The 122,347-nt window shown below is 42.0% G+C and overlaps 9 protein-coding genes and 4 pseudogenes across 15 annotated transcripts; 6 read left to right on the top strand and 7 right to left on the bottom strand.

The window, feature by feature from the left end:
* Positions 1-2,105: 2,105 nt before the first annotated feature.
* On the bottom strand, positions 2,106-2,981 carry LOC115685824 (vacuolar iron transporter homolog 4-like). Its single transcript, XM_030610954.1, has one exon. It carries the CDS (start codon positions 2,979-2,981, stop codon positions 2,106-2,108), a length of 876 nt encoding a protein of 291 aa, XP_030466814.1.
* Positions 2,982-15,291: 12,310 nt separating this feature from the next.
* On the top strand, positions 15,292-19,849 carry LOC115684866 (probable L-type lectin-domain containing receptor kinase S.5). Its single transcript, XM_030609804.2, has 2 exons — positions 15,292-16,639; positions 18,805-19,849. Exons 1-2 carry the CDS (start codon positions 15,382-15,384, stop codon positions 19,635-19,637), a joined length of 2,091 nt encoding a protein of 696 aa, XP_030465664.2. The 5' UTR covers positions 15,292-15,381; the 3' UTR covers positions 19,638-19,849.
* LOC130134583 (2-oxoglutarate-dependent dioxygenase DAO-like) lies at positions 19,676-21,496 on the bottom strand (annotated as a pseudogene).
* An 882-nt stretch (positions 21,497-22,378) lies between these two features.
* On the bottom strand, positions 22,379-45,337 carry LOC115685818 (2-oxoglutarate-dependent dioxygenase DAO-like; annotated as a pseudogene).
* LOC115684858 (probable L-type lectin-domain containing receptor kinase S.5) lies at positions 28,857-34,664 on the top strand. Its single transcript, XM_030609792.2, has 2 exons — positions 28,857-30,231; positions 33,583-34,664. Exons 1-2 carry the CDS (start codon positions 28,962-28,964, stop codon positions 34,410-34,412), a joined length of 2,100 nt encoding a protein of 699 aa, XP_030465652.2. The 5' UTR covers positions 28,857-28,961; the 3' UTR covers positions 34,413-34,664.
* Positions 45,338-51,723: 6,386 nt separating the features above from the next.
* On the top strand, positions 51,724-61,097 carry LOC115684945 (probable L-type lectin-domain containing receptor kinase S.5; annotated as a pseudogene).
* A 34-nt stretch (positions 61,098-61,131) lies between these two features.
* LOC115685809 (2-oxoglutarate-dependent dioxygenase DAO-like) lies at positions 61,132-63,409 on the bottom strand (annotated as a pseudogene).
* Positions 63,410-67,342: 3,933 nt separating this feature from the next.
* On the top strand, positions 67,343-72,122 carry LOC115684875 (probable L-type lectin-domain containing receptor kinase S.5). The gene is made up of 2 exons (XM_030609815.2): positions 67,343-68,652; positions 71,131-72,122. Exons 1-2 carry the CDS (start codon positions 67,413-67,415, stop codon positions 71,958-71,960), a joined length of 2,070 nt encoding a protein of 689 aa, XP_030465675.2. The 5' UTR covers positions 67,343-67,412; the 3' UTR covers positions 71,961-72,122.
* Positions 72,123-73,698: 1,576 nt separating this feature from the next.
* On the bottom strand, positions 73,699-75,866 carry LOC115684930 (2-oxoglutarate-dependent dioxygenase DAO-like). The gene is made up of 3 exons (XM_030609891.2): positions 75,419-75,866; positions 74,513-74,828; positions 73,699-74,115 (listed from the first exon to the last, which is right to left on the bottom strand). The coding sequence occupies exons 1-3, from the start codon at positions 75,748-75,750 to the stop codon at positions 73,867-73,869; spliced, it is 897 nt and encodes a 298-aa protein (XP_030465751.2). The 5' UTR covers positions 75,751-75,866; the 3' UTR covers positions 73,699-73,866.
* Positions 75,867-76,862: 996 nt separating this feature from the next.
* On the bottom strand, positions 76,863-86,419 carry LOC115684837 (kinesin-like protein KIN-14E). 4 transcript variants are annotated; one of them, XM_056313840.1, is made up of 24 exons: positions 86,285-86,419; positions 85,087-85,313; positions 84,518-84,590; positions 84,306-84,437; positions 83,987-84,225; positions 83,536-83,863; positions 82,770-82,869; positions 82,507-82,688; positions 82,276-82,391; positions 81,942-82,044; positions 81,524-81,676; positions 81,287-81,433; positions 80,986-81,186; positions 80,338-80,502; positions 80,156-80,260; positions 79,922-80,062; positions 79,642-79,836; positions 79,370-79,496; positions 79,064-79,266; positions 78,782-78,964; positions 78,495-78,590; positions 78,211-78,408; positions 77,784-78,055; positions 76,863-77,443 (listed from the first exon to the last, which is right to left on the bottom strand). In XM_056313840.1, the coding sequence occupies exons 2-24, from the start codon at positions 85,239-85,241 to the stop codon at positions 77,251-77,253; spliced, it is 3,807 nt and encodes a 1,268-aa protein (XP_056169815.1). In that variant the 5' UTR covers positions 85,242-85,313; positions 86,285-86,419; the 3' UTR covers positions 76,863-77,250. The 4 variants fall into 4 exon arrangements, with proteins under 4 accessions (XP_056169815.1, XP_056169817.1, XP_030465590.2 ...); XM_056313842.1 differs by having other exon boundaries at positions 85,087-85,293; positions 86,285-86,398; XM_030609730.2 differs by having other exon boundaries at positions 86,176-86,300.
* A 2,613-nt stretch (positions 86,420-89,032) lies between these two features.
* Positions 89,033-93,720, bottom strand: LOC115684938 (N-acylphosphatidylethanolamine synthase). The gene is made up of 5 exons (XM_030609903.2): positions 93,328-93,720; positions 92,512-92,639; positions 91,418-91,503; positions 90,661-90,798; positions 89,033-89,609 (listed from the first exon to the last, which is right to left on the bottom strand). The coding sequence occupies exons 1-5, from the start codon at positions 93,564-93,566 to the stop codon at positions 89,322-89,324; spliced, it is 879 nt and encodes a 292-aa protein (XP_030465763.2). The 5' UTR covers positions 93,567-93,720; the 3' UTR covers positions 89,033-89,321.
* Positions 93,721-100,723: 7,003 nt separating this feature from the next.
* On the top strand, positions 100,724-104,453 carry LOC115684844 (tyrosine-sulfated glycopeptide receptor 1). The gene has a single exon (XM_030609754.2). It carries the CDS (start codon positions 100,923-100,925, stop codon positions 104,157-104,159), a length of 3,237 nt encoding a protein of 1,078 aa, XP_030465614.1. The 5' UTR covers positions 100,724-100,922; the 3' UTR covers positions 104,160-104,453.
* A 4,541-nt stretch (positions 104,454-108,994) lies between these two features.
* LOC115684893 (uncharacterized protein C630.12) lies at positions 108,995-114,687 on the top strand. Of its 4 annotated transcripts, none has more exons than XM_030609839.2 (13): positions 108,995-109,270; positions 109,701-109,760; positions 109,851-110,029; positions 110,552-110,687; positions 110,917-111,013; positions 111,328-111,387; positions 111,482-111,582; positions 111,872-111,906; positions 111,993-112,050; positions 113,315-113,389; positions 113,465-113,622; positions 113,705-113,971; positions 114,136-114,687. In XM_030609839.2, the coding sequence occupies exons 1-13, from the start codon at positions 109,133-109,135 to the stop codon at positions 114,377-114,379; spliced, it is 1,608 nt and encodes a 535-aa protein (XP_030465699.2). In that variant the 5' UTR covers positions 108,995-109,132; the 3' UTR covers positions 114,380-114,687. The 4 variants fall into 4 exon arrangements, with proteins under 4 accessions (XP_030465699.2, XP_030465707.2, XP_056169984.1 ...); XM_030609847.2 differs by having other exon boundaries at positions 108,997-109,270; positions 114,139-114,687; XM_056314009.1 differs by lacking the exon at positions 108,995-109,270 and adding an exon at positions 109,299-109,532.
* Positions 114,688-122,347: the final 7,660 nt, after the last annotated feature.

Below are 122,347 nucleotides of genomic sequence, written 5' to 3'. Positions count from 1 at the left end.
TTTGTCCGGTTTTTATCCCACTGGGTTTTTCCAGCTTAAGGTTTTTAATGAGGCAGTATCATTCAATGCACATTCATAATATAATGAATACAATGAATATTCAAGGGGGAGTGTTATGAAATACATGAATGAATATTCATTATATTCAATGTACCTATTATGGTACATTTGTAACCTACATACATGAATGTATATTCAATGTACCTATTATGGTACATTTGTAACCTACATTCTATGTACAATCTCCAATGAATGTTCATCTCCCTATTCAATGTATGTATTCAATACATTGACATTAATGATATGTGCATTCTTGTTTTCTTATAAATAGGAGTTTAGTTTTGGTCATTGTGTAAGAAATTAGAACATAATGAAAAGAGAAAATATATATCTTTGGTGTTTATCTGCTTTCTCTACTTAATCTCTATTCTCTCTATTATATACTTGCAACGCAATATTTTACAACATATATATATATGAAAACTATAATTAACTCACAGATGTGCTTTTTGATGTAACAAGCATGCTCAAGTGGGAACACTACCAGAATGAGTGACCTCCCGGGAATGTGCTCACTTGTACGCCAAAGGACAAAACCGTGAGACTTGACATGGGACGGGTCAAAGCGGATAATATATTAGTGGTTAATTTAGAGTGTTACATATATCAATAGTTGATTTACGGTCATCGATGTATATTAATATTGACCACTCTTTCGATCGTCAACAATGGGTCATATATCTAGTGTTGATAACCTTTTGTCTTCTAGCCACGTGTCTGCTCATGTTGAAGACCTGGTTAAATTTTCGTGTAAGCAAGTATATATGTTGCACTTATGTAATAGTTTATTGCTTCTTGCAAATAAAATGCCTAATTTCCTAAACAACCCCAATTTTAGGTCAAATGTCTTTAACTTTTTTTTTCTTAAAAAAAAATCACCATTTTTCACTCTAATCTCAAATCTGCCCCTATCAACCCGCCATTCAAAAATTGCCACTGGTTTCCTCAAAATTATCAGCGTCAAGGTCAGTTAGAGATTTATTATTAGAACATGCATCTTTATCAACACCTCAGGAACAACAACCACCATAATTTTGAAGAAACCAAAGGCGACTTTTGGACATAGGGTTAACGAGGCAGATCTTGAACTAGAATGAAAGTTGGTGAGTTTTTTTAAACAAAAAAGTTCGAGGTGGGATATTTTTTTTGGTCGAAAGAGGCAGGATTGTGATAGGACCTAAAGTTGAGTTTTTTTTATTTTATGGAATCAAGCCTTGAGAAAAAAAAAAGGAAAACTTGCTTCTGGATCCACGTCACCAATGCCGCACATCTACGCTTTGATGGAAAACTTCCTTGAATTTTGATTAAAATGCATCAATTGAAAAGAACAAAATAGATCGAAAGTTTAGACCACCGAGTGAGTGAAATCAAATTGTAATGACCTAAATGTAAAGGTTCAACAAAGTTTAGTGACCACTAGTTAGATTTACCCATGTAGCCAAAGTTCATTTCAATTAAAAGACATCAAATGGATGGTTGACGAATATTATATGACTTATCTCAGATTGACATTTTTTTATAGGTATATTGAGTTTTTATTTTACCAGAGGTCAGTGCTTCAGGGGCATGCGTGGAATGCTTTTAAACTATAACATTTTATACAATTAAGATTTTTTGTACGCACATTTTGATTTTTTTTAATTAAAAATACTTCAAACAAATATTGACATTAAATCCACCCGCACCTTTTTTTTTAAATTTCTACTAGACAAAGGTCTTTATTTTACCAATCTGGCATCATTAAGTGACCTTATAAAAGCTTATTTAACATTACACGTACAACGCGACCTCTTATGTACCGTATTCTACAGTACGACGTGGAACGTACAGCCTCAGGTCCGTGGACAGTACAGCTACAAGAAGAAGAAGAAGAAGACAATGGAAAAGCAGCTGCGCATCTATATGTTATCATCTATCAAGCATCGATGAAGAAGACAGAGAACAGAAAAGCAGTCGCGTATTTATGGGTATCAAGTATCATTAACATTCTGTCATTTTAGCCATCAACAGAGAAATTGACATGACAGAAATGGCCACCATTGAAACTACTCAACATCATCTTTGTCGAAAGGCTTGAGCAACCCGTAAGTAATTCCCATGGCAATCCACCCACCAACTAAAACCCTCACAGCCGAGACTTTCACCGGCGAACCGCCGAGATGAGCTCCGATGCCTCCGAACAGAGCAAGAGCTATGGACGCAACCACCGCAACAATCACAATTCTGAGGGTGTTTTGAGCAACAAAGATGGCCGGCAGCAGAGGAAACAACGACCCGCAAAGGAAAGCCAAAGCAGACGCTGCCGCAGCTTTGTAAGGGTTGGGTAAAGCTTCTTCTCCGTCGATTCTTTCCTGCTTTGCTTTCGCAGAGTTTTCGGCAAGCACCTTGAGTGCAGGCGATCTCGGCGAGAATAGCGGGATCAACTGAGGCTCCCCTGTTGTTGCCGGCGAACTCTTTTCCGATATTTTGCATATCAGCATCCTGCACGGAGTGTTTCTGGAAGGGGTCCGCTGAGTCGGCTCGGCTGAGTCGGTCCCGTCGTGCTTAGTAGCAGCGACGGTGATCATAATCTCTTCTGGCTTTTCCATCTTGGTCACAGAGGCGCGCTTCTCAAGGTTCGCCCGCTCGATCTCTCTCTGGGTCGAGACCGAGACGAACTCGCCGACCGCCATGCTCAAAGAGCCCGCGAGAGCCCCCGCGATGCCCGAGAGAACCATGGACCGACGATCATCCTTCGCGGCACCGACGCCGAGCATCAACGAAGTCGTCGACAGCAGCCCGTCATTAGCCCCAAGAATGGCGGCTCGGAGCCACTGAGCCCGCTGCAACAGCTCAGTACTCCGAAAGTCGGTCTCGGCCTTCTCCCCCACCGTCAACGACGGAAGCTCGCCCCGCCCCCCAGGAGTCTGCGACGAGTCCATGAGGAATACCAAGGTGCAAGATCGCCAGTGCCCGAGTGGAGGGAGAGTGTGGCCTCATTCTGGAATCCACACGCCGTGCGCGTGGAGGGTATATAAACAACACATGGGCTTTGAGAAGCATGTTGCTTAGGTGGTGACGACTTGTACGCGAAAGCGTACAAAAATGGAGAATCGAGAACGTTGAGCTCAATGAGTCCCTCCTAGACCGTGTCCGAGTATAATATACAAAAAAACCTAGGACGACCAATTAGGGCTCACGTGGCGATCTTGACACTGTACGATGCAATCGGTACAGGAGCCAGTGAGGTTAGAAGAACGGACAATTTTTCGCTGAGTCCAGTAACAGTGTAACCACACAAGGGATTCTTGTTTCTAGTCAGCCAGTGAAGGGAACAATAACAACAACGAAAAAAATAAGAGTATTAACCTTTCCGATTGCGTTTGAGGCGAAACGTGAACCTTGTTTGCCATTGTTGCGCCTCGGAGCGTCCCCAGCGTCCTTCGGCTATTGGATGCAAAGGTTAAATTAAATACCTTGGAACTTAGCATGTTTCACTAGACAGATCTTATGTTTATCTTCTTGTCTTGATGTCGCTGCACGGTGTGGTCGATTCTGGTTTATCTCGTAATAAAAGGGAAAATTATCAAAAAAATCATAAACAAATTACAATTATGTCAATTCAATTTTAAATCTTTTTTGTTTGTCGCGAGGGAGAGAGCAAGGAGCAGTCGCGAGGGAGGAAGAGAAGTTGAACGGAGCAGTCGCAAGGGAGCAAAGAGCAGTCGTGACCGAGAAGCAGGGTTTTGTTTTTTAAAATTGGCAAAATTGGACTTTCAATATTTGAAGGCAAAAAAGGAAACTGGCCAAATTTCATTAATTCATGATTTTAGCATTCCGAAAATGCCGAAAGCTCAAGGCATGTGAAGACCTTACCATTTGAGTTTTGAGCATTTCTAGAATGCTAATGTATCTTTTCTTCCTACTTTGCCCTCGCTGAACTTTCGAAATTCTGAAAATACCCTTGTCATTTTCAATTTGTGCAGCGTCGCTGGTAAGCATCGTGAGACCTTAGGTGACGGTTGCTGGTCTCGGTCGCATCCAAAGAAGGGCTTGAGTTCATTTATTTAATTAGCAAAAGTCCTTAACAAGTGTGATTTTTTCAAACATCATTTAAACCAAAGTTGCTTCGTAATGCACTTTTACATTACACGTTGCCAAACACTATTTGTATTTCAGAAAAACCCTTTCACTTAGGCTTCGTTCTTTTCAAGGAAAATAACTTCCGAGAAATCATTTTCCGGGTTTTCTGGCATTCGTTTCACGGAAAATAAACTGACCATGGAAAATATTTTCCCTCAATGGACAAAACGCCTTCAAAAGTGTGGAAAATATTTTTCTCTTTTTGAAAAGAGGAAAACATTTTCCACCCTCATTCTTTAACCATTCATTTTAATTTTCTTTTTTTTAATTCTAATTTTTAATTACCTTTTTGTTTTTTCTTTTTCTATTTCTCTTTTCTTTTCTTTTTTTTGGACCTTCTTCTCTGGCCGGTTGCTGGCCACGGCGACAGTCGGCGATTGGCCACAGGCGTGGCTTGGCCTCGCCGGCCTGGGGCGAGGCCTCGCCTCGCCTTGCCAGCCTCGAGCGAGGCCTCGCCAGATCCGGGCTCGCCCGAGGCTCGTGCCTAGCTAGATTTGGCGAGGTGAGGCTTGGCCTCGCTCGCTCGACGCCAGCAAGGCAAGGCGAGGCTAGGCCATGCCAAAGCTTGCTAGCCTCAAGCAAGCGAGGCCTTGCCTCGTCTCGCCATATCTGGCAAGGCACCGGCCTCGCCCAAGGCCGGTGAGGTGAGGCTCGGCCTCGCTCGAGGTCGCCGTCCTTGAGCGAGCAAGGCCGAGCCTCGCCTGTGGCCTTAACAAGCATGATTTTTTTCAAACATTATTTAAACGAAAGTTGCTTCGTAATGCACTTTCACATTACATGTTGCCAAACACTATTTGTATTTCGAAAAAACCCTTTCACTTAACGTCGTTTGCATTTTCCCAAAGGCTTTCCCAAAAGCCGAACCAAACGCAACCTAAGCATGTAGGCCTACTTTCAAGTTATGATAAATTAAGCCTGGTGTTTTAAAAAAATGCATGTTTAATACGGACCGTCAATATATACGGCAATTTCAGACCCGAATTTGAGGTTGAAAGTAGTGTCGGGTCGGGCTTGTTTTATTAATTTTCGGCTCCATGGAATTGCCCAAAACCGCCGGTTCCCGAGTGGAACGGGGACCGATGCTCACCCTTAATTATATGGATAGAATTTTTCATCTCGTCGAGGCATATGGAGATGGAATACACTCTCCGGTTTTCCAAAGATATTGACAGCGAAATTCCCATCACTTCTTTCTCGGAATTGGTCTTGCAATTTTATCTTCTATTTCACGGTTTTTGTATTGTCCATCACCGATGATTCTAGAAGAAACTCATCGCGTTGGTCGCCTAATTTTCCATTTCTAACCAAATTATTTTTCGGTTTCGTTTTTTAGTATTTAAGACATTCTATACTTAAAATTCAAGGTTTATACATCCAGCACTCTTTTTTTATTTATTTTTTATTTTCGTCTTTGCGCAAGAATATCCCTGCATGGTTGGCCAAAGAAGGGAATATTATTGGCGGTATCTCCCCGGATCACTCCCTTTCTCCCGAGTATTCACCCAATAAAAATATCTATATTTTTCATCTTAATCCTTGTTTCCCTGAAAATATCCTCGGCGAAAGACCTTTCACCAAAGGGAATGATCTTTGGTTTTTTAAAATGAATTGGGTTTTGTGGCGATTCAGACGGAAAAGAATGGATCTTGGATGAACTATGAATACTAAAATGATAAAGAATAAAGAATCGCGAAGAAAGAATCAATAAGTAAATTGCAGAAAAAATTGATAAGCATGATTGATTGCGAATCCTTTACAATTGATTCTGCTTGGCCTTATATATCCTTGTACAAAGTGCAACCGTCAATAAGCGGTTTCTTTGTAAGTCACAAACCCTAATTGCCTCCGAGATTCTCGGCTCCGTGCTCGCGATCCTTAACTGCATATTCTTATCCATAAGCACTTACGATCGTCAAGATTTCTCTCAGTTTGATTTTCTTCAAACATCATTGACCAGTCGTTGTGCACTGACAACTACCTTGTTCTCTCTCTATCATCGATGGCATCATGAATTGTCCGATGCCGAACCCGCAATGGGCGCTCGTCAGTTCTTGACCGCATAATTCCTTTGTTGATGGCCACAATAACTTAAAACTTTTCTATCGATGAATCAACCCCGACGTTTCTCACTAAACCTCGGGTCATTTTTTAACAATCCTTAATGTGCCTTAATGTCTATAAATGTGATGTGATTAACCATTATAAGTAGGCTTTCCTTGCTTCAAATCTCAAGCTTCTTCAACTTTCATTCTCTCTCTCTCTCTCTCTCAAGATCATTCTGCCTTAAACTCAGGAATATAGTTGCTTTCTTGATAAATTGGATGATCATGGTTGATGCACTTCTCTCTATTTTGTTGAGAACATAAATGATCTCGTGTTCTTTTGCTGATAACTAGCCGCAATTTGAGCGCTAGTTTTTAATTGGATCATTAGAGAGTACAATGTGATGGCTTCCGCCGTCGATTCGATGATTTATTCACTCTCTCATGGTGCTCACATCATAAGTAACACATAAATTAACGGATGTTACAATTCAAATGTAACATGAGATGAATAAATTATTAGAAAAATCAACGAGGAATGATAAAAGAAAAAATCACCGGAGATATTCACGATTCGGTCCTAGAGTCGATATCTATTTTACGGGAAAAGTGTCAAAAAAGTCCTAAATCTTTTGCATTGATGCCAATTTAGTCCTAAACCTTTTTTTGCTGCCAATTCAGTAGTAAACCTTTTATCTTTGTGCCAATTCAGTCCTTCCGGCTATTTTTGGCCTGATTTTGCTAACGTGGACATCGGCCGGCCTATGCGGCACCGCCGGCGATGACGTAGATAGCTTTTAATAATATTTTTCGATTTTCTTTTTTTTCTCTTACCCTTTCTTCTTCCCCCAGCCGGTCGCCCAACCGGCGACCGACTGGAGGCCAAGGTCAGCTCGCCCCGCTAGCCAATGGCAAGGCTTGCCTCGCCGGCTATTGGCGAGGCTCGCCCTCGCCAGCTACGGCGAAGGCGAGCCTCGCCAGCGGCTGGGCGAGGCATGACCTCGCCAGTTCTGGCAAGGTCGGGCCTCACCCATGGCGAACCTCACCCAGCCCAGCGCAACGCTCGAGCCCTTGCCGGATGGCCGCAAGGGCAGCCTCGAGCTAGGTTGGGTGAGGCACGACCTCGCCGGATCTAGCAAGGTCGGGCCTCCCCCATGGCCGGCGAGGCTCGACCCTCGCCAGATTCGGCAAGGGCGAGCCTGCCCTCGCCAGTGGCCGGCAGGGCGGGGCTCGCCAGAGGCTGGCAAACCTTGTCTAGCCGGTCGCCGGACCGTCGACCGGCTGGAGAAAGAAGAAAGGGTAAGAAAAAAAAATAAAAATTATTAAAATTTATCCATGTCATCGCCGGTGGTGCCACATAGGCTGGCCGGTGTCCACATCAGCAAAATCCTGTCAAAATTAGCCGGAAGGACTGAATTGGCACAATGACAAAAGGTTTAGGACTAAATTGGCACCAAAAAAATATTTAGAATTAAATTGGCATAAATACAAAATGTTTATTACTTTTCTAACACTTTTCGCTTTATTTTACGGAGAGAGGCAACTGCAAAGAATCCACTATACAATTACTCAATTGCTCGAGTAAACATACTCCCCTTCTGTTCTGACGTTGAGCGTGCCTTTTATTCTGATGCACTTGCTTGCCGATTGAAATCGAGAAGGATTAGACAACAAATCCTAGCATATCTCGTCAACGGCTAGACAGAAGTCAAACACTTTTTATAGCCTTTTGCCTTATCAAGACGAATATAGTTATGCCCTTGTTTCACCAAAAATGTGATGATGAAATATCCTTCGAATGAATCGACAAAGGTTGCAAGGTGCCTTTGTTTATTTTGGACAAGAAAGTATTTGATAAGAAATTTAAAGGTACGGAGACTTGAGGTAATCGCGATCAGTCATGTAAATTGCAAGAAAATAAAGATAAAGATAAATTTGCAAAAAAATGTTGAGTCCAGGGTTTGATTGGGGGTCCTTCACATTGAACACACTTGAGGTATTTATAAAACTCTACAGACGGTTACATACAATAGTTACTGAATTTGAATAAAAAAACTTCTTAATCCTATTGGTAGTTACAAGAAGTTACACGATCTCCCATTATCTAGCAACACTTATCCACAAGAAATTATAAAAATCCTACAAAACCCAGCATTTATGTTCTTGTGTCAATTCATTATCATTGCCTTTGAGTTCAAAGATTAGTAAAAATGTCATAAACCTATTGCATTTGTGCTAATTCGGTCTTAAACCTTTCAATTGTATCATTTGAATCCTAAACCTTTTGACGATTTGCCAATACAGTCCATCCGGCCAATTTTGGCCAGAAATCGTTGACATGAATACTAGCCGTCCTACGTGGCACAACTAACACTGATGTGGACAAATTTTAAATATATTTTGTAAGTTTTTAAATATTTTCTGAATTTTTAAATATTTTTTTCTTTTCTTTTCTTTTCTCTTTTATTTTTTATAGCTCCGCGCTAGCAAAGTCATCGGCCACGGGTGAGGACTAGTGACCCTCGCCTAGTCTGGGCGAGGGTCGCGACGCTCGGCAAGGGCATCGTGGCCCTCGCCTATGGCCGACGATGGTCAATCGGCGACCTCACCGACTCATGCAAAAAAAAAAAGAAAGGAAGAAAAAAGAAAAATAAAATAAAAAACTAATAAACAATTCATAAAAATTTAAAAAAAATTAAAAAAACTATCCAAATAAGTGCTGGTCATGCCATGTAGATGGCTAACGTCCATGTCAGCGATTTCCGGTCAAAATTGGTCAGATATATTATATTAGCAAATTGTCAAAAGGTTTAGGAATCAATTGGCACAATTGAAAGATTTAAGACTGAATCGGTATAAGTGCAACAAGTTTAGGACTTTCTCGGCACTTTACCTGTAAAATCTACAATAGCCTTGTTGACTGGTGAAGCTTTCGTCAATAACTTTCACTTCATTGATGACTTCACAGACGGGTTGTCAATTCTTCAAGCTGTCGACTATTCTGATCAAATTATAGCTATTGACTAAGTTTGTCATTTGTTGATAATAACTAAAAGTTGATCATTTTTTTGTGTCAACAATTCTATTATTGATCCAGATCATATTTCAACCCAAAGGACTCTGCCGAAATTTCCCTTTCGTCCTCATGATACAAGTCGGATAAGATTTCCATATAGCGGGCTCAAATTTGAGACATTATTTAAAAAAGTTTCATAGTAACTCTCACATAAGAGGCCAAACAAACTGCAGATGTTGAAAACCAAGACAAGATATCGAATATATAAACAGACTAGACTTAGTTTGCCGATGCCCCCAAGTCAAAAATCAATGCTAATAGTCGTTATCATTTTGTGCCAATTCTGGATCCTCAATAAGCACAAACCGATGAAGACAACAAAGATACTGTTTTTAACCATGTCTTCGGTTGAAAAGTCCCTCATCAAGGTCTTCAATTCGAGACCATCTTGCTCGGGATTTCGCCATAGGGGCATCTTAGATGCCGACATGGCTATCGAAGATATGTGCAGACCTATGGAACTGAATCAAGGGCGTAGACATGCAAGATTTGGAAGAGGAAAGAAGAGTACCACCATCTCTCGCTAGAACAAGCAACTCTTTCAGAGTAATAAAAGACTTGCAAAGACTTGGACTTGATCTGGCTTAGGATAATGATTCTCATATGGTTCGCATCAGATGGTTCTAAAAGAGGTTAAATAAACAAGAAACTTCCTTTGTTTCGTGCGGTATGTATCGAAAATATTCTGCTTGGCCAATATTGGTCAACTATTATAATTGCAGAAATCCATGATCTGTGTTCACCACAGCCCTGACATGGGCATCTTGAATCTTGATCTGATCTTCACAGAAAGGACAATCTTCCGTTAGGTGTAAACAGCTTTTACATTCTTCTTGTGATTAGCACTTGTTTGTTACCGTGTACACAGGCTCAAGAAAGCCATAAGTCTTGCCACGTTTTTCTTTGCCATGGTCAGATCATGTTCCTCTGAGTCTCGGATCATGGATTCTTTGTTTCCTTGGATTGGTTTTCATCTCTGCTGAATTGGTCAATTTGGGACTAAACCAGAAACACCGAGACAACAAATTTTGAATTGAATCTCATTTTTTTCGGCCGAAAAATGTCTGGGAAATTCCTTCCTTTGGGACATCATGCTGTACGGATTGGATGGACATTTAACTATGTTGATTTGGAGCGGATCTAGCGACGAAGGTTTAGACTCCGTTCATTTCACGGAAAATAACTTCCGGGAAAACGTTTTCCGGATTTTCCGGGTTCGTTTCACGGAAAATAACTTCCCACGAAAAACATTTTCCTCCCCCGTCCTTCTTCACCTTCACTTTTGAGGAAAATGTTTTCCTCTTTCTAAAAAGAGGAAACATTTCCCCCCCCCCCCCCCTCTCCTTCTTCACCATTCATTTTAAATATTTTCTTTTTTTTTTTCCTTCTTCTTCTTCTTCCTCAGCCGATTGCCGGCCATGGCGGCTGCCTGTGATCGGCCAACTCGAGCCTCGCCACAAGCCGGCGAGTGGCAAGCTCGGCCGCACCGGATCAGGCCAGCCGGAGCCTCGCCCAAGGCCAGTCGAGCAAGCTCCGGCCTCGCCAAATCCGGCGAGCTGGGCGAGGCTCACGTCACCCGAGGTCGCCAGACGTCGGCGAGGCTCTGGCGACCTTGGGCAAGCTCGACCTCACTGGATCAGGCAAGGCTTGAGCTCGCTTGTGGCCGGTCGCCGATCGCCAACGTGGTCAACGACCTGCCGAAGAAAAAGAAAAAGGAAAAAGAAGAAAAATAAAAAAGAAATTATTAAAAGTATTGCAAGGAGATACTGAACAACAAAAAATATTTTCCAAGACTTTTTTAGATTTCATCCGAACATCGAAAAATTGTGTCATTTTTCAGGAAAATGGCTTTCAGGAAAATATTTTCTAAAAACGTAACATTTCCGTGAAACGAACGGAGCGGAGCCTTAGACTTAAAGCAATTGCCTTTTGGTCAATTTCTTGAAACCAGTTTGAATTCTTTCTTTCCTTGGTATTGCGGAACTCTGCAATGCAAGGGAAGCTTCACATACACCTTGAACTATGAATCTTAGACTTTTATAAAGTCAGACTTGCTCACGGCAGGTTTTACTGGTCTAAAATTCCATCTGATCTTATTCCCTGGAGCTTTGATGAGGAAATAGCATATACAGTTTCCTCAAGCTTCTTCGTTTAAGTGCATAAACCGATTGGTGTTCCTGTAGGAACCAACATTTCTGTCTGATTATTAGGTGGGTGTATGTGAGCATCAATCTTTTCATTTCATCATTAATGTCAAGAAACCGTGTCCAATGAACAACTTCCGTACTCCGCCCAAAAGTAAACAAAAATTAGAAGCTTAAAGGTACCATCTTTATAAAGTTGCTTCCTAATAATGGTCTTTATTCGGTAATCACAAACACAAAGCAGAACTGATCCGATACTACGAGGCAAAAGCTAACCTTTTCTGGATCCGATACCCCGATCAAAAGAGATCTAATTCTCAGGTGAACGATAGTGCGACGTTTCTCAAGTGGGAACCCACTGTCACCTGTATTAATTTTTCAACTTTAGTTTCGCCTTTTCGTTGCTTTATAGGGAAGGGCACGTTATCTGTAAAGACAGAAGACAGGTGCATGAGCAAGAGCTTGGAGAGAATATTTGTTAATCATGGTTGGACTGCAATACCAAACAAGAATTATAAACCAGGCTGGCAGGTTTCTTTAGTGTGTATATTAATTTGTGTCTTTATCAAGCCACAGCATCTTCCATAAACCTGTTCACACACCAGCAGAACTGCGCAAATCGCCCTAACTAGTCATACTAAATGCCACTGGTCTGAGATAAACTCCGAACCTCAACCGAATCGATGATATATGAATTGGTTGAAGCAACTATCTCAGATAGAATCTGGTCTTTTCTCTTCTTTATGTCAAAATAATAAGGTTTCAGAGAACCCATTAACATAGTGGCCGCATAAATACGGTTCCACGATTTCAAAAAGAATTACATTCAACATGTGACGGGCAAGTTAAACGATGCCGCGGCAGATTTCGCAAGCTCAATATTCGAGCTGCCGAGTATCACCGCTTGTGGGCCTAATTCCCTAAAAATCCTAAACTTTAGATTTAGTCCTAATTCTACCATGAACTTTTTTTTCATCTAAAAAAAACCCCAAACTTTCACTTTAGTCCCAAATTTACCCCCGTTAATTTTCCGTCCAAGATCTCCTTTACTTGTCCAACGTGGTATTTCCACGTCAGCTGTAAATCCACACCATTTGCTTTCGTGTATTTTTCTTCACTGTTCATCATCGTTATGTTCTTTTCCTTCTTCTTGGCTCCTTGCAACCTCCATTAATGGAGGTCGGGCATGGAGCTCACTTCTGGGTTACACGACCTCGGATTTGAGTCGTGCGCCCTTAGATCTAAGTTCGCATGACCTCGGATTTGGGTCGTGCGACCTTAGATCTAAGTTCGCATGACCTCGAATGTGAGGTCGTACGCATCAATCGCGGGTGTCAACCTCCATTAATGGAGTTCGACCATAGGGCACATAGTGGGGGAAACTATTTGTGCCTTCGCAGCGACGGTGGCTGTAGGGAAAGCTTGGGGTTGTTTTGCTGTTGTCTGGGCACGGAATGGGTCTACAAAGCTTCGGGGATGGCTGAGCGAGGTGGTGGCCTATAAAAATGGCTTCTTGAAGCTTAAATAGAAGGAATCGAAAACAGGGTCTCAGTCGAAATGGCCGGAGATGATTCCGACGACTGCCAACCGTCACGGAGGGGTTGTCGAAGGTCGTGGCACGGCGTCGGAGGTCTAGGTGACGATGGATGAACGCCGGGAAGCTGTCGCCGAGTGAATCCGTGCGAAGAGGACGATGAACAGTGACGAGGCTTTAATCTCAACTAACTTTGGACATTCCAATTCCCACAATTCATTAAGCTTCTTTGAGCTTCCTGGGATGATTAACCTCTCAAGGAGTTCTCTTTTAGTCAGTATCAATGCTCCCAGTTTCAGTTGTTCGAGTCCACTGTATTCAAGTTCTTGAAGCTGAGATTGAGAAATCCGTAGCTTTGACAGGTTTTAAGTTGGAAATGATTGACCAAGAAACTGCTGAGTTGAAACTAACAAGTTTCAGCTCCGGTAAGGCAGGAGGACGCTGCGTGGTAGATTGCGAGGAAAGCTTCGATAAAATCGCCGACCCGCATTTGGCCTCCGTGCTTCAGCACCTCCGTTAATGGAGGTAATAAAGAAGAAGAAGAAGTAAAATGAGGATGATGAACAGTGAAGAAAACCCACGTAAGCAAATGGTGTGGATTTACAGCTGATGTGGAAATGCCACGTTGGACGAGCAACGGAAATTTTGGAAGGAAGATTAACGAGGGTAGATTTGGGACTAAAGTGAGAGTTCGGGAATTTTTTTTTAGACGAAAAAAAGTTCAAGGTAAAATTGAAACTAAACCTAAAGTTTAGGATTTTTTAGGGGATTAGGCCCCACTTATGTATGCTTTTGATCTTATACGAAATTAAAAACGAATTATTTCATTTGCGTTTATAGCTAGGATAAAAATGGTGATCTGCAACACGTTTGCTCCAAAATGCCCATGTCACTTCAATAAAAAGTCATGCCCGGCGAAGCAGTCAAGTGTTGACTGTGAAGCCATTTGACCTTCTCCATGTCAATAGCTGAAGTTACTGGTTTATGCAGCAGTTTGTTCTGAGAAGGGCTCATACGAGTGTGAAATGATCCCAACAGCTAGGATCGCACAGGACTAAGTTCATGTTCAAACCCAATCTCATTTCAACTGAACCATATGTCATTCTTTGGATTATATCTAATTATTATGCGCATATGATGTAATTAGAGGGAGAGCAGTACCAAGTACGGGCCCTCTTGCCCTCAAATGAATGGAAAGTCATACGCTGCAAAATATAGAAATTTGACCGTTCAAAAGTGCTGAAGAGGAGACGACTTCACGGGGAGCATGCGCAGTTATAATTCAATTATCCTCCTAGCCGAGGATAGGAATGGCACAGCGTCCTTTGCCATCTCCCCCTGAAGACAAATAAGGAAGGAACCGTTGGTAATCTCAGTTTCCCTCCTATTTCGATTTCGGGTTTGTCTCGTGGCGCACCAGATCAAGTTCAACTCTACGGCGCGACCGAAGAAGGGATGACTCTGGTTGAAATTAGGGAGGGCGCAAATAACGCTAAGTTCTCCGATATTAAATTGGGTTAATACCACGAAAAATCCTAAATTGATACACCCGTGACAAATTTATCCTAAACTAATTTTTTGACCACCAAAAACCTTAAACTGGTACACCTGTGACAAATTTACCCTCCATTAATTTCCGTTAAATTTTACGGTCAAATTATTAAATTAGATAACACGTAATAGTTGACAAGTATACCAGTTTAGGGTTTTATCCCTCCGTTTGTCACAAGTTTACCAATTTGTGATTTTTCGCGTTATTAATCCAATTTAACGGAGGCTAAATTTGTCACAGATGTATCAGTTTGAGAATTTTAATGGTCAAAATATTAATTTGGGATAAATTTGTCACAGATGTATCAATTTAGAATTTTTAGTGGTCAAAAAATTAATTCGGGTAAATTTATCACAGGTGTATCAATTTTGGGTTTTTTGTGATCAAAAAATTAGTTCTGGGTAAATTTATCACGATTGTATCAGTTTTGGATTTTTCGTGGTATTTACCCTATTAAATTTAGTCCGAGTTGCGAAAGTAAATACGTTTCTCGAACGCGTCTTTATCTGCTCAATTATTTTTGGACAGTTATGCGCAAGAGGAGCACAAGATTACATGGGTGATGGAGATCCTAAACCCATTTACAAGTAATTTATTACTAGCCAAAGCAACTTTTCTCCCTGTCCTTTGCTCGTGGGTGGAAATTAGTAATGGAAAGTCCCAAGCAATGAGTGTGAGAGATGGAGAGAGAGAGAGGGGGGGGCGTGATTTGTTTAAAAGTAAAGCGGAAAGTGAAAACAAGGCCACCGCAGAATTCTCCATCATCTTCCTCTTCCTCCTCTTCTTCTTCTTCTTATTCTTCTGCTTCATCCTCTTCTTGAATCCCACCAAACCCCTCACGCTTCCATGAAATGGGCCGAGCTCTAGCGCCTCTCCCCGCAGACCTCGCTTCCCTGGCTCTCCTCCTCCTCCTCCTCCTCCTCCTTTCTCTCATCTCTCCGTTACAGTCCACCAAAGTGCCAGATTTCCAGTTCGGCCCCTTCGATCCCTCCTACTACACCCCCTTCTCCGTCAACCGTCCGTCCACCATCTCCAACGAGGCCCTCCAGGTCACCCCCGACTCCGCCGGCAACTTCACCCTCACGAACCAATCCGGCAGGATCCTCTTCAAAAAGGGCTTCAAGCTCTGGGACGGACCCTCCACCGCCCCTACCAAGCTCGCCTCCTTCAACACCTCCTTCGTCATCAACCTCTACCGGGTCAACGACACCAGTGCCCCCGGTGAGGGCCTGGCCTTCATCGTTGCGCCGGACCTGAACCGCCTGCTGGGGAGCTCCGGCGGCTACCTCGGGCTCACCAACGCCACCACCGACGGCCACGCCAGCAACCACCTCCTGGCCGTCGAGTTCGACACCTTCAAGCAGGACTATGACCCGGACGCGAACCACATCGGCCTCGACATCAACACGGTCCGGCACAACCAGACCGTCTCGCTGGCGGGCCAAGGCTTCCAACTCGCTCCAAACGGCACCAAATACTTCCACGTCTGGATCGACTACGATGGCGCCCGGAAGCTCCTGGCGGTCTACATGACCGACGAGGACGAGTCCACCCCGACGAAGCCCAAGCCGGCATCTCCAATCATGACGGCCACCGTCGATACGAGCAAGGTGGTGAGCCAGAACTCCTACTTCGGGTTCGCCGCGTCGACCGGGGAGAACGTGGAGCTCAACTGCGTGCTGCTTTGGAACCTGACGGTGGAGGAGCTGCCGAAGGGCATGCCGGCGGGGCTGGTGATCGGGCTGGCCGCCGGGATCCCGGCGGCGGCGCTGGTGCTGGCCGGGGCGGCCGTCCTGGGCTTCTTCTGGGTGAGGCGGCGGAGGGCGGAGGCGAGCGACCCGAACATACTGGGGACGCTGAAGAGCCTGCCGGGGACGCCGAGGGAGTTCAAGTTCAAGGATCTGAAGAAGGCGACGGGGAACTTCGAGGAGCGGAACAAGCTGGGGCAGGGAGGGTTCGGGGTGGTGTACAAGGGGGTGCTGGCGGCGGAGGGCCGGCAGGTGGCGGTGAAGAAGTTCTCCAGGGACGACCTGAAGGGGAAGGGCGACTTCCTGGCGGAGCTCACCATCATCAACCGCCTCCGGCACCGCCATCTCGTCCCCTTGCTCGGTGAGTTCGAATTTCTTTTTCTGTTAAATTTCTCTCCTCTCTTTTTTTTTATTCTTATTTTCCCTGTTGATTTTTTTTTTATTTTGATGCGTGTTTTTTATTAATTGAAAGTTGGCGTTTCAAAAAAAGCTGCTGATCTTGATAAAGGGTTTTGAAATCCACTCCTTAATGTTTTTTTTTTTTGGGTGATAGACTTTCCTTGAATTGGTCAAACTATTGTTGCTTGGTAAGATAGAAATAGCTTATTCCATATGGCTTCTTCCTTAATAGTTTATTACTTTTCAATTTTTGGAATTTTGGGGTAGGTTCGATTCAACACGTTTTTTTCATGGGCTGGAGAAATTTTGGGAGGAAAATCGGTTCATTAACCATTACGAATAATTACGTATATATTTATATGATAAGAAATGAAAAAAATAGAGGGAAATTGAAATTAAACTCGTCCTTAAAACTAGCCACTATCTCCATTTCAAAGGATAATTAGTCATGGAACTTAAAAAGGGGAGCTCCATTTGTTAAGATTTGGTCTATATAGTGATCATGAATAAGGAATATTAGGAAACTAATTTTCGTTTATTATAGAAGAAAATTCACAAAGACACGTGGTATTATCTATGGTGCACATGTAAAATCAGCAATTAAGGAATTATGAAGCAATACTTTGACGCAAGACCCCCCCCCCAATAGTTGACTTTTAAAATCGAATCTCGGTCCGCCCTCCCACCACCCTTTTATTTATTTATTTATTTTGTGGGATAATTGCACGAATAGTCATAAACTTTGATCTATTATATAACGTGATCCCTGAACTTTTAATTTGTTCAATATAATCTAGAAACTTTATCTCAATATGTAATATCGTCCATATACTTTTAAATTGTACAATGTGGTCCCTAAACTTTTTATGCATGTTCAATTTAGTTTATGGACTATATGAAATTATTCAATGTAGTTCAGGAACTTGAATTTCATATAGTCCATATACTAGATTGAACACGTACTAAACATTTAAGGACTATATCGAACAAATTAAAAGTTCAGGGACGATATTTCACATTACGCTAAAATTCAGGGATCATATTAAATAAATTAAAAGTTTATGAATAATATTGCACATTGAATTGAAGTTCATTAGAGTATTTGTGTTATTTTCCCTTCCTTTCTCAATGAAATTGCACTTCAATTCGAGGCTTTTCACATTACATGAAAGTCAAACACTATCTTGAAAAATTGCCTACATCTCCTTTCCAAAATAAGAAAGACATGATAAAAGCTTTGCTTCCAAAAACGTTGTCCAAACTTGTGATGAATGTGCATTTAAAGACGTCAGGCCGGTTTGGCATAGCACGGGTGTACGGTCGAATCGACATCGTTTTCAAAAAAATACCATATGCTTGTTGTTTTCTTTTTTTGTTCTTTTTTTGCCGTAATGTCAAGATGGCCCAATCAAATTCGGAAAGAATAAATTTAAGAAAATAAATGGCCACCTAACTGGGAAGTGTCATCTAGTCTACCAATTCCACGTCGGGTTTTGGTTGAGTATGGGTGGCAGAAAACTAATCGAAGAACGTGTTAGCTTGAAACGGTCCAAAGATTCTACCATAAAATAAGGGTTCGACGGTCCAAATGACGACCCAAATCAGATCGCCGCCGGCCCCGCCACGCAGCTAATTCCCCGCTGTTTCTTTACAAGAGAAACTCCTGGAAAAACGATTTTTTTAATTTTTAAAAAATGGATTTTTTTGTACATTTATTATCGTCTGATGAATATGTGAATATTTCCTCTTTTTTTTAAAATTAAATTGGCAAATTGACAATTTGTGAGCCAGCCCCGTACGCGTGCAAGGCTGGCCACGAATCTTAGCACATGCGCCGCTGCATCCGACGCCATATTTGAACATGCGATAAGATAAAATAATTCCTTTTTTTTTTTTTTTGTATTAGTTGGAGTTACGATGTCTGCTCCATTTATGTCGTCATTTTAGCTCATGTAAATTAATTGGGAAAAAAGGAAAAAGAAAATTCGTGTTGATCCTGTAATATCATATATATAATTTTGGAAATTCGCATTTTATCATCGTATTCTTATCGATTATCCGTTTTTTTATTAAAAGTCGATGAAAAATGCGCTGATCGGGTTACCCGGCATGTTTTTTGTCCGACAGGATGGTGCCACCAGAACGGGATGCTGCTCTTGGTCTATGAGTACATGCCCAATGGGAGCCTCGACCGCCACATCTTCTGCGGCCCGGAGGCGCAGACCCTAGGGTGGACCCACCGCTACAAGATCGTCTCCGGCGTCGCGTCCGCCCTCCACTACCTCCACGACGAGTACGACCAGAAGGTCCTCCACCGCGACCTCAAGGCCAGCAACATCATGCTCGACTCCAACTTCAACGCCCGCCTCGGTGACTTCGGCCTCGCCCGAGCAATCGACAACGAGAAGACCTCCTACGCCGAGCTCGAGGGCGTCCCGGGGACGGTCGGCTACATCGCCCCCGAGTGCCTCCACACGGGCAAGGCCACCCGGGAGTCCGACGTCTTCGGCTTCGGCGCGGTCATCCTCGAGGTGGTGTGCGGCCAGCGCCCGTGGAACAAGGCCGGGTTCAGCGGGTTCCAGTTCTTGGTGGACTGGGTGTGGTCGCTCCACCGCGACGGGCGGATCCTGGAGGCGGTGGACGAGCGCTTGGGCGAGGACTATGCGGTGGAAGAGGCCCGACGGTTGCTGCTCCTCGGGCTGGCCTGCTCGCACCCGATCGCCGCCGAGAGGCCCAAGACGCCGGCGATCGTGCAAATTCTTTCCGGGTCGGTGGACGTGCCGCGCGTCCCGCCTTTCAAGCCCGCGTTCGTCTGGCCCTCGGCGAGCCCGCTGACCGAGGACGGAGACACCACAGACGTGACGCCGATGACGTCGTCGTCACGGTTCGGGTCGGGTTGGACACCGAGGTACACGAGCAAAGAGAGTGATACCGGGTACAGCAACAGCTCTCCTGTGTGATATGCAAAGATTGGAATGGCCTTGTAGGACTACTACAGTGCTGCGGAGAAAAGAGAAGGTTTTTTTTTTTTTTTTGCTCCTTTTTAATTAAGATTTTCTCTATATCATTTTCAATTGGAGTCTACATTTTATTTCCTTTTTGTTCGATTTACTAATTTAGTTGTCTTTTATTTGGGCCTCGGTCAATTGTTTATATATATATTTTTTTATGTGTTCTTCAATTGGAAAGGAGGGGGTCTACTCTACATACAATTGTAGCTGATGTGATGACTAAAAAAAAATTTCTATTTTGGTAAATGCTGGAGGAAAATTGATTTATTGCCCAAAAAAAAAGGGAATAGAGACAGATGAAAATTGCTCTAATGACTGTTGTGAATGATTTACAAATGTTGGGACTCAAAGTCTTGATCTTCCTGAAAGCATTATGAACATTTACAATTTTCTTCCACCCATGAGTAATTCGTGCTACATGCGCCGCGAAGCGATCCTCGAATGTAGATAGATTATTTCTGGCAGTAATATTTGTGGCTTATGAAAGCGCCTGCAAGCATAGATACGATTAGAATTGGGCGCGCACGACCGTGAGAGCTTCGCCGGCCTGCAGGTTCTTAGAGATCCTCGGGTTTCTGAAGTCTTCGTAAACCACGGGGCCATAGAGACGCGGGTGCTTAGGATCGACGAGCTCCGGGGGTGCTTCGACGACTCCCTGCTTCGGTCCTAAGATGAATGTCGCGATCGAGACCCGAGTCGGAGTTGTGGCTTCCTTGCACGGCACGCAGTGCTTCAGGTTGCGCCACCTCCCGTCGCTCCATATCTGCCGTCCAATAATGAAAATCAACAGACAAATATCACTAAGATCATTAGGGACGAAGGAAGGTTGCATTTTCATGGCCTGTGAGAGTTATGTGCTCTTCCAAACGACTAACGAGCTCTGACACTTGTCACTAGCGCACTGCTCGAAGTTGCCTCAAGAAAGCATAACAACAGGACATTGAGCAGGCTTTTGAAGCAAACTAATGCCCTCGTTTTGTCCTAATCTTGAGACTTTCGATTAGCGAGGGATGGAAGCCGAATTTGCCCTACCGTTGCCAGGTCTCCGAGGTTGACCAGGAATGTGCCGGGCCAAGGGCCGAGAGCCACAAATGAGCCGGAGGAGTCCATCACATCGAGACCGCTTGCATTGTCGTCATCCTGAAGGATGGTGAGTAACCCTGAGTCTGTATGTACTTGGACTCCTGAAGAGCCAAGAGTCTCAGGAGTGAAGTTGTACTTGTTCATCCTGAGTAGGCAAGTCCATTCCTTGAATGGCTCACCGCTTAACTCCACTGTTTGTGCTAGTTTTGCTGCTATGTCCACGACTAGTTTGTGTGTTGCCTGGGCATAGCTCTCTATTGTCTCTCTACAAGATAAGAGAGACCATGTACAATGGCAGTCAATTGGATAAAGACAGAACGGGTGAGAGAGAGAGAGGGGGGGGGGGGTGCGTGCGGCGTGGGTGGGGGGGTGTTGCGCAGGGGCGGGGCGGGACCTTTGGTGAAGAGAGGCATCCAATTGGCAACAAAAAGCATGAACGGCGTGATGAAAGCCGAAATCATAGAGCCCTAGAGCCTCATACAGAGGATTGATCTCGCTGGGTGCCAAATACCCACTCCAGTTATGACATCTGCATTCCTTCTCTTGATCTCAGAGGGAAGATCAAGCAGAGATCTCACTACTGCCTTCATCTCTGACATCAGCTTCAATGGAATCTTGTGGTTCACAATCCTGAAACATCCCCAAGCCTCACATGCTTCTCCCAGTTTATGAGATGGCCCTGGAAACTCTCGAGTATCAATCACAGGAACCTTCCTTTCCACCATCCCCTCTCTCATTTCTCAAGAGTTAGTTCATGTCGATCTCTTTATTACAATGATAGCATTTGAATCCTACACGGTTGCTGTTGTCTACCACACAACATAACTTGTAGGCCCCATCTTCCTAATCTTAATAGCAAGATCATGCAGTCAGGAAACCATGTATTTTAAGTCCAGCACTGTACAAGTCCCACTGTTTATTTGAGGTATAATTTGGTTGGTCTAATAGATTGTGTCTAGACAAGACGAAGAGCTGTGACCGGCTTGATTAAGCTAAGGAGGCATACAATGCGGTGAGTCTGCATGACCTTTAATGATCAGCGATGACACATGATGTTTCTTGTTCCTTCTTCCTCCCAATAGAACCTTCCTTTTACAAGTGAAATTTGTTCCAAGGTATGGAACCGCATCAGCATCCCTTCACTTGTTACCAATAAACTTTAAACAGAGAATAGACATATCTAGGTACATATACATGCCTACGTGCGTATATACATGCATATGTTGTATGTATTTGTGTTTATTTAGCTGGGTGTCAGCTCTGAAGTTCTCATAGGGCCACGAGACCCTGATGAAAGTATCAATTGAAAAATATGATCTTTGGCCTCAACAGAACTTGTTTTTCTGCACTAACATCAAATTTTGGGTCCTAGCTTCCCTGTATCTGGCAACTGCTAGAAGGGCTAACTTATTATATGAGACATGGTTGAATTCGGATCACTTACACATCCTTTATCTTCTCGGTTTGTTGCAAACGAGAGTAACTTCGATCCAGGAGTTCCATGATAGAAATGTGTATCTAATGGGCATGGCAAAAGTTAAGCCCTGTCAGCACACCGATACTAAGCAGACTTAAGATGATATGGATCTAAGCATTCTTGTTGCAATCTAATTTCCTTTCATGAAAGCAACATAAACGAAGAAAAACAGAAAAGACACAGCTGATCTATCTGAGAGCAAAGCAACATCCTGTTATTCAACTTACCAAATGGCATAATGTTTTGAAAGTAAAAGGCCACCAGCGAAATTAAGATCACCTTCAATCAGAAATCCATCAAAATGAATGCCTAATTATTGGTGGGGACCTTTGCAACTTATTGACAAGGTATCGTTTCAACGTAAATTCAGCTGCTCCAGCACACCTGTTCAGGATTGAGCACAGACAAGCGCGCGCCCTTAGAATCCATTTTGGAGTAGAAATTCTGCTCCAGAATGCATTCCGGAACAAAAATGCGTTTGTTAAAAAATTTCCGGAATGCATTCTGGAGCAATTTTTTCATTCTGGAATAAAAATGCGTTTGTTAAAAATGCTTGATTTCAGAATGCATTCTTGATTTCAGAATGCATTTTTTATTTCAGAATGAGTTTTGGACAAGAAAAAGAGAAGCTACTTTTTGTAGCTTTTCTCTTCCAGAATGCATTCTCCTTATTTTCTATCTTTTTCGTTGCCTTTACAACACATTTTGAGATCTCACTAATTTTTTTTTTCAGAAAATGCATAAAAATTGAAAAATTCCAGAGAAATTCATAAAAATTTCCAGAAAATAAAAAAAAGTCAGATTTCGGGAAAATAGGAAATTTGGTGAATTTTTTTCAAAACATATAAAAAAATCAAAAATTTCAAAACTTCACAAAATGGCTTAGAATACCTTTGGGCACCCACTTTGAGTGAAATTTAATTTTTTTGAGGTGCCCAAAAAAATCAAAAAATCAAAAATTTCAAAACTTCACAAAATGGCTTAGAATACCTTTAGGCACCCACTTTGAGTGAAATTTAATTTTTTTGAGGTGCCCAAAAAAATCAAAAAATCAAAAATTTTAAAACTTCACAGAATGGCTTAGAATACCTGTGACCACCCACTTTGAGTGAAATTTAAATTTTTTTAGGTGCAAAAAAAATCAACAAATCAAAATAGATTTCTGTTCCAAAAATCAATTTTTGGAGCAGAATTAGTCATGTTTTATCAAACAGATTTCTCCTCCAAAAATAAATTTCTAGGCGCGCATGGAATCCATTCTGGAGTAGAAATTCTACTCCAGAATGCATTCTGAAATAGAAATGCGTTTGTTAAAAAATTTCTGGAATGCATTCTGGAGCAATTTTTGCATTCCGGAATAAAAATGCGTTTGTTAAAAATACTTGATTCCAGAATGCATTCTTGATTCCAGAATGCATTTTTTATTCCAGAATGAGTTTTGGGCAAGAAAAAGAGAAGCTACTTTTTGTAGCTTCTCTCTTCCAGAATGCATTCTCCCTATTTTCTCTCTTTTTCTCACTAATTTTTTTTTTCAGAAAATGAATAAAAATTGAAAAATTCCAGAAAAATTCATAAAAATTTCCAGAAAATAAAAAAAAGTCAGATTTCGAGAAAATAGGAAATTTGGTGAATTTTTTTCAAAAAATATAAAAAAATAAAAAATTTCAAAACTTCACAGAATGGCTTAGAATACCTTTGGGCACCCACTTTGAGTGAAATTTAATTTTTTTGAGGTGCCCAAAAAAATCAAAAAATCAAAAATTTCAAAACTTCACAAAATGGCATAGAATACCTTTGGGTACCCACTTTGAGTGAAATTTAATTTTTTTGAGATGCCCAAAAAAATCAAAAAATCAAAAATTTCAAAACTTCACAAAATGGCTTAGAATACCTTTGGGCACCCACTTTGAGTGAAATTTATTTTTTTTGAGGTGCCCAAAAAAATAAAAAAATAAAAATAGATTTCTGTTCCAGAAATCAATTTTTGGAGCAAAATTAATCATGTTTTATCAAACATATTTCTCCTCCAAAAATCAATTTCTGGCAAAAATTCCGGAAATCAATTTCTGGCAAGAATTTGATTTCTGGAGCAAAATGGTTACCATTCGCACCCTTAGTTTCCTAAAATCTTCCTAAGTAATAGGGCCATGGAGACATGGGTTGTCGGAGTCCACAAATTCTCGAGGTGCTTCAACAACTTCCTCCTTCGGTCCCAGAAGAAAAGTAGCAATACACTCGGATAGTCGCTTCTTTGCACTGCACTTGGTGCCTCACGTTGCTCCACCTTGTGTTGCTACATGCCGAGCACATAAACATGAATGAAATCCAAAGTGATCTTCAAAGAAAATTTCAGTTAGATTCATTGCCCCTCGTTTTGCCACAACCTAAATTTTAGCCCCAGCAATTGGTGCTTATCACTTCACGTTGCAGGTCTATTATGACTATCTGAATTCATTTACAGAAAGTGGGGATTAAGTGCTTTTGGATAGAATATGATGCCTCCAATTTCAGTTGATGAAAGAAATGATAGTGTCTACCGTTGCCGTATCTCCTAGATTGAGGAGGAATGTGCCGGTCCAGGGCTCAACTGGTGTCAATGAACCGGACAAGTCCATTACCTTGAGACCACAGACATTCTCGTCATCTTGAAGAACGGTAAAAAATCCGGAGTCAGCGTGAATTTGGATCCCTGAAGAGCCAAAAGTTTCGGGAGTGAAGTTGCATATGTTTATCCGGAACTGGCAGGGTCATTCCATGAACAATTCTCCGTCCATTCCCATGCTTCGAGCCAACGTTGCTGCGATGGCCATGATCATTACGTATACTGCTGCCCCGGCATGCTTCTCTAATTTTTCCTCCAAAGAAGAAAAAACAAGCTACTGCTAATGCAGATTAACCAATTGTTACAGACATTTTGAATGAAACCCCGCGTAGCATCCGCAAGAACAACGATCAGCAAAGAAACAGAATGGTGATGTCAATCGGTAACCCGTGAATTCATCATAAATCTCCTGTCAAAGCATTACTAACTGGCCACTCCAGGGGTGAGCCATTATTGCCACTTCAATTTTGTTGTCAAAGGCAAGATCGCAATCGGAGAATTCCTACACGGTTGTTGTTGACCATCTTCTGGCGCTTAGTTAAGGATAAGTTGGGCGAAAATTTTGTCTTAAGTCGTTCCACTGCAGATGTGAAGACGGTTCGACGAAAAACACGCGAAGTGCGTTGTAATTTTGACGCAGTCCACTATGCGGTCAAACTGGATTTTATTTGCTCCCCCGTCAGCGTTCAATATTTATCTCCAAGTTTGAACAAACCATCGCCTTGACTATTAGCGGTGTACAACCGGACCAGGTTTACCCGAAAATCGGATCGGACCATCCAAAAAATAGGTCCGGGAACCGGTTCCTATTTGAACTGGTCCGAGAACCGATTCCATTTTTTGGGAACCGGTTGGAACTGGTCCAATTCTCGGTTCCAAGTGAAGACCAACTCGGACCGGTTTTGGAACTAATTTTTAGCTTGTCTTAAAAAAAACGTAGATCATAGTATTATTATATTTTGGATTATTGCTTTTGGTTGGTAGTAATTTTTATTGCTCATCTTAGCAATTGTTGCTTTTGGCGGATAGTGATTTTTATTATTCATATTTTACTTTGAATCGTTTCATTACTATTCATATTATTTTGCTAGAAAAAAGGAACAAAAGAAAAATAGATTCTCGGGTAGACCCTGAAACCGGACCAGAAAAACAGGATAGGTTCCAAAACTGGTTACAGGACAAACATGATAAATTCTATGTTCCAAAAACTGAGAACCGGTTATAACGGGGTAAGTTCCAACCTACTCACTCCTATTGACTTTCTTGTTGATCGAATCTTGGATTTATATATATATATTTCCAAGACTAAAACAAATTATAATAGGCAAACAAGGACACACCAAAACAAAGTCCAAGTCGGACTTTCTTGGATGCCTCATCCAACTGCCCTTCTAACATGGACAGATTAACAATTATATATATATATATATATATATATATATATATATATATATATATTTCCAAGACTAAAACAAATTATAATAGGCAAACAAGGACACACCAAAACAAAGTCCAAGTCGGACTTTCTTTGATGCCTCATCCAACTGCCCTTCTAACATGGACAGATTAACAACTACACGCGGAGTTAAGATTGCCTTCAATTTGAAGTGTTTCTCAAGAATGGTGAAGCTAATAACATTCATTATGTTAAAATATATCTCGAGTTTGAGCTCAATAGATGAAATTCGATCCAAGATTAATATTATTTATGAAAATTTAAATATTCCGAGTTGGATATTTTTACGGACGTCCGAAATTGAGCAATACATAAACTCTCCTTCGGGGCACACAATTTAGTCTTCTGGACGTCAGAATCTAGAAGCTGAAGCCACGGTCAAGCAAAAGAAATAAAAAGGAAAGTCCAATGGTTTGACCGAATTTGGACGTGCATTGGATAAGGTTTGAATCGCACGGAAATATTTCCTGGGTGAAATTAGTGTGATATTTCCTATTTGAGTCCAATTTTTTTTTTGGCCAGAAAAGAAATCGACTTTCATTACTGGAAATAAGTACGTGGATACACTTCGTTTGCTTCAAAACAAAGAAGCTCTGAGAGGGGTGAGGGGGGTTCAAAAGCCAATTTCATGGTAATTTATTTTTACGCTGAGCTTTAACTACCTAATCAATAACTCTATTGGACTCTCTATTAATATGGGCTAACTTAAATTGAAAACGTAAATTGCTTTATTGACCAAGAACTTCAGCCCACGGGTGTCGGGATATATATTGCTCATGGGTCAGGGGAAGCTTTAGTGAACTCCTCTCGAAGCGCCGTTTCCTCTCTGAGTACCGTGGGTCATCATTAGGTGCTGGATGCTTGGCGTGGATTTTTCTCGTGGAATTACACCAAAAATTCAAGTATTTATAGTGATTAAATCTTGTAATAAAATTTGTATATAAAAAAATTGTAGGGCTAAACACTACGTGAGCTATTGAGTATAATTGGAGCTTGGAAAATACTTAGAGTGTTTGAGTGACTCGAATGTGGTTGTAATCTCCGTTATATCGCTTGATCTATAGTGAAATTCCATGCTGCTCTTCCCGTGAACGTAGGTCACTAGACCGAATCATGTAATCTGGTGTCCAATTTATTTTCTTGTTCTGTCAATTTTTTTGTTCGATCGCTTGACTTCCGTAACACATTGAAATGAATTCCTTATTATCGGTGGGGATCTTTGCAACTTATCGACGTGGTATCGTTTCACTGTAAACTTTCAGCTGCTCCGGCACATCTGTTCGGGATGGAGCACACGCGAGCGCGCAATAGCTTCACCTGCCTGAAGTTTCTTGGAGATCCTTAGTTCCCTATCAAATTCATCCTTATCGTGCGATTAGACACGAATGACCTTGGTTGAAATTAACGAGGCCGCAAATAATGCTAGATACTCTGAGTCTGATATTAGATTTAGTCGAAATACAAAAGTGATATATGTTTGTCAGTTGGAATTTACTTGCTTTACTATTTTGGACAGCAATGCATGCTTGAGATATAAAATTTGATTTTGAAAGTTGAATTACATTACAGGTGTGGTAAATCCTTAACCCATTTACCAGATAAGTTTATCTCTAGCTAAAGCAATTTTGTCACTGGCCTTACTCACGGTGGATTATAGTAATGGAAAGTGTTGCAGAAGTAAGCGATCGAATAATAAAATATACAGAACAAGAAAATAAATTGGACACCAAATTTACATAGTTCGATCATAGAGACATACGTCTATAGGGAGAGCAGCACGAATTTCACTATACATCAGGCGATATAACGGTGATTATAACCACATTCGAGTCACTCAAACATTCTAAGTGGTGTCCAAGGCTCAATTACACTTAATAATTCACGTAGTGTTTAGCCCCAATAATTCTCCATGAAATAATTTCACAATCTCGCGAAAGAATCACACACAAATTTTACCACAAGATTTAATCAGTTTGAACACTAAATTATTGATGTAATTGCATGAACGAAACCAATGCCAAGTGCTCGCGTGAAAAATGACGCTTCAAGAATCTCTTCGCATCAACCGTGGCGCTTCAAGACTTCTTCATCAACAACGGCGTTAACTGCAATGCGAGCAAGGCACGCCCGAGAGAAAACCTCAATTGCATTGAGATATGCCACCGCCAGGAGAAGTCCCAAGCTAGACCGGTCAAAAAAGTCAACTTTCCTTTTTCTCCTTTTGCGTTTATTCTTTTTCTTCTTTTGTTGGCTGCCAACTCGTGCACATTGGGAAAGTAAATTTCCAATATTTCCTTCTTTTTTTGGGTCCTTGGCCGACTTTTAACTTGAGGAAATAATTCTTTGCACGCAATATGTAATCTGATTTCCAAATCAGACGATCACGTGAAAAGAAAACTTCTCTTTCGTGGACTTTTCTTTATTCAATTTTATTTCAGGTCGAATTTCGTTTAGTTGACTCAAACTCGAGGCATACACATATTTTAATAGAAAGTTCCAAGCAATGATACATATTTTTTTTTTTGTTGTGATTTGTTTGACAAAAGCCAAAATTCGAAACGAAGCCACCACGAAATTCTCCATCTTCTTCTTCATCATCATCATCTTCTGCTTCATCTTCTTGAATCCCCACCAAACCCCTCACGCTTCCATGAAATGGGCCGAGCTCTAGCGCCTCTCCCCGCAAACCTCACCTTCCTCACTCTCCTCCTCCTCCTCTTCCTCCCTCTCATCTCTCCGTTACCGTCCCCCAAAACGCTAGATTTCCAGTTCGGCCCCTTCGGTGACTCCAACCGCGACAACTTCTCCGTCATCCCTACGGCCACCATCACCAACGGGGCCCTCCAGGTCACCCCCGACATCGCAGGCAACTTCCATTCGATCCCCGTCCTGAAATACCAATCCGGCAGGATCCTCTTCAAAAAGGGCTTCAAGCTCTGGGACGGACCCTCCACAGCCCCCACCAAGCTCGCCTCCTTCAACACCTCCTTCGTCATCAACATCTACCGGATTGACAACACCAGTACCCCCGGCGAGGGCCTGGCCTTCTTCGTTGCGCCGGACCCGAACCTCCCGGCGGGGAATTCCGGCGGCTTCCTCGGGCTCACCACCAGCGTCACCGACGGCCTCGCCAGCAACCACCTCCTGGCCGTCGAGTTCGACACCTTCAAGCAGGACTATGACCCGGACGCGAACCACATCGGCCTCGACATCAACTCGGTCGTGTCCAACCAGACCGTCTCGCTGGCGGGCCAAGGCTTCCAGCTCGCTCCGAACGGCACCAAATTCTTCCACGTCTGGATCGACTACGATGGCGCCCGGAAGCTCCTGGAGGTCTACATGACCGACGAGGACGCTTCCACACCGACGAAGCCCAAGCCGGCGCTTGCTATCATGACGGCCACCGTCGATACGAGCAAGGTGGTGAGCCAGAACTCCTACTTCGGGTTCGCCGCGTCGACCGGGGATAACGTGGAGCTCAACTGCGTGCTGAGCTGGAACCTGACGGTGGAGGAGCTGCCGAAGGACCCGGACCTGCCGGCGCGGCCGGTGATCGGGCTGGCCGCCGGGATCCCGGCGGCGGCGCTGGTGCTGGCCGGAGCGGCCCTCCTGGGCTTCTTCTGGGTGAGGCGGCGGAGGGCGGAGGCGAGCGACCCGAACATAGTGGGGACGCTGAAGAGCCTGCCGGGGACGCCGAGGGAGTTCAAGTTCAGGGATCTGAAGAGGGCGACGGGGAACTTCGACGAGAGGAACAAGCTGGGGCAGGGAGGGTTCGGGGTGGTGTACAAGGGGGTGCTGGCAGCGGAGAACCGGCAGGTGGCGGTGAAGAAGTTCTCGAGGGACGACCTGAAGAGCAAGGACGACTTCTTGGCGGAGCTCACCATCATCAACCGCCTGCGCCACCGGCATCTCGTCCCCTTGCTCGGTGAGTTCGAATTTTTGTTAAATTTCTCTTTTTTTTTTCCTGTTTTTCTTTGAATGCGTGTTTTTTATTGAAAGCTTTTTTTTGTCAGAATTTTTTTTATTGAAAGCTTTTGTCAGAATTTTTTTTATCCTATTCGACCTAAAAATAGGAAAGCTTTTAATCAATGAATCTTGATAAAATTTGAAATAGGATTAATATCATGAAAAATCTCAAACTGATATATATGTGATAAATTTATTCCAAATTACTTTTTTGACCACGGAAAATCCTAAACGGATACATTTGTGACAAATTTACCACAAACTAGATTTTTTACCACAAAAAACTCCAAACTAGTACATTTGTAACAAATTTACCCTTTGTTAGTTTACATTAAATTTGATTAATACCACGAAAAGCCACAAACTGGTATACCTGTGAAAAACCCCAAACTGGTACACCTGTCAACTATCACGTGTCATCTAACTCAGCAATTTTACGTTAAAATTTAAAGAAAATTAACGGAAGATAAATTTATCACAGATGTATCATTTTAGAGTTTTTCGTAATATGAACTCTTTGAAATAATACACTCCTTAATGGTTTTCATTTATTATGAAATTTATGTCTTTTTGGGAAGCAGAGACAGTGGAGAGGCTGATGATCTTTTCTTGAATGGTCAATTTTAAAGGCATGGCCACAGGCCGGTTTCGGCCCGGTCAAACCCCGGCCCGGCCCGTTGACTGGGCCCGTGGTTCGGAACCGGAAACGGCCCGTGGCCTACGGGCCCGATTCCAACAATTTTGGAACCGGCGGTTCCGGGCCCGGTTCCAAATTATTTTTAAAAAATAATAATAATAATGAATTTTAAAAAAAAAATTTCATTATTTAATTTTTTTTTTACAAAACAATTTGAACTCTAATTACAAGGCTTGGTTTGGATTTTATACACAATGATTATGATGCCTCTTCGTTCCCATTCGATGTGGGATTCTCGGCTTGCCTTGAACATCTTCAATGTGAGACTCTAGGCTTGTCTTCATGCAAATGTCAAGAGTCCCACATCGAATGGGAAAGAAGAAACCATCAAAGGGGTTGTGTATAAAACCCAAGCCAAGGTAAGCCATGAGCATGTGAAGTTGTATGCCTTTTGTGGTTATGATCCTTTGCTAGTTAAGAGCAAAGGGTTCCATTGGACCGCTTAGAACCGAATCGAACCAATGGTCCGGTTCCCGGTTCTATGATTTGCCGGTCCGGTTCTTAGTTCTAAAATTAGGGGACCGGTCTTACCGGTTCGATTCCCGGTTCCGAGCGGAATCGGACCGAATCGGGAACCGATCACCCCTACAATTTACATTTTGATTTCAATTTATATTGAATAATTCATTATTTCATAATTTTATAATTCATTATTTTTTATTTCATAAATTTTTGTTAAAATTTTAAATTACGAACAGGAACCCGAACCGCCGGTTCCGAACCGTGGCCATGTCTTTGGTAGGATAGAAATAGATGTTCCATATGGCTTCTTGGAAAGTTTATTATGTTGGAGTAGATTCAATTCAACACCTTTCTTCAAGGGCCAGAGAAATTTGGGAGAAAAGTCGATTCAATAACCATTACGAATAATTATGTATCTATTTATGTAATAAGAAATAAAAAAATCTAGTGAAATTGAAATTGAACACGTCCTTAAAACTATCCACTTTCTCCGTTTCACAACTTGAAAGGGGAGCTCAATTAGTTAAGACTTAGAGGCTTCGTTTGTTTGCAAAAAATTTGACATTTCTAGAATGTGTTTCACAGAAAGTCATTTTTCAGGAAAATAACAATATTTTTCACTATTGGCTAAAACTTGAAAATGAACTAAAAAATATTTTTCAATGTGAAAAATCTGATTTTATTTTCCAGGGAAAATTACCCAAAAAATCAAATTTTTAATTATTTTTTTCTTTTTTTTCCTTGGCTAGTGGCAAGCAACCATAGGCGAGGGACAAGCTTGCCCAAGGCCGGCAAGGTCTCGAGCTCACCACAACTCACGAGGCCTTGAGCTTGCTACTACGAGCTCGACCTCGCCCACCTCTAGCGAGACCTTGAGCTCGCCGATCTGGCGAGGTGGAGCCTTGCCAGAGGCCAGCAAGACTCGACTCGCCGGAATCTGGCGAGCTCGTCCCTTGCCTATGGCCGATCGCTGGCCGTCGCCGTCGCCGTCACCGGCCAAGGAAGAAGGAACAAGAAAAAGAAAGAAAAGAAAAGAAAAACAAAAAATTTGATTTAAAAAATAGATATATTTTTATAAGAACAAATATTTCATTAATTAAGGATCCGAGCCCAAGAGCCGGATACCCGCGCTTGGCTTTGTGAACCTGGGCCTGAATGCGGGGACCAGAGCTCGAGCTTCGAGAGCCCAAGCACGGCATTTATGGACTCAAGCTCGGGTGCCGGGGCATCGGGTATGGGCAATAGGGCTTCGGGCCTAGCCTCGATGGACCTGCGCATGGACGTCGGCACACCCGGGTCCCAGGCTTGACCTTGGTGGACCCAGGCCCAGGCGCCGGAGATCTTTTCGAAAAATGTGTTCTGCGAGACAAACGGCGCCTTATAGTCTATAATGATTATACATAAGGAATTTTAAGAAACTCCTTTCTAAAAGAAAATTCTCAAAGACACGTGGTATTATCCAATGATGCACCTATAAAATCAGCAATTGAGTAATTAAGGTTCTGTTTGTTTCATGAAAAATGTGACATTTCGGAAAAATATTTTTCGGGAAGTCATTTTTCAAGAAAATGACAATTTTTTTCAGTATTTGGTTGAAACTTGAAAATGTAATGGAAAATATTTTCTGTCGTTTAGTAAAGAAAATCAAGATTTTCCTAAATAGACATAAAGGTACTAGTGACTAGCGCACGAACAACCGGGGCATCGGGCACAGACACCGAGGTCCCGGGCACGGATTCTTGGCTCCTGAGCATGAGAACGGGCACCGATCCTAGGTCCAGAGTGACTAGGCCCGAGAACCCGGCGCCTGGGCCCAAGACCACAGAGCCCAGGCCTTGAACCCTAGAGCTCTTGCCCGGGTTCCTGGCACCCACGCCCATATCCATCGAGACCGAGCCTCAAACCCTGACGCTTGGACCCGGATTCATCGAGGTGGGGTCAAGACCAGAGAGGTGGTTTCGGGGGCGAAATTTGTGATGACTCTGCATTTAAAGATGTCGGGACGGTTGGTATAACACATTATGTCTAGTCGAATGAACGTCCTTTTGAGAACATTTCATTTTTTTCGAAATGTCAAGATGACTAAATCAAATTCCAACAGAATAAAATTAAGAAGATGGCTAATCAGTTACTCGTTTTTTTTTTCGACAGGATGGTGCCACAAGAAGAGGATGCTGCTTTTGGTCTATGACTACATGCCGAATGGGAGCCTCGACAGCCACATCTTCTGCGGCCCGGAGAAGCAGGCTCTAGAGTGGAGCCACCGCTACAAGATCGTCTCTGGCGTCGCGTTCGCCCTCCACTACCTCCACCACGAGTACGACCAGAAGGTCCTCCACCGCGACCTCAAGGCCAGCAACATCATGCTCGACTCCGACTTCAACGCCCGCCTCGGCGACTTCGGCCTCGCCCGCGCCATCGACAATGAGAAGACCTCCTACGCCGAGCTCGAGGGCGTCCCGGGGACGGTCGGCTACATCGCCCCCGAGTGCCTCCTCACCGGCAAGGCCACCCGGGAGTCCGATGTCTTCGGCTTCGGCGCAGTCATCCTCGAGGTGGTGTGCGGCCAGCGCCCGTGGACCAGGGCCGGGTACGGCGGGTTCCAGTTCTTGATGGATTGGGTGTGGTTGCTCCACCGCGACGGGCGGATCCTGGAAGCGGTGGATGAGCGTTTGGGCGGGGAGTACGTAGTGGAAGAGGCCCGACGGCTGCTGCTCCTCGGGCTAGCTTGCTCCCACCCGACCGTGGCCGAGAGGCCCAAGACGCCGACGATCACGCAAATTCTTTCGGGGTCGGCGGATGTGCCGCGCGTCCCGCCTTTCAAGCCCGCGTTTGTTTGGCCCTCGGCGAGCCCGCTGACGGAGGACGGAGATACCGCGGACGCGACACCGACGATGTCGTTGCTGTTCCGAACGGGCTGGACTCCAAGATACGTGAATAAAGAGAGCGATACCGGGTTCAGAAATAGCTCTCCTGCGTGAAAAAGAAAAGATTGGAATGGCCTTGTAGAACTGCAACAGTGCTGCGGGAAAAAGAAAAAGTTTTCTTTTTTCTTTTTTAATTGAGACTTTCTCTATATCATTTTCACTGGAGTATAATTTTATTTCCTTTTTTTAGATTTAGAAACTCAGTTGTTTTTTATTTGGGCGTCGTCTAATTATTTATATATTTTCTGTTAAATCGCGTATGTTTCTTCAATTGGAAAGGAGGAGGTCTACATACAATTGTAGTTAAAACGATGACTGAAGAGCCAAGAGTCTCAGGAGTGAAGTTGTACTTGTTCATCCTGAGTAGGCAAGTCCATTCCTTGTGTTAGATATAATATATAATCTAGGTTTACCGTTCATTCTTTTCCTATATAAAGGGACTTGGCCTTATAGTTCTAATTCATTCAAGCAAATAATATACACAAAATTCTCTCATCTCAACTTGGTATCAGAGCACCATTGTTACCTGAGGAGCGCCCATCGAGCCTGCCACACCGTGGCCGCCACGACGCCAGCCGCGTCGCCCCGGTTCTCCGATAAGACCGAAGCTTTTCCTCACTGCTCAGCATACTTCCGCTGCTCATTTCGGAAAACCGAGACCACCAGCAGACTCGCCGCCCTCAGACGACCCACATCCTGAAATTTCATCGCCAACAGCCGCCGGACGCCACTGCACGCACCGCCACGTGCCACCGCACCTCGGACCCAGGTAGCCCACCGCCGTTCACCGCTGTTCAGTGGTGTTTTGGACATCTTCCGCCGTGTTTTTACAAAAACCGACACCAACCCACGACTCGCCGCCCTCAGTCAAGTCATTCAGTCAAATTTCGCCGCTTTCCTCCGCCGGACGCGCCTTCACGCGCCGCTTCAAGGCCTGAGCGTGAGATCCACACGCCTCCACCAGTTGGCACGCGCCTGCACACGCCGGCACACGCCCAGCTGACGTAATCCGCCACGTCATCCGTTGACCGAACGTTGACATGCGTTGACCGTTCGTTTACCGGCGTTGACCGAACGTTGACCGGTTCAGACCAGACCGGTTCCGTCGATTTTCTGGCCGTTTCGACCATTTCCTGACCGGTTTTCGGTGTTTTTCGACCGGTTCTTGAGGTATTTCGACGTCCTGAGTTCGTTTTTGCCGTTATCTTTCTCATATATGCTCTCGGTATACTAGATTCTGATGATTCCATAATAGTAAAGTGCATATCATGGATAGAATGGAAGTCTCCATGCCAATTTAGACTATTTTGAATGGCTCTAATTATATTTTATGGTCTCAATAAATATCAAGTTTCTTGAAAGGATGTCGGCTTTGGCGTTATGTCACTGGACAAATTAGTGTACCTACTAGAATTGCTAAAGAAACTGATGATCAATTTGTGGATCGTTTGGATGAATGGGATAGCAGAAATCATCAGATTCTCTCATGGTTTCGAAACACTTCAATCCCATCTATCCGACTCCAGTTTGGCCTTTTTAATACAGCAAAGGAAGCTTGGCATCTTCTTGATCGTCGTTATTCTAGTTCAGATGTTGCCCATCAATATCGGTTGTTAGGGACTTTATATCACATGCATCAGGAGCCAGGTCAGTCCATTAATGATTTTCTATCATCTATGCATGCTATTTGGGATCAGTTGACCTTGTGTGAACCACGCTTGGAAGGGGATAATAACATTCGCAAAGTTGCTGAACATCGTGATCGTATTCGTGTCATGCAATTTTTGATGGCTCTGAATGATGAGTTTGAACCTGTGAGAGCCTCCATTCTACATAGAGATCATTTTCCTTCGATTGAGACAGTTATATCAGATTTACTGAATGAGGAGACTCGGCTAGCTACCTTGAAAACACAACGTCCTACTATGCCCATATCCATGCCTATGGATGCAGTACTTGCCGCTTCGATTTCTTCCTCCATGCGCCGTCCATTTTGCAAACATTGTCGCCGACATGGTCATCTGGCATCAAATTGTTATCGGCTACGACCTATGCAATTCACAGGATCGACCACTCAGCCTCGTAGCCGAGGTCCCTCACGAGGTCCCTTTGTCGGTCGATCTGCCAATGCTACCACTGTCGAAGCTTTTTCCCATGGATCGTTCCACACACTAGTGTCTCTAGAGGATCTTCGCACCGTTCTCCGAGAATCTGGTACCTTTACCCCTCCTATTCCTAGCACTTCTACTATGTCTACTACTCCCGGTATTTCTGATTCTTGGTTCTTTGATTCTGCTTGTTGCAATCACATGACATCCAACTCTACCTTATTTCAGTCTAAATCCTCCGCTTTACATGCACCTCATATTCTTACTGCCGATAATTCACATATGAGAGTTAGTCATACAAGAAACATTTCCACATCTACATTATCTTTAACTAACATATTCATGGTTCCTAAACTCTCACTCAACTTGATCTCTGTCGGCCAATTGTGTGAACTTGGTCTTGATATTCACTTCTCTTCTCATGGTTGTCATGTGCAGGATCCTCGGACGGGACAGACACTTGGGATAGGCCATAAAGTGGGGCATCTCTTTGAGCTTGTTTCCCTAAATATTCCGACCTCTTTTGCTGCTTGTGCTGCCACAGTGTCATCTAAAACTTGGCATTCTCGGTTAGGTCATGCTTCCTTTTCTAGGTTAAGCTCTTTAATTTCGAGTGGTCATTTAGGTTCTGTTGACACTAAACATTTTGACTGTCTGCCTTGTAAGTTGGGAAAACATCATGCTTTACCGTTTCAGATTAGTGATTCTGTGTCTCATGCTCCTTTTGATCTCATTCACTCTGACATATGGGGACCTTCTCCCACTCCTACCATGGGTGGCTCTCGCTATTTTGTTATTTTTGTGGATGACCATGTAGGCCACGAAAATGGCACGCCCAGAATCACCATAATCAGAAACCGAAATACGATAATGGAGAAATTGTAGATTCGCGTACCTGGTTTGGAATCCATCGAACTTGACGCGGAATTTGCGACGGTTTCCGAACACGAACTCAAATGCTTCTCCCCTATCCCTTCGTTAGAACACTGGCCTAATGAGATTGCCACTCACGAGAAGAAAGTTCTCTCTAAATCCGTATGTGAGTCAAATTGTGCATCATCAGGTTAGGGGAGGGACTTGAGCGCTGTTTATAGAGTCTTCGACCACGGGCCCTCTCATTACGGGCCAGGCCGTACTCGGCCCACACCAGCCAGCCTCATATTAGACTTATTAAGAACCCATATATCTTACCTTTATTAGACCAAACTAATTCAGTTAATTTCAATTAATGAAGCCCACGTTAGGAAATTCTTACATTCTCCCACTTGGGCGATATTAATTGAAACAGAACTGTGTGTGCACCCTTATATTGGTCTAGAGATTATTCTTAATAGTCAATCCGATCCCATAAAGTCTCGAACACCGAATCATGGCGGTAACTGCATATACTCACGCAGAGCCTTCCATGGTCACGAGTGCTTTTAACTTTACTGATATGGATTCAATATGGTAGTGTGTCAAATGGATAATACCTCATAATGAGTGATACTTTATGTGTTGTCCACTTTGTTAGTCCAAATTCTCTCTCCTTAAGTGTCACAAAACCTAATGTGTCACCAGAGAATATCCTTCATGGTTCCAACGAACCTTCATATGTATTACCTTGATAGTTAACTGTACTTTATGTGTAACAAGACATATCGTTAAGGCTAATACTGAGAATGCCCCATAGCCTGTACTCAAGGTTTACACAATGCCTCAAGATTTTCATCAAATATGTATACTCAACTTGATAAATCTACATTCACAAATACCTCATTGAATGCAAAAGAGTTGATACATATTCAAATATTACAAAATGTAACAAAATCAGATACAAACTTCATAAGAGCAACATAAAACTAAACAGCTCCCACTAATTAACAGTATCCCATGATACTCCTAAGCCCATGTTAATGACATGTCGATCAAATATACAAGGGCGAAGGCCTTTAGTTAGCGGATCTGCAATCATATCATCTGTTGAAATGTGCTCTACTGCAATGTCACCATCCTGAACTTTTTCCTTTATAGTCAAGTACTTGACCTCCATATGCTTAAACCCCTTGAGACCTCTGTTGTTGTTAATGAACAACACTGCAGAGTTATTGTCACAATACAGCTGTATGGGCCTATCCACAAAATCAAATACGATCAACTCCTTAATGAGGTTCCGGAGCCAAATTGCCTGAGTAGCGGCCGAAAAGCATGCTACAAACTCCGCTTGCATGGTAGAGGATGTCATTGATTTTTGTTTCTCACTTTTTCATGATACTGCACCTCCTGCTAACTTAAAGATGTAACCTGTTGTCGACTTCTTTTCATCCTGACAGCCAGCAAAGTCTGAATCCGAATACCCAACTAGCTGTAGGTCCTGAACATGTTTGTAAATCAGCATATAATCTTTTGTCCTCTTTAAGTACCTCAAAACCTTCTTGGCAGCAACCCAATGATCGTGTCCTAGATTTGACTGATATCTGCCTAGAAGTCCTGTTGCAAAAGCAATATCTGGTCTAGTACATACTTGAGCATACATAATACTCCCAAGTGCACTAGCATAAGGTACATTCTTCATTTGGGCTTTCTCAAAATCTGAATGAGGACATTGTGACAGACTCAACTTATCACTCTTACTGACAGGAGCAATTCCTGGCTTGCATTGTTGCATGTTGAATCTTTCTAAGATACGATCAACATATGCCCTCTGAGATAAGCCCAATAGTCGGCGAGAACGATTCCTATGAATCTCAATGCCAAGGACAAAAGACGCCTCACCAAGGTCTTTCATATCAAAGTTCTTTGACCGCATCCGCTTTGTCTCATGCAGTAAACCAAGGTCACTGCTTGCAAGCAGAATATCATCAACATAGAGTATAAGGAAAATGAATTTCCTCCCACTGACCTTGCAGTATATACACTGATTTACTCTGTTCTCAACAAAACTAAATGAAGCGACAACACTATGAAACTTCAAGTACCATTGTCTAAAAGCTTGCTTGAGACCATAAATAGACTTTTTCAGTCTACATACAAGCGTACCTGAATCATCTGCCGCAAAACCTTCGGGTTGCATCATATAGACTTCTTCATTAAGGTCTCCATTGAGAAAGGCAGTTTTAACATCCATCTGGTGTAACTCCATATCGAAATGAGCTACCAATGCCATGATCACTCTGAAAGAATCTTTCGAAGAGACTGGAGAAAAAGTTGCTTCATAGTCTACTCCTTCTCTCTGAGTGAAACCCTTGGTTACCAGTCTGGCTTTAAACTTCTCAATTTTTCCTTTGGAGTCCCTTTTAGTCTTATACACCCATTTGCAGCTAATGGGTCTATGACCTTCAGGTAATTCAACAAGCTCCCAAACTCCATTATGCTTCATAGACTGCATTTCATCTCTCATTGCATCCAACCACAATTCCGACTGAGGACAAGAAACAGCTTCCGTTTAAGTCACTGGATCAGCTACAGAACCAATATCATAGTCTTGCTCTCCTATATAGACTAAATAGTCTGGTGGTATAGCTGATCGTCTCTCCCTAATGGATCTCCTTACTGGAGCAACAACAGCCTCATCCCGCACCTGAGAGCCTTGAGGAACTTCATTAGGAGCTGCCTCGACAACAGGGTCCTGAGCCTCAACAGGTTCAGTCTGTGGTGTGAGAGTCTCCACAATTATCTGTATGGGAGGAGATAAAGATACAACATTACCCACCGTACTATTATCCTCGATAGTCTGTGAGCAGCTACTTTCTTCGGTCACATCAAACTCCAGAAACTTGGCTGTCTGTGATTCCACAATTCTTGTGCCTCTATTGGGATTATAGAACCGATATCCCTTCGAATGATCAGGATAAGATACAAAGTAACACCGAGTGGTTCTGGAGTCCAACTTACTTAATGTTGGACTGTATAACTTCACTTCTGCAGGACATCCCCAAACCTTAAGATGGTTTAAGCTAGGCTTACGTCCAGTCCATAACTCCAAAGGAGTCAATGGAACAGCTTTAGTAGGTACACGATTCAAAATGTACAAAGCTGTTTTCAAAGCTTCACCCCACAGAAAACCAGGTAAATTTGTCCTACTAATCATACTCCTCACCATTTCCATAAGGGTGCGATTGCGCCTTTCGGCTACACCATTTTGCTCAGGACTCCCAGGCATAGTGAACTGAGCCACTATCCCAGAATCCTCTAAGTATTTGGCAAATGGCCCCTTAAGCTATCCGGCATCGCCATGCTTGCCATAATACTCTCCACCTCGGTTAGATCTAACAACCTTTATGACCTTTCCCAACTGTTTCTCGACTTCAGTCCGAAAAATCTTGAACTTGTCAAGAGACTCAGACTTTTCTTTAATCAAGTACAGATAGCCATATCGAGAATAGTCATCAATAAATGTAATGAAATAAAAATTTCTACACAAGGTTGCCATATAGGGTCCACTTATATCGGTGTGAATGACCTCCAACAGGTCAGAACTTCGGACTGCAGTTTTCTTCCTTATCTTGGTCATTTTACCTCTACAACAGTCTACGCATGTCTCTAAGTCATCTTTAAGAGCAGGCAGGATGTTAGTCTTTATCAGCCTTTCTACTCTATCTTTAGAGATATGACCAAGCCGTTTATGCCACAATGCATAAGACTGTTCCTTAGGTAGTGGTCTCTTAGAAATAACCTTTTCAGCCGTATAAGCGACGTATATGTCATTGGGAGACAAACACAATCTGTACAATCCATTGGATATATAACAACACCCAACCTTATTTGAATTAAGAAACAAAGAAATAACATTGTTCTTGATTTCAAAAGAGTAGCCATACATGTCCAAACACGATACGGAAACTAAATTCCGTCTAAAAGAAGGTACATAAAAAATGTCTTTCAACATTAATCTAAAACCAGAGTCTAGAATCAAGATTACATCTCCCACAAACACAAAATCAGCTTTCTCGTTATTTCCCACAGTGAGTCTTGACTCATCCTGATTTGGCTTCCTCCGGTTTATGAATCCCTGTATGGTAAACGCAACATGATTAGTTGCACCGCTATCGAGCCACCAAGAACTGGATGGTGCTTCTGATAGGTTGGATTCACAAACAAGTGCCAAAGAATCATTACCTGTGGGCTCACGTTTGGACAACCAAGCTTTGAACTTTCCACAGTCCTTCTTTATGTGACCTTTCTTCTTACAAAAGAAGCAGCGGTCACCATCCCTTTTAAAGGATGGACCCATATTGTCAGATTGACCGGTAGTGTCATGAGTACCTTTATGAGTACGATTTCTGAACTTCTTATCTTTCTTTTTGTGGGAACTAGAAACATATAAGGCTAGATGCCCTTTTTCCTTCTTAAGTTTCTCTTCCTCTGCCACCACCCTTGCTATCAAGTCATTCACTGACCAAGTCTCATCTTGGGAATTGTAATTTGTCTTTATAATCCCAAAATCAGGTGGAAGGGTGTTCAGGGCTTGATGCACAATACAGGCATCAGGAATGGAAACATTAAGAGCTTGAAGCTTCGTCTTTAGGTCTACCATCCTAAGGACATAATCTCTAACCCCAGCAGTACCATCATACTTCATATTGAAGAGCTTTTGAAGAAGTGTACCAACCTCAACATTAGATGAAATGCGGTTTCTAGCCTCTAAGGCTGTCATCATTTCCTTAGCAGTACAGTCAGCTGGCAAACCACTTTTTAAGTGTTCTTGAATGGATTTCTTCATTGTCAATAAGCAAATCCGATTGCTCTTTTCCCAGGCAGCATAGTCCGTTTTCTCAGCTTCAGTACTAGTGGCCATGATATCTGCCGGCTTATCCTTTGTAAGAGCAATGTGAACATCCGCCAGCTCCATTCCAAATAGAAAATCCTCTTTCCATTTCTTAAAGTTCAAACCAGTAAGGACCTCAATGGAAATGGAATTGCCGTTTACAGAAAAGGTGACTGGAAAACAAACAAACAATACAATCAGCATCATGTGAGTACTTATACAGAGAGTTACATACATCATCACATAATCACTTTTGGGCAGAAAATATGACATGCAGTTGTACACTCTCCACATGACAGCGGCCATGAGAACTTATTCTAATCTTTTGTGAAATCACCACCTTTGGGTGTATGAACCACTAAGATCAGTCATTTCTCAAGCACATGCTATACATGTACCCCTCCATGAACTAATATAAGATCACCTCCTTTGGGAGTATAATTACGTAATAGATTAGGAGACATCCCACCACAATATGAGACCGATATTTCTCAAACCCAGTCAAGTGTGCCACTTTGGCGGTCACAACCCAACTGAATCCTTGAAAATCTCTCATACCAGGGATATGAGCTTTATGTATCACATTTACTATATGCATGTAATGCTAGACATAAAGACAGGGGCGTATGTCTCTGAAATTACATGCCATGCTAATTATATTATTCCATTCATTGATAGACAATGAATTACACCCTCCATAGTCCTTATGTGGTGATATACATGTGAGCTACCATATGTATTTCCGAAACCATAGAGAAATACAAGAAAATACGGAAAAATACCCTAAAAATACGCGTATATGGGGTTCTATACGTATTTTCACATCTTTAAAAGCTTCAAACATGCAAAATAAATACACCACAATGTAGACCATCTCGATACGAGCGCGTCGGTACCAAGATCGTCCAAAACGAACATCGGACGCGCCCGCACGCGCCGCCGAAAGGCGTGGCGCGTGCGCGCGTGTTCAACCGGTCAAACCGGTCTGAACAGCCGGTCCAACCGGTCAACGGACCGGTTTGACCGGTCGGGTTGGGTCAACGGTCGGGTCGGGTCAGGATCCGGGTCAACCGAATTCGCGCCTCGCTAACATCATGCCGACGTCAGCCTGCAGTTACCGGCGAACAAACGCGCCGGTTTGGCACGGCCGCGCGTGGCCGTCATGCGCAGACACGCCTAGGGCGCGTGTAGGTGCGTGACGGCGCGTCCGGCCTCCTCCGGCGACGATCCGCCCACCATTCTTCACGTCTCGACGAGTAGATTCCAAATATATAATAAAATTTAACTTTTATCCGACAAAAAATTTCGAAACTGGGCAAAAATCTCTCGGACAAAACTAAAACGGTCCTAATCCGTATGTTTCAGTTCTAATCTATGGCAGGCTCTGATACCACATGTAGGCCACGAAAATGGCACGCCCAGGATCACCATAATCAGAAACCGAAACACGATAATGGAGAAATTGTAGATTCGCGTACCTGGTTTGGAATCCATCGAACTTGACGCGGAATTTGCGATGGTTTCCGAGCACGAACTCAAATGCTTCTCCCCTATCCCTTCGTTAGAACACTGGCCTAATAAGATTGCTACTCACGAGAAGAAAGTTCTCTCTAAATCCGTATGTGAGTCAAATTGTGCATCATCAGGTTAGGGGAGGGACTTGAGCGCTATTTATAGAGTCTTCGACCACGGGCCCTCTCATTATGGGCCGGGCCGTACTCGGCCCACACCAGCCAGCCCCATATTAGACTTATTAAGAACCCATATATCTTACCTTTATTAGACCAAACTAATTCAGTTAATTTCAATTAATGAAGCCCACATTAGGAAATTCTTACAGACCATTCTCGGTATACCTGGCTTTATCTTATGAAAAATCGTTCTGAACTTTCTCGTATTTATCGTGATTTCGTTGCTATGGTTAAAACCCAATTTTCACGGGATATTAAGATTTTTCGTACTGATAATGTTATGGAATATAGAGATACAGAATTTCTTCGGATTCTTTCTCAAAATGGTACTATCATTAATCGTTCTTGCCCTGTCACCTCTCAACAAAATGGTAGAGCTGAACGTAAGCATAGGCATATCTTAGATGTTGTACGCACTCTGCTCATCTCTGCCTCTTGTCCTGAATGGTTTTGGGGGGAAGCTTGTCACACTGCTGTTTATACTATAAATCGTACTCCATCACCTATTATAGGTCACATCTCTCCTTACGAGCGTTTGTATGGTAATGTCCCAAATTACACTCTTTTACGTGTTTTTGGTAGTGCATGTTTTGTGCACCTTCATCCACATGAGCGCACGAAATTAGAACCTCGTGCCCATGTATGTTGCTTCATTGGATATGGTATTGAGCACAAAGGGTATAGATGTTGGGATCCTACTTCCAATCGTCTTCGTGTGTCCTGTCATGTCACTTTTTAGGAACACAAGATGTTCTCTTCTATTCATCCCTTCGACCCCTCTGCTCATGTTCCTTTCTTTACTAATCCTTCCGTGGACATATTTCCAGAAGATACTACACTTCCGTCTACATCTGACTCTTCCATTCCAGATGTTCATCCTGAGTAGGCAACCGCTCAACTCCACTGTTTGTGCGAGTGTTGCTGCTATGTCCACGACTAGTTTGTGTGTTGCCCGGGCATAGCTCTCTATTGTCTCTCTACAAGATAAGAGGGACCATGTACAATGGCAGTCAATTGGATTAAAACAGAACAGGTGAGAGAGAGAGAGGGGGGGGGGGGGGGGGTGTGAATCTTTGGTGAAGAGAGGCATCCAATTGGCAACAAAAAGCATGAACGGCGTGATGAAAGCCCAAATCATAGAGCCCTAGAGCCTCATACAGAGGATTGATCTCGCTGGGTGCCAAATACTCAGAGGGAAGATCAAGCAGAGATTTCACTACTGCCTTCATCTCTGACATCAGCTTCAATGGTACCTTCCTTTCCACCATCCCCTCTCTCATTTCTCAAGAGTTAGTTCATGTCGATCTCTTTATTACAATGATAGCATTTGAATCCTACACGGTTGCTGTTGTCTACCACACAACATAACTTGTAGGCCCCATCTTCCTAATCTTAATAGCAAGATCATGCAGTCAGGAAACCATGTATTTTAAGTCCAGCACTGTATAAGTCCCACTGTTTATTTGAGGTATAATTTGGTTGGTCTAATTAATAGATTGTGTCTAGGCAAGACGAAGAGCTGTGACCGGCTTGATTAAGCTAAGGAGGCATGCAATGCGCTGAGTCTGCATGACCTTTAATGATCAGCGATGACACATGATGTTTCTTGTTCCTTCTTCCTCCCAATAAAACCTTCCTTTTACAAGTGAAATTTGTTCCAAGGTATGGAGCCGCAACAGCATCCCTTAACTTGTTTACCAAAAAACTTTAAACAGAGAATAGACATATCTGGGTACATATACATGCCTGCGTGCGTAAATACATGCATATGTTGTATGCATTTGTGTTTATTTATCTGGGTGTCAGCTCTGAAGTTCTCATAGGGCCACAAGACCCTGATGAAAAAGTCCTGAACCGTTTACATTAGTGCCAATTTAGTCCTAAACCTTTTTTTGGTGCCAATTCAGTCATAAACCTTTTGTATTGGTGCCAATTCAGTCCTAAACCTTTTGCATTGGTGCCAATTGAGTCCTAAATCTTTTGCATTGGTGCCAATTCAGTCCTAAACCTTTTGTATTTGTGCCAATTCAATCCTTCCGATTAATTTAGCTCAAAAAGATTTAGGACTGAATTGGTCGCCCGACCAAGGCGAGGCTCGCCCTCGCCGGGCAAGGCCGCCCTCGCTAGTGGCCGGCGAGGTCGAGCTCGCCGACCTCTGACCTCTGGCCGGTCGCCGGACCGGCTACCTGCTAGAGGAAGGAGAGAGAGAGAACCAAAAAAAAAAAAATGGGAAAAAAAATTCAAAAAAATATTAAAATATTATTAAAGTTGTCCACGTCGGCGCCACGTTGGCGCTGGTGACCAGCCGCCGGCCGGCAGGCGTCCACGTCAGCAAATTCATGTTAAAATTGGCCGGAAGGACTAAATTGGCACAAAAACAAAAGGCTTAGGACTGAATTGTCACCAATTTAAAAGGTTTAGGACTTAATTGGCATCAAAAAAAGGTTTAGGACTAAATTGGCACCAATGCAAAAGGTTTAGGACTGAATTGGCACCAAAAAAAAGTTTAGGACTAAATTGGCACTAATGCAAAAGGTTTAGGACTTTTTTGGCACTTTTCCCAATTTCCGTTGATGAAAGAAATGATAGTGTCTACCGTTGCCATATCTCCTAGATTGAGGAGGAATGTGCCGGTCCAGGGCTCAACTGGTGTCAATGAACCGGACAAGTCCATTACCTCAAGACCACAGACATTCTCGTCATCTTGAAGAACGGTAAAAAATCCAGAGTCAGCGTGAATTTGGATCCCTGAAGAGCCAAAAGTTTCGGGAGTGAAGTTGCGTATGCTTATCCGGAACTGGCAGGGTCCTTCCGTGAACAATTCTCCGTCCATTCCCATGCTTCGAGCCAACGTTGCTGCGATGGCCATGATCATTACGTGTACTGCTGCCCCGGCATGCTTCTCTAATTTTTCCTCCAAAGAAGAAAAAACAAGCTACTGCTAATGCAGATTAACCAATTGTTCAGACATTTTGAATGAAACCCCGCGTGATAAAATGGCTTTGAATCAAAAGAGCAATCAAGTCGGACTTTGAGGCGTGATATCACTTTTCTTAAGGATTTATTTGCCCCACAATTGTTGCTAATGGTCACCGGCAAAAATCTTCCAAGATACAACAAAGTCTCAAAATGAGAATACTAGATAGCAATTCTAGTATTTCTCCAAGGTCTCTCTAGGAAACAAAAGAAATGATGGCTGTAGTTTTCGAAAGAAGACTTGAAGAAATTGATCTTTGTTTTCTTTCTTGCCAAAAACTAACATATATAGAAATCGGTCTTAAACAACATTGGCAACTCTTCACGAAAGGTTGCAAAACTAACAAAGATATTCCTTCGGAAGAAGTTGCAAACTGAATAGATGCAACCCTTTGGAAAAGATTGAAAATTGAATAAGTATAATCTCCAAAAGTTGTCTTGGAAAGACACATGTAAAATTCGGAATAAAATAAATAAATATATATATAATTCCGAATTTTCATAATTTCGAAAATTACTTAATAAACAAAAAACAACCTTTCAACTAATAAAAATTAATAAGATAACCTTACGAAATAAAATAAAAATATAAAGGGATTAGTGCTAATTAAACAGCGGCCGCGCAAGCGTGCTAAGTGCTCCTAATAATCGCGCACCCGCACGCGGGTATTGTGTGGACTAGCACACATCCCATTGTCTTCACTCTAAGGAGTAAGAAGATATTCACAGTTATAAAGCGGCCTACTTTCTCAAAACTTTCCTATGTGGGACAAAAGAAAGAGCATTATTTTGTTTGTTTTACAAACAAACATCCAACAGTTGTCAATCGGTAACCCGTGAATTCATCATAAATCTCCTGTCAAAGCATTACTAACTGGCCACTCCAGGGGTGAGCCATTATGGCCACTTCAATATTGCTGTCAAAGGCAAGATGGCAATCGGAGAATTCCTACGCGGTTGTTGGTGACCATCTTCTGGCTCTTAGTTAAGGATAAGTTGGGCGAAAATTTTGTCTTAAGTCGTTCCACTGCAGATGTGAAGACGGTTCGACGAAAAACACGCGAAGTGCGTTGTAATTTTAACGCAGTCCACTATGCGGTTAAACTGGATTTTATTTGCTCCCCCATCAACATTCAATATTTATCTCCAAGTTTAAACAAACCATCACCTTGACTATTAGGGGTGTGCAACCAGACCAGATTTACCCGAGAATCGGATCGGATCACCCGAAAAACAGGTCCGGGAACCAGTTCCTATTTGAACTGGTCCGAGAACCGGTTCCATTTTTTGGGAACCGTTGGAACTGGTCCGATTCCCGATTCCAAGTGAAGACCAACCCGGACCGGTTTTAGAACTGGTTTTTAGCTTGTCTTAAAAAAAAAGCTCTGATCATAGTATTACTATATTTTGGATTATTACTTTTGGTGGATAGTAATTTTTATTGTTCATCTTAGGGATTATTACTTTTAGCGGATAGTGATTTTTATTATTCATATTTTATTTTGAATCGTTTCATTACTACTTATATTATTTTTGCTAGAAAAAAGGAACAAAAGAAAAACAGGTTCTCGGATAGACCCTGAAATCGGACCGGAAAAACAGAATAGGTTCCAAAACTGATTACAGGACAAACTTGATAAATTCTAGGTTTCAAAAACTGAAAACCGATTATAACAGGGTAGATTCCAACCTACTCACTCTGGAATCGATCACCCTTATTGACTATTGACTTTCTTGTTGATCGAATCTTGGATTTATATATATATATCCAAGACTAAAGCAAATTATAATAGGCAAACAAGGACCCACCAAAACAAAGTCCAAGTCGTACTTTCTTGGATGCCTCATCCAACTGCCCTTCTAACATGGACCGATTTACACCTACAGGCGGAGTTAAGATTGTCTTCAATTGAAGTGTTTCTCAAGAATGGTGAAGCTGATAGCATCCATTGTATTAAAATATGTCTTGATTTTGAATCCGATAGATGAAATCTAATCCAAAATTAAATATTATTTATGGAAGTTTGAATATTCCAAGTTGGATATTTTTACGAACGTCCGAAATTGAGCAATACGTAAACTCTTCTTCGGGGCACACAAATTAGTCTTCTGGACGTCTGAAGCTGAAGCCACGGTCAAGCAAAAGAAATAAAAAGGAAAGTCCAATGGTTTGACCGAATTTGGACCGTGCATTGGATAAGGTTTGAATCGCACGGAAATATTTCCTGGGTGAAATTAGTGTGATATTTCCTATTTGAGTCCGCTGTGAGTGCCGCGGGTCATTCATTGGTGCTGGATGCTTAGGGTGGATTTTTCTCGTGAAATTATACCAAAAGTTCAAGTATTTGTAGTGATTAAATCTTGTGATAAGATTTGTGTATAATTCCTTCGCAAGATTAAGAGATTATTTCGTAAGAAATTGTGGGCTAAGCACTACGTGAGCTATTGAGTATAATTGGGGCTTGGGAAACACTTAGAGTATTTGAGTAACTCAAGTGTGGTTATAATCTCCATTTTATCGCTTGATCTATAGTGGAATTCCGTGCTGCTCTCCCCGTGGACGTCGGTCACTACGACCAAACCACTTAATCCTGATGTCCGATTTATTTTCTTGTTCTGTCAATTTTATTGTTCGATCACTTGGCTTCTGCAACACATTGAAATGAACTCCTTATTATCGGTGGGGATCTTTGCAACTTATCGACATGGTATCATTTCGCTGTAAACTTTCAGCTGCTCCGGCACATCTGCTCGGGATGGAGCACGCGCGAGCGCGCGATAGCTTCGCCTGCTTGAAGTTTCTTGGAGATCCTTAGTTTCCCATCAAATTCATCCCTATCGTGCGATCAGACACGAATAACGTTGGTTGAAATCAACGGGGCCGCAAATAATGCTAGATGCTCTGATATTAGATTTAGTTGAAATACAAAAGTGATATATGTTTGTCAGTTGGAATTTACTTGCTTTACTATTTTGGACTGCAATGCATGCTTGAGATATAAAATTTGATTTTGAAAGTTGAATTACATTACAGGTGTGGTAAATCCTTAGCCCATTTACCAGATAAGTTTATCTCTAGCTAAAGCAATTTTGTCACTGGCCCTACTCACGGTGGATTACAGTAATGGAAAGTGTTGTGAAAGCAAGCGATCGAACAATAAAATGGATAAAATAAGAAAATAAATCGAACACCAAATTTACGTGGTGTCCACAGGAAGAGCAGCACGAAATTTCACTATAGATTAAGTGATATAACGAAAATTACAACCACACTTGAGTCACTCAAATACTCTAAGTGATTTCTAAGCCTCAATTATACTTAATAATTCATGCAGTGTTTAGCCCCAATAATTCTTCATGAAATAATTTCTCAATCTTATGAAGGAATTACATACAAATCTTACAGCAAGATTTAATCAGCCTGAACACGAAATTATCGATGTAATTGTACGAATGAAACTAATGCCAAACACTCGCGTGAGAAACCACGCGTCAAGAATCTCTTCACATCAATCATGGCGCTTCGAGACTTCTTTATCAACAACGGCGTTAACTGCAATGCGAGCAAGGCATGCCCAAGAGAAAACCTCAATTGCATCGAGACATGCCACCACCAGGAGAAGTCCCAAGCTAGACCGGTCAAAAAAGTCAACTGCCCTTTTTCTCCTTTTGCGTTTATTCTTTTTCTTCTTTTGTTAGCTGCCAACTCATGCACATTAGGAAAGTAAGTTTGCGTTTAATAATTATTTTATTTCCAAAAATAATTTCTACTTAAAAATAATTTTTTATTCTATGTTTGAAAATAATTTATAAGCATTTGAAGGCGTTTGGTAATTACCGAAAATTTATATTTCTTGAATAGAAAAAGAACAGAAATGAGTTTCGTAACTGTACAAAATTTCTTTTTACTAATAATATTTTGAATTTTTTTAATATTTCTTTCTCTTTTTTTTCGTTTTTTCTTATTCCCCTTCCTTGGCCCATGGCCAGGTCGCCGGCTTCTCTTTTTTTTCCTTTTTTCTTTTCTTTTTTTCTTATTCCCCTTCCTTGGCCCATGGCCAGGTCGCCGGCGCCGGCGATCGATCACAGGTCAGGGCCGGCGAGGGCGACATGCGGCTTGGGCGAGGGCCGCCCTTGGCGGATCTGGCGAGGGCTGGACCCTCGCCGGCCCTGGCCTGTGGCCGATTGCTGGTGGCCAGTGGCCGACGACCAATCACAGGCCAGGAAAAATGAAGAAGACCAACCAGGAAGAAGAAAAAGAAAAAAAAATTCTTTTCCATTTTTTATTCTTGCTTCCAAAATCAAGAATCGATTTTTTTTTTATTCTTGATTCTATTTCAAAACTAATTCTGGGAACAAATTTGTGCCCGGGAACAAAAAATTTAACAAACGAATTTCTGTTCTTTTTTTATTTCGAGGAAAAAAAAATAGAATCAGGTATTGTTTGGTAACCTGCAGCCCCTAAATTTCCACTATTTCCTTCTTTATTTTCGTCCTTGGCCAACTTTTAACTTGAGGAAATAATTCTTTGCACCCACGGCAATACGTAATCTGATTTCCAAATCAGAAAACCACGTGAAAAGAAAACTTCTCTTTCTTGGACTTTTCTTTAATCAATCTCAGGTCGGATTTCGCTTAGTTTATTCAAACTCAAGACATAATTTATAAGAAAGTTCCAAGCAATGAGATAGAGATGGAGACGGCTCGAGCTCTAATCCTGGTGTGATTTGTTTAAACAAAAGCCAAAAATCGAAACGAGGACACCACAAAAGTCTCCATCTTCTTCTTCTTCTTCATCATCATCATCTTCTTGAATCCCACCAAACCACTCACGCTTCCATGAAATGGGCCGAGCTGTAGCGCCTCTCCCCGCAAACCTCACCTTCTTCACTCTCCTCCTCCTCCTCCTCCTCTTCCTCCCTCTCATCTCTTCGTTACTGTCCCCCAAAACGCTAGATTTCCAATTCGGCTCCTTCGGTGAGTCCAACCGCGACAACTTCTCCAACATCCCTCCGGCCAGTGTTGAGCGTCAGAGGCGCGGCAACAATATTGATTTGATGAAAGGAATTTTTTTAAGGTGAAACAATCGCAATTTGCGCCTTTCCATTGCATGTCTCAATTACAAGAGAAATAGACTATATATAAACCATAGTTTGATTCGAAATAGGAAACCTCTTTCTAGGAAACCTATTCTAATTAGGAAATCTAATTGACTTAGGAAACTTTCCTAAAATATAACTAGAAACAATATCTCACAATATCTATCAAAATATGGAAATACGAACAGACTCAAAAAGGAAACAAGTACTTTGGTTTAATTTCTAATACTCCCCCCTAAACCAAATTCTCTTCCATCGATCATTCCAAGTAGGCTCTTGAACTTTCGAAAAGCATCGATCTTGAGAGGTTTAGTAAAAATATCTGCTACTTGATCTCCGGTCTTCACATGCAATACTTCAACTTCATTCTCTTTAACCTGTTCTTGGATGAAGTGATATCGAACATCGATATGTTTACTTCGCTCATGAAAAACTGGATTTTTCGCCAAAGCAATAGCAGAAACATTATCAATAAAAATCTCCGTTGCTTTCTTCTGCTCCATAAGAATATCTTTGAGTAGTCTTCTCAACCATATTGCATGACAAACGCATGAAGATGCAGCTACATATTCAGCTTCACATGTCAACAGAGTAACACTTGATTGCTTCTTTGATGACCACGTGAAAGCAGTGTCGCACAAGAAAAATACAAATCCCGTGGTGCTTTTTCGATCGTCGATATCTCCACCATAATCACTATCCGAATAAGCTTTAAGTTTGAAAGATTCAGAGCAATAATAGTGTAAACCATGAGAAATAGTACCTTTGATGTACCGAAGTATTCTCTTTGCAGCTTTAAGATGAGATGATTTCGGCTTCTCCATGTATCGACTAACAATTCCAACACTATACATAATATCCGGTCTCGTGCATGTCAAGTATCTCAAACTTCCAATCAAGTTTCTATAATATGTCGAATCAACATCGGCACCATCATCAAACTTCGAAAGCTTGGTTCCACACTCCATTGGTGTATTGACCGGCATACAGTTCTTCATGTTGAATTTTTCAAGGATATTTTCTGCATATCCTTTTTGGGAAATAAAAATCCCATCGGCACTTTGCTTCACTTCGATACCAAGGAAATAATTCATGAGACCATTATCGGTCATCTCAAATTCTTTCACCATCGATGCCTTAAAAGCATCAATCATCGCCGAATTATTTCCTATAAAAACAAGATCATCAACATATAAACAGGCGAGTAGAATATCACATTTTTCTTGCTTCAAATAGAGTGCATACTCGTATGGACATTGAGAGAATCCATTCGCCTTGAAATATGCATTAATTCTGGAATTCCATGCTCTCGGTGCTTGTTTAAGCCCATATAGAGCTTTCTTCAACCTTAGCACTTTGTCTTCATAACCTTTCACAACAAACCCCTCGGGTTGTTCGACATAAATTTCTTCTTCAAGGATGCCATTCAAGAATGCTGATTTGACATCCATTTGATAAATCCGCCAATTATTTTGAGCAGCAATGGAAATAATCAATCTAATCGTTTCCATGCGGATGACAGGGGCAAAAACTTCATCATAGTCGATTCCGGCTTTTTGCTTGTACCCCTTCGCGACTAATCTAGCTTTGTACCTTGTTACTTCACCTTTCTCATTCTTCTTGGCCTTGTACACCCATTTAACACCAATTGATTTCTTGTCATTTGGAAGATTAGCAAGCTCCCATGTTTGATTTTTCTCAATAGCTTCAATTTCTTCGTTCATGGCTTTCCTCCACTTTTCTTCTTTGGCCGCATCATCATAAGCAAGTGGTTCATAATCTGCAAGAAGACATATAAGATGAAGCTCTTCGGTAGCTTCGTAAATTTCAGACAATCTTCTTGATCTTGGTACTAGCGGTTCATCGACACTATTTGAAGAGGATGGTGTTGATGAACTTGAATAAGATGTTGGAGAAGAAGGTGAAGGTTGATCTTTCAACTCCGTTTGATCGGAATCATCACGAACATTCGCTTCTTTTTTTAGATTTTCTTCCCACATTCCATCTTCATCGAACTTGACATCTCTACTTACATACACTTTCAAAGTGTTAGGGTCAAATAATCGATAGGCTTTGGATGATGAGTTATACCCGATAAAGATGAGCTTTTTGCTCTTGTCTTCAAATTTCAATCTTTTTTGATCCGGGACATGAGCATATGCAATGCTCCCAAATATTCTCAAGTGCGAAACACTTGGTGTTCTTCCGGTCCATGCCTCTTGTGGAGTTACGCCTTCAAGTCCATATGTTGGACATCTATTTTGAAGATAGACGGCACACGAAACAGCTTCTGCCCAAAGTTCCTTGGACAAATTTTTGCTCTTCAACATGCTTCGAACCATATCAAGAATGGTTCTATTTTTCCTTTCAGCCACACCGTTTTGTTGAGGAGAATACGGGGCCGTCAAGAAACGCCGAATACCATGATTTTCACAGAATTTGTTGAATATGGCTGAGGTAAATTCTCCACCACGATCAGTCCTCAAAGCCTTGATAAAATAGCCACTTTTCTTTTCAGCCAGGTTCTTGAATTGTTTGAAAATATCAAACACTTCTGTCTTTTCTTTCAAAAAATACACCCAAGTTTTCCGAATAAAATCATCAATAAAAGTAACAAAATATCGATGATTACCATATGAGTGAGGATTGATCGGGCCACACAAATCAGAATAAATCAACTCAAGCGGCTTCTTCGCTCGATAAGTCGCCTCCTTCGGAAAGCTAGTTCTGAAATGCTTGCCGATAACACACCCTTCACATAATTGATCGGGATGATCAATATGTGGTAAGCCATAAACCATCTTCTTGCGAGAAAGCAAATTGAGTCCGCCAAAATTGAGATGGCCAAACCTCAAATGCCACAACCATGAAGGATCATCTACGCACGTTTTTAGACATCGAGACATCTCACTCTTTATATTAAGAATAAACATCCTATTCTTCGACATCTTCACCTTTGCAATCAATTTATTATTACGATCTCTCAACATAAGATTAAGATCTCTCATATAAACAGTATAACCTTTCTCCAGAAGTTGTCACAAACTCAAGATATTGCTTGACATTTTTGGAACATAATAAACATTAGTAATAAACTGACGTGCACCATTCTTTAAGCGAATCAAAATTGTACATTTCCCTTCAACAAGAATTTTAGAGTTATCACCGAATGAGACATTCCCTTTAATTGTCTCATCTAACTCGGCAAACATCTCCTTTCTCCCACACATGTGATTACTTGCGCCGGTATCCAAATACCACGTATCGCTTTGACCTTCTTCATCTTCTTTGAATGCCAATAAGAGAACTTGATCATCATTATTTACCAAGTTCACCTTTTCGTCTGGTCTGCTACTTTCTTTATTCCAGCAGTTAGAAGCATAATGGCCAAGTTTATTGCAATGATAACATTGGATTTTAGATTTATCATACCATTGGCTTGTCGAGTTCTTTCCTCTTCCACGAACACCTCTTTGGTACTGGTATCCTCCATCACTTCGAGCAGGATCTCCTCTACTTCGTCCGCGACCTCTTCCTCGAAAGTGACCTCGGCCACGACCTCGATCACGATCTTGATTTGTCCTGCGATTTTGTACGGGATCTCTTCTTTGCTCCTTTTCATCTTGTATGGTCAACTGCGTTTGGAGAACTTCCTCCACCGGTTCAATCTTTTTCTTTCTAAACCTTTCTTCATGGGCTTGTAATGAACCCATAAGTTCATCGACCGTCATGGCATCCAAGTCTTTGGATTCTTCGATTGCAACCGCAATATAATCATACTTCTTGTCTAAGGACCGAAGTATTTTCTCAACAACACGAACATCGGAAACTTCTTCTCCGTTTCTTTTCATCTGATTAACAATTGCCAAAATTCTCATGAAATAATCAGTAATCGATTCAGATTCTTTCATACGAATTACCTCGAATTCGCCTCTCAAGGTTTGAAGGCGAATCTTCTGAACTTTCTGAACTCCTTGATGTGTGTTTTGAAGAATCTCCCATGCCTCTTTAGCGGTAGTGGCGTTCGAAACTTTTTCGAACATGGAATCATCTAACGCTTGATAGATGATCGACAGGACATATTGATCTTTCGTTCGAGCCTTCTCCAAGGCATTCCTCTGATTCTGGTTCAACGTGGCTTCATCCTCTGGCTCATCATAGCCAGTGTTAACAAATTCCCACACACCGTAGGCACCAAGTAGAGCTTTCATTCTGACAGCCCAGTTACCATAATTTTCTTTGGTAAGACGAGGGTATTGAAGAGGAAGCTGATTATTCGTTGAGGCCATGATCACGAACCGTAAGCTCTGATACCAATTTGTTAAGCGTCAGAGGCGCGGCAACAATATTGATTTGATGAAAGAAATTTTTTGAAGGTGAAACAATCGCAATTTGCGCCTTTCTATTGCATGTCTCAATTACAAGAGAAATAGACTATATATAGACCATAGTTTGATTCGAAATAGGAAACCTCTTTCTAGGAAACCTATTCTAATTAGGAAATCTAATTAACTTAGGAAACTTTCCTAAAATATAACTAGAAACAATATCTCACAATATCTATCAAAATATGGAAATACGAACAGACTCAAAAAGGAAACAAGTACTTTGGTTTAATTTCTAACAGCCAGCATCTCCAACGGGGCCCTCCAGGTCACCCACGACTCCGCCGGCAACTTCCCCCTCAACAACAAATCCGGCAGGATCCTCTTCAAAAAGGGCTTCAAGCTCTGGGACGGACCCTCCACAGCCCCCACCAAGATCGCCTCCTTCAACACCTCCTTCGTCATCAACATCAACCGGGTCAACAACGGTACCCCCGGCGAGGGCCTGGCCTTCATCATTGCGCAGGACCTGGATCCCCCGCAGGGGAGCTCCGGCGGGTACCTCGGGCTCACCAACAACAACACCGACGGCCTCCCCAGCAACCACCTCCTGGCCGTCGAGTTCAACACCTTCAAGCAGTACTATGACCCGGACGCGAACCACATCGGCCTCGACATCAACTCGGTCGTGTCCAACCAGACCGTCTCGCTAGCGGGCCAAGGCTTCCAACTCTCTCCCGTAGTTGCCACGTACTTCCACGTCTGGATTGAATACGATGGCGCCCGGAAGCTCCTGGAGGTCTACATGACCGACGAAAACACTTCCACCCCGACGAAGCCCAAGCCGGCGCTTGCAATCATGACGGCGAGCCTCGACACGAGCAAGGTGGTGAGCCAGGTCTCCCACTTCGGGTTCGCCGCGTCGACCGGGGATAACGTGGAGCTCAACTGCGTGCTGAGTTGGAACCTGACGGTGGAGGAGCTGCCGAAGGGCATGCCGGCGGGGTTGGTGATCGGGCTGGCCACCGGGATCCCGGCGGCGGCGCTGGCGCTGGCCGGGGCGGCCGTCCTAGGCTTCTTCTGGGCGAGGTGGCGGAGGGCGGAGGCGAGCGACCCGAACATACTGGGGACGCTGAAGAGCCTGCCGGGGACGCCGAGGGAGTTCAAGTTCAGGGATCTGAAGAAGGCGACGGGGAACTTCGAGGAGCGGAACAAGGCTGGGGCGGGAGGGTTCGGGGTGGTGTACAAGGGGGTGCTTGGCGGCGGAGAATCGGCAGGTGGCGGTGAAGAAGTTCTCGAGGGACGACCTGAAGGGGAAGGACGACTTCCTGGCGGAGCTCACCATCATCAACCGCCTCCGCCACCGCCACCTAGTCACGTTGCTCGGTGAGTTCGAATTTTTTTTGTTAAATTTCTCCTCTCTTATTTATTTATTTTTTTCCTTTTTTTCTTTGGATGCGAGTTTTTTATTGAAAGTTGACAGAGCGGGCGTTTTTCGTCCAAAAAAAAAAAAGACAGAGTGCACGTTTTAAAGAAAAGCTGTAAATCAACGAATCTTGATTAAGGGTTTTAAAATCCACTCCTCTTAACGTGGGAAAATTCTAAAAATGGGCCCAAAGTGGAGTCAATTTCTAAAATAAGAGCATGAAGCGGATATTGTGTCAAATAAGAGTCCGAAGTGACTAAATCATTTCAAATAAGGGTCTGAAGTGGCCAAATCGTCTTAAATAAGGACCTTTGGCTGACCAGTGACTATTCCGTCGCCGGAAAATGGGTATTTTAGTCAAAAAAATTATAAATATATTTTTTTGATTTTTTTTTCTTTTTCTTTTTCCCTCCCCAACCGTCACTGCGCCTGGCCGGCGACCTCCGCCTGTCTCAAGCGAGGGCCACCCAACCCACGTCGAGCAATGGTCGCCCTCGCCTGGGTTGCCCTTGTCGGCTTTAGGCGAGGGTCGCCTCGCCTGGGCTAGGCAAGCAAGGGCGACCCTCGCCAAATCAGACGAGGGCAACCCTCGCCCTCGCCCAACGCCGACAAGGGCAATCCTCACCCACCCAGGCAAGGACGACCTTTGCCGGCCCCGGCGATGGCCAATGGAGGGAAGAGAGGAAAAAAAATAAAAGGAAAACAAAAAAACAAAAAAAGTTGAGACTGATATGGCTTCAGGCCTTATATGAGACATGATTCACTTCAGGCCCTTATTTAAAAAAACTGGAATTTATAATTTGAGTCAATCAACAAAAGAGAGATTATTTTGAAAAGTTTTGACTAACATAAACCTTTGAGAGGAAATGATCTTTACTTTGTGTTTCGGTTCTAAAAATAAAAATGAAAATGAAAATAACAATATATGTGTTTCGATTCGGTTTGTGTTCATAAACACAAATCGAACAGAACCGAACCGAAACTATTGTGATACTCGTTTGCTTAGCTAATACCCGAATATGAAGTAGACCCGGCCTGAATATACCCAAAACATTAGGTCGGGTCGGGTCAGTTCGTGTTCCAGTTCAGATATACAGTTCGGTGTTAACACCACTGCCACATCCGTCGCCATATTTGAACGAGGAACAAAATAAAATAATTCATTTTTTTTTAGGGATATCTATATTGAAAGTCCTAAAAGTTGTCGCGAAAGTGCAATTGAGTCTTATAATTTATAAAAAGTGCAATCAAGTTCTAAAACTTGTTAAATTGGTGCAATTAAGTCATTCCGTTAACTCCGTCCAACTTGGCTAACAGAAAATGCTACGTAACTTTTTTTAATATTTTCTCTCTCATACGTGCTAAAACACGAAACTTAAAGTTAAAACGACATTGTTTTGGTCTAAATCAAATTTGTAATACATATTTAAATAAGCTAATTTATTTTTTTTTTAAAAGAACCTTCGCCGCCGCTACCCCATCATCACTGGGAAGGGCTGGCGATGGTGGGGGAATGGTCGATGGGGGTCACCAGGCCCCAGTCAAGGGCTAGTGACCTCGCCGACCGCCAATGGCGACCCTTGTGAGGCTCGCCTATAGTCAGTGAGGGTTGTTGGCGACCCCCGACCCCCACTGACCATTCTGTCCTTCTCGGCTATGGTGGGGTGGCGGTGGCGAGCAGCCCTCGCCGCCTGGTTCTAAATTCTTGTTTTTCTTTTTTAATTTAGCTTATTTTTAATTTAATTTAAATAAAATTTGTATTAAAAATCTCATTAAGACCAAAACAACATCGTTTTAGCCACGCAGGAGAGAGAAAATATTTTAAAAAGCCACGCCAGCATTTTCCGTCAACCAAGTTGGACGAATCTAACGGAAGGACTCAATTACACCAAATTTGACAAGTTTTAGGACTTAATTGCACTTTTTGCATGTTTTAGGACTCAATTACGCTTTCGTGATAAGTTTTAGAATTTCCAGTAAACATATCCTTTTTTTTTGTATTAATCCGTGTTTGGATGTTTGCTCCATTTATGTCTTCATTTTCGTTCATGAAGATTAATTGGAAAAAAAGAAGAAGAAGAAAGTTCTTGTTGCTGTTTTGATGAAGTGTTGTGACCTTGGCATACTACTTTGTAATGTTGGAAATTCGTATTTTATCCTGCTATTCTTAGTCGATAAAATATTTATCATTATTGATAATAATTCGTCTAAAAATTTTCGCGAACGATGAAAATATTTTTTATTTTATAATTTTTTGCAAGTGATATAAATAATCAATTTTAAAAGAATAATTTATAAATTATTTATTTTTCGTGAAACGAACGCGTTCTAAAATGTTAATGAGCTAATCAGTTACTCGTGTTTTTTTTCCGACAGGATGGTGCCACAAGAAGGGAATGCTGCTTTTGGTCTATGACTACACGCCGAATGGGAGCCTCGACAGCCACATCTTCTGCGGCCCGGAGAGGCAGGCTCTAGAGTGGAGCCACCGCTACAAGATCGTCTCGGGCGTCGCGTTCGCCCTCCACTACCTCCACCACGAGTACGACCAGAAGGTCCTCCACCGCGACCTCAAGGCCAGCAACATCATGCTCGACTCCGACTTCAACGCCCGCCTCGGTGACTTCGGCCTCGCCCGCGCCATCGACAACGAGAAGACCTCCTACACCAAGCTAGAGGGCTTCCCGGGGACGGTCGGCTACGTCGCCCCCGAGTGCCTCCTCACCGGCAAGGCCACCCGGGGGTCCGATGTCTTCGGCTTCGGCGCAGTAATCCTCGAGGTGGTGTGCGGCCAGCGACCGTGGAACAGGGCCGGGTACGGCGGGTTCCAGTATTTGATGGACTGGGTGTGGCTGCTCCACCGTGACGGGCGGATCCTGGAGGCGGTGGATGAGCATTTGGGCAGGGAGTACGTAGTGGAAGAGGCCCGACGGTTGCTGCTCCTCAGGCTAGCTTGCTCCCACCCGACCGCGGCCGAGAGGCCCAAGACGCCGACGATCGCTCAAATTCTTTCGGGGTCGGCGGACGTGCCGCGTGTCCCGCCTTTCAAGCCCGCATTCGTTTGGCCCTCGGCGAGCCCGCTGACGGAGGACGGAGATACCGCGGACACGACACCGACCACGTCGTTGCTGTTCCGAACGGGCGGGACTCCAAGATACGTGAATCAAGAGAGCGATACCGGGTGCAGAAATAGCTCTCCTGCGTGAAAAAGAAAAGATTGGAATGGCCTTGCAGAACTGCAACAGTGCTGCGGGAAAAAGAAAAGGTTTTCTTTTTTCTTTTTTAATTAAGACTTTCTCTATATCATTTTCATTGGAGTATAAATTTTATTTCCTTTTTGTTCGATTTAGTAACTCAGTTGTTTTTCATTTGGGCTTCGTCTAATTATTTATATATTTTACGTTAAATCGCTTTTGCTTCTTCCTGCTTCGGTCCTAAGAGGAATGTCGCGATCGACACACGAATCGTGGCCTCCTTGCACACCATGCGGTGCTTGAGGTTGCGCCACCTCCCGTTGCTCCATATCTGCCGTCCAATAATGAAAGTCAACAGACAAATATCACTAAGATCATTTAGGGACGAAGAAAGATTGCATCTTGATGGCCTGTGAAAATTTTGTGTTCTTTCCAAACGACTAACGAGCTTCGACACTTGCCCCTAGTGTACTGCTCAAAGTTGCCTCAAGAAGCCAAAACAACAGAACATTAAGCAGGCTTTTGAAACAAACTAAAGCCCTCAGTTTTATCCTAATCTCTAGGCTTTCAACTTGGACTAGCGAGGGACAGAAGCCGAATTTGCCCTACCGTTGCCAGGTGTCCAAGGTTGACAAGGAACGTGCCGGGACAAGGGTCAAGAGCCATAAACGAGCCAAAGGAGTCTTATCACATCGAGACCATTCACATTGTCGTCGTCCTGAAGGATGGTGAGTAACCTTGAGTCTGTATGTGTACTCGGACTCCTGAAGAGCCAAGAGTCTCAGGAGTGAAGAAGTACTTGCTCATCCTAAGTTGGCAAGTCCATTCCTTGAATGGCTCACCTTAATCCCACTGTTTGTGCTAGTTTTGCTGCGATGTCCACGACTAGTTTGTGTATTGCTTGGGCATAGCTCTCTATTGTCTCTCTATAAGATAAGAGGAACCATGTACAATGGCAGTCAATTGGATTGAAACAGAACATTACAGGTGCTTGTCTCTGTGTGAAAGAGATAGAGAGAGACCTTTGGTGAAGAGAGGCATCCAATAGGCAACAAAAAGCATGCACAGCCTGAGGAGAGCCCAAATCATAGAGCCCTAGAGCCTCATACAGAGGATTGATCTCACTGGGTGTCGCATACCCACTTCCAGTTATGACATCTGCATTCCTTCTCTCGATCTCAGAGGGAAGATCAAGCAGAGATCTCACTACTGCCTTCATCTCTGACATCAGCTTCAATGGAAACTTGTGGTTCACGATCCTGAAACATCCCCAAGCCTCCCATGCTTCTCTCAGTTTCTGAATTTGCCCTGGAAACTCTCGAATATCAATCGCAGGAACCTTCCCTGCCGCGTGAATCTCAAGAAATTTTTTTAATATAGTTTATCTTTAAATTTAATTTGGACAAAAACGTCGTTTTAGCCTTATATTTCATTTTTAGCCACATCATTGCCACGTAGGAGAGAGAAAATAATAAATAAAAAGCTATGTCAGCATTTTTCGTTAGCCAAATTGGACGAAAGTAACAGAATGACTCAATTACACTAATTTAACAAGTTTTAAGACTAAATTGCATTTTTTGCAAGTTTTAAAACTAGTACTTCCAGTTTACATGTCCTAAAAGCAAAACCCTTGATTTTATTTTATTCACTTCCTGATCCCATGCGCTTTCTTCGCTACGGCATTATACATGCGATCCACTATGCGGTCAAACTGGATTTTATTTGCTCATCCGTCAACCTTGAATATTTATCTCAAAGTATGAACAAACCATCGCCCTGAATATCTTGTTGACCGCATGTTGGATTTATATATATCCAAGAGTGAAACAAATTATAATCGGCAAACAAGGACACACCAAAACAAAGTCCAATTCGGACTTTCTTGAACGCCTCATCCAATTGTCCTTATAATATGGACCGCTTTACATCTTTCAATCGGGTCGGGTGTCATGATTCAAACTTGAGACATAATTTAGAAAGGTGTATGTTGTCTTATATGGGCTTAGTGGACTACTTTTTGAAATGTGACTGGACCAATATATTAGAATGAATCTAAACAATACATTCTTGCTGGATACGGTGCAATGACGAAACAAGGTGTTTCTTTTTTCTTATTTCCTTTCTGTGAAGCTCACTTTTAGAACTGAAATCTCCAAGGTTACATCTACAGTATGTACATTACATTTCCGACGACTAAATGTATGTATCGGGCCACCCTGATGACATAACGGTCATGAGAAATGGTCAACTGCCGCGACAGAACTTGGCTTTCTGGTCAAGCGTCAGACCTTAGGTTTTATCTTCATTTGACTCGGACACCGTTGGATTGCTTGCATGCACATCAGTTCTCTCTTCAATTCGTTGCGGATGAAACTAATTTGTACCTACAAGTTCCATATATCTTACAAATTTGTAAGAGCACAGCCAAAGTTAATTCTTGTCCGTACGGATACGAAGCAGGCATTTCAAACGATAGATTTTGGCATTCTTGGTGTTATCTGATTTCGTTCTTGGAAGCAACAGAAAGGAAGATAGAGCAGAAAGAGACACAGCTAATCTTTCCGAGAGCAAAGCAACTTGTCATTCTACTTTTCGATTGGCATAATGTTACGTATACAAGTAAATGGCTACAAGAGAAGTTAAGATAGCCTTCAATTTGAAATGTCTCAAGAATGGTGAAGCTTATAGCATCCATTGACATGAATTCCTTATTATCAGTGCGGATCTTTGCAACTTGTTGACATTTTATCATTTCACTATAAATTTTCAGCTGCTCCGGATAGAGCACACACAAGCACGAGAGCTTCAACTGCCTGAAGTTTCTTGGAGATCTTTGGGCTCCTTTTGTTTCATTGAAAATAATTTCCACAAAAAAAGTTTTTCGAATTTTCCGGCGTTTGATTCACGGAAAATAAACTTGTCATGAAAAATATTTTCGATCAATGAAAATAACAAATTCAAAAGTTGGGAAAATGATTTTTTTTCTTTTGTTTTCTTATGTTCTGGAGACCATTCTCTCCCCTCTCTTGTCTCTTTCTCCATGCTTCTAGCTCGGACCGCACCATCTTCGTCTTCTCTCCCTGCCACTTTCGCCCCCCGTGAAATCCAGCTGGCTCACCAATCTCTTCCCCATGTTACTCTCCGCCGGCCCCGCGGAGCCTCCCACATCTGAGGGTACAAGAAATTTCATTGATTTTCACTCAACTAGGAATTCGGATCAGATGAGTGACCATAGGTATTCTCAAATTTTGATTTACAATCAAGAAAGAATTTGGGGTTTTCAATCGTTGTTTGTACTTGTTATTATTTTGTTTTGAAATAAAATACCTTACTATAAATAGACTTTTTATTTGTATGAAATGATATAGGGTCAAGTGTCTCGTGGTCATGTAAATCTTCTAATGAAGCAAATGTCGGAGCTATATTAGGTAAAATTTGTATAAAAATCGTTTTTTTAACTATAGGTCTGACTTGTGGTCCTAAGTTTGATTTTGTAATGTTTTAGGTGCCGGCACATTTTCATCACGAGATTTGGAACGGGGTAAAAAATTTTCTCTACTAACTCATTATTCTTATTTTGATATTTTCTTTACTTCATTTGTTTTGTGCATAATCGATATCACTCGTCTTAATTTTAGGTCACCGGAGAGTCCTTCTAAAGCAATTTGATTTGAATGCATGGAATGAGAAGCCATTTCATTGCACAATGATTTCGTTATTAGTTGCAAAGCTATCGTTTCAAGTATTTTTTTTATTTTTTAAAATTTAATAGATCTATATAATGACGAGGTAGCACTATTTTCACCTCCTAAATGATTAAATAATCAACGGCCCAATTCTTCTAAAAAACCCAAAATCCACTTACCCTTTATCTCAATTATATCCCAAAGTTTTTTGCTTATAAAAACTCAAACTTTTAATACTTTTGTCCCAAATCTACCCAATTCACTTTTCGTCCAATTTTTCACATATTATTTTTATTTTTTTCGAATTCTTTTGTATTTTCTTTCTTCTTCTTCTTTCCTTTCTTTTCTTTTTTTTTGTTTCATCTTCGGTCGCTTGCCGGCACGCACACCCGCCGTGGCGGGGCCGCGAGGTCGCCTCGCTGCCGGCCATCAAGGGCGAGTCTTTGTCTATTATTACTGCGAGGTTGACTCACGCCAATAGTCACGGCGAAGCCGATCTCGCCAATACATGCCTGGCGGGGCCGAGCCTCGCCGCTGGCCGGGCGAGGCTCTCGCCCTGCCGGCCGGAGCTGAGGCTGTCGCCAAGGCCGGGCGAGGCCTGACTCTCGCGCTGTCGGGCGGGCTAACCTCGCACAATAGCCGGCGAGGTCGCCTGGCCAGTCAAGTGGCTACAGGTTTGTCTGCCGTGATCCTCACGAGGCCGCCACGAAGCATCCGGGCGAGGTCGGCCGCCTAACAACGGCGAGATGTCTCAAATGGGCCGACCTCGCCGTTAGCCGGGCAAGGCCGACTGCGCGCTAGCCGCCGCCGGCCGAGCGCCTCGCTGGGATCCGGGCTAGAACCCGGCCACGCCGGCGGATCTGAGCTCGCTAGCCTGGGCACAATGAGGCCGTGCCACGCTAACGCCGGCGAGGGCCGGGAGCTCGCCTCGCTCTTCGAGCTTGCCGGCTGGCCCGGCTGACCGCCGAAAGTGTGAAACAAAAAAAAAAAAGAAAAGGAAAGGAAAGAAAAGAAAAATAGAAAAAATTGAAAAAATAATACAAAAATTGGATGAAAAGTGAATTGTGATTTGGGACAAAGTAAAGTTTGAGGTTTTTAATAGATCTATATAATGATGAGGTAGCACTATTTTCACCTCCTAAATGATTAAATCAACTCCCATTTACGATAAAAAGACAAAACCGCCGTCCATCTTTTAATTATAGTTTAAAGTAATGGCCCCACTCCTTCTTCTTTTCTATTTTTTTCTTTTTCTATTTAAGATAGTTATCATAATTAAGCATTTCACATGTTTTGTATTTTAGCATATTAAAGAAAAGTGCATTCTCATATATTCCTATAAGGTTTTCCATGCTCCATGTAATATTATATTGATGATAGTAAGAAAAAAAGACAAATTTTGATATAGTATAAAACTAAAAAGTCTCTTCTTCATCATTAATTTTATAGACTTACCTATTTTTAATTCCTACACACTTTCTTGATGAACTTTTTATTAATTTCATTAGTCTAAAATATATATCGAGTCTCCTTATTTACTATATCAAAGAATTCATTTTTTTTCCTTATTATATCGGTGACAAACTTTTATACGGAGCATGTAAGACATTGGAGAAATATCTAGAAATACACTAAAAATATTATGCACAATGAGGTATTTTGATATTTTTTCGTAAATAGTTTAGAGATGATATTAATTTTTGCCAATTCAAAATAATGATATATCACTGGCATTTTCCAAAAAAAATTATTACTTTATGCAATGTTTTGATTTAATTAAATTTCATCTACTTAACAATTTATCAATACATTTGATCGGCCATGTAGAAAAGGACTAGATTTCTTGGAAATTTCTCTTTTCGACAAAACAAATTTATATGGAAGTAATATCTAACAATATAAAAAACATAATATTTTTAATATACATGGAAATCTACAATAAACAAAAATTAAACATATGAAATTCTTAATTATGCTAGGTAGATCCCACATAGATATAGAAACACTTTAAAAACAGGAAAGTATAAATTTGGGACTACCAATTTAAATTGTAATTGAATGATAGAGGGCAATTTTGTCTTTTTGGGAAATTTGGGTGGATTCGGTCATATAGGAAGTGTTAATAGCGTCACCCTGATGACATTAACGATTTCTTTTCAGTAGGTGATAAAAATTTTCTACTTGTAATTATTTATAGAATTAATATCACCAAAAACGCCAAACCGGTACACCCGTGACAAATTTACCCCAAACTAATTTTTTTACCATAAAAAACCTCAAACTAGTACACCCATGATAAATTTATCCCGAACTAATTTTTTTACCACAAAATATCCAAACTAGTATACATGTGATAAATTTACCCAAACTAATTTTTTAACCACCGAAAATCCCAAACTGATAATCCCGTAATAAATTTATACTCCGTTAGCATATCAGTCTAAGGTTTTTTGTGGTATTTATCCTATGGATTTTCACGTGGACTTGCCACGTCACCATGTGTAATCCACATCAGCAAATTTAATCGTAGAATTTGACGAAAACTAACAAAGGCTAAAATTATCATAGATGTATCAATTTTGTCCCTGACCTTACTCACGGGGGATTATTGTAATGGAATTGGAAAGTTCCAAGTAACGAGAGAGAGAGAAAGCTCGTGCTCTTTTCCTGGTGTGATTTGTTTAAACAAAAGCCAAAAATCGATACGAGGACACCGCAAAAGTCTCCGTCTTCTTCTTCTTCTTCTTCTTCATCTTCATAATCATCTTCTTCAATCCAACCAAACCACTCACGCTTCCATGAAATGGGCCCAGCTCTAGCGCCTCTCCCCGCAAACCTCACCTTCCTCACTCTCCTCCTCCTCCTCTTCCTCCCTCTCATCTCTCCGTCACAGTCCCCCAAAACGCTAGATTTCCAGTTCGGCCCATTCGATGACTCCTACTACGACACCTTCTCCGTCATCCCTCCGGCCACCATCGCCAACAAGGCCCTCCAGCTCACCCCCGACTCCGCAGGCAACGTCTCCCTCAATGACCTATGCGGCAGGATCCTCTTCAAAAAGGACTTCAAGCTCTGGGACGGACCCTCCATAGCCCCCACCAAGCTCGCCTCCTTCAACACCTCCTTCCTCATCAACATCTTCCGGGTCAGCAACACCAGTGCCCCCGGCGAGAGCCTGGCCTTCGTCATTGCACCGGACCTGAACCTCCCGGCGGGGAGCTCCGGTGGCTACCCTGGGCTCACCGATGGCCTCGCCAGCAACCGCCTGCTGGCCATCGAGTTTGACAACTCCAAGCAGGACTATCACCCGGACGTGAACTACATCGGCCTCTACATCAACTCGGTCCGGTCCAACCAGACCGTCTCACTGGCGGACCGAGGTTTCTACTTCGCTTCGAATGGCACCAAATTCTTCCACGTTTGGATCGACTATGATGGCGGCCGGAAGCTCTTGGAGGTCTACATGACCAAGGGGGACGCTTCCACCCCGACGAAGCCCAAGCCGGCGTCTCCAATCATGAATGCAAGCCTCAACACGAGCACATTGGTGAGCCAGAACTCCTACTTCGGGTTCGCCGCGTCGACCAGGGAGAACGTGAAGCTCAACAGTGTGCTGGCTTGGAACCTGACGGTGGAGGAGCTGCCGAAGGGCATGCCGGCGAAGCTGATGATCGGGCTGGCCGCCGGGATACCGGCGGCGGCACTGGCACTGGCCGGGCCGGTCATCTTGGGCTTCTTCTGGGTGAGGAGGCGGAGGGCGGAGGCGAGCGACCCGAACATACTGGGGACGCTGAAGAGCCTACCGGGGACGCCGAGGGAATTCAAGTTCAAGGATCTGAAGAAGGCGACGGGGAACTTCGAGGAGCGGAACAAGCTGGGGCAGGGAGGGTTCGGGGTGGTGTACAAGGGGGTGCTGGCGGCGGAGAATCGGCAGGTGGCGGTGAAGAAGTTCTCCAGGGACGACCTGAAGGGGAAGGACGACTTCCTGGCGGAGCTCACCATCATCAATCGCCTCCGCCACCGGCATCTCGTCCCCTTGCTCGGTGAGTTCGAATTTTTGTAAAATTTCTCCTTTTTTGAATCTTTTTTGTTATTTGTTTTTTCTTTGGATACATGTTTTTTATTGAAAGTTTTTTTGTCAGAATATTTTGAGAAAATTCCAAATAAAGATCAAAGTGCTCTCATTTTCTCAAATATTAGTATGAAGTAAACTTTGTGTCAAATAAAGTCGTGAAGTCCCTTTATTTTCTCAAATAAGGACTTGAAGTGGTTATAACAATTTCAAATAAAAGCCTGACCCCGTCGGCTCGCCGGCCAGCCAAATTTTCCAACCGACTAAGGGCATTTTCGTCCAAAAATAATTTTAACATAAATTTTAGTTAAGTTAAATTTAAAATTTAAAAAAAAAAAAAAAAACAAGGGGAGGGCTAGCCAGCCCTTCCCGCCTGTGGCCGCCGCCCCATCGTCGGTGGGGCGGTGACGGTCATGGCCAGTAGGGTCGTGGGTGCCTCAGCGAGGGCCTGCTGGCCCTCGCCAAAGCCGGGAGAGGGCGGCGGGCCCTCGCCTCTGGCCAACAATGAGGCGGCGGCCACAAGCAGTAGGAGGGTTGCCAGCCCTCCCCCTTGTTTTTTTTTTTTTTTTACTTTAGCTTCTTCTTTTTCATTTTTGAGTTTGTTTTTTATGGAAAAAAACAAAAATGGAAAAAAATAAAAGACAAAAATGACCTTGACTCCAGTGAGGTCAAGCCATTTTTTAAGACTGAGATAGCCACTTCAGACCCTTCTTTGAGACAAAATTCATTTTAAGCACTTATTTGAAAAAATGATGGCACTTCTAATTCTTATTTGACACGCGGTTCACTTCGGGCCCTTATTTGAGAAAAAGAAAGCACTTCGGGTCCTCATTTGGAATTTTCCCGAATTTTTTTATTGAAAGCTGATAGAGCGCACGTTTAAAAAAAAAACTACTTCTCTCAAATAGGAAAAGCTTTTAATCAATGAATCTTGATAAAAGGGTTTTGAAATAGGGTTAACACCATGAAAATCCCAAATTGGCATACATGTGACAAATTTACCCAAAATTAAATTTTTTTTCAACAAAAATCACAAATGAGTACATTTGTGACAAAATTTACGCAAAACTAATTTTTTTACCATAAAAAACCCTAGATTGGTACATTTGTGACAAATTTACCCTCTGTTAGTTTCTGTTAAATTGGATTAATACTACGAAAAATCACAAATTGCTACACTTGTGACAAACAGAGGGTAAAACCCTAAGCTGGTATACCTGTCAACTATCACGTGTCATCTAACTCCGTAATTTGACTGTAAAATTTAACGAAAATTAACGGAGCGTAAATTTGGAGTTTTCTGTGATATTAACTCTTTGAAATAGTACACTCCTCAATGTTTTTCAATTATCGTGAAATTTGTCTTTTTGGGGAATAGAGACATTGGAGAGGCTGATGATCTTTTCTTGAATGGTCAAATTATGGTTGCTTGGTAGGATTGAAATAGATGTTCCATATGGCTTCTTGGAAAGTTTATTATGTTGGAGTAGATTCAATTCAACTCCTTTTTTCATGGGCCAGAGAAATTTGGGAGAAAAGTCGATTCAATAACCATTACGAATAATTATGTATCTATTTATGTAATAAGAAATAAAAAAAATCTAGGGAAATTGAAATTGAACACGTCCTTAAAACTATCCACTTTCTCCGTTTCACAACTTCAAAGGGGAGCTCAATTTGTTAAGATTTAGGCTTTGTTTGTTTGCAAAAAATATGACATTTCTAGAATGTGTTTTATAGAAAGTCATTTTTCAGGAAAATAATAATATTTTTCACCATTGGCTGAAACTTGAAAATGAACTAAAAGATATTTTTCAATATGAAAAATCTGATATTATTTTCCTGGGAAAATTACCAAAAAATTCAAAAAAAAATAAAATTTCCTTGGCTGGTGGCAAGCCACGGTGACCGACCACAGACGAGAGACGAGCTCGCCCAAGGCCGGCAAGGGCTTGAGTTCGCCGTGACTCACGAGGCCTCGAGCTTGCTACAACGAGCTCGACCTTGCCGACCTCTGGTGAGACCCTGAGCTTACCGATCTGGCGAGGTGGAGCCTTGCCCGAGGCCAACAAGACTCGGCTCGCCGAATTCTGGCGAGCTCGTCCCTTGCCTATGGCCAATCGCCGGCCGTTGCCGTCACCGGCGATCTTGCCCAGGTTCCTGGCACCCACACCCACATCCATCGAGACCGAGCCTCAAACCCTAACGCTTGGACCCTAATCCATCGAGGTAGGGTCAAGACCACGGAGGTGGTGCCGGGGGCGAAATTTGTGATGAGTGTGCATTTAAAGATGTTGGGACGGTTGGTATAACACATTATGTCTAGTCGAATGAACGTCGTTTTGAGAGCATATCATTTTTTTCGAAATGTCAAGATGGCTAAATCAAATTCCAACAGAATAAATTTAAGAGGATGGCTAATCAGTTACTTGTGTTTTTTTTCCGACAGGATGGTGCCACAAGAAGAGGATGCTGCTTTTGGTCTATGACTACATGCCGAATGGGAGCCTCGACAGCCACATCTTCTGCGGCCCGGAGAAGCAGGCTCTAGAGTGGAGCCACCGCTACAAGATCGTCTCGGGCGTCGCGTTCGCCCTCCACTACCTCCACCACGAGTACGACCAGAAGGTCCTCCACCGCGACCTCAAGGCCAGCAACATCATGCTCGACTCCGACTTCAACGCCCGCCTCGGCGACTTCGGCCTCGCCCGCGCCATCGACATCGAGAAGACCTCCTACACCGAGCTAGAGGGCTTCCCGGGGACGGTCGGCTACGTCGCCCCCGAGTGCCTCCTCACCGGCAAGGCCACCCGGGAGTCCGATGTCTTCGGCTTCGGTGCAGTCATCCTCGAGGTGGTGTGCGGCCAGCGCCCGTGGAACAGGGCCGGGTACGGCGGGTTCCAGTATTTGATGGACTGGGTGTGGCTGCTCCACCGCGACGGGCGGATCCTGGAGGCAGTGGATGAGCATTTGGGCAGGGAGTACGTAGTGGAAGAGGCCCGACGGTTGCTGCTCCTCGGGCTAGCTTGCTCCCACCCGATCGCGGCCGAGAGGCCCAAGATGCCGACGATCGTGCAAATTCTTTCAGGGTCGGCGGACGTGCCGCACGTCCCGCCTTTCAAGCCCGCGTTAGTTTGGCCCTTGGCGAACCCGCTGACGGAGGATGGAGATACCGCGGGCGCGATGCCGATGACGTCGTTGCTGTTCCGAACGGGCTGGACTCCGAGATACGTGAATAAAGAGAGCGATGCCGGGTACAGAAATAGCACTCCTGCGTGAAGAAGAAAAGATTGGAATGGCCTTGCAGAACCGCAACAGTGCTGCGGGAAAAAGAAAAGGTTTTCTTTTTTCTTTTTTAATTAAGACTTTCTCTATATCATTTCCACTGGAGTATAAATTTTATTTCCTTTTTGTTCGATTTAGTAACTCAGTTGTTTTTCATTTGGGCTTCGTCTAATTATTTATATATATTCCGTTAAATCGCTTTTGCTTCTTCCTGCTTCGGTCCTAAGAGGAATGTCGCGATCGACACACGAATCGTGGCCTCCTTGCACAGCACGCGGTGCTTCAGGTTGCGCCACCTCCCGTTGCTCCATATCTGCCGTCCAATAATGAAAGTCAACAGACAAATATCACTAAGATCATTTAGGGACGAAGAAAGATTGCATCTTGATGGCCTGTGAAAATTTTGTGTTCTTCAAAACGACTAACGAGCTTCGACACTTGCCACTAATGTACTGCTCAAAGTTGCCTCAAGAAGCCATAACAACAGGACATTAAGCAGGCTTTTGAAACAAACTAATGCCCTCAGTTTTATCCTAATCCTAAGACTTTCAACTTCCGGTTATGACATCTGCATTCCTTCTCTTGATCTCAGAGGGAAGATCAAGCGGAGATCTCGCTACTGCCTTCATCTCTGACATCAGCTTCAATGGAATCTTGTGGTTCACAATCCTGAAACATCCCCAAGCCTCACGTGCTTCTCTCAGTTTCTTGAGATTGCCCTGGAAAATCTCCAATATCAATTACAGGAACCTTCCCTTCCATCATCTCCTCTCTCTCTCTCTCTCTGTGGAAGAGTCAGTTCATGTTAACCTCTTTAATACAATGATTCCATTAAATTCCTACAGGGTTGCTGTTGTTTACCACTCAACGTAACATGCAGGCCCCATCTTCCTAATCTTGGTAATAAGATCATGCAGCCGGGAAACCGTATATTTTAAGTAAGTCCAGCACTGTGCGAGTCCCACTGTTTATTTGAGGTATAATGTGGTTGGTGTCGTAGACCAAGCCTAGACAAGACGTGGATAAGAGATGTGACCGGCTTGATTAAGCTAAGGAGGCATACAATGAGCTGAGTGTGCATGACCTTTAATAATCAGTGATGACACATGATGTTCTTGTACCTTCTTCCTCTCAATAAACCTCCCTTTTACAAGTGAAATCTGTCCTAGGTGTGGAACTGCAACAACATCGCTTCACTTTGTCATCAATAAACTTTTAGCAAACAGAGAATAGACATATGTTGGTATGTATACATGCCTACATGAATTTATACATACATATGTTGTATGTATTTGTGTTTATTTAGCTCAGGTATCAGCTCTGGAGTTCTCATAGGGCCACAAGACCCTGATGAAAGTATCAATCAACAAATATGATCGTTTGCCTCAATAGAACTTGTTTTTTGGCTCAAATATCAAATTTTGGGTCTTAGCTTCACTGTATCTGGCAACTGCTAGAAGGGCTAACTTATTATATGAGAGATGGTTGGATTCGGATCACTTACACATCCATTGTTGGTTTGTTGCAAACGAGAGTAACTTCGATCCAGGAGTTCCACGACAGAAGAGTATATTTAAAGGGCACAGGACTTAAGATGATATGGATCTACGCACAGCCAAAGTTAAGCATGTTGTCTTAAATGGGTCTAGTCAACCACTTTTTGAAATGTGATTGAACCGATATATTACAATGAGTCTAGACAATACATTCTTGCCGGATACGTATACAAGTAAAAGGCTACAGGCAAAGTTAAGATTGCCTTAAATTAGAAATGTCTCTCAAGAATGGCATAGCTGATAGCATCCATTGAAATGAATTCCTTAATATCAGTGGGGATCTCTCCAACTTATTGACACGGTATCATTTCACTGTAAACTTTCAGCTGCTCCGGCACATCTGCTCAGGATGAAGCACGCACGAGCGCAAGAGCTTCACCTGCCTGAAGTTTCGTGGAGAGCCTTAGTTTCCTATAATCTTCATAAGTAGTAGGAGCAAAGAGACGCGGGTGCTCGGAATCCACAAATTCTCGAGGTGCTTCAACAACTTCCTCCTTCGGTCCCAGGAGAAACGTAGCAATTGATACTCGGATTGTCGCTTCTTTGCACTGAACTCGATGCCTTACGTTGCACCACCTTCCGTTGCTCCACACCTAACAACACATAACATCAAACGAAAAATCCGAGAAAATCTACAAAAGAAAATTGCAGTTCGACCTCATTTGCTATGATTATGTAATACGATATTACATCTCATATTGGAATAACCAAAATTATAGCTCTAGTAATCAGTGCTTATGACTTCCCTTCGCAGGTTTATCTAAAGATCTGATTATCGAGTTTCAGACACCTGTTATTAGCTCTACGTTAGACCTGCATACAAACAACCATAAAAATATGGGATGAAGAACTATTTTTTAAGCGAACGTGATGTTTTCGTTTCCTCCAATTTGACCAACACAATGGGGGAACAGTATAATTTTGCCAATTCTTTTTTTATTCTTTTCGAGATCTTTGATGGAATCATCAAAGAAATGATGAAGTGCCTACCGTTGCCATATCTCCTAGATTGACGAGCAATGTGCCAGTCCAGGGATCAACTGGAATGAACGAACCCGACGAGTCCATTACTTCGAGACCACCAACGTTCTCGTCATCTTGAAGAATGGTCAGGAATCCTGAGTCGGTGTGTATTTGGACCCCTGAAGACCCAACAGTTTCAGGAGTGAAATTGTATTTGTTGATCCTGAACTGGCAGGGCCATTCCATGAACACTTCACTGTCTAGTCCCATGCTTTCAGCCAGCTTTGCGGCAATGTCCATGATGAGTTCGTGTATTGCTTGAGCATACTCCTCTATTACTTCTCTAAAAAAGGACAAAAAAAACCACTGTTGATACAGATTGTGACATGACCATACATCTATTCACCGGTTTCTGTAAATAAGCTGTAAAACCTTCTAAAGAACACAATCATTGACAATTGAGATATTATGAATAGCAATCCACGCTACCAAATTACCAAATAAAAATGATGTGATCTCTATGACTAGCCCATGAATTCATCATAAATCCCTCCTGTCAATGCCAATTTTGAAACATTATGTCGACTGATAACTCCAGATAAGCCCTGATGGCAACCAATTTTATGGGCGTGGCAATAAAAGCCATCATCTTCTACAATCAAGAAACAAATGAGAACTGTTCCCCTGAGTCGTAGAGACCATCTACTGTTGTCATGGGTTCTAGCGATCACCTGACACTTCAATGTCAAGATCAGCCTGAACAAGCAATTAGTACCAGCAGCATATGCTATCAGCTCTATACAAATTGAATCAATGTGAAAGGCATTCTAGAAAATATCAACTTTTCAGTCCACTTTAGTCTAGAGATAGAAAGAGAGGGAGTTAATCAACTTCTTACGCCACAATGGGGGTGTAGAGTAGGAGGAAGGGTACCTTTGGTGTGGGGATGCATCCAATTGAGAACAAAAGGCTTGGACAGCTTGAGATGAGCCCATATCATAGAGCCCCAGAGCCTCATACAGAGGATTCTTCTCACTGGGTACCATGTACCCACTACCTGCTATCACATCTGAGTTCCTTTTCTTGATATCAGAGGGAAGATCCAGCAAAGACCTCACCACTGCCTTCATCTCTGACATCAACTCCAATGGAATCTTGTGGTTCACTATCCTGAAGCACCCCCAAACCTCACATGCCTCTCTCAGTTTCCGATATTGCCCTGGAAAATCTTGAATGTCAATTGCAGGAACCCCTCCCTCAACCATTTTTTCCCCTCTCTCTTCTTTCTCTTGCAACAAAAGAATCTTCTTCTTTTGCTGTGAAAGACTTCTCTTTTCGAATCTTCATTATATAAAGGGTTAAAGTTGAATTGAACCCAGATGGATAATTGGGAAATTCGTCACGGTTCTTGCTTGTTTGCCCTTTTGTGTGACATGCGGGTCCCATCTTCTGAATCTTGATTAGTGTTCATTCGACCATTAGGGCCCGCTTGCTAGGGCCAAGAGGGACCGTGATTGAGACTGATATACTATTTAAGGCGCTCGAGAACAAGTTTCTGCGTTTCTTGTGGGACACTGCATAGGCATAGGAGGCTGATTTTAGTCTCACGACGCCCATGTGAGTGTTGACCATGACTGGATAACTTCATCGAGTTCGTCATCCAACAGGAAAGTTTGGATCATAACGCACTACTGAGGATGTGATTGGGCGTACGTTTCGTGGCCGGTGATGTTTTGCCCATTCTTCCCTCAATTTCAAGTTTCTTCTCACCACACGTAAGTTTGATATATGAATGCTTCTGAAGTGATTCATCAGAGGTTGCTTTTCTTGAGTATGTCGGAGCAGCTCAAAGGTTCATGCCTATTCAGAAACAATTTGGCCTATACAAGCTATAAAAAAAGAAATAATGACAACCCATCAAAACAAGAGCTGGTCTCATCAAGACAATAGATGCCAGCTTGTATGAGAGCACAAACCGAAAAGATAAATGCAATCCCCATTCTCATACACCAACATCGTATCTTTCTTTTGTTCAATAGATCCCGTACGATGTCCGAGATCTAAAACCTCTTTTAAGTTTTAGGAACCTTGTTAAAAAATAAGTGACAATAAAAGGATTACGAAAGCAAGTCACAAGCATATTCGATGCATCGATTAGATTTTACATGCATATACTTGCTCTGAGTACCAATAAATCACATGATCTCCTCCTCACATGATCTCCTGCAACCTATAGGACTGATCCTCGGTAATGTGAACAAAGTATGTGAGACAAAGCGTAAACATGCTATGTATGTCCCATCACAAGAAGAGAAGCTGATTAGCTTTCAAGAAATCAATAGGAAATTTCGCCATTGCATCAAGAACAGAACTAATCTTACAATCAACGAAGGCAACTCAATATGCAATTGGGAAATGTAAATTCTACAAATGTAAGCACATGTAATCTCATCATCCTGAAAGTACAAAAATTTCATCTACTAAATTCTACCAGCCAACTAGCTTCTAGATATGCAATGGGGAAATGTAACAAATATATACACAATATTCTAGACTATACAGATTATCTTTAGGCCAGTCAAAAGCCACCAGAGATGGCGCTGGAATTGCTGTCAGATGCTTTTGCGAGAGGCAGTCAGCTTAACTGGTCACTGAATGTGGTCAACAGCCAAGAGAGTAACCTTCCAGTCTCATAATTAATATCCGGTAATTTGCAGGATAGGTTGTTCCCCATATGCTATTCTTGCAAATCCCATCATAAAACACTACAGGGAATGCCGACCATCAGTCCGTTCTCTCAAAGGTCGTTCATCTTGAATCTCTTCAAGATCTTCATTATCTTCTCTCTTCCCAGCTTGCTCCTTCCAGTAGGCAACCAGTTTTTTCAAACGGATGACCTCTTTTGATGAGACATTCTTGCTTGGATCATTCACAATTGACCTAACTCTTGATGCATACCTGAACATGCAAATTTAAGGAATATTGTCAGATAATTTTATGTTGTCGGTATATTGTTAGATAGTTCAAAAAGGGAAAACAATAAACCAAGAGTCACCAAAGAAGTTCAACCCAACAAGTCTTTGGCCAACAGTCTATACAGGTAATGGAAACAAACTAACAATCCATTGCAATCATAATCAAGCATCTACATATAACAGTTGCATACACCCAGCTCTTACTAGAAATGACAATCCGGTAAATAATTATTTCATAAATAAGCAACCATCTAAAGAGGGTGACAAAGACAACTGTCCAAAAAAACAGAGTGAAAAAGCACTTAATAAATATGAGGACTTACATCAAAGAATTGTAAGTCTCGTCCAGATTTGACTCAGCAGGTGATACATTGACAAACATAAGTGTCTTCGCATTACCCCCAAGTGAGTCACTCATTAGCATCGTCAATTTATGATTCCTATATGGTATGTGCTGACCACTAGAAGATAAAGCACTGATAACGTCCCCGAGAGCAGAAAGTGATTTATTGATGCTTTGAGCCTCCTTAAGTTGACTGCCTGAAGAGCCTGACTTCTTAATTCTTTCTGACCCAGCAAGGTCGACAAAACTAAGCTGCAAAAGACTCACAGTGTTATGCTTTCCAGTAACCATTATCAAAACCCAAACTCAGATCCAAAAGGCAAAGGAATGAAATTTCTAAGTTTCACAAAATGGACTTAACATTGCACAAGTAAACACCAAACAAAAATGACAAATCATCGTAATACCTTTCCTCGTGCCACAGATTGAGTTTGTAAATTGGTACTTTCGATAACAATAGAAAGTATTAGATGAGATCTTGAACTTTCTTCATTCATTTGTGTCCCAGAAGTATGCCTCTGTTCAGACCCCCTATGAATTATGCTCCTCAGTTCGTCAATTGTTGATATTGATACAACTGTGACATTTTCAACGGATACCATGCCCTGCAAATTAAAAGTACCAAAATTACCTCTAACTTCATTAAAAGACATTCAAATTAATCAACCAAATCCAGATATTTTTTACTTGCCTTTGAGTCTTTTTTTATGTCCAATTTCAAGCGCTTGGCATTCTTTGGAAGTAAAAGATCCACGAGTGTATCTTGATACAACTCCACCATGTAGGCCTATAAATTGGCATTGACATCAAATTACGTACTTGAGCACTAGAGTCACTAGCAAATCATCACACACTAGAGTCACTGGCGAATCACCACGTGATATGTTCACAATATTCAACAAGCCGTCATATTTTTGCACAATAAGCAAAACCAATAGAATTTTGGTTTGACTGCTTGAGCAACAGTATTAAAGGTACCTTTAATGAAAACGAGAATTTGTTGCTATCCCGCTTTAAAATTTTGAAAAGTTCGGTAGTAGCCCGAGGAGTGAGACCAGGATTGCCGTCGGATCCATAAATTGTGAAAGTCTTTCCTGAACCAGTTTGACCGTATGCAAATATACATACATTATACCCATCTACAGCAGATTGAACCAAATACTGCAACGTAGGAAATAGGTTAAGCATACAGATATATTACCAACTAGCAGCTCTATAAATAAAAATATTTCAACAACTTCACTAACATCCAAAACTTACTCTTGTGTCCTCAAATACATCTTCTTGGGATGCCATGCCATCAAATACTCGATCATATAAATGTTGCTTGGCTTTATCATCTTTCCACGGATGTTCGACAGTGAACTCATCCACATTTGTGAGCACATCTTTCTCTTTTTCAACAATCTCTTTCTCATTGAGAGGTCTCAATCGACAATATACTCTGACTTTGCCTTTCATATCTGAGACATTCCATAGCCAATTATGCACGTGCAAGACTTTCCTTATAATAAACTATTGTAATGACATTGAAGCCAAACTGAGAAGTTTAACGGGCAAACAAACCTTCTATGGTGTTAAAATACCGCTTCCTCAAAGTTTGTTCTTCTTTATAAAGGACCTCCAGCTCAGCTAATTGAGCCCCTTGCATCTTCAAGATGGCAGCTGTCTGCTCATTCTTTCTATCAATATCCTGGAAGATGGAGCATCTATGTTAATAATAAAGCTCTTTTCGACTCAATGACAGGAGAAAAGAATTTATATCAGAAAGAGACAACATAAAAAGCACCTAGGAAAAAATAGTATTCATGATAAACGATCGGGTGAAGATTAATTACCTCTTTCATCTCTCTCAATTCCTCGAGTTCCTTTAAATTATTCTGTAAGGCAGCTAGCTCTGTGTTTCTATTTGAAAGAGCTGCCTCAGATGTAGACAAATCTCTTGTAGCCACTTCCAACTTCTTTTCAAGTTCAGTCACTCTAAGCTTCAAGGACTTTCTTTCTTGTTCAAAGTTTCTCTTAAGAATTTCCGTCTGCATTTGCAAGAACTATTCAAGACATCTTCCAAGGAAAAAGAATCAAAATGGTTGAGCTAAGATTAATTATAGGAGATGTCACCTCATCAGCAATTTTTCTCTCCAGTCTAGATATTTTCTGCTCTAACAATGCCTTTTCATTTACCAGTCTCTTCATGTTTTCTTCTGCTTCATGTGCCTCCTCATCACGCGTTTTTAGCTCTTCTTGAAATTTTTGTACCACCTATTTATAATATCCACCATTTTCCTTAACAATTCATAAATAACAACTAGCAGTAGCATCTCAGTTCATAACCAGAGTAATCTATTGCCATACCTGATTATTTGCTAAGAGTGTATCTTTCTTTGCAGTACTCTCTGATGCTTGACTGCTCAACTTGGTCAATTTTGCTTCCAAGCTCCTCTTCTCTGAGATTGCAGCCTGAAAGACAATACAACTTATTCAAAAGAACCAAAAAAAAAAAAAAACACAATGATAATTAGGCAAAAAAATTGTACTTGAAGAGCTGTGTCTCTCTCATGACAAAGAGCTTTTAGCCTATCACAGTCCAGCATCATTTCAGTTAAGTTTTGCTTCTCCAATATCAAAGAATCTCTCAGAGCCTCCATTTCTTCCTGGAGGGTCACTTCTTGCTTTTGCTTTTCACGTAATTCTTCCAGCAACTAATAACACAGCAAACCATATGAATTTTCGTGAGAGTGAGACAGAGAAAGATGGGAACGGTACCAAGTAGAGATTGCATAACTAACAATGCATTCATATCATGCAATAGACAAGCAATTATCATGCAAAACTAGTCACATAGAGAGCCTTTAATGCCCTTATAATATCTATGAGAATGCTAGCAAATTACATAATTACTTGGACTGCTAATTAACAAACTAGAATTTCTCAAGATACGGGCTTTGTCGTATTGGTTGAAAAAAACATACCTCAAAAACTGTAGTGTTAATGCCAGTCAAAAAGAAAAGAAGAAAAACAGACAGGGTTTATTAGCATACTTCCACCATCCCCATGGAAAAAAGAAACAAAGGAAGGAAAAGAACTTAAAGAAAAAAGCCCTTAATAAAGCACTAAATATATCTTTTATAGCGACAATGAAAAACTCACTCCAATTATTTTAAGTAGGATGTTTAGTCACTTACCTGATCAGCATTCTTCTGAGAATCTTCCAGAGCTTTAGATAAATCTTGCACACGCTTTTCATGAACTTCCACGCTAGGTGGTTTTAAATTGTTAGAAGCATCCCCATTTACAGAACCACTAGCTATGGACCTAGCCTTAGAATATCGTCGCAGCATGACATCGTTTATATGTGTCTGAAGAGCAACACAAATTTCTTCACCCTGCATGCAAACGAAGTACAAAGATTTAGCAATCTTTGACAACAGATTCCACAGGAACTCGAAAATATGCAATTCACCGAAAAAAAAAAGTCACTAGAACCTGTTTCGTTTCAAATTGGAATATGTGAAGAACTCCTGCAACTCTCATTTTGAAAAAAACAGCAGTATTGCTGCTGCCAAACTGCATTATATCTCGTAATTCAGCCGAATGTAAGTATTCTTTTGGAACTGGGCGAAAAAAATGAACCTGTGTACAAGTCAAGGAAAATTAAAGGATATTAGAACCAAAAAGATAAGTTGATTTTGAGCATCAATATAAATGCAAGATAGATCTAACCCCACGCTTATTGATGCCCAAAACGATACGGCCCGGCAAGAGTCCAATTGGATCATCAATCTTGCGCACACTAAAGAAAACCGAATTTCCATAAGGAAGTGTCCGCAAGATCCGCAGGAATTGTTGCCTTGCGTCATCTTTGGTAAAATGCTCCTATGCAACAACCAATAGTCATGAAGAATATGTAAGAAGTTAAAGTACGGGTAAGACAAGATTTTCATGTATATTATATACGCAATTTAAGTATTAAGCATAATTAATCAAGATAACTAAACACTAGTATAGAAGGCGGAGAAGAGAATAGGAAAGTGAGCCATTCAATTCAAGTTAGCAATCAAGCTTTTGAAGTAACAGAGGGCAGGGGATGGGAGACTATGGGATTTTTCATTGAAGAGCTTCATCTAGATCACTATCTCACCATTGACCGATATCGCGAGAGAATATCCAGCTCCCACTCCCTCTTTGCTCTGGTAATTGCAATTTGCCGAGGGAGAAAACGTTCCAAAAGGGAAGTCCAATCACTGAGAAAATTGAAGTCCCAGAGCAAAAGACTCGTCAAGTGACTAAAAAACTTAAGACACGAAAAAATCCATTTAAAATTTCACTTAGCTTTCGACCAAATAAAAAATTCACTTAGCTTACTGATCCAGAAATATGCAGATCAACTAGAAAATGAAATGTCAACAATACCCGCATTTATTATGTGCAGTAGGGCTTTAAGTTAGAAAGAATATGAAAAAATTATTACTCACGTGCATGATTCAGGGTTACCAACAAATCCAATCTCAGCCAAAATTTGCAATGCAGAAAGCTGTGCAGCATCATCCCTTCCAACAGGATAATTGCCCAAAATATAATCATGCTGCAACTGTTATGAAGTAGCAAAGACTTATCAGAAAAAAAAGATGCAACCTTACCATCGTCAAACAGAAACTAACAATGGCTCCAAAAGCTAAAAGGTAATATAGTGATTGGATACATACCTGAACATAGGACAACTGCACAAACATGGGATCTGTTATGGCTTCATCAGACTCACGAAATAGCTTCTTTTTAAATGTCAATTTGCAGTGCAAAATTTCTCCTTTACTCCGATCCTTTGCTGCTTTAAATTCAGCTAGAAGGTCTCCAATGTATTTGTTGTCATCTAACCCGTTATATTCCTCTAAATAACCAAAAAAAAAAACTTTAGATAACTACTTTAACTAATCAGGCTTGATAAGCAACAGCTGACCAGAGTATGCACCGTTGCCTGGATCTGGAGATTTAGAACCAGTAACTACTTTGCGGCACTCAAAAAGACTGAAGCTAGAGTATGCTGACAGTTTAATAATCCCTGCAAGTTCCTGAAACGGTTACAAAATTGGATCATTACTGTGCTTTCAAGCTCAGAAGAGGAAAAGGATGAGGTTAAGTACAGAAAATAAATTCACTTCCATAAATATCACCAAAGGTTAACTTAAACTAACAATAAGGAAACGAGAATATGGCTAAAGATGGCAATGATCAAGGGTTCCTGCATCCACACCATAACAAAAATCTTCTAAGCTATTTGGAGAAAAATAGACGAATCAGCTGAATTCTGACATTGTGGAGCTTAAAAATAATTTTGGGAGGTTGATTTCTGTGGCATCTATTTTCCTGTTGATTTCCAAATTAACCATGTGATTATCACAAGCATTCAGTTCTCTCAAAATTGATGGTTGTTAACTTTGACGAATGAGCAGTGCAGTGCTACCTAGTATCTAACTTTTGAAAAATGTTAGTTAAAGCTCCCGAAAAGAGGATCATGTCCTGCATAATAGCTGGATAATTGTACAGCCATTTCTTTTTGTAGTAAAGAGAAAAATTACTTATAGACGCCGAGGAAATGGCAATAACTATGTTTGAATTTCGTACATAAGAACACTAAAAACAAGTTCAGTTCAATGATGTTTTCTCCTATTTGTCATCGAATTATCTCTTTATATTTCTGTACGACATTCAATTTGCTTCATAAGGTCCGAAGGTACCTCTACTGCATCAGCCACTGTTGTTGCCATATCATATGTAATCTCTTCAAAAGTTTCATCCAAGAAGAATACTATGGTTGTTAGCTTCCGGCCAGTTAGAAGAGCTTCAATCTCCTCGCGTCCTGGTATTGTTTGTCTTGGACCAGCCTTAACAGAACGCTTAAGAGCATTCAAAGTATTCAATGCAAGAATTTGGATTTCCGAATCAGTGTTGACACCATGTGCAACAATATGCACATACTCTGACAGAAAACCACCAATGTCCTTGCTAGGAGGCATTGAAGATGCACATAAGTACATCAGCTCCCAAGCATTAATTAAATATTGCCTGGAATAGTTTAAACAAGGCAATTTAGCTGAAGATGAAATCAATCAGTATTATTTGACCCCAAAAAAAAAATCAATCAAGCCAAATAATATTTAAACTTCTATGGGAGATTAAAGTTTACACCTCTCAGGATTATTCCGCGTTTGTTTTGAAACTTGAGCAAAAAGCTCATCACGCAGCTCGGATCTCTTCAACGTTTGTTTATACAGTTTCCCCACTAGCTCAATCCGCTCATCTAAGCTTGGTGGAGAGAGTCTATCGGATGAATCAATGCCCATGTACTTCAGGATTATCTGGAAGAGCTTCGTCGCTCGGCTCACTAGATCACTATTGATTTTAAGTAATGAAGTTGGTATAGGATCCTGCAAACTTTAATAGTTAGCTCTCCATGTGTTTATATCACCTCAAAATATATACTATTATCAAAACCACATGTGCTCACCTTCTGGAAGCACAACATGTCCTCAAAGGTAAATTTTTCACGAACTTGTGGGCCCACAGACTTCTTTGAGAAAAATCCACGTTTTCCAGCAGATTGAATCTGTTTCTGCATCAACCTTAAAAACCCCTCCACCTAGAGAAAATGGCAATTAATTGACTTGATTATCAGAAGGCACAGCTAATAGGAAAAGAAAAAAAGAATCGGTTAAGCACCTGAAATCTATCAAACAAGGGTATAGCGCCAGCAAGCTCGGGTGGAATAGCCCTTGATAGAGTAGTTGGTGTGCTGCAGGGAGCGAGAACATAGAATTACTGAGAAGAATTACTAAGAAGGATAAGCACAATTCATATTTATCTCCTAAAAAGTCACAGGCCTTGTAAGAGCTAATATAACTAGGCTAGTAAAGGAGAAAAAGCAATATCCACTGAAATTATGGTTACCTGATTCACTCTGAAATATCTAAATAACAGTTTAAGTGATGGAGAGATAATTTAATATGAATAAAATGCCAACCTATAGCAAGATGTTGGAATGTAGACAATGAAATCAAGTTAAAGAAACTCTTTTTTTTTCTCAAAACATATGTATAGATTCTGTCGTAATAAATGTTGCATCAACAATCATCTCAATTTAAAACAAAATACCAGTCCTTGGAAAGAACAGAAAATGAGAAAAGGGAAACGAACAAGAAGTCCAATTCGATTCTCGAGATGCAAGATGAGGAAACACACATGTTCAGTATGTGAGATGTGAGGTGTTAATATAAACGCATGTAACTCACGGAGGTGCAAAATTGGAGCCATCGCTGTCATAACCATCTCCATTTGAGAAAGCTGAGTTGTGCAAAGGGGATCCTTCATTTCCAATAAGTGAGCTAAAAGAAGACCTGTTACTTCTGAAACTCTGCGCCATACTTGGCTGCGTATCAATTGTCATCTCACAGAACGCCTCTCATTCTCTTCTTCATATAATCTAACAGTTCCTTGTCCTGATATAGCCAAGTGAAGACTGCAGATGTAAGACATACAAAGATCAGAATTCGCACAACGAAAGGCCTCCTTTTGCCATCGGAAAACAGTTTTCTGCTTCCGTTTTCTACTCAAACAAGTCTGACATGCGAACACTAGAAACCTCCCTAGAACAACCGTGATAATAAGCTCCGACATTATCAAATTTTAGGAGAGGCTTTTGTTTGGGTATTCCAAACAACTTGTACATCATTTGGACTGGAAACACAGAAACTACCAAAAATTGATTTTTCTTTTTTTGGCTTATCAATTTAAACTGCCAATTTCCTGAGCTGCTTTCACTCTAAAGTGCAAATTAAACAGAAAATACAGAGGATTAGATTATAACCATCGCAGCTAAGAATCTCCACAGCTTAAAAAAAACCATCTTTGACAGAAAAAACCATCCCTATATGCAGCGAGGCAATATTTTACCCAAAAGAAGATGACGCGAGCGAAAATTCCACACAGCACCGCGAAATAGAACTCAAATTCTACCCAAGAAGAAACGGGAAATGAAGAACCCACGACAACGAACGAGGTCGATACGGGGAATAGCCAACGGAGATCCACGTACTATGCAGATTCCGCGTACACCATCCATCCGCATTACCCCGCAAACAGGCACGGAACGAGCAAAGGGAGCAAGACCCCCGAATCAAGACGAGCGAAGCGACATTCACGTCGCGAGATTTCGTCTCGGCGCGCGCACGACAAAAAGAACAAGAAGAAGATGAAGCATTGAGGCAGCTCCGAGATTCGAGAAAAACTGGGACCCAAAACGCAACCGAGAAGAAGAAGAAGAAGAAGAAGAAGACCCGGGAAGAGAGAACGCCGAAACGGGTAATGAACACGAGAGCAACCTTTCCGCGGAAGGGAAGGGGAGAGATCTGGGGCCTCGATCACCTTCAACCCCCGGAACAACAACAGCAACAACAACACACGCGGAGATAGATAGAGAGAGAGAGTCACGAGAGTAATGGCGTCGTCGTCGATGGCTTTCCGTCCACGCGCACGCTTCCTGGGCCTCTTTCGTTTCGGATCTTAAAACGAAACGAAACGAAATCGAAGAGAGAGGGAGAGCGAAGGAGAGGTGTCCGTGGGAGAGAGAGAAATGGCAGTGGGAAGTGCGACTGGGGAGGAGCAGGAAACGCGAGCGAGGCCCCCTCCGAAGAAAAATCGGAAAAATTCGAAATAATTCGATTTTCTCGTTATTGTTTATTGTCTAGTTTTGGAGCTGTCCGATTTGTTCCTCTCGCTTTTCGCAGAAGGAAACAAAAACCAGTCAGGGAAAATTTTATGGAGTTTTTTTTTTTTTTTTAAATTATAAAAAAAAAGGGGAAGGGGAGGGGGTTGGAAAAGGAATTCGAGAAGATGGCAGCTTTTCGAACGCTTCCGAATCGCCCTTGCCGCTGCGGTTTAATTACGGGGATTGCCCCCCCCCCCCCCAAATAATAATTTTTAATTTCCTAACTTTTGTGTATATATATATATACACGACGAGGGCGAGAAAAAGTTAAAAAAAGGAAAGAAAAGGGGGAAGAGGAGGGACGTTCGGGCGGGAAAGCTCCAAAGATGCGACCTTTCCTTGTGCTGCAGGCACCCACAAATGGCGTCATCCGCATAGATTTGGACCCTTCGGCTTCATACATTTTGTGTGGGTCCCATCGCTTTGTTTTTCTCCCATCTTTTGCTGATTGGGATTTTCTTTTTTTTTTCTAATTTTGCTGGATCGATTGTACTGCGTGGGGTCGATGTGTGCTGTGATTGCGCGTGCGTGTAATTAACCTGAGACGGATAAGAAAATATTGATCCGACCGAGCTGCCGAGGTCCCGGCCCCGAGAGGGACGGGGTGTTGGCACGGTGGATTCTCGCGTTTCTCGTGACCGATTGAGGTCGATTCTATGTGATCGAGCATCTTGGACCTGGTTTGTGCATCCAATTCGACCCCCTTTTCGAGTTTTTCTATGGCCTTGCCCCAAATCTTCATATACCAAGTCAATGCGTGGAACCCTACCGGGAACATTGGGAAGAGTGGGGGTGTGTTTTCCTTGTAGGCCCATCTTGATCACTTTTGTTTGTTCCCCTCCTCGGGACCTGCCACCACAAATTCGTGATTCGCCAAATGTAATGTGCGGGAAGATCAAGGCTCTTGGTATAGTACTCCCATGTGGAGGTAAATTTCGACACCCATTAGGGTTAATTAGACAACTTTCCTAATCACTTTATTAAAAGAAGGAGAAAAAGTAAAGGGTCTGTTGTCGGGACCACGTAGCAATGAAAGCCCAACAGCCGGCCTTGCCGGCTACTGATGCCTGAAGGCAGAATTCTCCAAATGGGGAAACTGAGGAGGAGTGGCTAAAAGGGTAATTAAATGGGTATTTTTAATTTTTATTTTATTTTTGGGTTTGGTTTGGCCAATGACGATGTGTGTACTTGCGTAGTGTATTGAATATTGATTAAGCTCACGAGAAATACCAGACTGACTCTCCACCAGCCTTTATTGATGGACACCACTCAATACGTGCGTCTGCAGAGTTGTGAAAGGCCAACCAAGAAACATAGCTCCAACAACAAATGACCCCAAGCAGGTCAACCAATTGTGGCATTTAAGACACACATGGCCAAGTTCCTGTTTTCCCTACATGTCTTTTCTTGCCCTTTTTTAAGTCTCTCTCTGTCTCTCTCTGTGTGCCCCCCTTTTTATCGTTTCTTTACTTGAGTTCAGAAGATTGAAGGAAAGACTCGGGACAGCACTGGCCGTGAACCTGTACGTGCAGCCAACAACCATGTTCAGGGATAGGGATAGAGAAAAGGGTGACACCAGATCAAATGATTCAGCCCAGAAAGCAAGGCTTCTTTTTTTATTCCAGATTTTATGCACCAATCTTAATGTTAAAACTTTATGGCAAAATATAGGTAGAGAGGTCAAGGGACAATGATCGTGGACATTGAAATGCCACCAGAATGCTTCTTTAGGAAGGAAGACAAAGTTCACCTATTACTCATACCAATGAAAACTACAGTCTCTGTGCACACACCCTAATCATATGGCATTTCTAGCCTTCTGTTCTGGATTTTTTTGCCAGTAGTTGAGCTTTTCAATGGCACTTCAACCTGAGGTAAGGTAAAGCAAATCCCACCAATTTCCAATGCAAAATGCCTCTCTCTTTTCGCTACTTTGCAGGGAAGAGTCTAAAGCTAAGTGACACGAGACAAGATTCCAAATCATCGGTTCTTTGAATTCAAGCATGTACTCGTTCCCTTTTGTTATGATAACCAAGGGTTCTGTAGCATGAACCCAAAGCTACCCAACAAACCGCATTTGCAAAGAGTTCCAAACAAAGGGTCCCAAATCATGTGCCTGCACCAAAATAAATCATGTGCTTGATCATTGCACTAACTGTTGCGAGCAATCTAAAAGGAGAGGATTGTGACTTTCTTCTCTGCCGCATAATTTTTACGATTAAGCTTCCCAATGCATCAACAATAAGCATTGACCTACCGTGCAGAAGAAATCAAGAAGCATCTAACTTCAGCTGAGGTAAGAAGACATGATTTTAGGCAAACTTTTGCTCTACAACAGGTATTCAGAGTACAAATTTTCATCCACATGGAAAATCACACACTGGACAACACATGTAGCTAGAAAAGGCATTACAAGAGATTGATATGGAGATGAACTTTGAAATCTAAAATGAACACATACAAAGATAGAGTTGTAAAACAAGATTTATTACTTATTTCTTCAAGATAAGCTTTGTCTATCCTTCAACATGGAGCTTTAATCTGATGCACTTCATAATTCAGAAGGCATGACCAAAAAGAATCTGCCTCTTCTTGAGCTACAACTAGAGTATATAAATAAACTACAAAGACATAAATGAACAGAAAAAATATTGTCACTCTATCCTCAACTGCAAGGTAACACACCGGTGCTGTCAAAATTCTGACAAATTGTCAAAATTAATTTGTCTGGGCTAAACTAAAAAAGGGTAGCCCTTAATTTTATGACCTTAAAATTTTTTTACCAAAAATGCGTAAGCTCTCCATAACAGCTTGAATTCGATCTGATATAGCATTGTACAGAGATCTCTGTGCTGCCTCATCAAGTCCACATGGAGAAGCGCTAGGCCATCCCAAAATAGGAAACGAAAAATCACGAGAAGTAGTTATTGCCATTCCCCTCATTTTAGGAAGGTTGAATTCAATCGGCTCACCTACAACTATATTTATTCTTTTATTACATAGGGGGAGAGGAGGTCTTCTGCCACGGAAATAGTTTTCAGGCATAACCTGAAAAGGAATTGAATCAATGAGGAAAAGAATGCCCAAGCAAAAAACAAATCAACAATATCAGATTAAACCAGCGTTCTTTCTCATTAAGAGCAAAATTTTTTTATGCTTCAGCAAAACTTTTTGCTTTTCCCGCCAAAGTCCAAGCCAACATTTATATGTTGTGAAAGTTTCCAGGTATTTCGCATTCAAAAAACTCAAAGTAATTGAGGCCACAAGATTTATATTAAGCAAAAAGTGAAAATTAATCTAGACAAGCCCTAAGTTCATGATTACTAGATCATCTGTTAACATCCTTAAGCAATTGCAGGGTACAGTGCATATTGTTCAATTTCTTGTAAGATGTTCAATTGCAGGGGATAGTCCACATTGATTTGATCGTTAATAGTGCAATTCAGACAGGCCAAATTTATCAAAGAATGGACAAAGACAGGAATATTGATAAAACCAGAAACATTCATTTAATCCAGATGTTCCATCGCTAAATATGGTATATGAGGTCTGCTGCTCACCTAACAGCCAGGTAGTCTCAAAATATTAGAAAGTGAAGCCAATAGAAATAGATCTGTGGTCCGTACCCTACTGATAATGTTTCTCCCTTCTGTGTCTTAATCAGAAGATGGAGTTGGATGCTACGTGAAAGTGATTTCAGTATTCCAAGAAATACAATCCCCAAACACACGGAATCACCATCTACTATTTCACTTGAGTAACTCCTATAAGTTTTGAAGAGATTGTGCAGCAACAGTAACTATAATGAACTCCTTCTGTAAGCACTGAACACCAAGTCAAGCATGTCTATGTCCTTACCATAAAAACTAGAGTTAATTCCCCTCCCGACAGATTGACATACGAAATCATTATCCAAGGACCAATATTTTACTAGCAGAAGAAGTGAATTAGGGACCAAAAGGTGTATGTATCTTGTCACTGAAAATAAGAAGCATAGATAGACTTCTAACTGGTGGACCAACAAGTTGACCCGATAAATAATTAGTAAATTGGTGCATTCAATAGACCGGTATACAATCACTGCTAATCTCCAAATTACCTCATGAAGTCCATGATGAACGATCGGCAGGACTATTGGAGTTACAGGGGCTCGATCAATTAGACTAGCAGTTCCCCACTTTAATCGCCGTATAGGTCCATCTTCTTGGGACACTTTTCCTTCTGGAAATGTATGCAACTGCAGATCAGCAATATATTCAGTAAAACTACCAAATTAGATGCACGTGATTGGGGAGGGGGGGTGTGTTGTGTGGGTGTTGGGTTTCAAATCACAGAAAAATTCAAAAATATAGTTGTCCACCATTATGGATAGTGCGTGATATAAGCTATACAGAAAGGCTCCATGCACCATTTTTTTCTCTCCTCAGAAAACCTTATTGCCTGCACTATGCGGAAGCTTGCCTTCTTAACGTTTACAACAAGCAACTAATTGCTTTTGCATCCATTAGTCGACACAAAAAATAATAATAATACAGAAAGCCTGATTCTCTTTCATGGACATATAGGCAAATCCTAAGAGAGTTTGATGGTATGTATGCATACTCAATTTAAAGTGAAAAACCTTGGCAATCACATCTACCTTATAGACAAAATATTATAACGAAAGTTGTCTCAGATACATTCATTGACCAAGTACAAGCCCACAGACTAATCCAAACAATATATTAATATACTTGACGACACTAAGGCTTACTAGGGGAACAAATTTCAGCCATCTTAATTAACAGGATTATTAAATACTGGAAGGAAAAATTAAACTACAAAGAACAATTGAGCAGGAGGTGTGAAATAAATACCCATTCTCCATCACTTAATCGCTCAAGAGCTTCGTTCATGTGTTCTTGAAATATACCACCACCCCTAGTGATAGGTATGCACTTCCCTGCATCATTAACTACTTAAGTAAAACGGCATGTGTAAAGAGTTTGCACGTTATTATCCAAAAAATAATATTTTTCAGCAAGACTTGCCACACATGCTAAAAAGTTAACTTTACAATCTGAAAAATCTGCATTCTACTGTTCTGAGACCAAGGCAGCACCGGCTTTGCTCAATTCTTGTATATCCCGAACAACCAAGGTAGTATTGAAGGATGCAGGAGAAATGAATCAAGATAGACAGATTTCCCTTTTCATGAGTTTAATGGCAAAGTAAGGAATCATGACAATTCGAATTTTTGTTCTAGGACCAGCTTGGGTTCATTTGACATCTACTTTGAATAACCACTGTGCAGCAATTTTCATATGATACAGATCAATAAAGTAACTGTCCATAGCACCGGACAATCACCACGTTCAATCAATGACCATCCGACCACACCCATGATAAAATCACGTTGCAAGGTTAAGGTATGTTTGCATTATTTGGTCGTTCTTTGCATGAGGAGGAGGAATGAACAGATGATCCCCTCAAACATAAGATGAAAAAATCAATGACAAAAGCTTGCCAAAGAAGTTTGGGGATGGGAAGAGAGAGGAAGAGACTTTTCTGGCAGGGAAAACCTTAATCAACAGATTACTGAGAGAGGAACTAAGAGTGTTCCCTAGTTCTCCAAATTTCTTTTCTCATGCCGATACTTGTCCGGTTCCCATTGGAGTCAATGTCGCCAGCTTGAAAGATACAAAGGAAACAGATCTCAGAAGAGAAAGGTTGGCAACCTATGACTTAAAATGAAGTTTCTTCTGGAAATGAAGCATCTTAGGCACATTCACAGGGTCACCTTCTAGATAATAACTATATTCTACTACAATGTAAGAGTCAGCTGCTGTTATAGTGTTAATCTAAGCAAGATCCCCATGATTGGGAGTAAGAAACCGGCAATGCCAACTTAAAAGAATAGGAAGGAAAAATTTGTTGCAAAGAGCATCAAAAGTAACAACACATTACCTACCAAGTCGAAAAAAATATGAGAGCACTGCATTCTTAAAGCATATGTCTTCAGCAGCTAGTACCCATCGTGCCTTCCTTGCATCCATGGAGGGAAATCCCTTGAATCCCCACATCACAGGATCGTCCAACCTGATCCAATAAGATAAAAAAAGCTCAAGACAAATAGCCAGCAAATACAGCGAAAGAGTACATTCAAACAACAACTGAGATAAGCTTCGTGATTGGTGCCATCACTTTCTGGCATCACACACGAGGACGACATTGCTGAAACTACCATAGTAATCTGTTTAATTGATCGACCTTAACTTGGCAAAACACGTGACAAATCACGGTCATCACCCTTGAGCTAAGCAATTCATTAAAAGTTTCCTTATAAAAATCGAACCAAGAGCATGTAAAATAACCATATAGGAATCGATAACAAGCAGTTAAACTAAAGCTCATCTCTGATACAGCGCACAGATTCACAGTTCAACTGAGCGAAGATTGCTCCTTTTATACAATAGAACTCAAATGCAGCTCCTCACTGAGGTCTAAATGCGGGCAACCTTCCATCTTGGGTTGTACATGAATTCACCGCGGCTCATTAGCTAACAACTTCAGAAATTCCCGACAGCCTAATGCAGACTCCTTACCAATCGATATCAAACAATCTATCAATACCACACTCGCCACTCGTCAACATTCCCCACGTAGCAATCCAACAGACATTACCCCCGACTTCACAAACAACAACAGCAGCAGCAGCAGCAGCAGGGAAAAAAGAACGAAGAAACGGCGAAACGAAAACACGGAAGAAGAGGGATAGAGCACCGACGTGGACATGTGGTTGCTGACGGTGAGGAGGGGGACGCCGGGGGGCCGGTGGCGGGCGAGGCGGAGGAGGGTGTCGGCGTTGTGGACAGTGGTGGTGTTGAGGAGGCTCGCCACCGCCTTGGCGAACGCGCCGACGGCCACGAACACCGCCCGCCTCGGCATCCCCCGCAAGTGGGTCCCGCTCGCGGCCCACTCCATCTTCCTCTTCGCCATCTCCGGACGAGAAACCTCCGATCTCATGAGGTGGGGGGCTCCACTCCTTCGCCGCGCTCCGACGGGACTGTGTAGCGTGCCCGACGGGAAAGCGAGCCGAGGGAATTTGGTGGATCTCGGGTCGGGTCTGAATACGGGTGGTTTTGGACTTTCGGAGGTTTTGTTTCACATTAGAAAAGTGATTGGCCCATCATCATTAAATCCTATACTTTGCTCTCGACCTCCCTTACATTATTTTCCTCATTAAGTTTCACAGAGTCGAATATACATTATAATACTTTAAAACTTAGGTACAAAAATGAAACATCCTTCTGTATGTAGTCTAGAAAACACGTAAAATTTCGAGAAAATAAAGAAAAAATAGATCATATATCTCACCGTCTGCATAATTTTTAGTGCTAAAACTACTGAACAGATAAAATCAATGATACTTTTATCGGGATTAGCAAGTAGGGATGATCATTTTTAGGACGAGTAATTTCCGCATCTAGACTCAATCTATCCTGTAAAGCCAATTTTGATATTTGGAACGAGAAAGAACCAGCTTCCTTAAGGAAGCAGCCTAAAATCGAATCGATCGATTACTGGCTAGTCCAAGGATCGACTTTGAATTAGGCGCCACTTTAAGTAATATAATTATTAATTTTGGAAAACATACCATGTAAACAATGTAGTGGTTAAAATTTATTAATGAATTTCCTAATCTTCTTAGGTTTGAAATCCATGTTGAACATATCTGTCATTTTTTCAAACAGGAAAAAGCTAAAAATCAATTCTCGGGTAGAATTAACAGTTCTAGGTGTAAAATCGGGAATTCTTTGACTCAAGGAGTTTGAGAAAAAGCAAATAGTGTCTCAATAATTGGATTTTGGTACATTCTCGTAAAGCAACTTTTAAATTGAAGTACAAATTTTTTCCAAAAAATGAATAAAAGGAGCAAAGAGAGTGTGGTTGTCACTAGAGGTGGCGCGCGTCGTGGCAGTGGAAGTGGAGCCCCTGGAGGCGTCGACCAGAGGCCACGAGACCTCGGCTAGGCTCATCAGGGTTGGGCAAACCCGGCCAAGGCGGCAACAAGATCGTCGACCCAAGGTGAGGCGAAGCTTTTCAGCATAGCGTGACCCTCGATGAGCTAGATTTGGAACCTAGTGAGTGTCGACTAGAGGCCGCAAGAACGCAGCAAGGCGACCCCACTATTGCTCAACCTATTCTGCGAATTCCTAGCCACGTTCGTATGTATAACTAGTTTAACAAGTGTATGTAACTAGTCACCTGCCTGAGCACAATCATAATGTAATTGATGGATCGTTACGATTCTATTTACTCTTTTTTAAAGAACCGTAATCGATAATAATCCAAAATGCTAAATCCAAAGAATTGTAATATTATGATCATTTAAGCACCATAGCGTTTCACCGCTTTCATGTGGAGGGAGAACTGACAAGTAATATAGTAGAAAACGTTTAACTTAAAGTAAAATTTCGCTCACATCTTCCTAGGGGCACATTTTCCCCCCGTTGTGAATGACATCTAGTTTTCCAATGAGTTCATCAAACCACGTTCAGAAGATCAAATGGAAGCAGTGATGATGACTCTGAGACTTTCTTTGCAGTCGTATTGGCAAATATGAAATCAATTGTCGAGGATTACATTTAGAATTTCGTAGAAAAGATTTTGGATTAAATTGATAAAATTGAAAAAGTTATGATCGAATTGACATATGTTCAATAAGTTTATGACTGATTGGGTAATTTTTTCATTTCCCTTTTGTGTTGTAAGGGAGAAAAATGAAGCTTTTATTGAGTTTATATATTGTATGGGGCATATAAAGTGTCGGTAAGAACTGTGGTATCTTTTGTTATATATTCTATTTAAGTGATATCGCATCATGTTGGTCTTCACCTCTTGATCCATAAAGCACCAATATTTGCCTCCCGCAGTGGAAAGCTATTTAAACTCTACTAAAATCCACTTTTTATATATAGGATAATATAAGATAATATTAGTTAGATATAGATAAAGATAAAGTATCTTATCTATGTAAAAGTTCAATTAATTTATTGTACCTCGTTATTGCACGAAACCCCTCTTTTACAAAAGCCCTCCTTTTATGTACGAGATGTATTTAATATAAGTATTGATATGATAATAACAATCTTAATAGATACATAAGTATGTATGTACATATAAGAAAATACTTTAAAGAAAAAAACTAATTGCAAAAACTCTCACAAATGCACAAAACCCAAATAATAATAATGATAATGATGATAATGATAATAATAATAATAATAATAATAATAATAATAATACTATAATGGCAAACATTAATTGCAAAACACCCACATCATCAATGCACAGAAGCTCTTGTGTATATATATGCACACAAGATTATAGATTATATTGTTTGCTTAATATATAAGTTTATAGAATATAGAGCACATTATTCACTTAGGTGTATAATTTGTTCATAGGAGGTATTTAGGTAGCAGTTATTTTTGTGGAGAAAATACCAAAACCTTTTCCTGCAATAATAAGAGAACAATTCTACTAATTTACAATACTAAATGGCAAGCTTTGAGGCAATATTTTGAGAAACTCCGACATAATATATTCATGCCGATGATCCAAACAAATGCATGATTTTCAAGCCCATATCAATTTCTAGTTCAGAAGGCGGCACACAAAACAGCTACATGTCCAAGATTGCATATCGTCGGCCTTTTGGTGACTCTCAAAATGGATCCAACAATAGTAACACAAAATCTTGATCTTCTTATATAAACTACATTTGACAAGATTATATGTCGATTGGCATGTTGGTGGAACCAATTCAGTCAAACTGCTAAGGTCATACCCAAAAAAGAGAAAATCAAGCTGCTAGGAGGTTGGTTTCCAATTGAATTTAGGTAAGATCTTGGTTAGATCATGGACTCTTGGTTCTTTCTCTTTGGCCATCCCCTGCCACTGGCCGCTTGCCAGTATGGCCACTCTATGTTACTATTACTTGCAAAGCATGATGTCCTAATGTCCATTTATTCTTTGGACAGAATAAATCACATTTCTTGTCATGGAAGTATTTGGAATGACTTAAAGAACCCATGTTTCAGTGTAGCCAATGGGCCTACCATCAACAGTTCTCTCCCATGCCATCCACCAACTTTCCACACCATTGAGATCTTACTTAGGGAGCGAGGATCGGATCCGATTCAACTCGAAATCCAGCTTAATTGATGTGGTTCTAGGTCAATTTTGGAAGGAACCAATTTGGTTCTCGATTGTAAAGCTCGAATATCAACTTACCCCCACAGAGGTCCTAATTCTGGAATGTGAATCGACGATTCCACTCGAGAACCTAGGCCGGTTCAACCTAGTAGATTAAATGATATCGCAAACTAAGTTTCAAACCCTTCCCATTTCATGATGGAGTGCACACTCCCAAACACTCAACTAATGCCTTGTCTCATTAAAAAATTGAAACTAATATATTGAAAATTATTAGCACCATGACTTTGAAAATGCGACAACCCAATTCACAGGTAGATTAAAGAACAAGCTGCTTTGAATCTCTGTTCCCATTCTTCTTAATCGGGACCTTCGAGTTCTAACGCTGGAGTCGATTACCTCTAATTTTACTTTTTCCAAATTGGCAATTTTCTTTTGTAAAAATTATCAAATTGCCGAGATAATGGATGAATTTACTTTTATGAAGCGTCACTTGGATAAATAATAATATAAAAAAAGAAAATCAAGGTAGCTAACACCGTAATAATCAAATCACGTGTTTTCTATTAATAGGAGATGATGGTCGAGATTTGCAAGCAGATATCTATTTTAAGCAAGTAAAAAGCAAAAACGCTTCACCACATTTAGGGCAATTGTTACACCTAGACCGATGATCGAACGAACGAGCCACGGTCCATTATTGACCTGTTGTCTTCAATTCCAATTCGTGGCCGATTTTTGCATCGAACAACACGATCAATTAACATTTGACTTATCCACCAAACGACACGACCTTCGAACCTCCGATGCCGAGAGTACTAACAAACAATCATCCAGAAAACCAAAAGCAGCCTCCAACCCCGTTCTCAATTTCGTCTTATTTTTATAAGCATAACTTGGTCTTTAAGTAATGTCAAGAGAAATTAAATAAAATGGTTGAGTTTGGTGGACTATGATCGCATGGAAGGGAAGCAATTAACAGGGGGAATGTAGGCTCTAGATCTTTTGAATCAGGGGACCCAAGTCATGGTCAGCACGTAGGGGCTGAGCTCCTCATTTGTCCAGAAGCACCTGATTCTGGCAAATTTCTCTAGCATATCATATCAAATGATATGATTTTCGCCGCTTTCAAACTGTCGTCCGGATGTCTCGTTTGGCTAATCGACGAAACGTAAAACGCAATTAAAATCATTTATTCTATAGAAAATAAAGAAATAAGATGTATACAATCATTGTGATGAATGGCGTGGGAATAGAAATCTCTCAAACTTTGTGTGCTCATTCATTCACATCTTGTGTCTCCAGATGAGTCCATGCACAGTTTTTTTTTTTAATGTCTTGAATTACAAAAGTCAAACCTCTAAATCAAGTGGAATCACCCCCTTGGATAACCCCACCACCACTTGCTCTTGTTTCCACGGGCTCTTGGCACTTCAGTTCTAGATTTTGCCATTTGTCTCCCTTTCATTTGCTTAAAAAAAGAAGATCAACATCTTCTCTAAGTTTATTAACGGGCGATGCAGATCAATACTCGCAAATCACTTGCAACAATCTCAGTTGACTTCGACCTCGGACCAAAGAAAAACCCTATCTTATAAACGAGATGGCGATGTCGCGAACCATATGCATTTCGGTCAGCTTTTATTGAATAGTGACTTTGGTGTGACTTGAGAGGGAGAGAGATCATCTCTCCGTTGTTTAATAATATACTCAATCGAGATTCAATAATGGGTGTGATAGAAAACTCCCGATTAATTTATATAGCGTCCACCTAAGTATTTTGAAATGTGTTTTGTCCTCCGGCGGTCGACCACTTGCCTGAGAATCAACTCGAGAGGCCACTAATACTAAATATATGCAACAAGCCCCAAAACAAACCATATAAAGCCTAGGCCATCAATACATCTACACAACAATGTTCTGGCTCCACTGTTGACTTTACAATTTCTGTCCGACCATCCGCAGCTGCATCAGCAGGAATCCACACCCAAAAATTGCAAGTGGGACATATATATTATACCGAAATCTTTCCAATGTCAGAAGCAAGATGATAGCTACAAGCCATGGCCAGACATCCTCAAAGTCCACCACCAACTTAGTTTAAGGTACACGTTTCACGACCTGTATGGGTCTATGGGGAGCACTCAGAAAGATGCATGATAAAAGAAAGAACAGAGCACTAAACGAGGGTTAGAAAGCTTAAAGGCCAATGTGCAATTGAAAACCATGTTGTTAGGTGCTGAAAAAGGTGAGCAGAGACCACTTCAGCTCTTCCCCAACCACAATCTGATCATGAGCCCATCATGTACCAACAAGTTGCTCAAAACCCTTCCATTAAATAGTCCTTTTGGTCAATGAAAAATGCACATATTCTCCAGGAATTAGAAAGGAAAAAGTTAGGTTATTCCAAAGCACCACTAGCGAAGAAATGATTATGTTGATTATTCGCATACTCAAAAGAGAGATTAGAAAAGATATGGTCTGCAGTAATCCAATCCCCCAGAATAAAGCTAGGCTCTATCACCAAATGCCAGGTGTTGATTTCTTGTAAGGGTTTTTTTTTTTTACTTTTTCTTTTCTTTTCTTTTTGAAAGTTTGGAATTTGAAGTGGTTCCCAATTTTTCTAATGTGATTTTTGGGTGCAATTGCAAAGGAGTGCGTTTGAAGATGTTAGTTAAGCAATATCAAATGAGAAGGTGCTTCGAAGATATAAAATTTGATTGTTAGATGCGGGTGATTTTCTTGATGTTGACTACAGAGATTGTTTTTGCACTCTTAATCAATTTGTTCTTGCCACCCAATAGTTACTCCCCTTATTTCTAAAAAAACTGAATTCATGCGGTGTATGCGCACGCATTGAAATACGTCCAAAATCTTCACCTGTAATTATTGGCGGCACTTCACCCCGTCATCTCTCTCTCTCTCTCTCCCTTTCTTGCTTGTTAAATGCTTTCTAATTTCTCATTTCATCAATACGGTGCTTATTTCGTGCCGCATCAGCCTCAACGCGTCAATTCTCTCCGCCGTGTCAACATTGCCGCTTCACCAAACCGACAATGCCGGTTACGGCCCTTCACAAAGAAGGACTTGGCCTACGCATTAATTGAATTAAGAAATCAACCAAACTGCGAGAAATCGCCCGAATTTAGAGGACAGAAACCCGGCTTAAACTCGATGCTCACTCTTCGCGCGCACACAAACATTGAACTATACATCTGATGAAAATCCGCTTCATCTGCTCTGTCGGGTGGGGGGCGTTCATATACGGCCACGGGACCACACGGAGGCGTCGGATGCAATTAGATTTTGTCCAAACTGGAACGGGTTGACCGGACCCTCTCAAATCTAGCAGTGAACAGCAGAGAGAGAGAGAGAGAGAGAGAGAGAGAGAGGGAGCTCTCGCTCTGTTGAATGTGGAAGAAATTTCCCCTGAAAATCCCAACACGGGAACAGACGCCAAGCAAGAGCAAGAGAAGAGGGAGGGGGAAAAAGTCAGCCAGTCGAGTCAGTCCTGATTCGATCCAAAAAAAAAAAAGTCAGTCCTGAAGCGGACAAAACGAAACGCCACCACTGTAATCAAAGCGCTGCTGCAGCTGCAGAAGAGAGAAGGGCAATTAAAAAAAGATGGAATTTTTACACAGGACAGTCTCTCTCTCTCTCTCTCTCTCTCTCTCTCTAGGGGGGAGGGGGGGTGGTCATCCATCAATCATCATCTGCATCCTCTCCAAAAAAAAAAAAACCAGAAGGCAAAAAGTCCACCACACCACCATCCATCTATCCATCCACGGGCGCACCAAAGCAAGCCGCCCTCCCCAAAACAAAGAAAGTAAACGCCTCGTCAGACAGACAACACCTCTCTCTCTCTCTTCCTCTCCCTCCCCTCTCCCTCTCCTTCTCTCTCCCCCCAATCTCATCATAATCATTCATAATCACACCTCCCCCCTCCCTCCCACCATTAAACTTAAGATAATCCCCTCTCCTTTTCTTTAATAATTAACATCGCTGTTTGTTCGTATCAACGTCAGTCTCTCTACTGTATATGTGTGTGTGTCTCTCTCTGTGGTCAATGGGCTTTCTCTGCAACTCCCGCATCTTCTTGTACTTCCTCCACCACCACCACCATCACCACCACCACCACCAATCCATGACACCTCCTCCCCCATGAGGCCTCACTCCCCTGGACCCACCACCACCCTTTGCCCCGGCAGAGCCATGCTCTGCTGCGCCGGGCTCTGCCACCTCTCCGCCCTCCTCCTCCTCCTCGCCTGCCACGCCCTCTCCGCCGCCGCCGCCTGCGACCCCTCCGATCGCGACGCCCTCTACTTGTTCCTCTCCGGCGTCTCCCCGCTCGCCCCCGCGGGCCCGCTCAACTGGACCGCCGGCCCCGGGTGCTGCGGCTGGGAGGGGGTGTCCTGCGACCCCGCCACCGGGCGGGTCGTCCGCCTGTGGCTCCCCGGCCGCCACCTGAACGGCACCGTCTCGCCGTCGCTCGGGAATTTGACCTCGCTCACCCACCTCAACCTCTCCCGCAACCTGCTGTCTGGCCCCCTGCCCTCCGACTTCTTCGCCGCGCTCGGGGAGCTCCGGGTCCTGGACCTCAGCTTCAACGGGCTGTCCGGCGACATCCCCATCCTCCCCGGGGACAACGCCGTCCAGACCCTGGATTTGTCCAGCAACGCCTTCCGCGGCGCGATCCCGCCCTCCATCTTCCGGTCCGGGTTGAACCTGACCAGCTTCAACGCCAGCAACAACCGCCTCGCCGGCCCCATCCCCTCGCCGATCTGCGACGCCGCGAACGACAGTGCCCGCCTCGTCCGCTCGCTCGACTTCTCGGGCAACAACCTGAGCGGCGAGATCCCGTCCGGGCTGGGGAGCTGCTCGGACCTGGCGGTCTTCCGCGCGGCCTTCAATTCGCTCACCGGGGAGCTTCCGGGCGACTTGTACGCCGCGGCGTCGCTCCAGGAACTTTCTCTGCATTTGAACCAATTGAAGGGGCCGATCGGCGATGGGATTGGCAACTTGAGCAATCTCCGGGTTCTTGCTCTGTACTCCAACAACTTCAGTGGCTCCATACCTGGCAGTATTGGGAAGTTGGCCAAGCTTGAGTACTTGCTGCTTTACATCAACAATTTGACTGGATCGTTGCCTTCTTCATTGAACAACTGTGTCAGCCTCAAGAAGATGATCCTGCGGGTCAACAACTTGGGAGGAGACATCTCGGCGTTCAACTTCTCTCCGCTTCAGCAGCTCACGACGCTTGACCTCGGCAACAACAACTTCACCGGTAAACTGCCCCAGAGCCTTTACTCTTGTAAATCACTCACTGCCATTAGATTTGCCATTAACAGGCTCGAGGGGCAAATCTCGCCGGAGATACTCTCGCTGCAATCGCTGACTTTCTTATCGATTTCTAACAATTCCCTGTCAAACATCACCGGGGCGATTGGCATATTGATGAATCTGAAGAACCTCAGTACTGTTACACTGTCCAAGAATTTTTTGGGCGAATCCATGCCTGAAGATGATAGTATAATCGGTTCAGGCGGATTCCGGAGTCTCCAGATTTTAGCCCTAGGTGGTTGCCAATTGACAGGGGAAGTACCCATTTGGCTAAAAAGGCTTAGCGATTTGGAAGTTTTGGACTTATCGCAGAATTACATCACGGGTACCATTCCAGGTTGGTTTGCTGGCTTGCCGAATTTGTTCTACTTGGACTTGTCGAGTAACTTTCTGAGCGGTGGATTCCCGGTTGAGCTAACAAGTTTACCGGCTTTGACATCGGCGAATCCTATTGCTTTGCTGAACCAGACTTATCTCGAGCTGCCGGTCTTTGTCATGCCCAATAACGCAACTAATCAGCAGTATAATCAACTCTCAAATCTCCCACCTGCTATATATTTGTATAACAATAACCTTACTGGTCCTATACCGGTTGAGATCGGCCTGTTGCAATCTCTGCATGTTCTAGACCTCCATCACAACAATTTTTCGGGAAGCATCCCAAATGAAATATGTAACCTTACGAACCTGGAAAAATTAGACCTTTCTTTTAACCAACTAACCGGAGCAATCCCTACATCCCTCAAAGGTCTCCATTTCTTGTCCTCGTTCAGCGTTGCCGACAATGATCTCCAAGGGCCGGTACCAACAGGTGGCCAATTTGACACCTTCCCTAACTCCAGCTTTATGGGAAATCCCGGATTATGCGGTGCAGTTGTACAGAAGCCTTGTAATAGTCAACCCAATGTCCCTTCTATACTGCGTCAACACCCAAATAAGAAGCTCATCGTTGGTCTGATTGTGGGGACATGTTTTATTGCGGGTCTCATGATCACTTTTGGCTTGTGGGTATTCACCAAGAGAAGAGTCAGTCCTCGAAGGGATTCAGATAAAACCGACTTGGACAACATTTCCATGAATTCCACTCTTGGGATGGCTCGGGAGCTTGACAAGGACACTAGCTTGGTGATAGTGTTCCAGGAGAACATGAATGACCTAAAGGATCTCACAATATCCGAAATTTTGGCAGCCACCGACAACTTCAACCAGGCAAATATTATCGGTTGCGGGGCCTTCGGCTTGGTCTACAGAGCAAACTTGCCAAGCGGGGAGAAGCTGGCTGTAAAAAAACTCTCAGGGGACATGGGCCTTATGGAGAAGGAATTCAGAGCTGAGGTGGAAGTTCTTTCCAATGCTCGGCATGAGAATTTGGTTGCCCTTCAGGGTTACTGCATCCATGAAGGCTCTCGTCTACTCATATATTCTTACATGGAGAACGGAAGTCTTGATTGTTGGTTGCACGAGAAGAGCGACGGTCCGGCTCAACTGGACTGGCCCACTAGGCTGAAGATAGCCCAGGGCGCAAGTTGCGGGCTGGCTTACATGCACCAGATATGCGAGCCACACATCGTACACCGAGACATCAAATCCAGCAACATTCTTCTTGATGAGAAATTTGAAGCACATGTAGCTGATTTTGGATTGTCTAGATTGATTCTTCCTTATCATACTCACGTTACCACGGAGCTCGTCGGTACCTTGGGTTATATTCCCCCCGAGTATGCTCATGCTTGGATAGCCACATTAAGAGGCGATGTGTACAGTTTTGGGGTGGTCATGCTGGAGTTGCTTACAGGGAAACGACCTGTAGATGTGTCGAAGCCAAGAGAGTCGAGAGAGTTGGTGAAGTGGGTGCAGGAAATGAGGAAGCAGGGTAAACAGGAGCAAATTTTCGACTCTCTTATCAGAGGAAAGGGATTCGAGGATCAGATGCTGCAAGTTCTCGATGTGGCATGCCTATGTGTGAATGACAACCCTTTCAAGAGGCCAACCATCAAGGAAGTGGTGGATTGGCTCAAGAATGTAGGCATTAATTCACTGACCCCAAATGGAAAGTGAATCTTATTACATCGCTAGAACTTGGTGCCAAAGCAGCCCAAATATCGTGGAATGCCGTTGCTGCAGATTTTTCAGTTCATACACGTGTAACTTGCTTGTGTAGACTAGAGAATGTATTTTCTGGGACATGTACAGGGGAAAGGAGGTGTAATTCAGTGACTCGGTCACTAGCTTTAGGCAGTTGGAGAGTAAATAACGTCATTCGAGGACCATCACTCTTTCCTACTTTCTCTACATGTTTTTACCAGAATGTGGCTATACACACTAAAATGGATTGGTGGCTTCGATGCAAAATTTTGTGTGGTGAGAACTCAGCTTGGTTCGAGTTATGCAAATTTAAGGTTACATTGAAGGAAAAAGGAATACTTGAGCTTGTAAGAGGAAAGGCCATGTTACACTTCCCTGCAGAGAAAGTAGCCATGTTTTCTGTAAAGTAGCAAACTTTTACATGGTTTGATTTCGTCCACCATGTGCTCTGTATCTCGATGCTGCTCGCACACTGTGATATGTTAATAAAGAAAGTGAAGGAGATAGAGTTGGGAAGGAGTGTATTGACAATCCAGATTTCATTTGTCTGGGTTTGTATCTTCTCCTTTCTATTTGACAGTATATGACTTTGTTCTTGTAGAATGAATTAAACCCAAAAGGCAGGGCACGGGGAGTGCAGCAGCAATATGTGATAATCTTCCAGATCATACATAACTTCTGTCAATTGATACTGGCAGCAGTAGATTAGATGAAATGACCATAAATGCTATAATGGTAAATTCTTTTGTTTGATAGAGTAGACGAAGGGGCATGTCGAATGCATGCTCGAAGGAACATGAGGGTAAGTGGGAAGGTCTCGAAGAGCTTCAAAAGCAGACGATCAGTCAAGTGCTGCTACCCTGGATAAGGTGTGGTTCAACTGATAAAGAACAGAGCTCACCTTTGTTTTTGTCTTAGGATGTGAAGAAGCTATTGATCCATCAGAGCTTTCTAGCTTCTTGTTGTGAAGCTTTTCCAAGAAGTAGATGGGATCAAATTCAAATTCACCTGTATCTGATTCAGTAAACTCAGACACTCGAACTGACCAAACTACTCTTAAATTGTTAGGATTAGGTGTTCAAACACAACTAAATAGAGAGTAAAAAAAGATGAGAAAAAAAAATCGAGACACAATGATATATCCCGATTCATCATGTTATTGTGTTGTTACAACTGTTAATTACAAGAGAAAGATATTATATATTGCTCAGTATTTATTCATGGGCATAAGCCCAAACTATTAATAAAATACAGGTCAAAACCATAAAAGCCCTTTGGTATTGCGGGGGCACAACTTCTGTCACGGCGGCTCTCGGATCCCCGCTCGCTCACACTTCGGTGTCTTTCTATTGATAGAGAGTATAAACCACACTCTAACACAGGTAAGGGTGCAATCGATCGAGATAAGTTTGATATTTAGGCTCGAATCGGTTTGAATAATTATTATTCAAAGCTCGAATTCAACTCGATCTTGAGCTTGCACTCGTGTTCATATTCCAAAAAAAAACATGTCCACTATTAGAAAGTTCTCAACTTTTATCTATAAATTGTATATACGAAATTAAAACGTATAAAGTTACCATTACTTGATTGGGCTTGCTTGCGAGCTATTAAGTCAAGTATTTTCAAGCTCGATTTGGCTTACCTTCCTATGTCCCCAGTATAAGACAATGCTTTTACTTGGAAGTGTTAAGTAATACTCGACAAAACAGAAATATCTATCTGAAGATATTCTTATTTCAAATTGGAGAACCTAATATTGCAGTGGCTCATTGCCTGGAATTTAAAAGGACCTTGGTCGAAGTGAAAATGGAAATTGATCATATCCAAAATCATAAATTGCAAATCGGGATCAATGGAATCAAAACCCTAAAACTTTCAATTTGTACAATCAAGTACCTTCATTAGATTGTTGTCGACACGTAATTTTTTACGAGCTTATTGAGTTATTCATTGCGTAAGAAAATTAAGGTTGATCCTGACCCTAAACAAAAATATTATTAATGTACATTGCATTTAGTGGTAATAAGCCAACTTGAGTTGCATTCTAATTGATCTAGTGTAGGGAGTTTCCGACCTTAATTAAAATTAGCTGGAATAAGACCAGCAAGGGCATCAAATCGGCCAAGCCCATAAATCTTTTCCATATGGCCGAAAATTGCTACACACATGGGTGTTCTAAATTAGGAAGGATTGCATTCTTTGATCAAAATGAGGCTATAAATAACATAATTTTCTGCCTAATTTGGAACGAAGAGAGAGAGGAAAGAAATAAGTGAGCAAAATGGATAATAATGGACATATTCATTAGGGTACAATGAGAAGATTATGGCGGAATCTCACTAGACTTACGGCCAGAGCTACCAGCATGTCCGGCGAAATCCCCACGGCAGCTCCGTCGCGTCTGGATCGAGCAGCTCACAGCATGCCAACACCGACGGCCATGCCCACCTCTTCCCGTAGCCGCTCCAGCGAATCCAGGCGTTTCTCCAGCCCAGCACCAGCACCAAGCAATCTCCAGGACGGCAGCTCCTCATCGCCGGCTTCAGCGAGCTCCAGGCGATCCACGGACGACGGCCATCCGTGAGCACTACTGTCCGGAACCACCAGCATCCACGTTACCATCGTTTCGTCTACAACACAGAATCTCAAATTCATGATCACATCCATGCGTTCATCAGTCATTTTCCGTGCCTTGATCAAGTCACACACGTCCGCATATTATATATTCCATACACGAGGCGAGAAGTCACGGCAAGTGGAAGAAGACCGAAAGAAGAAGAAAACTGTGGAGACTCGGTGATGGAGAGGGAGAGTGAAGGAGATGATAGTGGGAGCATTACATGGGAACTTGCAGGAAAACGGTGGATCCGACCTTTTTTGGGTCTTTGCCCAGGCTTGAAGTAAAGCTGAAAACGTTGTGGAAGCCCGTACTCCGGTTCCACGCCGGCGAGCAATCTGCCGAGCTGCTGCAATCCAATCCCTGCCCCGTCTTGGCTCGGCCGCCATCTTTGCCGGTCACCGCTAAGCTCGCCTAGCCGCCGGTCCTCCCCGCTTCGATTCGCTTTGGTCCTCGCTAGGTCAAAACCATAATCTAAGATGTGAGGGTGAGGTTGGTAATTTATGTGGGTTATTTAATTTTATTATATAGTTTAAATGCATGCTATTTAGTAATTAGATCTTAAGGTTGTTTTCATTATGCCTCGACTTGTCCTATTAGTTAAGACGTCTTAGGGCTTAGAATTTTGAGACGAAAGGTCGGACCCATGACATAGTCTTACATGTGATTGTCATGATTGATTGATTAATTGAAATTTGATTGCCTTAAAATAACAAGCCGTCAAGTGAAATTGGTGAGTTATACATATAACATGTATTTTAGTTCGTCACTTAAGTTTATTAATCGCCATGCATATCACACGCCGTAAATTAGTTGCGTGCTTAAAAACTTAGGTGCATCCATGGCTTCGGTTCTTTCATGTTTAGAACCATGCATTTAATTCATACAGACTTAGGATAGTTCATAATTTTTATTAAACAAAAATCAAATAAAAAATGTCATGTAAATTGCATTATAAAATCTCATAATATGGATGTCACATATGTGAATTTCATGCCTTAGGATTAATATAATCACATCATGTAGGTTACTTAATAACTACATCTCATGCGTTGCATATAATTCAATATTTATACAAAGAAATTACAAAAAATTCACATAGAAAAGAGTCAAAAAAAGATTTGCATTTAGAAGTCATGTTTAGGAAATGCATGCATTGTTTGGTTCATAGTAAATATTTTGCAGAACACTTGATGCATAGGATGATAATAAAGAAATTTCCTCATCCTTTTCTAGCAATTTGTTTATTACTTTGATTTATTGAGTGCTAAATAACTTGCTTGCGGCACGCACGATTACCCATCACCTATTAGTAGCTTAGGATTAAAATTGACTAAGAATGTTTGCAAAATATATTTGAAATAAAGAGAAAATATACTCAAAGAGCATTAGAATTATCTAGAGTAATCAAGTTCTCGTCTCTATGAAATTTTTAGTTTACAGAAGTAAAATGTTCTCTCGCATTTATCTTAGGTTTCTGATTAACCCCATAATAAATTAGTGGCGACTTCTAAATGAATTAATTTGCATGTTTAATTAATTATATTAAAACTCCAAGGTTGCGATTGGTGGCATTGGAGAGTCCGCGCTAAGTGTTTGCTTAATAATCTATCAACTTTGTCTAATTTGAATAATGGAAAATGCCGACGAGGCTATTTTCAATACTTTTTAGTAAAGATCCCAAAAGAATTGTAAAATAAAACTAAGAGAAAACTAAAAATAGACAAGAGATCAATTGCTCTCTCGATACGGCGGTAGTGTCACAAGCGACCCTTGCCGGGTCGTCGACCAAGGTTGACAGGATTGGCCCTCGCCATAAGAGGGTCGATTGACCCTCGCATTGAAGTCGTGAGGGGGAAGTCGACCCTCACATGGTGGTGGCAAGGGGCGGCGCCAACGTGGCTAGGCCGACAAGCCCTCAACTTCTTTAATTTTTTAAAATTTTTCGGGCTTTTTTCTAACGTTGCGCTAAGTAGACATTATATCAATGCCATGTGTCATAGAAGAAAATTTGAAAAAGCCACGTCAGTATTTTCGGAGATACATACTCAATTTCATAAATTAAATAAATTTTAAAATAAGATTGCACAAAATTAAAAATTTATATATATTTCGTGAGATTTAGATTTCAATAGTGACAAATCCCAAAAGGGGGAAGGAGGAGGGAGGTCATAGCCAAGACTCGAATTTCGAGGTTGTCACCATCAGAGGAGGAAGGCGGAATGCCAGAAGCTGCTTCTTCCTCTTCTTCTTCTTCGAGGTTCAGTTTCCAAACAGCGACGCTCTAGAGAGAGAGGAGAAGAAGAAGAAGGAGGAGAAGAAGAAGATGAAGCAGGCGGAGCTGACGGGGTTGCTGTGCGCGGCGTGGGCGATCAGCCTTCTCTACGGCGAGATGTTGGCTTACTGGGTCCCTCCTCTATGGTCCTGTTCATGGCCTCATCTCAATCCGCCTCCCACCTCCACGGTGCTTCTCCTCCTCCTCCTCCTCGTCCTATGTCTTCCGTTTCCGTTCTTGATGCGAGGCTTCGCGTTTTACCATCGTTTCTCGCCGTCGTGTCTGTATGTCGTCATTCACCGCGCACCACCCACTGGCTGCAATCGCCGAAAGTTCCTGCCTTCAATTGCGGAGGGCAGGTTTGATTCCGTAACGGAGATCAAAATCCATGCTTTAGCGCCTCGTGCTGTGGGTTGACTGTTCATGAGAAGTATCGACTGTGGGGGTGGAGGTAAATCTGCAATAAGTTATGGATGTTGCGGGGGCGCTCGACGTATGTATGTGTGCGTAATTGATCGGACTAATGCTCGGTTAGGCGAAATTACTTGGGTTATTACCTTTATGGGTTAAGAATGCGCGAATACGTAGTGAAAGTTTGTCCTGTTTGTGCTAATCTCAGATGGGTGATGTGGGAGATCAGAATGGTTATGTTAAAGTTGCTGTTCTGGCTGATCCACAGGTATTCTTGCATAAGTTGTGTTCTCCGTTTGTTGCCGGCGGTGTCAGTTCATGTTCCCCTGCATCTGATACTGATTTTGTGTGTCCCCAGCTGATGGATAGAACGTCTCTCGGCCTGCCGCCTAAATCCTTTGCTTTGGGGATGGCGCAGTTCTATACGGATCTGTTTATGCACAGAGCCTACTTGAGTTCCATTCTGCCTTTCAAACCCGACGTGGTTTTGTTTTTGGGTGATTATTTTGATGGAGGCCCATATTTGTCTGATGAAGAGTAATGCCTGTAGTTTTCTGTATTACTTTTGGAAAAGTTGTGTGCACGAATAACTATTTCACTATGGAATGCTTGCATTTGTGCACCACTCCAGCACATTGATTATTTGGCTTATTTCCTTGTCGTGTTTACTGAGACATCCTACCATGAATTCTGTTGTAGAAGTATGAAGGTTTATGGAATATTAGAAAAAATCAATTGCTTCATATATATACACATCAGTAAATAATATAAGAAAGAATTACTTGCAATTATGAACACGATATGTAGGCAAGGTACCTTTTGTAGAACGGACGCAAATCTGATCTGTTCATTCCCTTAAGATTTAGAGCACAAGCTTGCTGCCGAATTACATTCCGTTCTGTCCCTTTTTTTCACCTTTGGAGTAAACTTAATAGAGCTTCCCACTGTGAAATTACAGAATTCTTTTGTGCATCGTTGTTTTTGTTAGATTGACATAATGTAATTTCCATTTCTGTATTTTTTCTTAAGAAAGGCCATTCACATGTTTTATCCTATTAGATGGCAGGATTCATTGAACCGCTTCAAGCATATCTTTGATCTCAAAACTCAGGAGAAGCATACAGAATATCCAGTCTACTACATTCCTGGAAACCATGATGTTGGTTATGCAAGCCTTCGCTCCCATAAGCCAGAGGTATCTCAATAAGGTGCCCTTATGCATTTTTAGTAGTAGTAGTAGTAATAGAGTTCTGAGTGACGTGCATCTCCATGTCTAATCTGGACAAGAGGCACTTTAACCGGTGTCGTCAGGTTGTAACAGAAAATTAAGGCTATTTGTTTTGCTTTATATGGGGTTTGTCTATGTATTGCTCCCCCACCACCCCGAAAAAAAGTTTGTGCTTTTACTCATTTTCTGTTTTCAGGTTCTCAGTCGGTATGAAAGAGAATTTGGGAAGACAAATCACCGATTCACGGTTGGAAAAGTGGAGTTTATTGCTGTAGATGCCCAAATTTTAGATGGTACGTGAAGATATTTTATTATTGTTTTAATTTATGTTATGCTTTCTTCCATACGCTTGAAAGTTCAAAACTAGTGACCTGAATTAGCATAACTTGCTTGTATACAAATTTGTGTCTTCCATGCATATTCTCAGTTTATATACTTAAGAAATGCCTCTTAGACAATTTCTGAAATCTGAACTACCTAGTCTCATCCGCATTGTAATGCATGCTTTTTTTGTTTTTGTACTTTAAAATACAACTAAAGCATTCGGGAATGGGTCCATTCCTTTAGATTCATATTATTTTGAGGCAGGGGAGTATCTCATTTGCAGGGCGTCAACTAGAAGGGAACGCTTCATCAACTTGGGATTTGGTAAAAGATGTCTCCTTGGGTATGTTATTTCCTTCGTTGATTAGTGAAATATTTGACAGTTCAAATCCATCTCTTTTTGGGAACAGTTCTCAAGATTATTTGCACTTTTCTAGGTTCACACTCAAATCCAAGGGTTTTATTAACTCATATTCCTTTGTATCGGCGTGATTGGACTTATTGCGGACCCAATCGTAATTCTCCGGTCATCAATCAGGTAAGCATAGCTGATTTTTGTTAAGAAGAAATCATTGAAAATATGTGCATCGTCAGTAGCATAGGTATTACATTGTCTCTATCCATAAAACTTTTAGTTTACTTGGACTGTTCAGCAGCATGGTCTTATAAGAGCAATGCCACATCAATGTGGACATTTTATTGTCAGCCAATAAGCTTTTGATAACTGGGAAGTATGGTCCAGATTTAGTCTTGTGGGTCCATACTTCATCACTATCATGGTGATGGTTCTTGGCACTCGAAGTAACATGAATCTCTTTAATTTCCAGAGGATCCAGCGAACTACTGAAAATCAAGAAATAGCGTAAGCGTCTTGTTTACCTTCTTTCTATGCTCAGAATACTCATCAGCTTGTTACGATAAAATTCAGTCTGACAGTTAGTGATACAGGTACCAGAACTACATCACTGAGGAATCATCTAACTACTTGCTGGATTTGGTCAAACCTGTAAGTTGGATTTTGTGTGCTATCTTAATCTGAGATGAAATAATCTGTTGTAACTTGGCCTTCAAATAGTTCTGCTGAATGCATATCTGTGGTAGCACCGGCCTAATTGTGGATGGGACAATTACAAGGCAAGTTCTAAAACTTGTCATGATAATGCACTTGACTGTTAAAACTTTCATTTGTGCATTTAAGTTCTAAAATTTGCAATTTTGATGCACTTGAGTCTTCCATTAACTCCGTCAATTTTAAGAGCACGGAAAATGCCACGTGGCTTTCTTTATTGTTTTGGCAATGCTATGTGACCGCTATTTAAAAATGCCACGTAGATTCTGTCACGAAAACATGACGGGGCTAACAGAAGGACTGAAGTGGACACTGTGACAAGTTTTGGGACCTAAATGCAGGAAATCAAAACTTAGGATCCGAGTGGTTTTAGGTCTCTCGCTGTAATTGTCCTAATTGTGGATTTTTTGGTCTTGTACGTTAGTTCGAAATTGTAGCACCTTAAGGTTAAAGTGTTTACTTTTTTAAATTGTCTGGTATCTTGAAGACTCTAGTGGTGATTTTTGAACGCTTGAGCAGATTTGGGACTAAAGTGAATGTTGAGGATTTTTTTTAGATAGAATAAATCTTGGGGCAGAATTGGGGTTGGACCTAAAGTTGGGTTTTTTAAGGGAATTAGCCACCGAAATAATTGTAGTTAGTGATGCATTTAGTTTTTTTTTATGAAGTCTTATCTTTCAAAAGACACCAAAGTTAATTATTATACTAATATATCACTTAAAATAAAACAAAGAATCTGTCAGAGGTTATCTTACTTCTGGAAATTATAGTTCATTATATTAAGATATATATTTCCTATCAAATCAGCGATACAATAAAGTAATCTTATAAACATGCATATTAAAGAAAAAAGAAATAGTAAAGTAGCTCAAGAAAAGCGAAAAATGACATAGACATTCAATGTAAATGTCATCTGCGTGAGCTCAGCGAGCAGTCTCTTGAACCTTATGTTTTCCGGGTGGGGGGGGGAGTGGTACAGCCCAACCCCAAAGAAGTTTTAAGTAATTCTTTTCTTTGGCTTATTACAATGAGTTGGAAGGGGCCATGCTTGGCTCCGTGGCTGTGCATTGTCAAGGCGCAGTAATTCATTTAGGTTTTTTGTGCTTAGATGAAAGGTCAGGTTAATATGTAGCCTATAACTCGTAAAATAGAGTGGAGCTGTTTATACTTAGTAACAAACTCACATGTAGTTATCTTGTAGGTGCTTGTTCTATCAGGCCATGATCATGACCAATGCACGCTGGTACATAAAGCCAAGTTTGGGGATGTTGTGGAGGTAAGCCCATGGTATTTGGTTGGAACAACCCATCTGGCATCTAGTGTATAACATCTAATGGACAGCGGAATTCAGCACACTGTAGGAACTGTGAGTTGGCAGCAGGGGAACTTACATCCATCTTTCATGCTGCTGTCTGTTAGTAATGTGACAAATTCGACTGCGTCCAATCCACAAGAAGCAGTTTTAACCGAACTCTGCTTTCTTCCTATGCAGACTCACATTTACATATGGTAATTATCTTATCTCACCATCACAATGTGATTTCCTGTTTCGCTATCTAATTCTCATACTGAGAGTTACGGATGTTGTCAGGTACCTTTTGCTGTTTGTCATGACTCTTCTTGCTCTCCTCTTCTGGCCAACTAGTAGCAAGAGCTTTTGGCATCAGATTTGCGGGACTATCGGCCATTTCAGACATCTCATGAGCTCTAATCTGTTTGGTGGAGCAACGAAAGAGAAAAATGAAGATGAAAACTTCGTTTATGAAGAGATTTGGGACGCTGAAGGAACAATGCACCTTATCAAGAAAAGCTTAGATGGCCCTACGAATCGTTCGAGTGACAAAGGTCCAGTAGTAAGGTGATTAAGAACAAACATATTCATACTTCCATTCTTTCATGAGGTCTGGCACATACTTCAAGTTTTCACATTCGCATGATTTCTCTTATTGTGCCAAGCTTTCCTTAATCTTGCTTCTATAGATGCTGAGATAAGTTTATCTGGTTTTTGTGTTTATTTCAAAGCAGGGGTAGTGCTGTCATGCGACCGACAGCAAAAATACAAAATCAGGACTTTGAGGTGTCTATGGATGTAGAGACAAATAGTGATGTTGGCTCTAATGTGAAGCTAGCGCTTAAAACAAGCAAATCTAGAACTAAGATTATCATCCAGAGACTGGTCCGAACGCTACGGATGCTCACCGTCATTGCAGCAGTAAATGTTCCTTTATACATGATGTTACTCTTTAAGGATTGGAATGATAAGTGATGTTCGGAATTTGAAGAGTTTACTCTCCATGATGCTGCTGTTGCTGCCACCGCACAGGACTATACTTTCCAGATCCAAAAAACATGAGCTTCCTCTTCCGTTCCATGAAATCATAGAATCTGACTTCACAAGGTGGGTCTTTTTTGCCTCAGGAAGTCTCTTGTATCGCCACTGGACTGCTCTGGCATTTTTGCTCCTTGTATACACATCAAATGTGTTTGTTGTATTTTCACCTCAGTAATTTATACATGCTACCGGATTGGACACGTGTGTTGCAATTTTGAGCATTGGTTTCGCCATTTTCTATAGCTACATGGGGTTGACTTTGCAAAGTCGAGATGCATTACAGGCAACGTTTCGGTATTTGTTTGTATCACATGCTGGGTGATACGCCGGGAAAAAAAATGTAAATGAAATTACCTTCTGTTTACAAATTTGAGCCTTTATAGATTAACCAGGTCAGGCGAAAACTAGAGGAAAGATATCTGAAGTTGAATCTCCAATAATGGCCAGGAAACATCTCCAATACCCTCGTGTATTTCTGTCAATGTCTAATTATGAACACTAAAATTCAAATGAATACGGAAAATGGAAATAACTTTTGTTCTAGAGTACAAAATTTCAATTAGTCAGATTTATGTATTGAAAAACACCAACCCTGTTTACAGAATTATTTTTAGCGATGTGTCGGGATTTCATTCCAAATAAACCAAAGAAGGAGAGGGAAATCCTGCTACAAGCTCGAGCTTACATAATATTAAAAAAAATCCCATTTTACACCATATTGCTCTATGACTATCAACATTTACTTTCTTTTCAACATCTACTGTAGTAGTGTAATACGAAGTCCAAGAAAGTCTTCCTCTATTAACTTTCTTTATCCTTTACACAATCTAAGTTAGTATATACAGAGAAGGAAGAGACATGTAAGCATCGATCCCTAGAAACCAAATATTATCGTAGTAGGCACTCCAAGAAAGCTTGAAAAGTAAACTTGGAGACGACTCCCCTCTGAAGGTAGAGACAACCCAAAGAGCAGACTGTAAAAGATGCCTGATGATATTAGCCTCCAGATGACACGATCAGACTCTGATGGATTTGGCACCATGGAGCTTCAAAGAGCAGCTTGTATCTCAACCAGATCAATTGGCCTAGCTGGTGGCCAAAGTCTGCTATGGCCTTGAATAACATCTGCAATCTTTAGACTAATAAGACAAAGCAGAATCACACACTATTCTGCTTGTAAACCTTCTAAGAAGAGGCCCAAACAAATGCCAATCATCATGCAACAGATAAGCCGTTGCCCCATCCCCAATAAGGTGCCTTATGTGAGGTTCCACAGCAACTCTAAGCTTTGATAATTTCCTCCAAATATAAGAGGAATTTGTTGTCACATGAATAATCGAAAAGGACTTGTCCCTTGGCTTGTAAAACTCAAGCCAGGAAACCAAATTTGTGAAGTGATGTGTGTAATTGACCCTACCTAACTATCTAAACAAGGAAATGTTAGCAACGTGCACTGTATCCACTTTTCGGGTGACATGTGTTATCGACATTTCCATATTGACATTTTCTCATTGTATTCGCTCAATTAATATCTTTTGGATACTCGTTAATATGACCCACATAACAATCTCGTCTCCTACGTCTTATTATATCTCCTTTTCATCACTGATCTGCAAATAAACTACTATTAGAAAATGGAGATCCCACTATGAATTTTCTCAAAAAAGATAGTCCATTCACGTAAGTATCTTATTAAAACCTCGGACGTTACAACATTTATCATACCTCCGATACACTAAAAAGCAGGCCGATCAGATCCTTAATTTCTCTCAGAAAGAGAACAAAAACTAAAAGGGCTAAAATTGAGTTCCACTAAAGACTTTTCACGGAACAACCCTTATTACATTGAGCCCTTATTGCAATAAGATGCGACATCCACATACAGAAGTTTACACATACATATCACTTCATACCAGCTCCATCAAATCTCCGAACAACCGTCTCGGCCCGGCCGGTTCGTGAAAAAGCTTGAGCGTGCCATAATTTAAATCTCTCCTTCACACGTGTGTCCAAAAACACAACCCTAATGGATTTACACCATTTCGAGTCGGAAAAAAAGGGAAACGGGCGCAACATGGCATAAGGAGAAAAGACATGTCTCGATCGGCCACACCCACAAAGCCACCTGAACCGACCGGGACCATCGCCAGCATCCTCGGACTGACGAAGCTCTCCGACAAGTACTAGAAGATCGAACACCGTTCTGATCTTTACAAACACATGATAAAGGAACCCGATGATGATGATGATGCGAAAGATAAATATCATGAATGAATTAATTAGGGGAATTTATATAGAAGAGGGTTGGGTCGGGTCGGGTTGGGCTTGGACTAGTCATCGCCTTGGATGTACCAACACAGTAACATGGTGGCACAGCGGCGGAGGATGTAGATGCGGGCCCGCTGTTGCCGGACCAACGAAGCACACTTCCTCGTGAGGCCACCGTTGCCCTTCCTCTTGCTGTATGACTTGCATTGCTTAAGCTCGGCCATGGCTGACAATAGATTATATGAGTTTGACAATAATTGGGCGCTAGAGAGACCACTTTTCTTGGGGTTTCTGAAGGTTTCTGAAGAAAAAAAGCTCGACGCAGAGCTTGGAGTCATGTGGTGGGGTAAGGTGAAGTATTTATACAAGAATGACCAAATTTTTTGAAGGGAGTGAGAGAGCGCGAGTGGCTTTCTTGAAAGTAAGGGTTCTTTCCTTTTTTTTCTACATGGGAACAATACAAAGCTTTGGCAGATTTTTCTATGCAGGGGCAGTGAATGTGGCTTGATTGATGTTTAAGTGATATCAAAGTAAGAGATTCATAGATTATCGTGATTTGATTAGTTTAACTTATCAAGGATTAGCTGGGAGGGGGCTGTATGGGAGGGAGGATTAGAAAAGTGGCAAAGTGTGTGACTGTGTGAGCATGAAAAGAGGAGTGTTGCTTGATGAAGAAGAGGCAAAGAGGATTAGAATATTGTGGGGGACATGGTCCCGGCATTGTTACCTCAGTCCTGAATTTGAGATATGGATTTTGTTGGATCCTATGTGGTGTTTTTGGAGAAAATTGTTCAAAAGATCCTTAACCCATTGTACTTTTGTCAATTTAGACCTAAACTTTTTAATATTGCCAATTGAGTTCTAAACATTTTTACATTTCACCAATTGAGTCCATTTGGCCAATTGTGGCCGGAAATCGCTGATGTGGACGTTGGCCATCTTACGTGGCATGGTCGGCATTGACGTTGAGAATTTATAATAATTTTAACGATATTTATTTATTTCTTTTCTTTTTTCTTCCATCTTCTTCTTCATTTAGCCGATTGCTAGGCCTAAGCGATGGTTGGCGAGCGGCCAAAGGCAACCATCAGCGAGGTCACCCTCGAAGGGATCTACCGAGGGTCGCCCTTGCTCGAAGTTGGCAAGGCAGCCCTCGCTAGCCTTCGGTGAAGGCCAGCCTCTCCGAGCCATCAAGGTTAAGCCTCACTTGATCCCGGCGAGGTCACCCCTCGCTAGATCCCAACGAGGGTGACCTCGTCGGAGACCAGTGAAGGCGACTCTCGCTAGTTGTTTCCTTTGGCTAGTCGCTAGCCATTGCCCAAGCCCGGGGGCCAACTGGAACAAGAAGAAGGGAGAAAAAAAAAAGAAAATGAAGAAATAAATAAATAATTCGAAATGAATATTAAAATATTATGAACAATTGTCTGCGTTAGTGTCGATCATGCCACGTAGGACGGCCGATATCCATGTTAGCAATTTTTTGTCAAAATTGGCCAGACGGACTTAATTAGCAAAATATGAAAAGGTTTAGGACTCAATTGGCAAAATTATAAGGTTTAAGACCGAATTGACAAATGTACAATAAGTTTGGAACTTTTTTGATAATTTTCCCGGTGTTTTGTGACTCATGGTCAACCTTTTAATTGCTTGTAGACCATGTGCGTCAAAATAGGGGAGAGAGTTTGTTGGATTTGAATGGGGTGATAGGTTAGTGGACTCCACGTGAGGCTCGCACTTGATATGATGGTTCGTATTCGAGTTGTCTATGAATGGAGGAACTTGAACCTCTTTACGAATTTGCGATCAAAGTGGGAGTTCCTAATTTGATCTCGTTAATCAAGTTCATCAAGGCTTTTAAGATCGTATGAAAAACATGAAGTCTCATTATTGTATTTGAGAGTTATGACGGTCAAATGTATAATCCTACCGTATAGCGAGTTTCATATTAAATTCACTTCGACGAGGTGTATCCATGTATATATTGATTGGCAGGAAATTCATCGCATTGTGTTACAAAGAGAGAGTAGCGCAATATTTTAATATCAAGTACACAAGATGCACGAAATCTCATTGGGTGCTTGAGTATGAAATGCACTTATTTGAACATTTATTTGTGCTTGCAAACTAATTCCATAAACCAATCATTCTAATTCATTTATAACGTCACTCTTCCAAGCTGGCAATATGAATTAGATTCGACTGGCCCCTGTGGTATGATTCTCTTTCCATATAATGATATACGTAATGTCATGTTTTCATTCCGTTTCTTCTTCGTCCTTTCGCACGAGACCTGAGCCAAACTAGGGCAACCTGTGATAGCAAGAAGCATCATTAAACTAGGGTTTTCTTGGCGTTTCACGTTTTCAAGGAGGCCATGTTTGTGACAGATGGGACTATGGAGAGATTTGGTGTGTTGTGTGCAGAGACGGTCGCTTCGAACTGCACATGTCAGAAGTTGCTGCTGGCGTATCGGATCAGAATCCAATCCTGGCCATCCCTGGCTGTTCCCAGCTCCAGAATCTCCAGGGGCGGTCAATGTCTCGGACAAATCTCCATAGATATGCATGTTCCATTCCTAGACTCACTTCAAAAGCTCTAAACAATGCACACATGACAATCATTTGTCATTAATATGTAAGGTTTTTTGCAAGTTGTCTGTATCACGACGTGGTCTCCGACTACTTAGACTGCGAATGGTAACCATTCTGTTTCAGAAATCAATTTTTGGCCAGAAATTGATTTTTCTATTTCTGTTCCTGGAGGAGTTTCTGAGCAAAAAAACACGTTTGATAACGATACAAAATTTCTGTTCTAGAAACAAAAATTTATTTGATAACGGTACAAAATTTCTTCTTCTCAGGTGGTCGGCGGGCGGTGGATGGTGGCGGGAGGAGGGCGGGTGGCGGTGGGAGACGGTAGCCTGCAGTGGGAGGCGGCAAGAGGACGGCGGTCAACGGTGGGAGATGGTGGCCAATGGACGGCGGGCGGTGGTGGGAGGTGGGTGGCGGCCAAAAGAGGGCGACCGGCGGCAAGAAACGATGGCCGGTGGACGGCAGGCGGCGGCCCACGGTGGCTGGCGGTGGGAGGCAGGTGGCGGTGGGAGGAGGGCTGCCGGCGGTGGGAGGTGGGCGGCGGCCAAAGGCGGGCGGCGGTGGTAGGAGGAGGGATGCCTAGGGTGGGAGGCGGCGGGAGATGGTGGTTGGTGGTGGGTGGCGGTCGAAGGCCGCCGGTAGGGGGAGGAGGGTAGGTGGCGGCAAGAGACGGTGGCCGATGGTGGGAGGCGGCCGGCTGCGGGTGGCGGCGGTCGGCGGGTGGCGGCGGCCGGTGATGGACGGAGCGACCAGCTAGTAGCAAGGGAAAGTGATGAGAAGAACAAAAAACTTTTATTTCTCATTTCTGTTCCATAAATAGAGAAGCAAAAAATTTTAACTTCTGATTTCTGTTCCAAACCTATTTTTGAAACAAAATTTTGTTCCAGAAATAGAAATAGAAATTTCGTTACCAAACGGATTTCTGTTCCAAACCTATTTCTGGAACAGAAATAGAGAAACAGAATGGTTACCATTCGCAGCGTTAGATCACTACTCGGTGTGATTTTGAAGATTATGTTAATCTCATGCTTTAGGTGCTGTTTGTTTCGAAAAAAAAATAATTTAAAAAATAATTTTCTAAAACTAATTATTTATATTGCTCAAGAAAATAAATGAATGAAAAATATTTTCATCGTTCACGAAAATATTTGGACTTACAATACTGTTGGTAATAAAAGTATTTTCGATATTCTGACAAAAAAATAAAAAAATAAAAGTATTTTTTATTGACTAATTATTTTGAGCGATATAAATAATAATTTTTAGAAAAATATTTTCTAAATTATTTATCCTCCGCAAAACAAATAGAGGCTTAATTCGTTAGGTACTTGAAAGTTCAAACTTGGCTTCCCTTGCTTTTCAATTGTAGTCAATTTGATATTCATTTACAAGTTCCCTTTTAGGTAAGAGTTTTCTTTTCATCTCCCATTCGTTGCGGATAAATTTCGCACACAATCAACCGTAACTTTCGTCGATATGTTCTACCATGCATCATAATTGGAACACGCCCAACAAAATTAAGTATGCACAATGTCTTGTATATCCACCTCATCTCCCGTCGGTTTGCGAAAGAAAAATCCAATAGTAATTATTTATTTCTCCATGTTAAATTGATTTTTACAAAATTAAAGGAATGAGTAGATTAAAATTAGTTGTCTCTCCTTCTCCAACGACGACTCACAGATTTTAAAGCTTATGCCGAAAAAAAAAATTCTCACCTATACAAATGTCTGATTTTCTAATTACACTTAAACACAACAGCTTGATAATTACTGGGTTGCTTAATCAAACTATCTTAAGAGGAAGCAAGAACCGTGAAGCGAAAATCCTAGCGGAGGATGCCGACCTCTTGAGGGGCGAAGTGAAAATCGCGATGTAGAGTCCGGAGATATTTGGAATTGCTGTTAGACTCGAACCTCGATAATTCTGAGAGGACGCAGAAGTGTGCTGGTGGTCGCTTTTAATTCCCTCGCCCCCTGTCTCCGTTGCGGTCTCAGATCTACTGTCGCCATGCCGCGACGATGTTGGTGGTGGCCGTTAGTGGCCACAATCCTTAGATCTACTATGTTTTTTCCCATCTTATCTTGAAATGTACCAAACATTTCATAGGATTAACTATGTCCATCTTTACTATCAGGGGGATTTTTTTATCTCACTTTATCCTACCTCGTCCCATCCAAATCCTTATTCCGACAATCAAACATAACCCAACACTCCTATACATGTATACTAGGCTTAACTAATTCTATCGGATTCACAAAATATCACATCACTTCGCGAAATGACTCGTTCACATGCACAACTACGGTTAAGCAACTACTCTCTAACCAATGACAAGTTGCATTAGGAAACGGGCACGTAGTTTCTCTTGGGATTTATGTGTTTTAAATTCCTAAATTTTTCTTCATTTATACTGATTTAAATCAATTTAATTTTCTCTTGGGGACATTGCTTGAGGAGTCACCGGTAAGCGGTGGTCAGTGCAGGGAAACCTCAAGCGACCCCCCTTTCACTCCTCGTCCCATGGTTTCCATCCTCGTTTCTTTCGAGACTTCACGTGAGCCTGAAGCCATGCAAAAGTCAGATTTTCCCAAGGTCGATAATTACAATTAATTAATCCCCGTTACATAGGTTCAATGTTTGGTGGCTAATGTAAAGTGGGTCAATATCATAATATATGCATTTGGAATCCCCCTTAATTTTTGTGCACCATAGTGCCAAAAAAAGGATAATCGAAAATGTTTAATTAATAGGTTATTAAGGGTTCATACATGAATAAGTCCTTAAATTGCTTCGTCTGAATTATTGGACGTAAAACTCGGGGGTGTTCATTGGGGTGAGGGAAGAAAAACTTTTTCCCAACTTGGGGGCTAGGCGTGCGGGCACTGGCACGTTAAAATAAGAAACGCTGTCCCGACAGTCCCTGGGTGTGTACACCTGGATAGACGGGGCGGCTCCAGTCGGAAGCTTAGGCTTTCTCTGCTTTGGTGACGTATTCTCGGTAGCCACCACTAATGATCCAAGGCAAGCAAACTTCGGACTC

The sequence above is a fragment of the Syzygium oleosum genome, unplaced genomic scaffold, assembly GCF_021117445.2.
Source record: "Syzygium oleosum isolate NSW1041296 unplaced genomic scaffold, Sole_v2.1 Sole_v2.08, whole genome shotgun sequence".
In the NCBI taxonomy this organism is placed as follows: domain Eukaryota; kingdom Viridiplantae; phylum Streptophyta; class Magnoliopsida; order Myrtales; family Myrtaceae; genus Syzygium; species Syzygium oleosum.
Note: the sequence above shows the minus strand (reverse complement) of the source record. Positions and strands in the feature narration are given on the sequence as shown.

Excerpts from the sequence above, each read along its gene's own strand:
- LOC115684866 (XM_030609804.2), top strand. The coding sequence starts at position 15,382 with ATGGGCCGAGCTCTAGCGCCTCTCCCCGCAGACCTCGCTTCCCTGGCT. Across the intron at positions 16,640-18,804 it reads CCATCTCGTCCCCTTGCTCG|GATGGTGCCACCAGAACGGG; the intron begins GTGAGTTCGAAT and ends TTTGTCCGACAG.
- LOC115684875 (XM_030609815.2), top strand. The coding sequence starts at position 67,413 with ATGGGCCCAGCTCTAGCGCCTCTCCCCGCAAACCTCACCTTCCTCACT. Across the intron at positions 68,653-71,130 it reads GCATCTCGTCCCCTTGCTCG|GATGGTGCCACAAGAAGAGG; the intron begins GTGAGTTCGAAT and ends TTTTTCCGACAG.
- LOC115684938 (XM_030609903.2), bottom strand. The coding sequence starts at position 93,566 with ATGAGATCGGAGGTTTCTCGTCCGGAGATGGCGAAGAGGAAGATGGAG. Across the intron at positions 90,799-91,417 it reads GATTAAGTGATGGAGAATGG|TTGCATACATTTCCAGAAGG; the intron begins GTATTTATTTCA and ends GCTGATCTGCAG. Across the intron at positions 89,610-90,660 it reads TTCATCATGGACTTCATGAG|GTTATGCCTGAAAACTATTT; the intron begins GTAATTTGGAGA and ends ATTCCTTTTCAG.
- LOC115684930 (XM_030609891.2), bottom strand. The coding sequence starts at position 75,750 with ATGGTTGAGGGAGGGGTTCCTGCAATTGACATTCAAGATTTTCCAGGG. Across the intron at positions 74,829-75,418 it reads GATGCATCCCCACACCAAAG|AGAAGTAATAGAGGAGTATG; the intron begins GTACCCTTCCTC and ends GTCCTTTTTTAG. Across the intron at positions 74,116-74,512 it reads ATCTAGGAGATATGGCAACG|GTGTGGAGCAACGGAAGGTG; the intron begins GTAGGCACTTCA and ends ATGTGTTGTTAG.
- LOC115685824 (XM_030610954.1), bottom strand. The coding sequence starts at position 2,981 with ATGGACTCGTCGCAGACTCCTGGGGGGCGGGGCGAGCTTCCGTCGTTG.
- LOC115684893 (XM_030609839.2), top strand. The coding sequence starts at position 109,133 with ATGAAGCAGGCGGAGCTGACGGGGTTGCTGTGCGCGGCGTGGGCGATC. Across the intron at positions 110,030-110,551 it reads CCATATTTGTCTGATGAAGA|ATGGCAGGATTCATTGAACC; the intron begins GTAATGCCTGTA and ends TTATCCTATTAG. Across the intron at positions 111,907-111,992 it reads ACTGAAAATCAAGAAATAGC|GTACCAGAACTACATCACTG; the intron begins GTAAGCGTCTTG and ends TTAGTGATACAG.
- LOC115684844 (XM_030609754.2), top strand. The coding sequence starts at position 100,923 with ATGAGGCCTCACTCCCCTGGACCCACCACCACCCTTTGCCCCGGCAGA.
- LOC115684837 (XM_056313840.1), bottom strand. The coding sequence starts at position 85,241 with ATGACAATTGATACGCAGCCAAGTATGGCGCAGAGTTTCAGAAGTAAC. Across the intron at positions 82,689-82,769 it reads ATCTCCAGATCCAGGCAACG|AGGAATATAACGGGTTAGAT; the intron begins GTGCATACTCTG and ends TTGGTTATTTAG. Across the intron at positions 82,045-82,275 it reads GGTAACCCTGAATCATGCAC|TGATTGGACTTCCCTTTTGG; the intron begins GTGAGTAATAAT and ends CAATTTTCTCAG.
- LOC115684858 (XM_030609792.2), top strand. The coding sequence starts at position 28,962 with ATGGGCCGAGCTCTAGCGCCTCTCCCCGCAAACCTCACCTTCCTCACT. Across the intron at positions 30,232-33,582 it reads GCATCTCGTCCCCTTGCTCG|GATGGTGCCACAAGAAGAGG; the intron begins GTGAGTTCGAAT and ends TTTTTTCGACAG.